Consider the following 121,896-nt stretch of genomic DNA (forward strand, 5'->3'; position numbering starts at 1 on the left):
AACTAGGCTTACATAGATCACCACATGATCCTCAAACCAAAGACTGGCCAAACTTGTGTTTCTGAAAGTGAATTGAAAGGCACTGTAGACTGACTTAGTAGCCTAATAAGGCATTTTTCTTTTCATTATTATTTAATTCATTATTATTTAATTCATTATTATTTAATTCATTATTATTTAATTCCAGGTTAAAAATAAAAAATAGAAAATATTGTATACAGCCTAAATGCTACATTCAGAGGCATGTTATTGAAATGCTGAGCACTCCTGCCAGCCTGTAGTGTCTCACAGATGCTTCACAATTGATTCACTATAGCTTTGAAATAATGATATAGCCTAAAGAATACATGTCCGTTCCTTGTTAGGCAACCCGTCTTGCTCCTGACTGATTTAGAGTATATTGTTTAATAGCCTGTTGAAATGTCCAATGTCAGTTGATAGTGACAGAATCATTGCTTCCCAAGTAAAAAGTAAAAATTTTGTCACTGAGTCCTCGGCTATAGAAGGTTGTAGCGCAGCCTCTGAATGTCAGAGACACACCAAATATATCCCATATGCATCAGAGCCAGGCATTTTATAGCGTGGTTCTTACATAAAGCATTGCAGACTACAGCGTCATTATAGATCGCTTTATAAACTCAGCAGAAAAAGAAACGTCCCTTTTTCAGGACACTGTCTTTCAAAGATAATTCGTAAAAATCCAAATAACTTCACAGATCTTCATTGTAAAGGGTTTAAACACTGTTCCCCATGCTTGTTCAATGAACCATAAACAATTCATCAACATGCACCTGTGGAACGGTCGTTAAGGCACTAACAGCTTACAGACAGTAGGCAATTAAGGTCACAGTTATGAAAACTTAGGACACTAAAGAGGCATTTCTACTGACTCTGAAAAACACCAAAAGAAAGATGTCCAGGGTCCCTGCTCATCTGCATGAATGAGCCTTAGGCATGCTGCAAGGAGGCATGAGGACTGCAGATGTGGCCAGGGCAATACATTTCAATGTCCGTACTGTGAGATGCCTAAGACAGCGCTACAGAGAGGGACAGCTGATCGTCCTCACAGTGGCAGACCACGTGTAACAACACCTGCACAGGATCGGTACATCCGAACATCACACCTGCGGGACAGGTACAGGATGGCAACAACAACTGCCCGAGTTACACCAGGAACGCACAATCCCTCCTTCAGTGCTCAGACTGTCCGCAATAGGCTGAGAGGCTGGACTGAGGGCTTGTAGGCCTGTTGTGAGGCAGGTTCTCACCAGACATCACTGGCAACAACGTCGCCTATGGGCACAAACCCACCATCACTGGACCAGAAAGGACTGGCAAAAAGTGCTCTTACTGACGAGTAACAGTTTTGTCTCACAAGGGGAGATGATTGCGTTTGCGTTTATCGTTGAAGGAATGAGAGTTACAATGAGGCCTGTACTCTGGAGCGGGATTGATTTGGAGGTGGAGGGTCCGTCATGGCTTTGGGGCGGTGTGTCACGGCATCATCGGACTGAGCTTGTTGCCATTGCAGGCAATCTCAACGCTGTACGTTACAGGGAAGACATCCTCCTCCCTCATGTGGTATCCTTCCTGCAGGCTCATCCTGACATGACCCTCCAGCATGACAATGCCACCAGCCATACTGCTCGTTCTGTGCGTGATTTCCTGCAAGACAGGAATGTCCGTGTTCTGCCATGGCCAGCGAAGAGCCCGGATCTCAATCCCATTGAGTACGTCTGGGACCAGTTGTATCAAAGGGTGAGGGCTAGGGCCATTCCCCCCAGAAATGTCTGGGAACTTGCAGGTACCTTGGTGGAAGAGTGGGGTAACATCTCACAGCAAGAAGTGGCAAATCTGATTCAGTCCATGAGGAGGAGATGCACTACAGTACTTAATGCAGCTGGTGGCCACACCAGGTACTGACTGTAACTTTTGATTTTGACTCCCCCTTTGATCAGGGACACATTATTCAATTTCTGTTAGTCACATGTCTGTGGAACTTGTTCAGTTTATGTCTCAGTTGTGGAATCTTGTTATGTTCATACAAATATTTACACATGTTAAGTTTGCTGAAAATAAACGCAGTTGACAGAGAGGGTGTTTCTTTTTTTTTTAGTTTAAAACCAGGTCAAGCATTGTGACTGAAGGAATTGGCTGACAATTTATGGATAGTATACTATAATTTCGTCTGTCAAACCGGTAGGCTAACCTCTTATTTCTGGAATAGTAAGAAATAGGCTACAACAATGCCCTCTTGTTAGTAGTCTAAAATCAAATTAAAATGAAGACTGTTTAAATTACTTAAGTCTTCTCGAATTTGCCTACTTTCAGAACCCATGCGCTGTCCATCTTGGAGGCTGCTGCTTTATAGTAATGTATGTATAGTAATCACTCGAATATGGCTTATTGTGAAGTCAATAACTCTGATAAATAACTTCATTATGGGCAACGAAACATATTGTTTTAATTAAAATGAATTATAGCAATAACAAGTTTACCTCTGGTCTCTCTTCTCATCTTCATGCTATCCCTTTCAAACTGAACAGGACATCCGTAGGCCTAGTCCGCGCGCACAGATATTGCATTGGACAAGTTGAATCGCCTCCAGAAGTGCCACCATGCACAGCAAAGTCATTGGTTAGGCAGCACAAAAGGGTATACATCAGTAAGGGCCAGATCGCAATTTACTGTGGGGAGGGGTGGTCCTCATCTGCTTGCATGCGCCTCCCCTATATCAAGGTGTCTAGACTATAGTAGCCTACAACACCACAATGCAATGAATAATTGCAGTATTGTTTTCAATACAACATTCTACTCTAGGCTGTGACAATGTCATAATAACAGCGCAAAAGCCCTGTGATAAAGACTCTAGACAGTTGATACGGTCTGGAAAGGCACAGTAGCAGGCCAGTCTGGCTGTATTTTTACTTCTGATACTGAATGTACTGTATGTTTCAGATCATTGTTATTCTAAGTCGTCCTATAATAATGTGGCCACATATGCTCCCTCCCTGCAGGCCCAGTTATTCAGGAAAGCTTAACACATGCTCTGCTTCCTCTCCAATCCGAGCACTATTCCTCCTACGCCTAAAACCTAATGCTGCTTTGCTTTATGACCTTTTATATGTGGCATTAACACAACCAGTCACAATATTTTCATCTGATTAGGCTACTTCAAAATTGTCCTGTGGGCATGCGCACGTTCATCCAAAATACAATTCCTGCATCCTCAAAATGGCTTGACATTAACCATGTTTCCATCCAACCTTTTTATTCAGTAAAGTATCCTACACGTAGGACAAAAAAATGCACATGATGAGAAAGCATGCAGTTTATTAGGCTACAGATAAATAAATGATGATGAACTTCACTGGGTGGTGAAAGTGCACAGTGAATAGTTTGATGTTCCTTTCAATATAGAGGGTCTTATTCTGGTGACATGATGATCAATGCTTGGCTGCCATTTGACAAATAAAAATAATCTGGCAATTGTGTCCATAATAATCTCATCATGTAGTAGGCTATACCTGCACTGTATCTGCAAACTGTTTGCTAGAGAGCATGCCAATACCAGAGTGGGCACATTTGCTATACCTATTTTTTGTGACAAAACCATCAGTAGGCCTAGAGTTGAAAGTGCCATGGAAACCCATTTAACTTGTATTTTTTATTCGGTACATGGGAATTGGACCTCAAAAGTCATTTTTATGTACACTACGTATTGATGCACAGACTTAGGCTTAGGCCAGTAGGCTAATTGCAGCTTTTGGCCAATAAAAAAATGAAAAGGCAATAAATCAAATTGTAGCAAGCCAAATTGTCCAGGAGAGACTGTCTATCATAGTCTACACCCCAAATTCACCCTTAAGCACCATTATTTCCTGCTTTGCGAGCACGTGAGCCTGTTGCTTAGGAGAGAGAGTGATTGTTTTTTGTTTTGTTTTTTGTTTCACCTTTGTTTAACCAGGTCGGCTAGTTGGCCAAGATAAAGCAAAGCAGTGCGACAAAAACAACAACACAGAATTGCACATAAACAAATACACAGTCAATAACACAATAGAAAAATCTATGTACACTGTGTGCAAATGTAGAACTTCCGGCGCCGACAGAGATGGCCGCCTCGCTTCGCGTTCCTAGGAAACTATGCAGTTTTTTGTTTTTTTACGTGTTATTTCTTACATTAGTACCCCAGGTCATCTTAGGTTTCATCACATACAGTCGAGAAGAACTACTGAATATAAGATCAGCGTCAACTCACCATCAGTACGACCAAGAATACGCTTTTCGCGACGCGGATCCTGTGCTCTGCCTTACAAACAGGACAACGGAGTGGATCCCATGCAGCGACCCAAAAAAACGACTCCGAAAAAGAGGGAAACGAGGCGGTCTTCTGGTCAGACTCCGGAGACGGGCACACCGTGCACCATTCCCTAGCATTCTTCTTGCCAATGTCCAGTCTCTTGACAACAAGGTTGATGAAATCCGAGCAAGGGTAGCATTCCAGAGGGACATCAGAGACTGTAACGTTCTTTGCTTCACGGAAACGTGGCTTACTGGAGAGACGCTATCCGAAGCGGTGCAGCCAACAGGTTTCTCCACGCATCGCGCAGACAGGAAAAAACATATTTCTGGTAAAAAGAGGGGCGGGGGCGTATGCCTTATGACTAACGTGACATGGTGTGATGAAAGAAACATACAAGAACTCAAATCCTTCTGTTCACCTGATTTAGAATTCCTCACAATCAAAGGTAGACCGCATTATCTACCAAGAGAATTCTCTTCGATTATAATCACAGCCGTATATATCCCCCCCCAAGCAGACACATCGTTGGCTCTGAATGAACTTTATTTGACTCTTTGCAAACTGGAAACCATTTATCCGGAGGCTGCATTCATTGTAGCTGGGGATTTTAACAAGGCTAATCTGAAAACAAGACTCCCCAAATTTTATCAGCATATCGATTGCGCAACCAGGGGTGGAAAGACCTTGGATCATTGTTACTCTAACTTCCGCGACGCATAAAAGGCCCTGCCCCGCCCCCCTTTCGGAAAAGCTGACCACGACTCCATTCTGTTGATCCCTGCCTACAGACAGAAACTAAAACAAGAGGCTCCCACGCTGAGGTCTGTCCAACGCTGGTCCGACCAAGCTGACTCCACACTCCAAGACTGCTTCCATCACGTGGACTGGGACATGTTTCGTATTGCGTCAGACAACAACATTGACGAATACGCTGATTCGGTGTGCGAGTTCATTAGAACATGCGTTGAAGATGTCGTTCCCATAGCAACGATTAAAACATTCCCTAACCAGAAACCGTGGATTGATGGCAGCATTCGTGTGAAACTGAAAGCGCGAACCACTGCTTTTAATCAGGGCAAGGTGTCTGGTAACATGACCGAATACAAACAGTGCAGCTATTCCCTTCGCAAGGCTATCAAACAAGCTAAGCGTCAGTACAGAGACAAAGTAGAATCTCAATTCAACGGCTCAGACACAAGAGGCATGTGGCAGGGTCTACAGTCAATCACGGACTACAGGAAGAAATCCAGCCCAGTCACGGACCAGGATGTCCTGCTCCCAGGCAGACTAAATAACTTTTTTGCCCGCTTTGAGGACAATACAGTGCCGCTGACACGGCCTGCAACGAAAACTTTCGGTCTCTCCTTCACTGCAGCCGAGGTGAGTAAGACATTTAAACGTGTTAACCCTCGCAAGGCTGCAGGCCCAGACGGCATCCCCAGCCGCGCCCTCAGAGCATGCGCAGACCAGCTGGCCGGTGTGTTTACGAACATATTCAATCAATCCCTATACCAGTCTGCTGTTCCCACATGCTTCAAGAGGGCCACCATTGTTCCTGTTCCCAAGAAAGCTAAGGTAACTGAGCTAAACGACTACCGCCCCGTAGCACTCACTTCCGTCATCATGAAGTGCTTTGAGAGACTGGTCAAGGACCATATCACCTCCACCCTACCTGACACCCTAGACCCACTCCAATTTGCTTACCGCCCAAATAGGTCCACAGACGATGCAATCTCAACCACACTGCACACTGCCCTAACCCATCTGGACAAGAGGAATACCTATGTGAGAATGCTGTTCATTGACTACAGCTCGGCATTCAACACCATGGTACCCTCCAAGCTCGTCATCAAGCTCGAGACCCTGGGTCTCGACCCCGCCCTGTGCAACTGGGTACTGGACTTCCTGACGGGCCGCCCCCAGGTGGTGAGGGTAGGCAACAACATCTCCTCCCCGCTGATCCTCAACACTGGGGCCCCACAAGGGTGCGTTCTGAGCCCTCTCCTGTACTCCCTGTTCACCCACGACTGCGTGGCCACGCACGCCTCCAACTCAATCATCAAGTTTGCGGACGACACAACAGTGGTAGGCTTGATTACCAACAACGACGAGACGGCCTACAGGGAGGAGGTGAGGGCCCTCGGAGTGTGGTGTCAGGAAAATAACCTCACACTCAACGTCAACAAAACTAAGGAGATGATTGTGGACTTCAGGAAACAGCAGAGGGAACACCCCCCTATCCACATCGATGGAACAGTAGTGGAGAGGGTAGCAAGTTTTAAGTTCCTCGGCATACACATCACAGACAAACTGAATTGGTCCACTCACACAGACAGCATTGTGAAGAAGGCGCAGCAGCGCCTCTTCAACCTCAGGAGGCTGAAGAAATTCGGCTTGTCACCAAAAGCACTCACAAACTTCTACAGATGCACAATCGAGAGCATCCTGGCGGGCTGTATCACCGCCTGGTACGGCAACTGCTCCGCCCTCAACCGTAAGGCTCTCCAGAGGGTAGTGAGGTCTGCACAACGCATCACCGGGGGCAAACTACCTGCCCTCCAGGACACCTACACCACCCGATGTCACAGGAAGGCCATAAAGATCATCAAGGACATCAACCACCCGAGCCACTGCCTGTTCACCCTGCTATCATCCAGAAGGCGAGGTCAGTACAGGTGCATCAAAGCTGGGACCGAGAGACTGAAAAACAGCTTCTATCTCAAGGCTATCAGACTGTTAAACAGCCACCACTAACATTGAGTGGCTGCTGCCAACACACTGACACTGACTCAACTCCAGCCACTTTAATAATGGGAATTGATGGGAAATTATGTAAATATATCACTAGCCACTTTAAACAATGCTACCTTATATAATGTTACTTACCCTACATTATTCATCTCATATGCATACGTATATACTGTACTCTATATCATCGACTGTATCCTTATGTAATACATGTATCACTAGCCACTTTAACTATGCCACTTTGTTTACATACTCATCTCATATGTATATACTGTACTCGATACCATCTACTGTATCTGCCTATGCTGCTCTGTACCATCACTCATTGATATATCCTTATGTACATATTCTTTATCCCCTCACACTGTGTACAAGACAGTAGTTTTGGAATTGTTAGTTAGATTACTTGTTGGTTATTACTGCATTGTCGGAACTAGAAGCACAAGCATTTCGCTACACTCGCATTAACATCTGCTAACCATGTGTATGTGACAAATAAAATTTGATTTGATTTGATTTGATTGATTTGAATATTAGGGAAGTAAGGCAATAAATAGGCCATAGTGGTGAAATATTTACAATTTAGCAATTAAATACTGGAGTGATAGATGTGCAGATGATGATGTGCAAGTAGAGATACTGGGGTGCAAAAGAGCAAAAATATAAATAACAACATGGGGATGAGGTAGTTGGGTGGGCTATTTACATATTGGCTGTGTACAGGTGCAGTGATCGGTAAGCTGCTCTGACAGCTGATGCTTAAAGTTAGAGAAGGAGATACAAGTCTCCAACTTCAGTGATTTTTGCAATTCGTTCCAGTCATTGGCAGCAGAGAACTATAAGGAAAGGTGGCCAAAGGAAGTGTTGGCTTTGGGGATGACCAGTGAAATATACCTGCTGGAGCGCGTGCTACGGGTGGGTGTTGTTATCTTGACCAGTGAGCTGAGATAAGGCGGAGCTTTACCTAGCAAAGACTTATAGATGACTTGGAGCCAGTGGGTCTGACAACGAATGTGTAGCGAAGGCCAGCCAATGAGAGCATACAGGTCACAGAAGTGGATAGTATAAGGGGCTTTGGTGACAAAACAGATGGCACTGTGATAGACTACATCCAGTTTGCTGAGTGGAGTGTTGGAGGCTATTTTGTAAATGACATCGCCAAAGTCAAGGATCGGTAGGATAGTCAGTTTTACGAGGGTATGTTTGGCAGCATGAGTGAAGAATACATTGTTGCGAAATAGGAAGCCGATTCTAGATTTAATTTTGGATTGGAGATGCTTGATGTGAGTCTGGAAGGAGAGTTTACAGTCTAACCAGACACCTAGGTATTTGTAGTTGTCCACATATTCTAAGTCAGAACCGTTCAGAGTAGTGATACTAGTCGGGCAGGCGGGTGCGGGCAGCAATCGGTTGAAGAGCATGCATTTAGTTTAACTAGCATTTAAAATAAGTTGGAGGCCAAGGAAGGAAGAAGATGGAATTGTGAAGATGGAAGCCTTTTTCATTGAAGTAAAACAAAAGTTAGAGGGGAAAAAGTATGCCTATAGTGAAAAGCCTACAAGGGGAATTTATGTTTTAATATTGTAGTGGGAGATGAGAAGAACGTTGCACGGCCAAATGCAGGCTACTGTGCAATTCCCTATTCAGGTAGGATGCAATTTTGGAACTGACATTTATGTATAATAATTTGTTTAATCATTATTATTATTGTATATCATTGTTATTATTGTAAACCTATTTATTAATTGAACCCCAATATGCAAAACCTGTTTTGTTTAATTATGTTGAGACATTTTCATTGGCTAAATTAAAATGATCTGCATTTTTAATTATGTGCCCCATATTTAGTTTAAGATGGTTTAAAAGTAGGTCTGTTGTAAAATAAATAACATTAGCTAGTTTCTGTAATTTGTTGGGTAGGGTGGGCACTTGCCTTTGTTGGTAATTGCTGCAATATAGCCTGTGCAGAACGTTTGTGAAGGTTTAAACCACATTCATTCAGTTGTGCCATTTTCTTTGGTCAAACTAAGTTCCAACTGTAATGGTGTGTTTGCCGCAATATAATAGCCTGCTCCTATATTTCTTATGAGCAATGGCTTGACTTACTTTTGATATTACCGTAATAAAGTTTAGAAACTCTTGTGAAGGTTTGGTGTGGTGTGGTTTTTATTAAGCTTTAGCTACTGCAAGCCTATGATATGAACCAGCACTCCAACTGACTCCAACAAGCTTGAGGTGAGGAAGAACGATAAACACCTGCCTCTGATTGAGAACCACTCCAGGCAACCATAGACTTTCCTAGAACACTCAACTGAACACAACCCCATAGACTACAAAACCCCTAGACAAAACAAGACACATAAATCACCCATGTCACACCCTGGCCTAACCAACATAATAAATAAAACACATATGTTGTTGCATTACAACCTGTAATTTAAATGAATTTTTATTTGGATTTCATTTAATAGACATACTCAAAATAGTCAAATTTGTGAAGTGGAACATTTTTAAACATTTAAAACGGAAAAGTGGTGTATGCATATCTATGAAGCCACTAAATAAGATCTGGTGCAACCAATTACCTTCAGAAGTCACATAATTAGTTAAATGAAGCCCACCTGTATGCAGTCTAAGTGTCACATGATCTGTCACATGATCTCAGTATATATACACCTGTTCTGAAAGGCCCCAGAGTCTGCAACGCCACTAAGCAAGGGGCACCACCAAGCAAGCAGCACCATTAAGACCAAAGAGCTCTCCAAACAGGTCAGGGACAAAGTTGTGGAGAAGTACAGATCAGGGTTATAAAAAGATATCCGAAACTTTGAACATCCCACAGAGCACCATTAAATCCATTATTAAAAAATGTTAAGAATATGCCACCACAACAAACCTGACAAGAGAGGGCAGACCACCAAAACTCACAGACCAGGCAAGGAGGGCATTAATCAGAGAGGCAACAAAGAGACCAAAGATAACCCTGAAGGAGCTGCAGAGCTCCACAGCGGAGATTGGAGTGTCTGTCCATAAGACCACTTTAAGCTGGGCTTTTAAGAGCTGGGCTTTACGGAGGAGTGGACAGAAAAAAGCACTTGCTTAAAGAAAAAAATAAGCAAACATTTTTGGTGTTCGCCAAAAGGCATGTGGGAGACTCCCCAAACATATGGAAGAAGGGGTACTCTGGTCAGATGAGACTAAAATGTAGCTTTTTGGCCATCAAGGAAAACACTATGTCTGGCGCAAACCCAACATCTCTCATCACCCCGAGAACAACATCCTCACAGTGAAGCATGGTGGTGGCAGCATCATGCTGTGGGGATGTTTTTTATCGGCAGGGACTGGGAAACTGGTCAGAATTGAAAGAATACAGGGCAATTCTTGAGGGAAACTTGTTTCAGTCTTCCAGAGATTTGAGACTGGAACGGAGGTTCACCTTCAAGCAGGACAATGACCCTAAGCATTCGGAAAGTAATCAGACCACTTTACTTTTTCCTTATTTTAAAATTGATTAATGTTTTTTCCCTCATAAATCAATACCCCATAATGACAAAGCAAAAAAATGTGTTGTTGAAATTTTAGCAAATTCATAAAAATATAAAAACTGAAATATCACATTTACATAAGTATTCAGACCCTTTACTCTGTACTTTGTTGTAGCACCTTTGGCCGCAATTACAGCCTGAAGTCTTCCTGGGTATGATATTACAAGCTTGGGCACACCTGTATTTTATCCCATTTCTCTCTACAGATCCTCTCAAACTTTCAGGTTGGATTGGGAGCGTTGCTGCACAGCTATTTCAGGTCTCTCCAGAGATGTTCGAACTGGTTCAAGTCTGGGCTCTGGCTGGGCCACACAAGGACATTCAGAGACTTGTCTTGAAGCCACTCCTGCGCTGTCTTGGCTGTGTGCTTAGGGTTGTTGTCCTGTTGGAAGATGAACCTAGACATAATCCTGTCTCAGAGCTCTACGGACAATTTCTTTGACCTCATGGCTTGGTTTTTGTTCTGACATCCACTGTCAATTGTGGGACCTTACATATCAAGTTATAGAAACATCTCAAGGATGATCAATGGAAACAGGATGCACCTTAATACAATTTCAAGTCTAATGGCAAAGGGTCTGAATACTTATGTAAATAAGATATTTCTGTTTTATATTTTTTAACAAATTAGTAAAAACTTCTAAAAGCCTGTTTACACTGTGTAATTATGGGATATTGTGTGTAGATTACTGATGATTTTTATATATTTAATCCATTTTAGAATAAGGCTATAACATAACAAAATGTGGAAAAAGTCAAGGGTCCGAATACTTTCCGAAGGCACTATATATAAAAAAGTATGTGGACACCCCTTCAAATTAGTGGATTCAAGCAGCTGCACACAAGCCTAAGATCACCACGCGCAATGCCAGGCGTGAAGGCAAATCATAACTTTACAGAATACAATGACATTCTGGATGACTCTGTGCTTTCAACTTGGGAAGGCTCATCAATTTGGGAAGGCCCTTTCCTGTTTCAGCATGACAATGCCCCCTTGCACAAAGCGAGGTCCATACAGAAATGGTTTGTTGAGATTGGTGTGGAAGAACTTGACTAGCGTGCACTGCACCCTGACCTCAACTCCATCGAACACCCTTGGGATGAATTGGAATGCCGACTGCGAGCACAACATCAGTGCCCGACTTCACTAATGCTCTTGTGGCTTAATCGAAGTCCCCGTAGCAATGTTCCAACATCTAGTGGAAAGCCTATATGCACTGCATTCAGAAAGTATTGACACCCCTTGACTTGGTCCACATTTTCTTGTGTTACAGCTTCAATTTATAATGGAGTAAATTGAGATTTTAGGTCACTGGCCTACACACAATACCTCATAATGTCAAAGTGGAATTATTTATTATTTTTACAAATGAATTAAAAATGAAAAGCTGAAATGTCATGAGTCAATAAGTATTCAGCCACTTTGTTATGACATGATTGAATAAATTCAGGAGTAAAATTGTGCTTAACAAGTCAAACAATAAGTTGTGTGGACTCACTCTGTGTGCAATAATTGTATTTTACATGCTTTTTGAATGACTACCTCTATTATCTGTAAGGTCCCTCATTCAAGCAGTGAATGTCCAACATAAATTCAACCACAAAGACCAGCAAGGTTTTTCAATGCCTCACAACCAAGGGCACCTATTGGTAGATGGGTAAAAAAAAACAGACATTGAATAAATATCCCTTTGAGCATGGTGAAGTTATGAATTACACTTTGAATGGTGTATCAATACAGGCATCCTTCCTAACTTCCTCTCCTAACCGGAGAGTAAGGAAATTGCCCAGGAATTTCACCATGAGGCCAATGGTGACTTTAAAACAGTTATAGGAGTTTAATGGCTGTGATAGGAGAAAACTGAGGATGGATCAACAACATTGTAGTTAGTCCACAATACTAACCTTTACAGAGTGAAAAGTGAAGCCTGTACAGAATACAAATATTCGAAAACATGCATCCTGTTTGCAATAAGGTACTAGAATAATACTTCAAAAAAGGTGTCAAAGCAATTCACTTTTTGTTCTGAACACAAAATGTTTTGTTAGTGGCAAATCCAATACAACACATTACTGAGTACCACTCTTCAAATGTTCAAGCATAGTGGTGGCTGCATCATGTTAAAGGTATGCTTGTAATTGTTAAAGAATGGAGAGTTTCTCAAGATAGAAAATAAACGGAATTTAAGCAGTATTTACAGTATTTAAGCACAGGCAAAATCCTAGAGGAAAACCTGATTCAGTCTGCTTTCTACCAGACACTGGGAGATTAATTCACCTTTCAGCATGACAGTGACACAATGTCAAATCTACACTGGAGTTGCTTATCAAGAAGACACAATGTTCCTGAGTGGCTGAGTTACAGTTTTGACTTAAATCTACTTGAAAAGCTATAGCAAGACCTGAAAATAGTTGTCTAGCAATGATCAACAACCAATTTGACAGAGATTGAATAATCTTTTCAAGAATAGTGGGCAAATGTTTCACAGTCAAGGTGTGGACTCACAGCTGTAATCTCTGCCAAAGGTGCTTCTACAAAGTACTGACACAGGGGTGTGAATACTTATGTAAATGAGGTATTTCTGTATTTAATTTTCAATACACAGGCAAACATTTCTAAAAACATGTTTTCACTTTCTCATTATAGGATATTGTGTGTAGATGGGTGATTAACATTTTTTTTAAATCAATTTTGAATTCAGGCTGTAACACAACAACATGTGGAATAAGTCTAGGGGTATGAATACTTTCTGAAGGCACTGTGCTGTATATGGACGAGATGGATCCTATTACTGTATGTCTGGTGAAAACCAAACACTGCATTCCACAGTAAGAACCTCATACCAAAAGTCAAGCATGGTGGTGGTAGTGTGATGGTTTGGGGATGCTTTGCTGCCCCAGGACCTGGACGACTTGCCTTAATAGAAGGAACCATGAATTATGCTCTGTATATGATAATTATACAGGAGAATGTCAAGCCATCCTTTTGTGAGCTGAAGCTGAAGCGCATCTGGGTCATACAGCAAGACAATGTTCCAAAACATGAAAATGGTTCAAAAGCAAGACATTTGAAGTTTTGGAATGGCCTAGTCAAAATCCAGACCTAATCCCAATTGAGAAATTGTGGCAGGACTTGAAACAAGCAGTTCCATGCTTGAAAAGCCACAAATGTCACTGAGTTAAAGTGGTTCTGCATGCAAGAGTGGGCCAACATTCCTCCATAGCAATGTGAGAGACTGATCAACAACTACAGGAAGCATTTGGTTGCAGTCATTGCTGCTCAAGGTGGCACAAACCATTTTTGAGTGTAATGGGGCAATTACTTTTTCAAATTGGGTATTGCGTAATTTTGTTAATTACATTTTTTTATTTGTAAACTCAGGTTCGCTTTATCTAATAGTTTTGGTTGAAGATCTCATAACATTCAGTATTAAAAATATGCAAACATTTAGAAAATCAGAAAGGGGGCAAATACATTTTCATGGCACTATATGTGTTTTTTTACTGACAGATCAAATCAATCAATCAATCCAAACTGTGCAGCGGCAATTTGATGAATGGAAAGAGACATCTGTTGCAAAACACTGAAAGGTTTAATGACATTCAGAGCTTGTCAAGCCTAGCCTTCAATACTGGGTAAGCCGGTCTTCCATCTAAAATGCGCGTAGTCGCGCAGCTCCCCTTGGACTGCCATGCAGATGAAATATCAGTATGCCCAGAGAAACACAAAATTGAACTTCACTCAACTTTCTAGAGTTTTCCTGTTTAGTTAACACTATGGAGGTTTCGGTCTGCTGTGTGGAAATGTGCTCGAATCAATGCAATATTAGACACTTTCAATGTAACATACCCAAACAAAATGAACTATGCAAGACTTTGTATGCAAAACTAACTGTGCAAGAGATTTTCTTGTAGTTGGAGTAGGATACTATTGCATTGACATGCATGACTCAGGCCCTTAATAAACACAGGCTGGTGCGCCATAACCAATCAGAGCAGCAGTAGGCCTATATGCAAATAGCCATGGCCATGTATGGATCTGTTCAATTGTATCCATATATGGATCTGTTCACTTTTAACTAGACAGCATGAGTGGTCATGAGTAGATGTGCTTGAGATCAAAGCGAGAGCTACATGTAGCCAACTGTGTACATTTGTTCATATTATTTTCTAGTTAGTGAGTCATTAGCCCAGTTATAGCTATTTTCTAGTTAGCAATGGGGGAGTGGTTGCTTCCTACAAGAGCACAAAACCTGTACATTTCTAGACATATTTGTTACGTCTTAAAGGAGCAGTGTTGTATTTTGAGAAAGGCTTGAATAAGCTAAGTGGCCAACAGGCAGAGGGTAGAATAATTTGTCTGATTCCCTGAAATAATGGTATGGGAATATTAATTACTTTTATTTTGTAAAGTGGTTTCTTGCATCAAACAACACAACAGTTTCAGTCACCTCCTTGTCTGAAGGACAAGTGGATAAATAGGTTAATGTCACGCCCTACATGTTTTTTTTTTTTAAGTCTCACGGAATTAGGTCGACATTGAACACCACACATTGGCTGCTACTGCGGCCTGAATGATAGAACAGCTATTGTCGTGTTAAAATGTTATGGGATGCATTTTCTCTGTTGTTTTTGATAGTAGGCCACTCTAGTAGGCCTACATTATGATCAAAGAGCCACAGTACCCTACTTGATCAGTGTCTGAAACTGTAACTTAAAGCGGGTACAGCCTCAGTGTTCACAGTAAATGTGCGCTGGAAGTTGCACAGAATTTTCACAATGTTCAAGTTTGCGCTCAGCAGACCTGAAATTTGCTCAGTAATGAAAATAATTTGAGGGAACATTGGTAGGGAGGGAAGTGTTTCTGTTTGTGGAGATTGACATATTCTATTTATTGCGGTGTTGAAAATGCAAACCATGATATTGAAGTGCCCAAAGTCAGTATGTTTTGTTTATTGTTTGTGTTGTGCATTGGTACTGAAACCTGTTGTTGGAAAAATTGTTGCATATATTTTATAGAATTATAAATATGGCATCAAAATGTTGAAAATCTGATTCCCCGTAGCTGATCATTGTCAGCAAATGGCTCTGATCGTGAAGTAATGAAACAGGCAGGGAGAGAGCTTGTCTGTGGGGGTCGGCAAACCCTCAACCTTTTGGCCCGTAGCCCTGCGTGGCATGGAAGGTGCCACAAAAGCATGCTGAAATGGCCAAGATGATTAAAAACAGGGTCTCAACAGATATTGTTATTTGTGGTCTTAAACATTATTCTGAGTTAATTCTATGAGGGGAGTGTGTTCAATTTATTTTACAGTACAAGGAGAAGGTCATGTAAAAATCATTTTTTAATTGGGTAAGGGGGTTCATTTAAATTTTTAATGAAACTTTAAATTACATTTTGATTTTGTTGCAGCAAGCAAGGAGAAGCTGATCTCACATATCTAGGTAGAATGAAAAGGGGATTAACGTCTTCACTGCCATCTCACAGTCACGAGTATTCTAAGCTGCTGAACAGCCAGCAAGTTGACATGAGCATCTCATTAAAACGAGTGCACAGGCCAAAGAACAGATCCAATAGTCATCAAGAACGGTGACAGCTGTGAGTCTTTTTAGTACTGGTGAACGGATAATGCACCTACTGCTTTCCCGGGCGTGGATCAGATTGTGAGGGGAAGTAATCCTCGAATTTGAGCAAAGTTTTGCTCAGATGTGACCCCATCAATGTATGCATGTCATCCATGTCTACATCACCCAGCCAGAGTTGAGAAAAGGGGGAACATATCGAAAATGTCACTCGCTCTCTCAAGACACCAATCTTTTCTTGAAATCTGCAATTTTATCTGTTTGTTTGGTAAATGTCACTTGAGTATCCCTGTATGGATAGGTTGAGCAGCAGTCTTGTTGGTAGGCCTACAGATCCCGATACAACGGTTCATCCTAATCCATGTCCCATTATGTGCTCGTTTAGAACACAGAATATTTCACCTGCAGTTGTATTCTGAGGCAACACTTTGCAACAAAGAAATTCTTCATATATGTATCGAATATATACAAGAAGAAGCGGGCATTTGAAATGTCAGTCGTCTCATCTAATTGGATTGCAAATCAATCTGATGTGCGGGCTCTGTCTAAAACATACATGTGATTCAATATCATCTGCCATATCCTGGATTCAACACGTGACCGTGTCATTGGGATTTCACTGATCTTTGTAGCAGCAGTTGGGCCTAAAACCTCTTAGCAAGCATCCACGACTGAGGGCATGACCAGCTTTTCAACTATACTGAAAGGAGCCTGGCACGTGGAAATATTATGAGAGAGTAAGTATGAAGCCTTCAGTCAATCAAATGAATTTATAATGCCCTTTTTACATCAGCAGAAGTCACAAAGTGCTTATACAGAACGACGAGAGAGGTAGAGGTAGGGTCGAATACAGCAGCTTCGGCACAAGGTAGCACATCCGGTCAACAGGTCAGGCAGGGTTCCATAGCTGAAGGTAGAACATTTGAAACTGGATCAGCAGCACGGCCAGGTGGACTGGGGACGGGGACGGCCAGGATTCATCAGGCCAGGTAGTTCTGACGCCTGGTCCTAGGGCTCAGGTCCTTCTCCGAGAAAGAATTGAATTAAATTGAATTGAGAGACACTGACCCTAGCCCCCCCCCCCCCCCCCGGCATACAGACTATAACAGCATAAATACTGAAGACCGAGTAAACACTCATTGTCTGTGAAATTATTGTTCAGCATTTTTGTTTGGCTGGTCATCTATTTTTTGTAAAAAAAAATAAAGATTTGTCAGGTTTATCCTTGTTTCTAAATGTCTGCACATTTTTATTGGCTTCATAACATTGTTGCTGAAGCAAGTCTGACATATCACAGACAGGTTTTGGTGGGCAGCTGTTATTTTAAATAAATCCAGGGAGTGAGAGAGAGAGTGTGCAGGCAGCGCAACAGGGCTAACTTGTGTGTGTGTACAGTTCAGCGCCTTGCATAGTTCAGAGCATTGAGCAAGTAGGCCTACGGCAAGTACACTTCATGACCAGAAGTATGTGGACACCTGCTCGTTGAACATCTCATCTCTTGTGGATGGTGACTTCAGGATTTTGGAAACACAAAAAAACATTAAAAAGTAATTTCCCACTGTTATAATGACAAAAAGAAAGTTGCATTGACAGAGGAGGGAAAGTACTGGTAAGGGATAGAATTTGCTCTCAATCTTCTAACAGTAACATGTATGATCTCACAATCTCATGACAGAATTAGACGTTCATCCATGTTTCTCAAACATCAAATTTAGAAGTTGTTCAAAACGTCAAACATCAAAGTGTTTAAGGTTAAGTTTAGTCATAAACTCCACATTTTTAAGTTTAGGGTTAAGTTCAGGCAATAACTCCAAAATCTTAAGGTTCGGCATTAATTCCAAATGATTAAGGTAAGGTTAAGGTTTGGGATAGGCTTAAAAAATATAAGGGCCTCCCGAGTGGCATAGTGGTCTAAGGCACTGCATCACAGTGCTAGCTGTGCCACTAGAGATCCTGGTTCGAGTCCAGGATCTGTCGCAGCCGGTTACGACCAGGAGACCCATGGAGCGGCGCACCATTGGCCCAGCATCATCCGGGTTAGGGGAGGGTGTGGCCGGCAGTGATGTTCATGTCCCATCGCGCACCAGCGACTCCTGTGGCGGGCCAGGCACAGTGCATGCTGACACGGTTGCCAGGTGTACGGTGTTTCCTCCAACACATTGGTGTGGCTGGCTTCCAGGTTAAGCGGCGTTGTGTCAAGAAGCAGTGCAGCTTGGCTGGGTTGTGTTTCAGGGAGGACGCATGGCTCTCGACCTTCGTCTCTCCCGAGTCCGTATAGGAATTGCAGTGATGGGACAAGACTGTAACTACCAATTGGAGAGAAAAAGAGGTATAAAATCGGTGGATTCAAACTTGCAATCTTTGGAATCAGTTGCTTATGCCCATTTGCTGTCCCTGTCCACAACGCCCTAGCAAAACTGAAACGTACTTGAAGGTAACGTCCTCAGACATGGATGATGTCGAATATTGACTTGTATCACGGGTGACCTGGCTGGTTCTGGTCTGTGCTTCCATAATAAATTAGCAGTGTGGCAGTTTTCCTTGGTTGGAGTCTAAGCAAATTATTTGTTGGAATTGCAAAACTTTATAAAATGGTGTTTCCGATAGTCACAGATTATGAGGAAAAACATACAGATCCACAATATCTATTCCATGGGACAAAACTAGATCCAGGGTATGATTGTGGCCTAGGTCCTGAGACGGTTGAATAAACAGACAGAGTTGATGATGGCTTTGAAAACCTTGTGGAGTGAGTCTGTGGACTTCTCCATGTGAATATTTAAATCACAAAAAATGGTATATTATCTGCCATGACTACGAGGTTCGAATGGAATTCAAGGAGGCCTGTAAACAGTCGCTATATTTTTGTAACCTTTATTTAACTAGGCAAGTCAGTTAAGAACAAATTCTTATTTACAATGACAGCCTACATTGGCCAAACCCAGACGATGCTGGGCCAATTGTGCGCCGCCCTATGGGACTCCCAATCACGGCCAGTTGTGATACAGCCTGGAATCGAACCAGGGTGTCTGTAGTGATGCCTCTAGCATTGAGATGCAGTGCCTTAGACCGCTGCGCCACTCGGGAGCCCCATAATGTGATTGCTGCATATATTTCATGACTAGAACCTCAAAAGACGAAAATGCAGTCTTTATTTTTTCTTTCGTTATTTCAAATTTTCTGTCATAAATGTTAGCAATACCTGTACCTTTGCGGGATGCGCGGGGGATATGGTCACTAGCATAGCAAGGAGGAGAGGCCTCATTTAACGCAGTAAATTCATCAGGCTTAAGCCATGTTTCAGTCAGTAAAATCACATCAAGTTTATGATCAGTGATTCGTTCATTAACAATGACTGCCTTGGAAGTGAGGGATCTAACATTAAGAAGTCCTATTTTGAGATGTGAGGTATAATCACAATCTCTTTCAATAATGGCAGGAATGGAGGACATGGTCTCAATGGGGAAAGCTGAGCTGACTACTGCAAGGGGCAGACTCCACTAAGTTGGCAGGCTGACCTTCACCCTATCTCATTGTGAAGCTAGAGGAGTTAGAGCCCTGTCTATGTCGATAGATAAAATGAGAGTACCAGCTAGGATGGAGTCCATTTCTTCAGCAGGCCAGGCTTGGGCCAATTATCTACAAATTATATCTTTTGGGAGGGGCAGAAAACCATTTTCAACCAGTGATTGAGTTGTGCAAGTCTGCTGCAGAGCTCATCACTCCCCCTAACTGGGAGAGGGCCAGAGGCAATTACTCGATGCCGACACATCTTTCTAGTTAAGTTACATGCTGAAGCTATGTTGCACTTGGTGACCTCCAACATTAAGGGTGAAACAGTCATTGATGCTGACGTGGATAACAATATCCCTATACTCGCCAATTTTAGCCTGAGCCAGCACCATCTTCAGATAAGTCTTTACTTCGGTAGCCCTGCCTACTAGTAAACAATATATATTTTTAAGTGTAATGTTGCGGTTAATGGAGTCTTCAATGACTAACGTTTTCAATCTGTCAGAGCTAATGGTGGGAGGCTTCAGACCATGTAACGGGTGAATGAGAACTCCGACTCACAATAAGATGTTAGTTCTCCTGAATATTATATTATGAGTACAGCAACTGCAATGAGAAGGCATAATGTTACTTAGCTTTTTTCGCCTGGTGGAGGTCCTTCAGATCCATGTCCAGAGAAAGCGTCCAGGGTGAATGACAAAAGTCGAGTGAGGACAAAACTAAGACGTTGGCAAACTTGTTAAATACAGAGTTTAATTGAAAACTACAAATCAGGTAGCGAAGTAGCAACAAACAGCACAGCAGTACAGAGACAAAGTAGACGAGAGACCATAAAGACCTGAGAGACCTGAGAGAGACAAGAGAGATCAGAGAGAGACCAGAACGTGACCAGAGAGCAACCATAGAGACCATAGAGACCAGAGAGAGACTAGAGAGATCAGACACCAGAGAGAGACCAGAGAAAGGGACCATAGAGACCAGAGAGAGACCAGAGGGACCAGAGATCTGAGAGAGACCAGAGAGAAATCAGAGGAACCGGAGGGACCAGAGATCTGAGAGACCAGAGAGAGGGACCAGAGAGGTCAGAGAGAGAGACCAGAGAGAGGGACCAGATAGAACAGATGGAGACCAGAGAGAGGGACCAGAGAGAGACCAGAGCCTCATTGAGTTTTTTAAAATTATTAAATTTTTTATTTCACCTTTATTTAACCAGGTAAGCTAGTTGAGAACAAGTTCTCATTTGCAACTGTGTCCTGGCCAAGATAAAGCATGGCAGTTCGACACATACAACAACACAGAGTTACACATGGAATTAACAAAACATACAGTCAATAATACAGTAGAAAAAAAGAAAACAAAGTCTATATACAGTTAGTGCAAATTAGGTCAAATAAGAGAGTTAAGGCAATAAATAGGCCATGGTGGCGAAGTAATTACAATATGGCAATTAAACACTGGAGTGGTAGATGTGCACAAGATGGATGTGCAAGTAGAGATACTGTGGTACAAAAGGATAAGAATAAATAAATACAGTATGGGGATGAGGTAGATAGATGGGCTGTATACAGATGGGCTATGAACAGGTGCAGTGATCTGTGAGCTGCTCTGACAGCTAGTTCTTAAAGCTAGTGAGGGAGATGGGAATCTCCAGCTTCAGTGATTTTTGCAGTTAGTTCCAGTCAGTGGCAGCAGAGAACTGGAAGGAAAGGTGACCAAAGGAGGAATTGGCTTTGGGGGTGACCAGTGAGATATACCTGCTGGAGAAAGTGCTACGAGTGGGTGCTGCTATGGTGACCAGCGAGTTGAGATAGGGCGGGGCTTTACCTAGCAGAGACTTGTAGATAACCTGTAGCCAGTGGGTTTGGCGACGAGTATGAAGCGAGGGCCAGCCAACGAGAGCGTACAGGTCGCAGTGGTGAGTAGTGTATGGGGTTTTGGTGGCAAAACGGATGGCACTGTGATAGACTATATCCAGTTTGCTGAGTAGAGTGTTGGAGGATATTTTATAGATGACATCGCCGAAGTCAAGGATCGGTAGGATGGTCAGTTTTACGAGGGTATGTTTGGCAGCATGAGTGAAGGAAGCTTTGTTGCGAAATAGGAAGCCGATTGTAGATTTAATTTTTGATTGGAGATGCTTAATGTGAGTCTGGAAGGAGAGTTTACAGTCTAGCCAGACACCTAGGTATTTGTAGTTATCCACGTATTCTAAGTCAGAGCCGTCCAGAGTAGTGATGCTGGATGGGCGGGCAGGTGCCAATAAGAATGTGGTGATTGACAGAGTCGAAAGCCTTGGCCAGGTCGATGAATACAGCTGCACAGTAATGTCTCTTATCGATGGCGGTTATGATATCGTTAAGGACCTTGAGCATGGCTGAGGTGCACCCATGATCAGCTCGGAAACCAGATTGCATAGTGGAGAAGGTACGATGTGATTCAAAATGGTCAGTAATCTGTTTGTTAACTTGGCTTTTGAAGACCTTAGAGATGCAGGGTAGGATAGATATAGGTCTGTAGCAGTTTGGGTCTAGAGTGTCTCCCCCTTTGAAGAGGGGGATGACTGCGGCAGCTTTCCAATCTTTGGGAATCTCAGACGATCCGAAAGAGAGGTTGAACAGGCTAGTAATAGGGGTTGCAACAATTTCGGCAGATAATTTTAGAAAGAGAGGGTCCAGATTGTCTAGCCCGGCTGATTTGTAGGTGTCCAGATTTTGCAGCTCTTTCAGAACATCAGCTATCTGGATATGGGTGAAGGAGAAATGGAGGGGCTTGGGCGGGTTGCTGTGGAGGGTGCCGGGCAGTTGACCGGGGTAGGGGTAGCTAGGTGGAAAGCATGGCCAGCCGTAGAAAAATGCTTATTGAAATTCTCAATTATAGTGGATTTGTCGGTTGTAACAGTGTTTCCTAGCCTCAGAGCAGTGGGTAGCTGGGAGGAGGTGCTCTTATTCTCCATGGACTTTACAGTGTCCTAGAACGTCTTTGAGTTTGTACTGCAGGATGCAAATTTCTGTTTAAAAAAGCTAGCCTTAGCTTTCCTAACTGCCTGTGTATATTCGTTCCTAACTTCCCTGAAAAGTTGCATATCACGGGGGCTATTCGATGCGAATGCAGAACGCCACAGGATGTTTTTGTGCTGGTCAAGGGCAGACAGGTCTGGAGTGAACCAAGGGCTATATCTATTCCTGGTTCTACATTTTTTGAATGGGGTATGCCTATTTAAGATGGTGAGGAAGGCACTTTTAAAGAATAACCAGGAATAGATACTCTACTGTCGGGATGAGGTCAATGTCATTCCAGGATACCCCGGCCAGGTCGATTAGAAAGGCCTGCTCGCAGAAGTGTTTTAGGGAGTGTTTGACAGTGATGAGGGGTGGTCGTTTGCTCGCAGACCCATTATGGATGCAGGCAATGAGGCAGTGATCGCTGAGATCTTGGTTGAAAACAGCAGAGGTGTATTTGGAGGGTGAGTTAGTTAGGATGATATCTATGAGGGTGCCCGTGTTTACAGAGATGGGGATATATCTGGTAGGTTCATTGATAAGTTGTGTGAGATTGAGGGCATCAAGCTTAGATTGTAGGATGGCCGGGGTGTTCAGCATGTCCCAGTTTAGGTCACCTAGCAGCACAAGCTCAGAAGATAGATGGGGGGGCAATCAAATCACATATGGTGTCGAGGGCACAGCTGGGGGCAGAGGGTGGTCTATAGCAAGCAGCAACGGTGAGAGACTTGTTTCTGGAAAGGTTAATTTTTAGAAGTAGAAGCTCAAATTGTTTGGGTACAGACCTGGATAGTGAGACAGAACTCTGCAGGTTATCTTTGCAGTAAATTGCAACAACGCCCCCTTTGGCAGTTCTATCTTGTCGGAAAATGTTATAGTTAGGAATGGAAATTTCAAGGTTTTTGGTGGTCTTCCTAAGCCAGGATTCAGACACGGCTAGGACATCCGGATTGGTGGAGTGTGCTAGGGCAGTGAATAAAACAAACTTAGGGAGGAGGCTTCTAATGTTAACATGCATGAAACCAAGGCTTTTACGGTTGCAGAAGTCAACAAATGAGAGAGCCTGGGGGATGGGAGTGGAGGTTGACACTGCAGGGCCTGGATTAACCTCTACATCACCAGAGGAACAGAGGAGGAGTAGGATAAGGGTACGGCTAAAGGCTAACAGAACTGGACGCCTAGTATGTTCAGAACAGAAAGTAAAAGGAGCAGATTTCTGGGCACGGTAGAATATATTCAAGGCATAATGTACAGACAAAGGTATAGTAGGATGTGAATACAGTGGGAGTACACCTGTGCATATAGTGATAATGAAAGAGATATTGTCTCTAGAAATAGCATTTAAACCAGGTGATGTCACTGCGTGTGTGGGAGTTGGAACTATATTGTTAGCCGAGGCGTGTTGAGCAGTGCTAGAGGCTCTACAATGAAATAAATCAATAGTTACAAACCAGAACAGCAATCGACACGGCATGGTGACGTTAGGGAAAGGCATGCGTAGCCGGGTGATCATACAAGTCCAGTGTGTGGCTTCAGGCAGCTAGCGGCACGGGGCTAGCAGGCTAACAGAAAGGCCTTAGAGGGATGACGCGACGGAGGAAAGTCTGTTGTGGCCCCCTCGTTCAGTTACATCAGCGGATGGATCAGCAGGGTAAACCAGGCCAATTGGCAAAATATGTATAGTTGCCGAATAAATATGTCCGAAGGGCCTCTTAAGCCAGCAGTCCAATGTGCTTTAGATACCTAGCAGGCCGCAGATTAGCGGCTGTGCTTTCAGGGGTCGTTAGCTGCTATAATTCCAGGTGGGGAGAAAAAATATCATAATAAAAATGTTTAAAACATTTTTTTTTAAATTGGTTCAGAGCTTGCGGTAGGAATCCGGAGATATGGAGAAGAAAAAGTCAGACTAGCTCTGGTTTGAGTCGCGCTGTACAGACTGGTGGGAGTTGTCCAGGATAAAGGTAGCTGATGACCGCTAGCAAAGGATAGCTGACTGCTAGCTGGTGGCTTCGGAATGGATTCGATGGGCCTCGTAAGCCAACAGTCTGTTGTGCTCTAGACAGCTAGCATTCAGGGGACGTTAGCTGCAAAGGTCGGAAGGTGAGAAGATTCAGAGCTTGCGATAGGAATCTGGGGATATGGAGAGAAAAATAGGTCCGGTATGCTCTGGTTGAATCGCATTGTACAAACTGGCGAGAGCTTTCCGAGCTAGGGGTTAGCTGATGACCGTTAGCTGGCTAGTTTATGTTGGAGAGATTCCAGTAATAGAGGCAGGGAAAAATACTTTTGAGAAAAAGCAGGTCCACACCACATTGGGTGAGGCGGGTTGCAGGAGAGTATTTTGAAGTAAGGGTTTAGAAAAATATAAAAAGATATGTATATTAAAATGTATATACATGGGACACGACAAGACGAAGGACAAATACGTCTGACTGCTACGCCATCTTGGATTCAGGTTTGGTGGGTTTCTTCTCTCTACAGAATTTCAAAATATCAATGTTCTTTCAAACATATGCTGGATATACAGAAATACATGTACGAGGTCTCTGAACATTGTGACCAGGATTAGTAGAAGTTAGAACCCCCACTGCTGTCTTCGGTCAATGAAACATGAGTTTAGCCCTACTTTTTACAGTCTATGGCTTAGACTAGTGACAAACTTGAGTTTGGGTTTGAGCTTATTTATTCTTGCTCACATATAAACTGAAATGCAGAATTTACATTACTAATAATTGCACATTTAAAATACATAACACATAATACATGACATACAGTGACTTGCGAAAGTATTCACCCCTCTTGGCATTTTTCCTATTTTGTTGTCTTACTACCTGGAATTAAAATGGATTTGTATCATTTGATTTACACAGCATGCCTACCACTTTGAAGATGCAAAATATTTTTCATTGTTAAACAAACAAAAAATAAGACAAAAAAATGTACAACTTGAGCGTGCATAACTATTCAAAGTCAATACTTTGTAGAGCCACCTTTTGCAGCAATTACAGCTGCAAGTCTCTTGGGGTGTCTCTATAAGCTTGGCACATCTAGCCACTGAGATTTTTGCCATTCTTCAAGGCAAAACTGCTCTAGCTCCTTCAAGTTGGATGGGTTCGCTGATGTACAGCAATCTTTAAGTCATACCACCAGAGTAACTTCCATATGTTTGGGGAGTCTCCCACATGCCTGTTGGCGAACACCAAACATGTTTGCTTATTTTTTTCTGGACACTCTTCCATAAAGCCCAGCTCTGTGGAGTGTATGGCTTAAAGTGGTCCTATGTACAGATACTTCAATCTCCTCCTGGAGCTTTGCAGCTCCTTCAGGGTTATCTTTGGTCTCTTTGTTGCCTATCTGATTAATGCCCTCCTTGCCTGGTCTGTGAAGTTTGGTGGGCGGCCCTCTCTTAGCAGGTTTGTTGTGGTGCCATATTCTTTCCTTTTTTTTTATAACAGTATTTTTATTGGAATTTCACAATTTTCACCCAAATTAAGAGATACAACAACAAAGACAAAGCAAAAAACAGCACGCACTTACATACACACACACAAATATACACATATACATATACTGTACATACATACACAATCTTCCTCTCCCTGCTAGGCGCTTCTCACCCCATCCCCATTATTGCGTCTCTCAATACATACTTTTTGAACAAACATACAAACAGAAATTAAACACAAAAGCTCAGTTTAAACCAAGAAGTTAGGTTCAACACATGGAACGTACAGTGTAATTCTGAAATACATAGATCACCACCATTCTAAGACAATCCTTGCAGCATAATAGCTGATATCTCAGGTTCTAGATCATTTAGATAAGGTTCCCATACTATGTAGAACTGATCTGTTTTAGAATGCAATGTACATGTCAGATATTCCAGAGGAACCCATTCAAATAGTATCTTATGCCAATCTTTAATGGAGAGAACCTTATCACTAATCCACTGTAAGAGGATGTTTTTCCTTGCTGCGAAGTTAAGGATGTTGTAAAGCCTTCTCTTACCCACAGAAGTAACATGCCTACTACGGAGACCTAACAGTAAAGAAACTGGGTCCAATTCTAGATCAACCCCTAGGATCTTTTCAATTTCTTGCAGAACACCAGACTCTTTGTATTTTGGTACATGACCATAAACAATCTTTCCATTTTAAATAATGGATTTAATGGTGCTCCGTGGGATGTTCAAAGTTTTGGATATTTTTTTTACAACCCAAACCTGATCTGTACTTCTCCTCAACTTTGTCCCTGACCTGTTTGTACTGCTCCTTGGTCTTCATGGTGTCGCTCGCTTGGTGGTGTTGCAGACTCTAGGGCCTTTCAGAACAGGTGTATATATACTGAGATCATGTGACAGATCATGTGACACTTAGATTGCACACAGGTGGACTTTATTTAATAACTAATTATGTGACTTCTGAAGGTAATTGGTTGCACCAGATCTTATTTAGGGCTTCATAGCAAAGGGGGTGAAAACATACGCACGCACCACTTTTCCGTTTACATTTTATTCATTTTTTGAAACAAGTAATTTTTAAAATTTCACTTCACCAATTTGGACTATTTTGTGTATGTCCAATACATGAACTCCAAATAAAAATACATTTAAATTACAAGTTGTAATGCAACAAAATAGGAAAAATACCAAGGGGGAGTCCAAGCCAACCTCTTGCAGGTAATAATTTAATGTAATAATTAGCCTTATATTTATTTACAGGTTGTAATGCAACAAAATAGGAAAAATACCAAGGGGGAGTCCAAGCCAACCTCTTGCAGGTAATAATTTAATGTAATAATTAGCCTTATATTTATTTACAGGTTGTAATGCAACAAAATAGGAAAAAGGGGGGTGAACACTTTTGCAAGGCACTTTAAATAGAATACAGAACACTTGAAACATTACAGGACATTTTTTCTGATGGAAATTGAAATATGATTGGGAAAGCCATTTAAGAGCTAGAGTTATTATACAGTCTGATAACAGAGGCTAGAGTGGCGTTTCACTGGCGATTTGTACAGGAAGTTTATACAGGACAGTTGGTGGCTGTTTCTCAGGAGCCTGGTGGTGCAGTTACCTCTTTTTGGAGGGAGCAGGTTGTTCAGTGGATGGTCAAGAGTGTGCATGTCCTTCACCAGGTGCACTGCAGCCTGCTCTCACTTGCTCTGCAGTGACAGGAGCTGTGGTTGGACTGCTCCACCTCTGGAGATGATCATCAAGGCCCTCCTCTGCACCTTGTCTAGTTGGGCCTGCTGCTTTTTACTGCATCCAACTAACAGCACTCCACCATATACCAGACAAGGGCTGTCCATTGTAGTGTAGACTGTGACCAGCATTTTGAGGCCTTCCTCACAGACTGCTCCACATGTGTGTCACCACTGAGGTTAGAGTCTAGATGCAAACCAAGATACTTGGTTGTTGTTACCAATGGTACTTCCTGTCCTCCTATGATGAGCGGTGCAGTTTGTGGATGGTCTCTAGCCAAACATGTCCGCATTTCCACAGACTTTTTCCCATTCAGGAGCATGTTGTTGGATGTGACCCACTGTTCCAGCTGCTTTGCCTCCAAGCCCATGGAAGTGTCCTCTTGGATGCTGGTTAATGGTATAGATCGGGACAGCCCTACATGGTCTGCATACCCAGTGTCCAGAGTGTCACTGAAAACAACTTTCGTGTTGACATGTGAAGGGGAAACAGATATGGTGAAACCACGTCCCCTTGTGGCACACCAGAGATTACCTCTGACCAAGGGCTATTTGTGATTGATTGGTCTATCCTGCCACCCAGTGGTCATGCCAGGGACTGGAGACTCCAAGGCCTGAAAATAATATGAAACACAATTTGGACAATATCACAATCTTAAAATAATAAATGTAATCAATGTACACTCAAATAGCCTAATTAAACTTATATTGAGTACATAGTGAGGGGTGTGCAGAGTGAACCTTTAGGTGGATCTCATAGGCCAGAATCGACATCCCACTTCTCCTCTTTTTGTATCTCATACAGGGCCGTCTCTTGTCTTTTGGTATCCATAAGCAAGATTTGGTTGAGACCAGAGATCAGAGAGGGACCAGAGAGAGACCAGATAGATCAGAGAGGGAGGGACCAGAGAGAGACTAAAGAGACCAAAGAGTTCGGTGAGAGACCAGAGAGACCAGAGAAAGACCAGAAAGAGAGGGACCAGAGGGAGACCAAAGAGATCAGCGAGAGACCAGAGACCAGATAGATCAGCAAGAGCGGGACCAGAGAGAGACCAAAGAGAACATAGAGAGACCAGATAGATCAGAGAGGGAGGGACCTGAGAGAAACCAGAGAGACCAAAGAGATCAGTGAGAGACCAGAGAGATCAGAGAGAGACCAGAGAGGGACCAGAGAGATCAGAGAGGGACCAGAGAGAGACCAGAGAGAGACCAGAGAGGGAGGGACCAGAGAGAGACCAAAGAGATCAGTGAGAGACCAGAGAGAGACCAGAGAGATCAGAGGGAGGGACCAGAGAGAGACCAAAGAGATCAGAGAGAGATCAAAGAGGGACAAGAGAGAAAGACCAGAGAGATCAAAGAGGGACCAGAGAGAGAGAGACCAGAGAGATCAGAGAGGGAGGGACCAGAGAGAGACCAAAGAGATGAGCGAGAGACCAGATAGAGACCAGATAAAGACCCTAGAGATCAGAGAGGGGGGGACCAGAGAGAGACCAGAGAGAGACCAAAGAGACCAGAGAGAGACCAACGAGATCAGAGAAGGACCAGAGAGAGACCAGAGAGAGACCAAAGAGATCAGAGAAGGACCAGAGAGAGACCAGAGAGACCAGAGAGAGAGACCAAAAAGATCAGAGAAGGACCAGAGAGAGACCAGAGAGACCAAAGAGATCAGAGAAGGACCAGAGAGAGACCAGAGAGACCAAAGAGATCAGAGAAGAACCAGAGAGAGACCAGAGAGACCAAAGAGAGACCAAAGAGATCAGAGAAGGACCAGAGAGAGACCAGAGAGACACCAAAGAGGGACTAGAGGGGCAGGATTAGTTTTCTCCAAGACATCTATGATTTATATGCTGGACGTACATAAATACTTGTACGAGGCCTCTGAACATCGGGGCAGGGATTAGCAGAAGTTAGAACCCCCACCTCTGTCTTCGGTCAATGAAACATGAGTTTAGCCCTATTTACAGTATATCTATGCCTTAGCCTAGTGACCATCTTGGTCTATACTGCAACTCAGTGGTCATGCCAGGGACTGGAGGCTCCAAGCCCACAACATGGACTGCATATATGCCTGAAACTCAATTTGGACAATACCCTAATTCAACCCATATTGAATACCTAGTGAGGGGTGTGCAGAGTAAACCTCTAGGTGGCGCTCATAGGCCAGAATCCACTTCTCCTCTTCTTGTATCTCTAAGTGGCCCTAAGTGTGAAACGTTTTTTAGTGCCACCCCCTTTGACGGTGGAAAGTCAACGTAACATTTTAAAGTTAATTTTCTGCAGTTTTACACATTTTACCATGTGGCAGAGACACATTTTAGCAATTTTATAACAAATGTAATGCAATTCTACTGATTTTGCCATGGGGAGAGATACTTTCTTTCAGTTTTATAGCTAATGTCCTTAAATTCTACATATTTTGCCATGACTTATGCCATGTTAATGATATCTGAGTGAGAATGACTAACAACATCAATGGGACCCCCCTGGAGGTCAGGGCCCCTGGGTACATCGGTATTCGGCCATGATTACTACAACTTTAGATAACTTACCAATAAAAAATGTGTTAGCTGACATGGCTAATTGAGTGACTGTCAGTGACTGACAAAACAAAATGTGATGGGTTGAGAGGGTGGGTGTTTGAAAGCTGGGCTGCTCAGACCCTTCCTGTCTGGAGAAGAACAACAGGCCTACTTTGACCTATCATATGACCAGACTAAAGGCTACAAGGTGGTTAAGGCAGCGATTCTTGCCCGGAATGGCTACATGTTAATGACCCGGTCTTGAAGTTCCAGGAATGGACCTTTGTTCTCGCCCAGTCAGTTAGGGCCCAGATGCACGACCTCATCCGGCTGACGAAGGCCTGGTTGCAGAGTGACCCTGCAGGGCCCAACGTGGTAGAGAGAGTGAACCACTTCCTACGGGCCCTTCCCTATGATGCCAAGAAGGTGGCCAGGCAGGGCAATCCACAGTCCGTGGACCAACTAGTCCTCCTAGTGGAGAGCCACTGAAGCCGGATGGGTCGGTACGGTTTTGCAACGACTTTTGAAAACTAAATGAGATATCGAAATTTGACGCTTATCCTATGCCCCGTGTAGATGAGCTGATCGACCGCCTGAGCAACGCCTGGTATATATTTTCACTGCAGACCCCACAGTGAGTACACGGCAGCATATTTGGATGGCGTGATTGTGTACAGCCCTAACTGGGAATCTCACCTGAAGCAGCTCAACACTGTCTTGGAGGCTCTTCGCAGAGCAGGTCTAACCGCCAATGCAAAAAGATGCAGACCGGGACTTGAGGAAGCAGAGTACCTGGGTTTCACCATCGAGAGGGGCAACGTCAAACTGCAAGAGAAGAAATTTCAAGCCATCTGACAGTGGCCACAGCCACAAACCAAGTCTCAGGTAAAAACCTTTGAGGGGCTAACCAGCTATTACTGTAGGTTAATTCTTAACTATGCAACTGTAGCTTGTCATCTCACAGACCTGACCAAAAAGACCCAGCCCAACGTGGTCAGGTTGACTGACAAAGCGAAAGAAGCCTTCCAGAACCTGAAGGAGGCCCTGTACTCCAGACCGGTCTTGGTGATTCCGGACTATGGGAGAGAGATGGTGATCCAAACAGATGCCCTCGACACAGGGGTGGGAGCGGTCTTGTCCCAAGAAGTACGAGGGGAAGAGCATCCTATCCTATCCTATCCTATCAGCCGGAAGCTGTTGCCCCGAGAAACCAAATACTCAACAGTGGAGAAAGAGTGCCTAAGTTAAAGTACTACCTCTTGGGACGACACCTCACTCTGGTCACGGACTATACTCCTCTAGTCTGGATGTCCAGGAACGAGGAAATCAACGATAGAGTGACCAGGTGGTTTCTCTCACTCCAACAGTATTGTTTCTTTGTTGTCCACAGGTCCTGGTCAAAACACGGGAATGGAGAGGCCTTGTCCCGTCTCAACACTCTGTGGACCATGGCCGCCCAGCCCGCCTGGTCAGAGCTGACGAGGGGGGTGTGTGACGGAGTGACAGGTTGGGTGTGTGAAGGCCGATATATTGCTGACAGTTGGCTACATCTGCTGGCCCGGAAGAGGAAGAGCCTAATTACACACATTTGAATATAATTAGCTTGAAGGTTGGGTTGTGTCTGTTTTTACCTGGCTTTGCCCAGATCTGTTTTTGGTCTGGAGCAGCAAGAGCTGACCTGCAGGGCCCTCCAACACTGGGAGGGATATCGAACCTAACTGGACGTTACTTGGCAGTAAGCCTGACCAAAGTAAGGACAAGCCTGTTGAATTTCTGTTTTCTTTTGTTGGAAAATACCTCGCCCTGCCTGTCAATTACAGTAGAGCCAACATTCATGTAGACCTATGTTATCACACCACAAGGGCAAGTCATTTTGACAACATACTGTAAGAAGTAACCTAGGGATGTTCTTTCACCCTACCCACATGTTTAGGCATTACATCTCATAGCGGGCTATTGGTACTATCACTTTCATAGCATCATCCTTCACCCTTCACTATAGTGACACCTCTAATCTCAAATCATGCTTGTGGATAATGAAAATTTATGGGAACATACTATGTGGCTCTCAAGATCAAAGTAACGGTTAACTGTGGGTGAATGTCTTTTCCCTGGCAACAATGACAGTGTCCAGTACACAGTAAAAGATAACAGGTTTGAGTTAATTCATTCCATTCCTGTGATTCCAGTCACTATGCAGATTCGCTGCTGTGATAGGTCATTTTGATAATGCTTGAGAAAAGGCTGTCATGTTGACCTAATAGGCTAGACGCACACAAAACACAGCTTATCCATCCAAAGCATGTGTGGAGAGACTGGGGACCTTGCGTCTACTCTCTGCCTATTTATCGGACAGGAGATTAAGCTAGGCCTAATGCAAAGACAAGTAAGTTCTTTAACTTGCTCACTTGGAGCAATTCCGAGCAAGGGTAGCATTCCAGAGGGACATCAGAGACTGTAACGTTCTTTGCTTCACGGAAACATGGCTCACTGGAGAGACGCTATCGGAGGCGGTGCAGCCAGCGGGTTTCTCCACGCATCGCGCTGACAGAAACAAACATCTTTCTGGTAAAAAGAGGGGCGGGGGCGTATGCCTTATGGCTAACGAGACGTGGTGTGATCACAGAAACATACAGGAACTCAAATCCTTCTGTTCACCTGATTTAGAATTCCTCACAATCAAATGTCGACCGCATTATCTACCAAGAGAATTCTCTTCGATTATAATCACAGCCGTATATATTCCCCCCCAAGCAGACACATCGATGGCTCTGAACTAACTTTATTTGACTCTTTGCAAACTGGAATCCATACATCCTGAGGCTGCATTCATTGTAGCTGGGGATTTTAACAAGGCTAGTCTGAAAACAAGACTCCCTAAATCAGCATATCGATTGCGCAACCAGGGCTGGAAAAACCTTGGATCATTGTTATTCTAATTTCCGCGACGCATATAAGGCCCTGCCCCGCCCTCCTTTCGGAAAAGCTGACCATGACTCCATTTTGCTGATCCTGCCTACAGACAGAAACTAAAACAAGAAGCTCCCACGCTGAGGTCTGTCCAATGCTGGTCTGAACAAGCTGATTCCACACTCCAAGACTGCTTCCATCATGTGGACTGGGATATGTTTCGTATTGCGTCAGATAACAACATTGACGAATACGCTGATTCGGTGTGCGAGTTCATTAGAACGTGCGTTGAAGATGTCGTTCCCATAGCAACGATTACAACATTCCCTAACCAGAAACCGTGGATTGATGGCAGCATTCGCGTGAAACTGAAAGCGCGAACCACTGCTTTTAATCAGGGCAAGGTGACTGGTAACATGACCGAATACAAACAGTGCAGCTATTCCCTCCGCAAGGCTATCAAACAAGCTAAGCGTCAGTATAGAGACAAAGTAGAATCTCAATTCAACGGCTCAGACACAAGAAGTATGTGGCAGGGTCTACAGTCAATCACGGACTACAAGAAGAAAACCAGCCCAGTCACGGACCAGGATGTCTTGCTCCCAGGCAGACTAAATAACTTTTTTGCCCGCTTTGAGGACAATACAGTGCCACTGACACGGCCTGCAACGAAAACATGCGGACTCTCCTTCACTGCAGCCGAGGTGAGTAAAACATTTAAACGTGTTAACCCTCGCAAGGCTGCAGGCCCAGACGGCATCCACAGCCGCGCCCTCAGAGCATGCGCAGACCAGCTGGCCGGTGTGTTTACGGACATATTCAATCAATCCCTATACCAGTCTGCTGTTCCCACATGCTTCAAGAGGGCCACCATTGTTCCTGTTCCCAAGAAAGCTAAGGTAACTGAGCTAAACGACTACCGCCCCGTAGCACTCACTTCCGTCATCATGAAGTGCTTTGAGAGACTAGTCAAGGACCATATCACCTCCACCCTACCTGACACCCTAGACCCACTCCAATTTGCTTACCGCCCAAATAGGTCCACAGACGATGCAATCTCAACCACACTGCACACTGCCCTAACCCATCTGGACAAGAGGAATACCTATGTGAGAATGCTGTTCATCGACTACAGCTCGGCATTCAACACCATAGTACCCTCCAAGCTCGTCATCAAGCTCGAGACCCTGGGTCTCGACCCCGCCCTGTGCAACTGGGTACTGGACTTCCTGACGGGCCACCCCCAGGTGGTGAGGGTAGGCAACAACATATCCACCCCGCTGATCCTCAACACTGGGGCCCCACAAGGGTGCGTTCTGAGCCCTCTCCTGCACTCCCTGTTCACCCACGACAGCGTGGCCATGCACGCCTCCAACTCAATCATCAAGTTTGCGGACGACACAACAGTGGTAGGCTTGATTACCAACAACGACGAGACGGCCTACAGAGAGGAGGTGAGGGCCCTCGAAGTGTGGTGTCAGGAAAATAACCTCACACTCAACGTCAACAAAACTAAGAAGATGATTGTGGACTTCAGGAAACAGCAGAGGGAACACCCCCCTATCCACATCGATGGAACAGTAGTGGAGAGGGTAGTAAGTTTTAAGTTCCTCGGCATACACATCAGACAAACTGAATTGGTCCACTCACACAGACAGCATCGTGAAGAAGGCGCAGCAGCGCCTCTTCAACCTCAGGAGGCTGAAGAATTTTGTCTTGTCACCAAAAGCACTCACAAACTTCTATAGATGCACAATCGAGAGCATCCTGGCGGGCTGTATCACCGCCTGGTACGGCAACTGCTCCGCCCACAACCGTAAGGCTCTCCAGAGGGTAGTGAGGTCTGCACAACGCATCACCGGGGGCAAACTACCTGCCCTCCAGGACACCTACACCACCCGATGTTACAGGAAGGCCATAAAGATCATCAAGGACAACAACAACCCGAGCCACTGCCTGTTCACCCCGCTATCATCCAGAAGGCGAGGTCAGTACAGGTGCATCAAAGCTGGGACCGAGAGACTGAAAAACAGCTTCTATCTCAAGGCCATCAGACTTTAACATTGAGTGGCTGCTGCCGACTCAACTCCAGCCACTTTAGTAATGGGAATTGATGGGAAATGTAAAATATATCACTAGCCACTTTAAACAATGCTACCTAATATAATGTTTACATACCCTACATTATTCATCTCATATGTATACGTATATACTGTACTCTATATCATCTACTGCATCCTTATGTAATACATGTATCACTAGTCACTTTAACTATGCCACTTTGTTTACATACTCATCTCATATGTATATACTGTATTCAATACCATCTACTGTATCTTGCCTATGCTGCTCTGTACCATCACTCATCCATATATCTTCATGTACATATTCTTTATCCCCTTACACTGTGTATAAGACAGTAGTTTTGGAATTGTTAGTTAGATTACTTGTTGGTTATTACTGCATTGTCGGAACTAGAAGCACAAGCATTTCGCTACACTCGCATTAACATCTGATAACCATGTGTATGTGACAAATAAAATTTGATTTGATTTGGTCTCATCAGTTCAATTATGTTTCCAATCCCAGTTAAACTGTTGACCCCACTGCTGGTCCATTTAGAGTGCTATGGCTCATTAAACTACCATAACTTTTATGGTAGCGGCGTATCAACCAATTACAGCATCTGACCACCAGCAGTAGACTTTATAAGTATTTTTGCAAAGAGATCAGAGCCCAGAGAAATATAAGAATGAATGTTTTCCAATAACCTTTTTGAGGTTAAGACATTTTGTGAATCCAGGCCTGACTGTTACATTAGATCAAATATAAACATTTAATACAGACTGAAACCAACACAGAATAATTTCGTATGTGACTTTATTGCTGTCAATATGCATGTCATTTGAAAAATATGCCAAATAACTCACTTTAAGTAACATACTCATTCAAAAAATAGTCTATACAAATTATTAATGAAATACCATAAATCTTACAGGTATTCATTTATCTTAAAGTATAGTTTTATTGCTTGAATATTTTGTTCTACGTTTTACAATAAACTGACACTTATATCTCAGTGCTTGTGCTTGTTAAATATGAACCATGTTTGTAGATAAAGATTCTCAAATGTGTCAACTTTATTAAAAAGAAAAGTTGATAAAATTAGCCCCCTATGAATCAACAAATTTTACAGCAAAAACATGGACTAATCCTAAACTTAGAAACCTAGAAAATGAATATGCTGTCAAGATATACAGACAACTAACATTTGCCCCAGGACAGATCAAGATGGGAGCTGGCATATTTGGGATAGAAAACATGACATCAATAGGGACCATGATTAAGAGTGTACCATCATTTTGACATTCATCACAGTTCTATCATACTTCAGATACACTTACAATACAATATTGTTTTTGACATTATACCACGCAAGATTACAAATATAATTGTATTATATTATCGCTGCAGTATATTAGCTTTCATACACTCCTGTAAGAGTAGCATGAAGATAACAGCATAGATAAGAATCACAGTGAAAGTTTTGATTCATCTCATTTAATTGGCTGAGATGAATGCTTGAAGATGTTACAATTTAAATAATTTACAAACCCAGTAATCAATAAGACCACATAACCAAAAGCTCTATCTTCAAGCCACTTAGAAACTGCAATTAGTCCAAATGCAGTCCAGGATTTTTTGCACAAGTAAATAATTTAAGCCTACATTTCTACAAGGGCTGCAATGCATCTGTGAGAGCTGGCAACCGAGAAAGCTGGCTGGTGGAGGAGATTAAATCTTGAATGGGTGTGAATGAATATTTGGTCACGGAACTTAGAAAAGCTGTACACTATATGCAACATTAGTTCTTGCAGAAATGCAAGACAAGTAACTTCAATATTGCATTGTCTCACTGATTCTTCAATGATATCGTAGATCATAATCATAATATTATTTAATATCCTTAAAAACACTTACTAAATGATCACTTCATTAAAAAAGGTAATAATAAAAATGTTGCCCCACAGACAACTGGAAAAATTGTCATATTGTAAATACATGTAATTATTATTTCACTTAATCTCTCAGCGATATAATATGCGTCACTGTTATTGCATTTATTTAAATGTGATACAAATAAAAATCTCAAATGAATTAGTTACAGAGCAAAAGAAACTCAGAAAATGATAAGGTAGAGATCCTGTGCTGTGCCCTTTCATGCAAATAATTCAGTATTAATGATGACAAATCATTGCATAATAATAACGGGTTCATCATACTGTACTTATAATGCCTGGCACCTACAGTACATTAATTAAGTCAAAGAGGTAGAGCTACAAATAAGTATATTTATATATTTATTCAATCCCTACTACAGATAATCGTAGTTGGTGTCCTCCTGTCTCTTATTAAGCCGATAGGAACAACAGACGAGGGTTAATTCCACAAATTCAATTATAATTCCAGGTCAGTCGTTGAATTAAGAGATAATTAATTTCCTCTGAATTCCAATGTTAGGTCAATTAAAATATTTTAATTCCCAATTGAAATGATCCCCAACAATTCCCTCAGGCTTTAAGGCTGACGTCAGTGTTCAGATAGCCAAGTTATACTAGAAATATAGAAATACAAGTTTAAATGATTTAAAACAAATCCTGCAGTCGATTTGACACTTTTTGCATTAATTATATTACCTGGGAAATGTACAAATATTGAATTGCAATTCAATTCAAAAAACATTTTCTTTTCAATTCCAATTCAAACAGTATAATTCCAATTCAATTCCAAAACTTTAAAATTATTTAAATTAGAATGTAATTCAACAGAAATTCTCCACTTCATGAGTGATTTCAAGAATTGAATTAGAAATTCTAATGACATTGCAATTGACCTCAACCCTGCAACAAACATAACTAATAGAACAGACCAATCAGAAAAGTTTATCAGTTTCATACACACTGGGAAGGAAAATAGCCAAACCAACATTTTGGTTCAAGAGCAAAAAATATTTAGCATATATAAATACGACAATACAGGTGTGAAGGACAGAAACACATGAAATCCAAAAAGGACACTATGATGATGGACAGTTGAACATGAAATGATAATGGGATTTTTAAGTTTGATCTGTTCTGGCAGGCATAGAATAGGACAGTCAAGTCCAACTTCACAACTCCATAAGAGTTGCATAATAAAGTGTGTTGTACTTAATTACCTAACAGGCATGAATTATGAATACATTAAGCATTGTATTCGTTTAAATGCTTTATAAATCATTAATACCATACCCATGAATAAGCAATGAATGGCTTCCAAAGAACTTCAACGTTTTCCTTGGTGTAGAGCATGACCTCTACAGCAAATTAAGGATTTTCAAATGCAACCCCTACCCCTCTCATACAAACACTTACATCTCCCCGTTTCACAAGGCTCTCCCCTATACTTCTCTTCTCAAAACAAAGAATTCTGTCAGTTATCTTAAATTAAAAATATGTACTTCAGCAGGAGATTTAAAAGATAATTATAAAACAGTGCTACAGTATAAATGAGGCTGCTGTAGGGGTCTTTGTTTACATCCAAAATGGCATCTCATTCCTTACATAGGGCTCTGGTCAAAAGTAGTGCACTAAGAGGACAAGAGTAGTGCACTATATAGGGAATAGGGTGCAATTTCAGATGCGCTTTGTGCTGTGTTGATTAGTGCTGGTTTTGTTGGGTTGTTTGTGTTAGACTAGAGGAACATTTCAGATCCCGGAGACTAGTTTTTCCAGAAGAAACCGTTGTCTTCTGGCTCCAGGTCGATTCTAATCTGAGGCACAGCTTTTTTTCAATAGATTCAGACTGAGAGATAGAAAGAGAGGAGAGGGATAAAGAGAGAGCGAGTGAGAGAGAGAGGAGACAGAGAGAAGGTAGAGAGATTGAACAACCATGACACGCTATACTCTGACTGATTGTCACACTATATAAATCTGTGGGTGTCTGGGGGTATAGAATAAGTCACACAGGCTCGCTCACACAGATACCTTGCTACAGTTGTGGGCTCAAAGTAGTCCTCAACATGGTGAGTGTTGGTCACGGAAAGACGACGGGGGTCCTAAAAGAGAAGACAAAACACACACAACATTAACAAGTTTCAGCCACTTAAATATTCACTCTCAAAATATCATCATAATTCAGACCAGGTCCAGCAAAAGAGGAACATTTGAGCAAGCGTTGCAAAGCCATGATGTTTCACAGTAGAAGCAGCTGTTAATTAAGCATTTGTAAGCAGCTGTTAATTAAGCATTTATAAGCAGCTGTTAATTAAGCATTTGTAAGCAGCTGTTAATAGAACAATAAGAAAGGATTAGAAAAGTAAGCTCATCTGCGTTAGTGTGCAGAATACAGCTGGATGTCTGCAGAGTCAGAGAAAAGCGAGAGATCTGATCAAGACTCAAAGATGAGGTTAGTGCTTCACAAAGGGGAAGAGGGAGAAGGAGAGACAGAGAGAGATATATACAGTGCCCATGGAAAGTATTCAGACCCCTTGACTTTTCCCACATTTTGCTACATTAGACTTCTTATAAAATGGTTTAAAAAAAAGATATCCACACACAATACCCCATAATGACAAAGTGTAAACAGGTTTAAGGCATTTTTGCTAATTTAAGTCGGTTAGGACATCTACTTTGTGCATGACACAAGTCATTTTTCCAACAATTGTTTACAGACAGATTATTACAATTCCAGTGGGTCAGAAGTTTACATACACTAAGTTGACTGAGCCTTTAAACAGCTTGGAAAATTCCAGAAAAGGATGTCATGGCTTTAGAAGCTTCTGATAGGCTAATTGACATAATTTGAGTCAATTGGAGGTGTACCTGTGGATGTATTTCAAGGCCTACCTTCAAACTCAGTGCCTCTTTGCTTGACATCATGGGAAAATCAAAAGAAAGCAGCCAAGAAAAATTGTAGACCTCCACAAGTCTGGTTCATCCTTGGGAGCAATTTCCAAACACCTGAAGGCACCATGTTCATCTGTACAAACAATAGTGTGCAAGTATAAATACCATGGGACCACGCAACCGTCATACCGCTCAGGAAGGAGAAACGTTCTGTCTCCTAGAGATTAACGTACTTTGGTGCGAAAAGTGCAAATCCATCCCAGAACAACAGCAAAGGACCTTGTAAAGATGCTGGAGGAAACGGGTACAAAAGTATCTATATCCACAGTAAAACGAGTCCTATATCGACATAACCTGAAAGGCCACTCAGCAAGGAAGAAGCCACTGCTCAAAAACCGCCATAAAAAAAAACAGACTAAGGTTTGCAACTGCACATGGGGATAAAGCACGGGGGTGGCAGCATCATGTTGTGGGGGTGCTTTGCTGCAGGAGGGACTGGTACACTTCACAAAATAGATGGCATCATGAGGAATGGAAAATGATGTGGATATATTGAAGCAAAATCTCAAGACATCAGTCAGGAAGTTAAAGCTTGGTCGCAAATGGGTCTTCCAAATGGACAATGACCCCAAGCATACATCCAAAGTTGTGGCAAAATGGCTTAAGGACAACAAAATATAATTACAAGCATTTCATAAGTGTCAAAGGCTTTTATTGACAAATTACATGAAGTTGATGTAAAGAGTCAATATTTGACCTGACCTAAGACAGGGAATTTTTACTAGGATTAAATGTCAGGAATGGTCAAAAACTGAGTTTAAATGTATTTAGTATTTATAAGGTGTATGTAAACTTCTGACTTCAACTGTAGTATTCAGACCCTTTGCTATGAGACTCGAAATTGAGCTCATGTGCATCCTGTTTCCATTGATCATCCTTGAGATGTTTCTACAACTTGAATGGAGTCCGCCCGTGGTCAATTCAATTGATCGGACATGCAAAAACCAAGCCATGAAGTCAAAGGAATGGTCCGTAGAGCTCAGAGACAGGACTGTGTTGAAGCACAGATCTGGGGAAGGGTACCAAAACATTTCTGCAGCATTGAAGGTCCCCAAGAACACAGTGGCCTCCATTCTTAAATGGAAGAAGTTTGGAACCACCAAGACACTTCCTAGAGCTGGCAGCCCAACCAAACTGAGCAATCGGGGGAGAAGGGTTTTGGTCAGGGAGGTGGCCAAGAACCCGATGGTGTAGTGTGAATTTCCTGTATTACCAAATCATGAGAGAGCAAACCACACACCAGACAGTTATCATGAAGTCCATCTCTAATTTTATATGAGCTCAATCACAACCCTGTGACTCTCAGATCAATTCAGTGTCTATAAATGAATTCTCTGAGAGTGCTTACACATTGCAATTGAGATCCTTTATAGCAAAGACACACATAGCCAGACAGCATTGGCTATAAATTATAGTTCAGCTTTGGTCTCCTAAACTATGTTCTTATCTCGCTCTTGGTACCACTCAGGACCAACACCATTACCTCACCCAATGGCATATATCAAATACACCCCCTCCTGGACAAGATCACAGAGAGACAGTGACTGGCACACAGACATTGTGGAGCCAAGAGATAATTGGTTCCCCCTCAATCATTCCTTCACATGGTTTAAAAGATACGTTTACATATGAAGACAAGCTTGACTCCCCTTTCTGTGGCCCAAGTAACTGAACCCTGACAGAGAACAGATAACTGCAAACGGCCAACACTATAGTACAACAAAATACATTATAAATGACAAGTATCTCACAAGCATATTATGAAAATAAAACATCTTATCTATGTTACCCAACTAATTCTGATTCTGCCACGACAGGGCTCTAGAATTCCTCTGTGGATATGGGAGAACCTTCCAGAAGGACAACCATCTCTGTAGCACTCCACCAATCAGGCATTTATGGTAGAGTGGCCAGATGGAAGCCACTCCTCAGTAAAAAGGCACATGACAACCTGCCTGGAGTTCGCCAAAAGACACCTAAATTGACTCTCAGACTATGAGAAATTAGATTCCCTGGTCTAATGAAACCAAGATTGAACTCTTTGGCCTGAATGCCAAGTGTCACGTCTAGAGGAAATCTGGCACCTTCCCTACGGTAAAGCATGGGGTGGCAGCATCATGCTGTGGGGATGTTTTTCAGGGACTGGGAAACTAGTCAGGATTGAGGCAAAGATGAACGGAGCAAAGTACTGAGAGATCCTTGATGAAAACCTGCTCCAGTGCGCTCAGGACCTCAGACTGGGGGGTGAGGGTTCACCTTCCAACAGGACAACAACCCTAAGCATACAGCCAAGATAATGTAGGAGTGGCTTTGAGACAAGTCTCTGAATGCCCTTGAGTGGCCCAGCCAGAGGCCGGACTTGAACTCAATCAAACATCTCTGGAGAGACCTGAAAATAGCTATGCAGCAACGCTCCCCATCAAACCGGACAGAGCTTAAAAGGATCTGCACAGAAGAATGGGAGAAACTCCCCAAATACAGCTGTGCCAAGCTTGTAGAGTCCTACGCAAGAAGATTTGAGGCTGTAATCGCTGCCAAAGGTGCTTCAACAAAATACTGAGTAAAAGGTCTGAATACTTATGTAAATGTTATATTTCCGTTTTCTTTTTTTTTGTCATTATGGGGTATTGTGTGTAGATTGATGAGAAAAAAATGTTTTTTAATCCATTTTAGAATAAGGCTGTAACCTAACAAAATGTGGAAAAAGTCAAGGGGTCTGAATACAGACAGAGAAAGAGCGAGCGAGACAAATAGAGACAGAGGGGGAAGGAGGCAAGAAGGTAAGAGAAACATTTCCAAGAAGGCCTTAGCAGCACTCATTAAGACTGCTTTTACACATAATACGTAAATATGTGTAGTAAATATCTCTTTCTCTTCACCACAGATGTGCAACTTTCCTGCTTACACTATCCTTACTTTACCCATGTGTGCAGTTATTAGCATACCGTAAATACACAGTACATAGACAAACAAAACAAGGATAGCTATTCAAACTATACAGGAGTTTGTGATCTAAACCATATTGCACATACTGTTACACACTTGATTAATAAAAAGATTCACAAAAGTGTGGACCTTTTAAAAGTCTTGGCTGACAACAAACGCCGTCTACTCTACTGGTATAATGGTAATTAGCATCAGAGAGTCATTGGGAGAATCTCAATTGCATATTCCCTGCGTCCTCTCTCCGCGCCTCCTTCTCAAAACCCCTTGGAAGAGAAGGTCAGAGGGGACGGACCTCTGGCTTCCTCATCTAATGGATTTTGAGAAGGAGGCGAGGAGTATGCAATTGAGATTCTCCCATTCTCTTTACACTATACCCCTCAGAGGGGGGTATGTGGTGCAGAAGTGTCCAACACTACCTAAAGAGGTGGCTTGGAAAAGAGATTTGAATCTAGATCCGTCTCTTTACACTACAAAATATGTGTTGTGGAACTGGTATGTGTCGTTAAAGAAGTATAGTGTAAAAGGGCTCTAAGCCCCGTACAGTTGTGGGTACGAGACCCCATGCAGTCTTGTTGTACTCACTGTCCGAGGCCTTATCCTTATTCCCCAACATGGGCTCCGTCTCCATTATATCCATGGAGATTTTAATACTGGGGATTTTGTCATTGTAGGGGTACTCAGGGGGCTGGAGGGAGAGAATAACAATGGCTATACTTTCTGCTACTTACTTCAACTCATTTAACACATTGGCAACTAACTACCTGGGTCATACTCATTAGGGCACACTATAGCAAATAATTTTGCAATGGAAAACCAAAATGGGGGTTTCTCATAAGTTTAGGTATTGTAGTCCCTCCCTGTTTCATTGTGTTTTCTTCTGTTTGGTACCTAATGAATACGACCCATGTATCTACTGTAATGGCGTCCAGTGGTGCGCCGTTTAAACAAACAAACAAGTAATTCATAATGTCATCCATGCTGTGTAATTATCATTTTACAATGTAGTTTCTACACAAATACCTGGTGATATCTGTACCATATGTATGTCCGTAGGAAAATACAGTGCTCAGACAGACAGTGTTCATTTCAGTACCGTAACATAAAGTGTTAGCCAGTTCTCATTTGGAGAACAGTGTTCACAGAAGGGATAGTTTCGGATAGGAGGAGTGGTGTGACTGTTAGGAGGGAGGACAGGTCATGAGTTAAGCGTGCTAGTGTTCTACAAAAAGTAACATGCTACTGTTACTACTACTGTTACTACTACTGTTACTACTACTGTTACTACTACTACTACTGTTACTACTACTGTTACTACTATTACTACTACTACTGTTACTACTACTGTTACTACTACTATTACTACTACTACTACTACTACTACTACTGTTACTACTACTACTGTTACTACTACTACTACTACTACTGTTACTACTACTACTACTACTACTGCTACTACTGTTACTACTACTACTACTGTTACTACTACTACTGTTACTACTACTACTACTACTGTTACTACTACTACTACTACTACTACTGTTACTACTACCACTACTGTTACTACTGCTACTGCTACTACTGTTACTACTATTGTTACTACTGCTACTAGTGTTACTACTACTACTGTTACTACTACTACTACTGTTACTACTACTACTACTACTACTGTTACTACTACTACTACTACTACTGTTACTACTAGGAGGAGTGGTGTGACTGTTAGGAGGGAGGACAGGTCATGAGTTAAGCGTGCTAGTGTTCTACAAAAAGTAACATGCTACTGTTACTACTACTGTTACTACTACTGTTACTACTACTGTTACTACTACTACTACTATTACTACGACTATTACTACTATTACTACTACTACTGTTACTACTACTGTTACTACTACTACTACTACTACTACTACTACTACTACTACTACTGTTACTACTACTACTACTACTGTTACTACTATTACTACTACTACTGTTACTACTACTGTTACTACTACTACTACTACTACTGCTACTACTGTTACTACTACTACTACTGTTACTACTACTACTGTTACTACTACTACTACTACTGTTACTACTACTACTACTACTACTACTGTTACTACTACCACTACTGTTACTACTGCTACTGCTACTACTGTTACTACTATTGTTACTACTGCTACTAGTGTTACTACTACTACTGTTACTACTACTACTACTGTTACTACTACTACTACTACTACTGTTACTACTACTACTACTACTACTGTTACTACTACTACTACTACTACTACTACTGTTACCACTACTGTTACTACTATTACTACTGTTACTACTACTACTACTACTACTACTACTACTGTTACTACTACTGTTACTACTACTACTACTGTTACTACTACTACTACTACTGTTACCACTACTGTTACTACTATTACTACTGTTACTACTACTGTTACTACTACTACTACTGTTACTACTACTGTTTCTACTACTACTACTGTTACTACTACTACTACAAGGTAGATCCCTTGGGGGAAACACATGAAATCAAGCAGACTGATCCACTTTCAATAAAGCCTCAAAATGACTTACAAAATCGATTTCACTGTCGATGCTTCCTTTCTTCTGTTTCTTCTTCCTCTTCTCATCCTCCTTCTTCTTCTTGTCTTTCTCTGGGATGACATCATCCAGGTAGCTGAGATCTTGCTGGGAGAAGATGTAGTCCATGGCCTTTCTGACTGCCACCAGGGCCAAGATCTGGAGAGACGGACACAGACACGTCAGTTGGGATAGATAATGGCTACTATATACTGTGTTGGTGGGTACATGGCTGGATGCATTGTATAGTATTGTGTGTTTGTGTCTGTTAGTAATGGTTTCCACACTGCTTAAGTGAATGTGTCACTACTGTATTGTACACGTGTATGAATGGTTTATTATTGGCTCCTTGGTACATTTCATCGTGTAGGTGTACTTGTTTGTGTATGTCGGACTCTCACACACGTACCTGTGAGTGTGTGTCTGTGCATGCCTAGGTGTACTAAAACTCTAAACCACTTTTATTCTCCCCACAGAAACACATAAGGCCCTCCCTCACCCTCCCTTCGGCAAATCTGACCATGACTCTCTTCTCCTGCTTCCTGTTTAGCATTGAAGCCGTTGAAATAGGATTCCACCTTCCTTCTATATTTTTCTTTTGCATGTTTGATGTCTGATCAGAGGTCGTAGCATGCTTTCTATGTATGCGTCCATGTCCGTGTCCCCTTTCTTTTAAGCAATAGCTCTAGCCTTTAGCCCAGCGAGGATATTGCCTGTAATCCATGTTTTTTGGTTTGGACACATTTGAATAGTCACTATGGGGATGACATCATCTATGCACTTATTGATGAAGCCCTTGAGTGATGTGGTAAACTCCTCAATGCTATCGGAAGAATCCTGGAACATATCAGTCTGTACTCCCAGTCTTGTAGCCTCGCGTCTGCTTCATCGGATCACTGCTTCAACGCGTCACTGGTACTTCCTGTTTGAGCTTTTGTTTGTATATATATATATATATAAATAAAAGGCTCAAATATTAATGTTTCAGGCGAGATCTATGCACAGTAAGTTAGTTGTAAATTAGACTATTCTTAGAATGTTTTTAACGTTGTCACAATTACATGGCTACTGTTTAATAGAGGGGAATCCCAGCTTTCCAATGGTGCAGATTTATTTAGGCTCTACAGTGCCGGTGGAAAGGCCACAGCTAAATGAATGCTTAGTTAGCTATAGTTTAAGAGAGATAAGTGCTACTAGTTATGTTTTGAATTGGTGATCTAGTTGGTCTGTCTGTCATTATTGTATACCTGCTCTTTCTCCGCGGGCAACGACCCACTCACACTGGTACACTCGCAGCACCACAGACAGGAAATGAAGGGTCAAAACGATAATGGCTGATATGTAGTTTTATTATTGATTGATCTTATTTAAAAGTGTCCTTTCATGAATTACATTAACAACAATTATGAAACTAATTTCCATGACCTTACAAACCCTAATTTGACGACTTGGCACAGTGCCATTCAGGCTGGTGAAATCTCAAACAGCCTACTGTCACACACAGATTCACAGACTAGCAGTAAATAAACTGAAACAAAGCAGAATCAGTAAATGAATGCCCATTCTCCATTACTATTCAATGAAGATCCCGCCTTCATTCTGCTTTGATCAACCTTTTTTGCCTTGTGTGTGAATCTGGGCCAGAGATAGGCTATTTTGTTTTTATAGAGGAGCCGGTACGCAATTCCCCAAAAATGTGCCGGTACTACGTTCCGATCAGCTCCGGCCCAAGTCAAGCACTGGTCATAAGTTAATTAATGGTTACCTGGACTGTCTGCACGGACTCTATGCACATTCACAAAACTATACATTTATATACACACTATATGCACACACACTACACTGACACCCTCACACAAAACCCTCACACATTCACTACATACGCACACACACACAAACATACTGACAACACAAACACACACACTTTTACCTTCATTTGCTGCTGCTACTCTGTTCTTTATTTTACTCTTATTATTATCTATTATGATGCCTAGTCACTTAACCATGTGTTAAGGGGATTTTTATCAATGATGACTAATTATGTATACATTTCAAACAGGACTGACTAATCAGAATACTATTATGTTACTGTATATGTACTAATCCAAATACTATTATGTTACTGTATATGTACTAATCAGAATACTATTCTGTATGTGTATGAGTTTTCTTTCTTGATCCCAGTACTGAATATAATGTGTGTGAATGTGGTCAAGAGTTTAGAACAATGACTGTCTGTTCCTTGGTAGAAATGAATTAACTATATCTCCAGACTGACTAGAGTGCTTATCTACACTGGCTGACCTTGGCTCTAGGCGAGGAGGGAAGGCTTGAGAACTATAGAGCCTTTCTACCAGTGTCAAGAAGAGACGGAACATTTAGAAAACGCTGACGTCATTTTCAGTTTATAACCTGTGGTAAAATGTGTAAGGAGCAGTACTCTCGTGAATAAAGGCTGCTATTTGACTTTAAGACCGGGCTCTGTCCATTTCTATAAAATAAGGGTCTTACAAATTCTTATGAATTGACAGAGTGTTTAATTTTAATTGGGTATTAGAACAGAGGAATTAAATTCCTGTAACACCATGCCTTCATGTACAGTATACCTCAAATACCTCGCACATTTGCACAACGATCTAGTACTGGTACTTCCTGTATATAGCTATTACCCCTGCACATTTATCTGGTACTGGTACTTCCTGTATATAGCTATTACCCCTGCACATTTATCTGGTACTGATACTTCCTGTATATAGCTATTACCCCTACGCATTTATCTGGTACTGGTACTTCCTGTATATAGCTCATTTTTTGTGGATTTTATTCCTGGTGGTACTGTTTTAACTCTGCATCGTTGGGAAGGGCTCATAAGCATATCCTGGTTAAGTCTACTTTACACCCGTTGTATTCGGCGCATGTGACAAATAAACTTTGGTATGTGTGTGTGCACGTGTGCTGCATGCTTAATCTTACCATGACAGGGAAGATGATTGCAGCGACAGTGGACTTGAGGACCCAGAGAAGGGCAAGGCAGAGGGCCTGTATGAAGGTGAACAGGTGGATACGACGCTGGGGAACGTGGCGCAAGTATATCAGGTCAGGCTGGTGCTTGGCTGGCATCAGGAGCAGCTGCAGCCGGTCCAAGAACTGATGGACAGACACAGTCGTACAGAAGTAAGGCCAGGATACATGGGGTGGGGAGCGACTGGCATCGCAGACAATATTATTGATGGGCTAATAACTAACAGGCATAGAGTTACAGACTCCATTTTGGCTCTATCTGAGTGTTCTTTGACTTACAGTTGTACAGAGGTAAGGCCCAGGTACATGGGAGTGGATGCGGCTGGTGTACCATGTTGGTTAGCAGTGGACTAATATCACTAACGCCTAGAATTTCAGACTGCAATTTGGGTCAGAGTCACTCACCTGGACACCGTTGAGAGATGCCACGCCCATGTAGAGGAACACGCCATAGAGCACGGGCATAGGGATGAACTGGGAAGACAGAACAGGAATGGGTGAACAAGAGAAAGGTAATAGAGGCTGTATTTCCACAGAAATAATAACCAAAAAACAGCATTCCTCCCTTTTACTATTTTTTAGGGCTGATATGAAGTTAGGGTTAACCCTGTTTTCAATAACAACAGTGAGAGACAAATAACGATGCAACATGTCGTCAAAAGTTAACTCTCCAATTAATCACTGGGATATACAGTATATACACATAGATAGGGTGTGCTACCTTCTAATGTTTTGCAAGTTTATAGTCGGTTAGTCTGCACCTCGTTAACCTTTTTGGTGTATGTCGTTAGCTTCTACTAAATAACATGTTGTATAAAAAAACAACACACACATTTATTCTACGTAGAAGGTGATCAATGCATTTACAGTCAGAACCAGCCTAAAATAGCAGTCTGTCGACATGGCCAAAGCACCTTATCTGGCATTACTAGAATGTGCTGTTACTAGAGTCGACCTGTCATGTGGCTGACCTCTGAACAGATCTGATAGAATGTGCTGTTACGAGAGTCTACTACAGTAGAAGCTTAAGATCTCATCTTCATTAGAGATAGAGATATCCCCCAGGTAGTAGCTTGTCGTCTCTAGCTCTCTATTCTGGTCTTGTTGACCCATTACTTTCATGTGTTCTTTATTCTGATGAAATGTTCACATGACGTTTCGCTGTCTGCTAATGTATATTATATATATAATGTATAGATCATGCATTCTATTGTACTTTTCTTTTTTTCTTTTACATTTTATTTAAATGTAACCTTTATTTAAACAGGCGCGTCGTCCGGCCAAATCCGCCGCCCTATGGGACTCCCAAGCACAGCTGGTTGTGATACAGCCTGGAATTGAATCAGGGTGTCTGTAGTGACGCCTCTAACACTGAGATGCAGTGCCTCAGACCGCTGCGCCACTCGGGAGCCTAAGTTGTACTAGGTACTGATTTATAGGTTTCCTGATTTTCTTTCTTGATCATGTGACATATGTAATTATTATTTAAACAGAAGCCAGGTGTGGGTGCCTACCTGTTACACTGATGGTGGTGTGATTTCTGCCAAAACATTTATATTTTGTTTTTCACCTTTTTGGCATCATGACGACCAAATAAAATAATTTAGATTTTTGTATTTAAGCATCAGTTTTGGATCTTTATTTTCACCAGCGTGTGGGTTTCCATCTAAGTATTCCTAGTTTTGATACCTACGCACCTGGAACTAACACTATTTGATAAAAATGACCTTTAAAGAGCACAGACGGCCTCATAATTTATACTACCCTAAAGTGTCCACAAGGGGGAGTACCATTCCCACTCACTAAGGACAATGACAGCTTTTATATTTATAATGGTCAGGTTAACAAGAGAACAAGAAACCTGACTAACCTGCTCACTGAGCTGCTCACTGAGCTGCAAACTGAGCCTAAGCCCCGATTCACATCACCTCAATTAGGCCACTCACTAATTGGATGACTACAATATTTCACCATTTGAATGAGTGATGGGATTTTCCACTAAAAGGGGAGGACAGTGATCCAGGAAGATTTAAAGGGAATGACCATGTCGATTTGTGGGTTAGATTCCCGCTGGGACCACACATATGATAATGTAAGCAAGTACTACTGTAAATCACCTTGGATAAAAGTGTCTGCTAAATGGCATATATTATTATAGATTTAAGGGAAATGAATAGGCAGATTAAAAGGGAAGAGGTGTTTGAAGTGTTACCTTGAGGATGGGAGCCATGAAGACAGACAGTCCAGTCAGAACAAAGACAAAGACACCGGTCACTCTCTGCTCTCTGACGTAAGAAAAATCATAGTTCATCACATCACACTGCACAGACACCACAGTCAGTTTTCTAACTTTTCTGTCCAAACTATTGACCACTGTTCTGATATGACAATCAAATAACTTCAACATGTTCATGTAGTGCTATGGGAAGGGCTCTAAATGATCATTTGTTAGCACTGGTGCTGGTAACTCTTACAAGTTGGGAGTACCACATGAAATTTAGCAGCACTAGAAAATACAATTAAATGTTTTTGTTGTTGGTTGAGATAAATCTTATATTAGACCTATATGAATTCTAACTACTTTTAAAGCACATGTTGTGCCCTAGAAATGAATATTTAACACTGTAAAGACATTTGTTTATTATAAAAGCTCAAATGTTTATACTTACACCTGTCACTGAAATTACAAAGTCAGTTGTCGTATACTAGGTTTTTACATTGTCTAAAAGCATTGTGTAAAATTGCACACTATCTCTTTAAAAACGTCAGGTTTGTGATGACTACATGCAAGAGATCTCATTCATTCAATTGCTATGATCATTGGTCTCCTGAAGAAGCTATCCCTTTTCCTTTCTGTGCCCCTAAATGTTTGGATATAGGTCTACTGGTAGTCACCAGGTTGTTAGCGGGTGTTACAATGATGTTACATGACTTAAGTGTAAACAAATGGTTCATGACACACAAGTAGTTTTAGAATGGCCCATGACATGGTTTATGAATTTTGAATATAAAATGCGGTCGCGGTGATCCGCTTATAGGAAGAAGGTAAAAATGTTGCGCCATATGGGTCAGATATTTTAAACATTTTAGTATTTTCGGACAACTTAGGACGTTGCACACCCTTGGCTGAATGCTGTGTGCAATATCCTAAGTTGTCAGAAAATACGAAAATGGTGGTAGAAAATGTTGTTTTATTAAGATAGTACATATTTTCCCCAGTGTTTCATGGCAGCTCACCATTAAAGCTAGTTAACGAGGAAAATGATGCCTTTGCAGCCTGAATGGAGGATGCTTCATGTATGAGCCGGAAATGCACATCAATCCTAGATGATAGTTCAGATCTCCCGGCCACTATCGGCTTTGTGTTTTTACTCGAGGGCACTCGGAAACAACGGTATAGTGAAACCGTATTATTACAACATTATCTGGGAGATATTTTTTCTAGACGCAGTGCTCCCAAAATAAAACTACTTTTGCGATCAAATTGGTGGCACTTTAGAGCCCTGTCTATGGGATTGTAAAATGTCATGTATCAATTTAAAACAAAACAAAAAACATATCTTAGGTGGGAATGGCAACAAAGTGAAACTAAGGCCTTTGTAGGCTGCATGTGAAAGAGCCAGGAATCGTTCTGCTCTGATAACTCTCTTCGCTCCACTGACCCTCCCTCCTCGCTTACCTCCCAACTCTCAAACTCCCTCCCTCCCACCCGCCCTGCTCACCTCTCTCCCCTCCTCCCCACCTCCCTCCCCGCTCACCCACCTGACACCCAGGAACTTAGGTTGCTCCCCAGGGGCAGAGCACTGGGTCTCCATCTTCAGAGAGTCAATGTGGGCGATGGAGATGACAGTAGCAGCCACGTACCAGGGCAGGCCCATGAAGGAACAAACGATGAGTAGTATTGCTACCCAGAACAGGTCCAAATGGTAGCCTGCCCCTTTCTGTGAGGACCAGGAGAGGAGAAGGTGTGTCAGTAACCACTAACCACAAGCAAACAGAGTCTAGTTCCTTAAACAAGTTACTATTGATGTAACATCCAATACAAAGTGTTGAAAAACACCCCCAGAGCTCCCATTTCAGTCTCTACCCCTCTTCACCTACCCCCTAAAGCCATTTCTTCCCTCTTCTGCTGTGCCTCATTCTCTTATCTTAAGACATTATCTTATCTCCTTACCCCTCTGACCCAGTGGCCCTTTATCCCTCAATGTTCCCCTTCTATTCCCTCCCATCCTCCCTTCCTCTACATCCACCCCTCCCTTTCCCCTCCATCCCCTCCACCTTAAGTTTGTGCTCCTTCCTGTTCACGATGACGGCGGTGATCTGCTGGTCCATGAACACCAGGATGGTGACCAGGAGAGCAGGGAGGGCTGCTGCCAGATAAACCCACCACGGGTTCCCTCCAAATGGGGGCACGAACCAGCCACGGTTGGGGCTGGTGGGCTAGGGACCAGGAGCAGAGAGACACAGCCAGTCAGATATATAGTAGGTTAGGGTGGATAAACACACAAGACAACAGACACACATCATCCTTGCAAGTAAACATTCATGGTTGCAGGATGTTGTTAGAAATGTCATTTTGTTGTTATAACATTACACTAACTCATGGAATATATTTTATATTACGATTGCCCAGACAATAACCTAAAAATGTACTACTTACTCTGTTCTCACAATTGACAGTAAGAAATGTGAAAAATGTGTGCGTAAAGTAGAGGTAAAGAGGTCAACTGTGGGACCTTATATAGACAGGTGTTTTACACTTGTAGAGGTAAAGTAGTAGTAGAGGTAAAGAAACACTTGCGCAGAATGTGATATATATTTTTTATTCTGGGGAAGAGGCTTCCAGTTGGGGGGGATTGGAGTTGGGGTGGTTAACTTCAGAACCGATACTTCACCCCTCCTCACCCACACTCCCTCCACCACCCGAGACAGCCTAGAACCTGCCCCACATCGAGACACCCTAGGCCCTCCACAACTCAAGACAGCCTAGGCCCTCCACCACTCGAGACAGCCTAGGCCCTACACCACTCGAGACAGCCTAGGCCCTACACCACTCGAGACAGCCTAGGCCCTACACCACTCGAGACACCATAGGCCCTCCATCACCCGAGACACCATAGGCCCTCCACCACTCGAGACAGCCTAGGCCCTCCACCACTCGAGACAGCCTAGGCCCTCCACCACTCGAGACAGCCTAGGCCCTCCACCACTCGAGACAGCCTAGGCCCTCCACCACTCGAGACAGCCTAGGCCCTCCACCACTCGAGACACCATAGGCCCTCCATCACCCGAGACAGCCTAGGCCCTCCACCACTCGAGACAGCCTAGGCCCTCCACCACTCGAGACAGCCTAGGCCCTCCACCACTCGAGACAGCCTAGGCCCTCCACCACTCGAGACAGCCTAGGCCCTCCACCACTCGAGACAGCCTAGGCCCTCCACCACTCGAGACAGCCTAGGCCCTCCACCACTCGAGACAGCATAGGCCCTCCACCAGTCGAGACAGCATAGGCCCTCCACCAGTCGAGACAGCATAGGCCCTCCACCACTCAAGACACCATAGGCCCTCCATCACCCGAGACAGCATAGGCCCTCCATCACCCGAGACAGCATAGGCCCTCCACCAGTTGATACACCCTAGGCTCTCCACCACTCGAGACAGCATAGGCCCTCCACCACTCGAGACAGCCTAGGCCCTCCACCACTCGAGACAGCCTAGGCCCTCCACCACTCGAGACAGCCTAGGCCCTCCACCACTCGAGACAGCCTAGGCCCTCCACCACTCGAGACAGCCTAGGCCCTCCACCACTCGAGACAGCCTAGGCCCTCCACCACTCGAGACAGCCTAGGCCCTTCACCACTCGAGACCCCATAGGCCCTCCACCACTCGAGACAGCCTAGGCCCTTCACCACTCGAGACCCCATAGGCCCTCCACCACTCGAGACAGCCTAGGCCCTCCACCACTCGAGACAGCCTAGGCCCTCCACCACTCGAGACAGCCTAGGCCCTCCACCACTCGAGACAGCCTAGGCCCTCCACCACTCGAGACAGCCTAGGCCCTCCACCACTCGAGACAGCCTAGGCCCTCCACCACTCGAGACGAGCCTAGGCCCTCCACCACTCGAGACGAGCCTAGGCCCTCCACCACTCGAGACGAGCCTAGGCCCTCCACCACTCGAGACGAGCCTAGGCCCTCCACCACTCGAGACAGCCTAGGCCCTCCACCACTCGAGACAGCCTAGGCCCTCCACCACTCGAGACAGCATAGGCCCTCTACCACTCGAGACAGCATAGGCCCTCCACCACTCGAGACAGCATAGGCCCTCCACCACTCGAGACTGCCTAGGCCCTCCACCACTCGAGACAGCCTAGGCCCTCCACCACTCGAGACAGCCTAGGCCCTCCACCACTCGAGACACCATAGGCCCTCCATCACCCGAGACACCCTAGGCCCTCCACCACTCGAGACCGCCTAGGCCCTCCACCACTCGAGACACCCTAGGCCCTCCACCACTCGAGACAGCCTAGGCCCTCCACCACTCGAGACAGCCTAGGCCCTCCACCACTCGAGACAGCCTAGGCCCTCCACCACTCGAGACAGCCTAGGCCCTCCACCACTCGAGACAGCCTAGGCCCTACACCACTCGAGACACCATAGGCCCTCCATCACCCGAGACACCATAGGCCCTCCACCACTCGAGACAGCCTAGGCCCTCCACCACTCGAGACAGCCTAGGCCCTCCACCACTCGAGACAGCCTAGGCCCTCCACCACTCGAGACAGCCTAGGCCCTCCACCACTCGAGACAGCCTAGGCCCTCCACCACTCGAGACACCATAGGCCCTCCATCACCCGAGACAGCCTAGGCCCTCCACCACTCGAGACAGCCTAGGCCCTCCACCACTCGAGACAGCCTAGGCCCTCCACCACTCGAGACAGCCTAGGCCCTCCACCACTCGAGACAGCCTAGGCCCTCCACCACTCGAGACAGCCTAGGCCCTCCACCACTCGAGACAGCATAGGCCCTCCACCAGTCGAGACAGCATAGGCCCTCCACCAGTCGAGACAGCATAGGCCCTCCACCACTCGAGACACCATAGGCCCTCCATCACCCGAGACAGCATAGGCCCTCCATCACCCGAGACAGCATAGGCCCTCCACCAGTTGATACACCCTAGGCTCTCCACCACTCGAGACAGCATAGGCCCTCCACCACTCGAGACAGCCTAGGCCCTCCACCACTCGAGACAGCCTAGGCCATCCACCACTCGAGACAGCCTAGGCCCTCCACCACTCGAGACAGCCTAGGCCCTCCACCACTCGAGACAGCCTAGGCCCTCCACCACTCGAGACAGCCTAGGCCCTCCACCACTCGAGACAGCCTAGGCCCTCCACCACTCGAGACAGCCTAGGCCCTCCACCACTCGAGACCGCCTAGGCCCTCCACCACTCGAGACAGCCTAGGCCCTCCACCACTCGAGACAGCCTAGGCCCTCCACCACTCGAGACAGCCTAGGCCCTCCACCACTCGAGACAGCCTAGGCCCTCCACCACTCGAGACAGCCTAGGCCCTCCACCACTCGAGACAGCCTAGGCCCTCCACCACTCGAGACAGCCTAGGCCCTCCACCACTCGAGACAGCCTAGGCCCTCCACCACTCGAGACAGCCTAGGCCCTCCACCACTCGAGACAGCCTAGGCCCTCCACCACTCGAGACAGCCTAGACCCTCCACCACTCGAGACCGCCTAGGCCCTCCACCACTCGAGACACCCTAGGCCCTCCACCACTCGAGACAGCCTAGGCCCTCCACCACTCGAGACAGCCTAGGCCCTCCACCAGCCTAGGCCCTCCACCACTCGAGACAGCCTAGGCCCTCCACCACTCGAGACAGCCTAGGCCCTCCACCACTCGAGACACCATAGGCACTCCACCACCCGAGACAGCATAGGCCCTCCACCAGTCGAGACAGCATAGGCCCTCCACCAGTCGAGACAGCATAGGCACTCCACCACCCGAGACAGCATAGGCACTCCACCACCCGAGACAGCATAGGCCCTCCACCAGTCGAGACAGCATAGGCCCTCCACCACCAGAGACAGCATAGGCCCTCCACCACCGAGACAGCATAGGCCCTCCACCACCCGAGACAGCATAGGCCCTCCACCACTCGAGACAGCCTAGGCCCTCCACCACTCGAGACAGCCTAGGCCCTCCACCACTCGAGACAGCCTAGGCCCTCCACCACTCGAGACAGCCTAGGCCCTCCACCACTCGAGACAGCCTAGGCCCTCCACCACTCGAGACAGCCTAGGCCCTCCACCACTCGAGACAGCCTAGGCCCTCCACCACTCGAGACAGCCTAGGCCCTCCACCACTCGAGACAGCCTAGGCCATCCACCACTCGAGACAGCCTAGGCCCTCCACCACTCGAGACAGCCTAGGCCCTCCACCACTCGAGACAGCCTAGGCCCTCCACCACTCGAGACAGCCTAGGCCCTCCACCACTCGAGACAGCCTAGGCCCTCCACCACTCGAGACAGCCTAGGCCCTCCACCACTCGAGACAGCCTAGGCCCTCCACCACTCGAGACCGCCTAGGCCCTCCACCACTCGAGACAGCCTAGGCCCTCCACCACTCGAGACAGCCTAGGCCCTCCACCACTCGAGACAGCCTAGGCCCTCCACCACTCGAGACACCATAGGCACTCCACCACCCGAGACAGCATAGGCCCTCCACCAGTCGAGACAGCATAGGCCCTCCACCAGTCGAGACAGCATAGGCCCTCCACCACCCGAGACAGCATAGGCCCTCCACCACCCGAGACAGCATAGGCACTCCACCACCCGAGACAGCATAGGCCCTCCACCAGTCGAGACAGCATAGGCCCTCCACCACCAGAGACAGCCTAGGCCCTCCACCACTCGAGACAGCCTAGGCCCTCCACCACTCGAGACAGCCTAGGCCCTCCACCACTCGAGACAGCCTAGGCCCTCCACCACTCGAGACAGCCTAGGCCCTCCACCACTCGAGACAGCCTAGGCCCTCCACCACTCGAGACAGCCTAGGCCCTCCACCACTCGAGACAGCCTAGGCCCTCCACCACTCGAGACAGCCTAGGCCCTCCACCACTCGAGACAGCCTAGTCCCTCCACCACTCGAGACAGCCTAGACCCTCCACCACTCGAGACAGCATATGCCCTTCATCCCTCGAGACAGCATTGGCCCCAGTGAAGTATGGTAAACTAAGATAAGGTAATAAACTCAGTGACTGGTTCTGTGTCTGAGTTTCAGGATCTCGGCAGTAGTACCCTGGATTATATAAGACTTTATAACAATGATTACAAAGACTTTATGTCTGCCTAAGACAAGGCAGCATTGTTTAGGCAGAGATCAGATTGATACATCAGTCCCTCTTGTGTAATTCTAGAAAACGATAGCACCTCAATCTATCAATCAAAACCAGGACCAGAGTATACTACATACACCTTTGCCTGTATTTGAATTTAAAGCCTTATCACTAACGTGAATGCATGTGTGAAACTGTGCACTATAGAACAAAATAAAAATAGAGGATTGTGGACATTATACAAGGTCAAAGTTGTAGAACAAGGCCTGTCTCAATGCTACTGTAATCCACCCAGGTTCTCACCTTGAATTCAGTTGGCACGATGAGCTTGGGTGTGTCCACTCCGACAAAGGCATCCACTCCACAGAAGATAACAATAGTCAGGATGATGGCAAAATCACTGATCAGCTTCCTCACCTACGGTACAATAGGGGGAGGAACATCATGTTGATTTTGACAGTTGGGCAAGGCTTTTGACTGAGGCGATACAGTAAGGACTTCCCTTTTTCAATGTTACGTCCAGGGAAAGCCTGAATGTACGTCACACAAAAAAAATTCTAAGGTGGAGCAGAATGTTTTTTAGCTAACCCATTATGGCCTGTGTAGTTCCTTTACTCATTGAGCTAATCAGGGTGTTCTAGCCATAATAATCACATTTTCTCACGTTTCACATACAGTGCCTTGCGAAAGTATTCGGCCCCCTTGAACTTTGCGACCTTTTGCCACATTTCAGGCTTAAAACATAAAGATATAAAACTGTATTTTTTTGTGAAGAATCAACAACAAGTGGGACACAATCATGAAGTGGAACAACATTTATTGGATATTTCAAACTTTTTTAACAAATCAAAAACTGAAAAATTGGGCGTGCAAAATTATTCAGCCCCTTTACTTTCAGTGCAGCAAACTCTCTCCAGAAGTTCAGTGAAGATCTCTGAATGATCCAAAGTTGACCTAAATGACTAATGATGATAAATGTGTAATCAAGTCTCCGTATAAATGCACCTGCACTGTGATAGTCTCAGAGGTCCGTTAAAAGCGCAGAGAGCATCATGAAGAACAAGGAACACACCAGGCAGGTCCGAGATACTGTTGTGAAGAAGTTTAAAGCCGGATTTGGATACAAAAAGATTTCCCAAGCTTTAAACATCCCAAGGAGCACTGTGCAAGCGATAATATTGAAATGGAAGGAGTATCAGACCACTGCAAATCTACCAAGACCTGGCCGTCCCTCTAAACTTTCAGCTCATACAAGGAGAAGACTGATCAGAGATGCAGCCAAGAGGCCCATGATCACTCTGGATGAACTGCAGAGATCTACAGCTGAGGTGGGAGACTCTGTCCATAGGACAACAATCAGTCGTATATTGCACAAATCTGGCCTTTATGGAAGAGTGGCAAGAAGAAAGCCATTTCTTAAAGATATCCATAAAAAGTGTTGTTTAAAGTTTGCCACAAGCCACCTGGGAGACACACCAAACATGTGGAAGAAGGTGCTCTGGTCAGATGAAACCAAAATTGAACTTTTTGGCAACAATGCAAAACGTTATGTTTGGCGTAAAAGCAACACAGCTGAACACACCATCCCCACTGTCAAACATGGTGGTGGCAGCATCATGGTTTGGGCCTGCTTTTCTTCAGCAGGGACAGGGAAGATGGTTAAAATTGATGGGAAGATGGATGGAGCCAAATAAGGACCATTCTGGAAGAAAACCTGATGGAGTCTGCAAAAGACCTGAGACTGGGACGGAGATTTGTCTTCCAACAAGACAATGATCCAAAACATAAAGCAAAATCTACAATGGAATGGTTCAAAAATAAACATATCCAGGTGTTAGAATGGCCAAGTCAAAGTCCAGACCTGAATCCAATCGAGAATCTGTGGAAAGAACTGAAAACTGCTGTTCACAAATGCTCTCCATCCAACCTCACTGAGCTCGAGCTGTTTTGCAAGGAGGAATGGGAAAAAAAATCAGTCTCTCGATGTGCAAAACTGATAGAGACATACCCCAAGCGACTTACAGCTGTAATCGCAGCAAAAGGTGGCGCTACAAAGTATTAACTTAAGGGGGCTGAATAATTTTGCACGCCCAATTTTTCAGTTTTTGATTTGTTAAAAAAGTTTGAAATATCCAATAAATGTAGTTCCACTTCATGATTGTGTCCCACTTGTTGTTGATTCTTCACAAAAAATACAGTTTTATATCTTTATGTTTGAAGCCTGAAATGTGGCAAAAGGTCGCAAAGTTCAAGGGGGCCGAATACTTTCGCAAGGCACTGTACATATACACTACCTGTCAAAAGTTTTAGAACACCTACTCATTCAAGGGTTTTTCTTTATTTTTACTATTTTCTACATTGTAGAATAAGAGTGTGCAAAGTTGTCATCAAGGCAATGGGTGGCTATTTGAAGAATCTCAAATATAAAATATATTTTTATTTGTTAAACAATTTTTTGGTTACTACATGATTCCATGTGTTATTTTATAGTTTTGATGTCTTCATTATTATTCTACAATGTTGAAAATAGTACAAATAAAGAAAAACCCTTGAATTAGTAGGTGTTCTAAAACTTTTGACCGGTAGTGCATTCAGATTTTTTTTTCTCATTTTGTCTGTCATAGTTGAAGTGTACCTATGATGAAAATTACAGGCCTCTCTCATCTTTTTAAGTGGGAGAACTTGCACAATTGGTGGCTGACTAAATACTTTTTTGCCCCACTGTAAGTATCTAATTTGCATAAGTATTCACACCCCTGAGTCAATACATATTAGAATCATCTTTGGCAGTGATTACAGCTGTGAGTCTTTCTGGTTAAGTCTCTAAGAGCTTTGCACACCTGGGTTGTACAATATTTGCAAGTCTTGCCATAGATTTTCAAGCAGATTTAAGTCAAAACTGTAACTCGGCCACTCAGGAACATTCACGGTCTTCTTGGTAAGCAACTCCAGTGCAGATTTGGCCTTGTGTTTTAGGTTACCGTCCTGCTGAAAGGTGAATTAATCTGCCAGGGTCTGGTGGAAAGCAGACAGAACAAAGTTGTCCTTTAGGATTTTGCCTGTGCTTAGCTCCATTCCATTTATTTTTTATCCCAATCCTTAACAATTACAAGTATACCCATAACATGGTGCAGCCACCACCATGCTTGAAAATATGGAGAGTGGTACTCAGTAATGTGTTGTATTGAATTTGCCCCAAACATAACGTTTTGTATTCAGGACAAAAAGTTAATTACTTTGCCACTTTCTTTGCAGTATTACTTTAGTGCCTTGTAGCAAACATGATGCATGTTTTGGAATATTTTTATTCTGTACAGGCTTCCATTTTTCACTATGTAAATTAGGTTAGTATTGTGGAGCAATTAGAATGTTGTTGATCCATCCTCAGTTTTCTCCTATTACAGCCATTAAACTCTGTAACAGTTTTAAAGACACCATTGGCCTCATGGTGAAATCCCTGAGTGGTTTCCTTCCTCGCTGGCAACTGAGTTAGGAAGGATGCCTATATCTTTGTAGTGACCGTAGTTAATAACTTCACCATGCACAAAGGGATATTCAATGACTGTTTGTTTTTTCTGTCTGTTTTATCTTCTTCTCAAAACCTCCCTGATCTTTATGGTTGAATCTGTGTTTGAAATTCACTGCTCAACTGAGGGACCAAACAGAAAATTGTATGTGTGGGCTACAGAGATGAGGTAGTCATTCAAAATCATGTGAAATACTATTATTGCACACTATCCATGCAACTTATTATGTGTCTTGTTAAGCAATTTTTTACTCCTGAACTTTTAGGCTTGCCATAATAAAGAGGTTGAATACTTATTGACTCAAGACATTTCAGCTTTTCATTTGTAATTAATTTGTTTTAAAAAATCTAAACATAATTCCACTTGGACATTATGGGGTATTGTGTGTAGGCCAGTGACAAAGAATCTAAATGTAATCCATTTGAAATGTAGGTTGTAACAAAACAAAATGTGGGGAAAGTCAAGGGGTGTGAATGACCCCTCCTGTCTCAGACTCCAGTATTTATGCTGCAGTAGTTTATGTGTCGGGGGGCTAGGGTCAGTTTTTTATATCTGGAGTACTTCTCCTGTCCTATTCGGTGTCCTGTGTGAATCTAAGTGTGCGTTCTCTAATTCTCTCTCTCTCTTTCTCTCTCTCGGAGGACCTGAGCCCTAGGACCATGCCCCAGGACTACCTGACATGATGACTCCTTGCTGTCACCAGTCCACCTGGCCGTGCTGCTGCTCCAGTTTCTTTCAACTGTTCTGCCTTATTATTATTCGACCATGCTGGTCATTTATGAACATTTGAACATCTTGGCCATGTTCTGTTATAATCTCCACCCGGCACAGCCAGAAGAGGACTGGCCATCCCACATATGCTCTCTCTAATTCTCTCTTTCTTTCTCTCTCTCGGAGGACCTGAGCCCTAGGACCATGCCCCAGGAATACCTGACATGATGACTCCTTGCTGTCCCCAGTCCACCTGACTGTGCTGCTGCTCCAGTTTCAACTGTTCTGCCTTATTATTATTCGACCATGCTGGTCATTTATGAACATTTGAACATCTTGACCATGTTCTGTTATAATCTCCACCCGGCACAGCCAGAAGAGGACTGGCCACCCCACATAGCCTGGTTCCTCTCTAGGTTTCTTCCTAGGTTTTGGCCTTTCTAGGGAGTTTTTCCTAGCCACCGTGCTTCTACACCTGCATTGCTTGCTGTTTGGGGTTTTAGGCTGGGTTTCTGTACAGCACTTTGAGATATCAGCTGATGTACGAAGGGCTATATAAATAAATTTGATTTGATTTGAATACTTTCTGAAGGCACTGTGTGTGTGTATATATATATATATATATAGTTGAAGTTGGAAGTTTACATACACATAGGATGGAGTCATTAAAACTCCTTTTTCAACCACTCCACAAATTTCTTTTGAACAAACTATAGTTTTGGCAAGTCGGTTAGGACATCTACTTTGTGCATGACAAGTAATTTTTCCAACAATTGTTTACAGACAGATTACTTCACTTATAATTCACTGTATCACAATTCCAGTGGGTCAGAAGTTAACATACACTAAGTTGACTGTGCCTTTAAACAGCTTGGCACAATGACACCAAGCATACATCCAAAGTTGTGGCAAAATAGCTTAAGGACAACAAAGTCAAGGTATTGGACTGGCCATCACGAATTCCTGACCTCAATCCTATAGAACATTTGTGGGCAGAACTGAAAAAGTGTGTGCGAGCAAGGAGGCCAACAAACCTGACTCAGTTACACCAGCTGTCAGGAGGAATGAGACTAAATTCCCCCAACTTATTGTGGGAAGCTTGTGGAAGGCTACCCGATATGATATACAATTTAAAGGCAATGACACCAAAAACGAATTGATTGTACGTAAACTTCTGACCCACTGGGAATGTGATGAAATAAATAAAATAATTGTGAAAAACTAAGTTTAAATGTATTTGTCGTGGCCAAACGTTTTGAGAATGAAACAAATATTAATTTTCACAAAGTCTGCTGCCTCAGTATCTTTAGATATTTTTGTCAGATGTTACTATGGAATACTGAAGTATAATTACAAGCATTTCATAAGTGTCAAAGGCTTTTATTGACAATTACATGAAGTTGATGCAAAGAGTCAATATTTGCAGAAACTGTGCTCTCGGAGGATGTGTTCGTACCATTCTTTATTCATGGCTGTGTTCTTAGGCAAAGTTGTGAGTGAGCACACTCCCTTGGCTGAGAAGCAACCCCACACATGAATGGTCTCAGGATGCTTTACTGTTGGCATGACACAGGACTGATGGTAGCACTCACCTTGTCTTTTCCGGACAGGCTTTTTTCCCAGTCCTTTACCCCAGTCCTCAGCAGTCCAATCCCTGTACCTTTTGCAGAATCAGCCTGTCCCTGATGTTTTTCCTGGAGAGAAGTGGCTTCTTTGCTGCCCTTCTTGACACCAGGCCATCCTCCAAAAGTCTTTGCCTCACTGTGCGTGCAGATGCACTCACACCTGCCTGCTGCCATTCCTGCTCTGTACTGGTGGTGCCCCGATCCCGCAGCTGAATCAACTTTAGGAGACGGTCCTGGTGCTTGCTGGACTTTCTTGGGCGCCCTGAAGCCTTCTTCACAACAATTGAACCACTCTCCTTGAAGTTCTTGATGATCCGATAAATGGTTGATTTAGGTGCAATCTTACTGGCAGCAATATCCTTGCCTGTGAAGCCCTTTTTGTGCTAAGCGATGATGACGGCCCTGTGTTTCCTTGCAGGTAATCATGTTTGACAGAGGAAGAACAATGATTCCAAGCACCACCATCCTTTTGAAGCTTCCAGTCTGTTATTCAAACTCAATCAGCATGACAGAGTGATATCCAGCCTTGTCCTCGTCAACACTCACACCTGTGTTAACGAGAGAATCACTGACATGATGTCAGCTGGTCCTTTTGTGGCAGGGCAGTGGAAATGTTTTTGGGGGATTCAGTTCATTTGCATGGCAAAGAGGGACTTTGCAATTAATTGCAATTCATCTGATCACTCTTCATAACATTCTGTAGTATATGCAAATTGCCATCATACAAACTGAGGCAGCAGACTTTGTGACAATTAATATTTGTGTCATTCTCAAAATGTTTGGCCACGACTGTATATGTGTGTGTTCTATATGTAAATAAGTGTTAACTTATTTCACTATACAGTATAATTTAGCTCATAACTCCATAAATATAGCCCTATTGTAAAGAAGTAGCAGGCATCTTCAAACACTGACTGAACCCACAGAAACCCCCTAAACCAGATACTGGACTCATGTTGTGCAATAACCAACAGTTCAAAGCCTTTACGATGTTCAACAGGGCCCTCCCTGGCCTGGCCTGGGTGATGGAGGAAAGCTACAGTGCATGGCCTCCTGGGAAAGTTCAGCCCTCCCTCTCTGTCCCTGCCATGGGGAAATGAATGAGTGATATTTTAACATCTACGGTCCTGCCGGGCTGTACAGTAACAGCCAGCCATGCCGTGAGATGCAGAACAGATAAGGCAGTTGGCAGAGAGAGGAGCAACGAGCAGGGTGAAGTGAGCCTTGCTCTGGGCCTGTATTCAAAAGGCGTCTCACAGTCAGAGTGCTTATCTAGGATTAGGTCCCACCTGTCCATAGGATCTTAAGTTATTATCTAAAAGGCAAGGTAACTAATGTCTTTGCGTGAATGAGAACAAGAGGAGGTGGGTAGATCTTCAATAGGCAAGACAGAGATGAGTACTACTTCTCATGTATCAGACTCTTCATGTATTTTAGGATTCATGAGGTGGAAGTGTAGTTGTTTAGTGTTGGTGTGAAGTGTGGGGTTAATACACAGCATCTTAAGCAGTTTGTCCACTAGGTTTGTGTGTTTTAGGACACTGAAGTGCAAGTGTAGGTGTGAGTTTGTTTGATACATAGCACCTTAAACAGTGTCAGAGAGTGACATCTGACTTTCCTGCTAAGACTCTCTTTGACATCAGAGCCTATCAAATAACCTTAGAATGTCACAGCAAGGAGGAGGGAGCAGAGCGATGTGCTGTACATCATGAGAAATCACAATGTAATAAAACCTGGAATACCAGCAGCTCAGTAGATACTAACCGGATCAAAGGGTCTGGGCTGTCGGGGGGGGGTGGGGGGGGGGGGTTTCCTCTGAAGTAAGTTTCACTCCACTGAACCCAAACATGGCTCATGGAAATTCGCCAAGAATTTAAAGATATTCGCCAAGAAAAAAAAGATATGGTAGGAACGTCATGCAGTAGGCATATGACTTCTGTCCATCAATACCATCTGTATGCACAATAACCTGATTGTATTGTCTACACAATGTTGACGTTTTAATTTCTTTCGCCCTTTTCCCTTTTGAAAAATCAACCAAACTTGTATCCTGAAACATGATTGGCCAGCTGGGCAGTAAAACTAAGAACCTGCGACATGATCGGCCTACGGGGCTGTCACAATTTTGATCCTGAAACATGACTGGCGGTCGGGGCTGTCAGTCACTCACAGTGGTGGGGAAGAAGCGGCTGAACTTAAACTTCTTGAGGGACATGGAGCAGGTGTAGGTCCCCAGGAAAAGGATGAATGACATCAGAGTGACGTCAGGGACGAAGCCACAGGCTGGACCAATCAGCTCGCCGCCGTACACCACACACTGCTTCTTGTCGAGAGACGCCCATGTGGCATTTACCGACTAGGGGAGAGACAGGCACACACAGACAAAACCATTAACTCATTTGTCATGACTTTGGGTTCAAATGAATCAGTACATACAGAAGCTGCTAAAACCAGCCCAAAAAATTATTTCACAACATTAGTGAATTAAACACCTTTACTATTTATTGAAATATTGATCTAATTTAAAATCAGGTAATGATAGTGTTCTCTATCAACATTGCGTCTGTATGGTTGATGGATAACACTGTCATAACCTAATTAACCCACACCAGCTCAGACACATTCCTGTCTGAGACACACTCAGAAATATAGATTTCCTTCAGACCTTCTTGTGACTGAAGAATATATGGCTGTCAGAGAAGAAATACTCCAGTGACTGCTGCTTACCAGATCAGCATTGTTTATCCAGGCAGAGGCATCGATATAGAGACCCGTCATATTGCCTGGATGGAAACAAACAAACAGTGAGGTCTCCTCAAAACCACTTTACGGGGCACTTGTCAAAACTATAATGTGCATTTTCCTCAAGCATATGCAGTGTTACCACAGATAGAACAAAGAGACAGATATTTCACTGGACGTATAAATGTGAAGCATCCGCTTAGCGTTTCCACTCACTACCAAATATGGTAGTGAGAGGAAGCCCACTGGCCGGCAGTGGGAGAAGATGGAACGACATGGATTTTGGCCGACATTCTGCACATTTTCTCATCGATTAAACATTTGATCTCGATGCAGTTTTCTGTTCCCAAAACTATAATCTGTTATGAACAGAGTGGACTAATGATATCTCTTAAGTGAACACAAACTTGGACCATGTGATTATCTCCAGTTTAAATATTGTGAAAAATTGTGTAATGTTTGCTTTCTGGACTGTTCCGACAGCAATAGGAAGTGAGCAATTTGAGAGCCCAAGAAACACAGGCCAAACCACAGAACCAGAAAGAGATTACATTTATATTAGCTAAACCCTCTTCGGTAGCTACACCCCTGTTGTCACCTGGACAGGCCCACCTTAATCATTAGCACTTCCTGATCTGATTGGTTTAAACTACAAAACAGCCAATGGGCTGCGAGCACAGTGCTGATAAGCGTACCGTCATCCGGTGGGGGCATGCAGCGGCAGTCGTACATTGTGACGTAGTTAGGGTCATAGTCAGCGTTGATGGGGTTGTAGTGGGCCAGCTTCAGCATCTTCTTGAAGGCGTCGTAGATGAAGATGAAGGAGATGAGGGAAGAAAAGCCCTCCTCTGTGAAGCGTGTGAAGTACTTGACCAGGGAGCTGGCATCTGTGGCAACCAGCACCAGGCAGAAGAAGGCTGACCAAAGGCCGATCCACAGCCTGAACTCCAGGTAGTCAAAGTCATGGTCTCTGGAGGGGAAAGAGAGAGAGTGAAGGTATGACCATGGTTAGTCTAAGAGCAGGCCGACCCACAGCCTGAACTCCAGGTAGTCAAAGTAATGGTCTCTGGAGGGGAAAGAGAGAGAGTGAAGGTATGACCATGGTTAGTTAGTCTAAGAGCAGGCCGATCCACAGCCTGAACTCCAGGTAGTTAAAGTCATGGTCTCTGGAGGGGAAAGAGAGAGAGTGAAGGTATGACCATGGTTAGTCTAAGAGCAGGCCGACCCACAGCCTGAACTCCAGGTAGTTAAAGTCATGGTCTCTGTAGAGGGAGAGGTCGGAGAGATGGTAGAACCATAGTTTAATATTAATGGATTAACCTTTATTGAAACCGGAAGTCCCTTCTAAGGCACTTGGAAGTTTCTATCCATAAATCAATGTTTTCACAGCATGTATGCGTGTATCAGAGTACCAAAAGAAAGACTGATGGAGGCTGTAAATCCAGCTCACAAAGTAATAGTGCATGGCGGCATAGGGTCAGACCCCACCCGAGGAAACATGGCCCCGTCGGCTCATCGTTGATAGTTTCCATTCACGGTGTGACATTCAATGAATGTAAATGATTGATAATGGAACATAGCTAAGCCAGTGTTGTCTGTAATGTAATGCTAGAAGAGGGTCTACTCTCTGGGATGGCAAGAGAAGGTAAGGAGGAAGAGAAAGAAGACGGAACTGAGGGCAGTTTGTTTGTTACTGTGAATACAATTTTTGTTCAAGATACAAATACTTGACAGTGGCTAACGTCTGACTGCAGAAGAAATTCATATTGTTTATGTCTATCATGAGTATTATTATACTGAACAAAAATATAAACACAACATGTAAAGTGTTGGTCCCATGTTTCATGAGCTGAAATAACTGACCACAGAAATTGTCAATACGCACAAAAAGCTTATTTCTCTCAAATTGTGCACAAGTTTACATCCCTGTTAGGGAGCATTTATCCTTTGCCAAGATATCCCATCCACCTGACAGGTGTGTCATATCAAGAAGCTGATTAAACAGCATTATCATATGATCATTACACAGGAACACCTTGTGCTGGGGACAATAAAAGGCCACTCTTAAATGTGCAGTTTTGTCACACAACACAATGCCACAGATGTCTCTAGTTTTGAGGGAGTGTGCAATTGGCATGCTGACTGCAGGAACTTCCACCAGAGCTGTTGCCCAATAATGTAATGTTCATTTCTCGACCATAAGCCGCCTCCAACATCGTTTTAGAGAAGTTGGCAGTATGTCCAACCAGCCTCACAACCACAGAGCCCGTGTAACCACGACAGCCCGAGACCTCCTTCTTCCCCTGTGGGATCGTCTGAGACCAGCCACACGGGGAGCTGATGAAACTAAGGAATATTTCTGTCTGTAATAAACCCTTTTGTGGGGGGAAAAACTACAGTAATTCTGATTGGCTGGGCCTGGCTTCCCAGTGGGTGGGCCTGGCTCCCAAGTGACTGCGCCCCTGCCCAGTCATGTGAAATCCATAAATGAGGTCTTAATGAATTCATTTCAATTGACTGATATCCTTATATGAACTGTATCTCAGTAAAATCGTTGAAATTGTTGCATGTTGCTTTTATATTTTTGTTTAACTAGGTTTTTTATTAAAGGAAACATGAAGCCGGAGGTTGTCAATAGAAAATCAAGATTCTACGCTGCCCAAAAGGAACACTAAACACTTGTGGTTGGAGTTAGGATATGTGGTGGGCACCATGGTACCCTTGAGCCAGTTCCACATACTGTACCACTGGTAATCCTCACAACAACAGTCCAACTCTGAAAACAAACAAAACATCTCTAGGACCATTATAGCTGCTAATTTGTTTTACTTCTATTGCATTCTCTCACAGACACATACAGTGGGGCAAAAAAGTATTTAGTCAGCCCCCAATTGTGCAAGTTCCCCCACTTAAAAAGATGAGAGAGGCCTGTAATTTTCATCATAGGTACACTTCAACTATGACAGACAAAATGAGAAAAAAAAATCCAGAAAATCACATTGTAGGATCTTTAATGAATTTATTTGCAAATTATGGTGGAAAATAAGTATTTGGTCACCTACAAACACGCAAGATTTCTGGCTCTCACAGACCTGTAACTTCTTCTTTAAGAGGCTCCTCTGTCCTCCACAGTTATTTGCAAATTATGGTGGAAAATAAGTATTTGGTCAATAACAAAAGTTTATCTCAATACTTTGTTATATACCCTTTGTTGGCAATGACAGAGGTCAAACGTTTTCTGTAAGTCTTCACAAGGTTTTCACACACTGTTGCTGGTATTTTGGCCCATTTCTCCATGCAGATCTCCTCTAGAGCAGTGATGTTTTGGGGCTGTTGCTGGGCAACACGGACTTTCAACTCCCTCCAAAGATTTTCTATGGGGTTGAGATCTGGAGACTGGCTAGGCCACTCCAGGACCTTGAAATGCTTCTTACGAAGCCAATCCTTTGTTGCCCGGGCGGTGTGTTTGGGATCATTGTCATGCTGAAAGACCCAGCCACGTTTCATCTTCAATGCCCTTGCTGATGGAAGGAGGTTTTCACTCAAAATATCACGATACATGGCCCCATTCATTCTTTCCTTTACACGGATCAGTCGTCCTGGTCCCTTTGCAGAAAAACAGCCCCAAAGCATGATGTTTCCACCCCCATGCTTCACAGTAGGTATGGTGTTCTTTGGATGCAACTCAGCATTCTTTGTCCTCCAAACAGGACGAGTTGAGTTTTTACCAAACTGACCATATGACATTCTCCCAATCTTCTTATGGATCATCCAAATGCTATGGCTTCCATTTCCTAATAATTGCTCCCACAGTTGATTTCTTCAAACCAAGCTGCTTACCTATTGCAGATTCAGTCTTCCCAGCCTGGTGCAGGTCTACAATTTTGTTTCTGGTGTCCTTTGACAGCTCTTTGGTCTTGGGCATAGTGGAGTTTGGAGTGTGACTGTTTGAGGTTGTGGACAGATGTATTTTATACTGATAACAAGTTCAAACAGGTGCCATTAATACAGGTAACGAGTGGAAGACAGAGGAGCCTCTTAAAGAAGAAGTTACAGGTCTGTGAGAGCCAGAAATCTTGCGTGTTTGTAGGTGACCAAATACTTATTTTCCACCATAATTTGCAAATAAATTCATTAAAAATCCTACAATGTGATTTTCTGGATTTTTTCCCCTCATTTTGTATGTCATAGTTGAAGTGTACCTATGATGAAAATTACAGGCCTCTCTCATCTTTTTAAGTGGGAGAACTTGCACAATTGGGGGCTGACTAAATACTTTTTTGCCCCACTGTACACTGAGTATACAAAACATTAAGGACATCTCCTCTTTCCATGACAGACTGACCAGGTGAATCCAGGCGAAAGCTATGATCCCTTATTGATGTCACTTGTTAAATCCACTTCAATCAGTGTAGATGAAGGGGAGGAGACAGGCTAAAGAAGGATTTTTAAGCCTTGAGGCGATTGAGACATGGGTTGTGCATGTGTGCTATTCAGAGGGTGAATGGGCAAGACAAAAAATGTAAATGCCTTTGAACAGGGTACAGTAGGTGCCTGGCGCACAGGTTTGGGTCAAGAACTGCAACTCAGCCGAGGTTTCACACCGAACTGTTTCCGACAGACAGAGGCAGACAGACAGAGGCGGACAGACAGACAGAGAGGCGGCGAGACGGAGAGGCAGAGAGACGGAGAGGCGGAGAGGCAGAGAGACAGAGAGACAGAGAGGCGGCGAGACGGAGAAGCAGAGAGATGGAGCGACAGAGAGGCAGAGAGACGGAGAAGCAGAGAGACGGAGAGACGGAGAGGCAGAAAGACGGAGAAGCAGAGAGACGGAGAGGCAGAAAGACGGAGAGGCAGAAAGACGGAGAGGCAGAGAGGCGGAGAGGCAGAGAGGCGGAGAGGCAGAGAGACGGAGAGGCAGAGAGACGGAGAGGCAGAGAGACAGAGAGACGGAGAGGCAGAGAGACGGAGAGGCGGAGAGGCAGAGAGGCAGAGAGGCGGAGAGGCGGAGAGACGGAGAGACGGAGAGGCGGAGAGGCGGAGAGACGGAGAGGCGGAGAGGCGGAGAGGCGGAGAGGCAGAGAGGCAGAGAGGCAGAGAGGCAGAGAGGCAGAGAGGCAGAGAGGCAGAGAGGCAGAGAGGCAGAGAGGCAGAGAGGCAGAGAGGCAGAGAGGCAGAGAGGCAGAGAGGCAGAGAGGCAGAGAGGCAGAGAGGCAGAGAGGCAGAGAGGCAGAGAGGCAGAGAGGCAGAGAGGCAGAGAGGCAGAGAGGCAGAGAGGCAGAGAGGCAGAGAGGCAGAGAGGCAGAGAGACAGAGAGACAGAGAGACAGAGAGACAGAGAGACAGAGAGACAGAGAGACAGAGAGACAGAGAGACAGAGAGACAGAGAGACAGAGTGGCGGAGAGACGGAGAGGCGGACAGAAGAAGAGATGGAGAGGCGGACAGAAGGAGAGACGGACAGAAGGAGAGACGGAAAGAAGGAGAGACGGACAGAAGGAGAGACGGAAAGAAGGAGAGACGGAAAGAAGGAGAGATGGAAAGAAGGAGAGACGGACAGAAGGAGAGACGGAAAGAAGGAGAGACAGACAGAAGGAGAGACAGACAGAAGGAGAGACAGACAGAGAAACAGAGACAGAGAAACAGAGAGACAGAAGGAGAGAGACAGACAGACAGAAGGAGACAGACAGACAGATAGAAGGACAGACGGAGAGAGACAGACACACGGAGAGAGACAGACAGACGGAGAGAGAGGCAGACGGAGAGAGAGGCAGACGGAGAGAGGGGCAGACGGACGGACGGAGAGAGACAGACAGACAAAAAGACGGAGAGAGACAGACAGACGGACGGAGAGAGACAGATAGACGGACGGAGAGAGACAGACAGACGGAGAGACAGAGAGAGACAGTCAGACGGACAGAGAGAGACAGACAGACGGGCGGACAGACAGACAGAGAGAGACAGACAGACGGAGAGAGACAGACAGACGGTGAGAGACAGACGGAGAGACAGACGGAGAGAGACAGAGAGACGGAGAGAGACAGACAGACGGTGAGAGACAGACGGAGAGACAGACGGAGAGAGACAGAGAGACGGAGAGAGACAGACAGACGGAGAGAGACAGACAGACAGAGAGATACAACCCATATTTCTGTTTATTTATTTGCCCTTTTGTACATCGTTATAACATAGCCATAATATGACATTTGAAATGTTTCTACTTTTTTGAAACTTTTGAGAGTGAAATATTTACTGTTCATTTTTTATTGTTTATTTCACTTTTGTTAATTATCCATTTCACTTGCTTTGGAAATCTAAACATGTGTTTCTCATGCCAATAAAGCCCTTTGAATTTAATTGAGTGAGCGAGTGAGAGAACTAGAGAGAGAGAGAGAGAGAGATGAAGTATCAATATCTGTGGTACTCAAAATGCGGGTGTAAGAGAGCTCACTTGCTGAAGTTGAAGAGGAGCCTTTCAAACACCAGTACAGGACCTGTGCTGCTGAGAATGGTGAGAGGCTGGCCACCCAGCAGACAGAATATGGCCCCCGTCAGTGCCGTGCCCAGGAAACTCTCCAACACACCCTGAAAGAGGAGAGGGACACGGATAGGCTGGTGAGTCAAAGAAACAGCATACAGATAGAGACACGCAGATGGATAAGTTTGTCCCAAATCCATTGAAAGTGTTAGTGGGTGTCCTGGTGGGGTTAAAGGTCAAGGACACAGTAAACAGTGATGGTCACATTCCAACCACTGTTGTATATGTTTTAACCAAATGGGACTGGACAGAGAGCGTTTGGTGGAGGACTGGCGGCAAGGTCTGGTTGCAAACTACTGTTCTGGTACCCTACCCTCACAAATAAAACGAAGCACATGGTAACATTTTTATCATCTAAAGAAATACATTTAGTTTCTGTGTATGTATGGGAACTGGGAATTGTCAAGTGTGCAATTGAAGCTAACTACATCATGATATCAATCTGCTGATTCAGCAAGATCTCTATTTCCCCCATCACACAGCTCCAGACACACAGAGAGCTGTTATACTGCCCCATCAGGACAGACAGCCTTGTTCAAGTTCACATTGTGACATCATGTGTTAGGTGTCATTTACACAGCATATCCAGGCCTGGGTGGGAGACAGTGGACAGCTGGGATGCAGGATCAGAGCTGCGCTACCTGGAACACTGTGCTCCTGTGGCTTGGACAGTTAAGGCTTCTGGGAAAGGTCAGAGGTCAGTTGAGGAATTCCCTTCCCCTTCTCTCATGCAATCGGGAAGACGGGGGAGGGTGAGACGGGGCAGTGACAAGGCTATCTGAGTAATCTGGATCTGTGGTTATTTCCAGAGCAGCCAAATCCCCTGAGGACAGCCCTCCCTGCACATGCCTTCCTTGACCAACACATCCGGGGGAGGCTGTGCTTGTTTTTAGGTTCAGGAGTTCTCTGTAATCATGTCACCTGGTCAGATCACATAGCGATAAAACGATATCTTCGCTGTTTGACAAAAACCTCTTATGTCCCAAACAAACTTTTTAGGAAATTAAAAAAATGGCCATATTTTACAATTAACAACCAACCAAACTTCAGAAGCTAATTTGAATGCATTTTCTTGGTCCTAGAGTCTTGAAATGAGTACATTTAGGGGAGTTATGTAATTTTAAATCCATGTCAGAAAGTATTAAAGTGCACATTATGTTATAAGGGTGGAGAATCGGGACACAGTCAGGTCTTTGCCCTTACTTACATTCACTTATGCTGTTTTGCTCCTTTCAAATGATTATGTTTCGAGAAGAGAGAACAGAAAGAGACTCACCTGCATGTTTTCTGTAGCATCTCCTAGCAACCCTCCGAAGGTGATGGCGTTGGTCACGGTGCCCAGGTAGATAAACAGGATGGCGGAGAGCGACTGGATGTGTATGGCATCGTAGAAATCACTGGCGAAGAACGGCAGCTTTCGCTTAATGTCCAGGATGAGGCCACCACAAAACCTTAACAATGAAAATGTGACAGTTACATTTATGCCACAAAGTCTTTATTTATGGTAAAATGATCTTAAGATGTAGCCTTGTAAAGCGGACGGATCCCTACGATCCCCATGCTGTTTTGGTGAGCGTAGCTATTTGTCTGATTTACGAGACTACTAAAGATGCTGTTTCATCACAAATCAGTGTCTGCACAAAGCATAACTAAAAGGCAACAGTAAACAGTGGCTTGCTTTGGCCACACACCTGAGGTGTTATTTTCTGAAATTCTTCCACCCTGAAGAAGGCACAGTGATGCCGAAACGTTGGTGGTTTACCCAATAACTTGCTGGGCACTTGTATATAGCGTGCGAATGTCTTTATTTTCATAGCCTACAGTTTACTCGTTGTTAGTCAGCACCTCTAATAACTATTTTGGGTGTGAACCAGCTCATGCTTTTCACTGGAATTCTTTAGTAACATGCATAGTGTTACAGTGTTATAGCAAATCATTTTAACACTGTACTCCAATATCAGTGAGAGTTGAGGCCCTGCTGAGTAACATTTTGTCACTGTACTACATGTTGGTATCACAGGAGGTTGGTGGCACCTTAATTGTGGAGATTGGGCTTGTGGTAATGGCTGGAGTGAAATGAGTGGAATGGTATCAAATACATGGTTTCCATGTGTTAGATGTCATTCAATTTACTCAGTGGGGACCCATCAAGTTTTGAGCCCCACATTTTAGCAACAAAAAAATAAATACAAAAAATATATGTATTTGTTTATTTTGGGGGGGGGGGGTTTGCCTGTGTGTTATTTTGGCATTAATACGTGTCACATATCACTTTGCTTTCTGTGGTGGTGGAGCAGGCCAACAGAAAATAGGAGCATTGCACCGTGATTGGGTCAGTGTTCTGTCACTCATGGGGACACTACATCACCCGCCTTTAGTAAGGGTAGACATCAAGAATGTGAGCCGTTTGGGTCCTGCCATAGACTTAGATTAGAAGTGCCCTTCCAAGAAAGCTCAAGATCATTGGCCACAGATAAAATCTACAGTAGCTTTGATTGGACTGATCATGTCAACATCTTACTTTCAAAATCTAAGCTAGCAGTCATCATCATGAATCAAGTCAACAATCTACAGGTAAATCCTTTTAAATCCTTGTCATATGAAGAGAAATAATGAAGATAAATTATAGATAAAACGTATCGGTGCTCATCGGCCATAAACATCACACAACAAGTTGGAAATTGCATATTCAACAATGAGTTGTTTGGAAGGAATTGGTGACAGTAGCTAACCTGGGAAGTCGGGAATAAAAGCAATCAGACTGAGAAAATACGTTTTGAACGGTCATCCAACTCGAAACCTTTCTCTTTCTCTGATGACAACATTTTCCAACGGAGGACCGCCGCGCACAACAAGGGGAGTCCAAAAATGTCTTATATGCCGCTGCATAAATGATGTAATATGCCAGGGAGATATGAATACTGTAGCAAAAAAAGTAATACAAAGTGTATGTTGTGTAGGAAGTTGTTAGTAGCCCATGTGCCTCACCCTAATAATCTATTTTCTCCTCTTATTTTCGCCTAACGTTACTGTTCTGACTTGGTGGTGCTGCACATATAACCTGTTTTTCAGAAATATCATCATCTAATATTGTAAGAGGTTTCATTGTCTGCTTATTTTCACCCTTTATTTATCCTACAGCTCTGACTTGGTGTACAGGGAAAATACTGTAAGAGTGTTCTGCATTCTGTCGCTGTACATTTAAAAAATGCTGAACTCATAGTTATTTTGACTACATCCGTCGTCGCTCGCTCATTAATGTCTTAATCAAAATTACAGAACGCCTCTTATCCACTCATTGTTCCCTTATGCCATAGTTTGTACATCTCAATTGTCAGTAGAAACCGCATTTGTTTAAGCAAATCAGCCGTGTTTTTTAAAAAGGCAGTAAATGAGGCTGAATGAACTGTTTCACTGACAAGGCTCCACTGATAGCCAGGTGTAGTGATGGTAAAGATTCACTCCATGGTGCTGGAAAGAAAGCTCTGCTGTTGGGACAGCTTTATGTAGGCCCTAACAGTTTGTGGGCACAGTTTGTCACTGTTAAAGTGCAATTAATGTATGGTTTAATGCTGTGTAGTGACTTTGCTGGCAATTTTTTTTGCCCCACCAAGATTTACATGCTAAAAACCCCACTGCATTTACTCCATAATTATGAGCCATCCTCCCCTCAGCAGCCTCCACTGGTTGGTATTGGCAACAGTTGAAGACTGCTCTGTTATTCAATACTACGCCATACGCTATGGGCTAGGCTAGTGGTAATGAGCAATCTTACTTTCCAGTGTTCATGAGCTCTTCTCCAACATGTCCATGTCCCCCTCCTCCTCCTTGACCCCCGTCATGTCCTGGCGTGTCCCCGTTCATCTGGGGGCCATCCCCTCCGCCTCCAGCATTATACTGGTTCTTCCTATACAGTCACAAACAGCAGGTTAGCCTACAGACGTCACTCTCCAACACAGTGTTGAAGGTTCATCACGAGCACCCAATATTGACATAACTTTCAAAACTGTCCAAGGAAATATGCACAATTGAATTAATTTTCTGGAACTAGGACAATTTACAGAATTATACAACTGTACTAGGACTAGAGGTGTCAGTGGCAGAGCTGTACCTCTTATCTGAGGAGGGCAGGGATTTGGGGGGTTCTATCCTGATGTCAGGGTCCCACTCCCCAGGAGGTAGGACGATAACCTCATCAAGGAACTCCTCAATGCCTGCCAGCAGGTCCTGTCTGTCCTTGGCCTTGTAGGCAATGTCATGGAACACCTGACCCCACACAACCAATCAGAAACCAAGGTAACATCAACACCAGCACACAACCAATCATAAACAATGTTAACATTAACAACAGCTATGTTACTTCCCCACATAACTAATCAAACCCACCACAGGTCCTGTCTGTCCTTGTCATGGAACACCATACCACAACACAACCAATCGGAAACCATGTTAACATCAACACCAGCCAACAACCAATCATTTTTCACACTTGTTTCTTCATGATATTGTGAATAATTGGATCCCAATCATTATAATTATCCCCAATCATAATCACTTCCAGATGGTGTGTTTGTAATCACCATCTATATTAGCCATATCCCATTATATCTTATTGCCCTAGAGTATCTCCCTGTCAATCTCAGACACAGAGCGTTGGGCCACCCAGGCCAGGGAAGATCACTCAGAGCCAGTCAGTCAGATAAAGATCTCTATGGGACTGATTGTTCACAGGGATCCTGAGGGTTTTGTTTAACTATAACTTAAGGTAATCCCGGGGGGGGGAGTCCCTGTGGGAACGTGAGTCAGGTGCAGTATGCTTAACTGGAGGGGTCTTGTCTCAGTCTGCTTGAAAATCAGAGACAAGGTTTGAATATTGCTGTCCATCAATGATTCCCGACCAAATGTACTTATCTTGAGCAATTTTTACAAAAACAATGGATATATGTTGCCCTAAGAATTGTGCAGAGTTGTCAGAATCTTATTCAAAATGATTTACAGCTGTAATTACTGTGAAAGGTGCTTCCACCAAGTATCAACTCAGGGGTGTGAACACATAATCAATTTTATTATAGAAACTGTTCTATACTTTTTATTTCGCTTTGAAAAGGTCGAGCAGGTTCAAAATCAAATGACATTTTAGTTGTCACATGTGCCGAATACAACAGGTGGACTTTACAGTGAAATGCTTACTTACAAGCCCTTTCCCAACAATGCAGTTGAAATGTTTTAAAAAATTAACAAAATAACAATTTGAAATAGTAACACAAAATAACAATAACGAGGCTATATACATGGAGTACCGGCACCGAGTCAATGTGCCGGGGTACGTGGTAGTTGATTGAGGTAATTGAGATAATATGTACATTGAGGTAGGGGTAAAAGTGACCAGGCAATCGTGATAGATAATAAACAGAGTAGCATCAGCGTATGTGAACAGTGTAAAAGTGTGTCTATTTGTGAGCGTGTGTGTGGCATCAATATGCATGTGTGTGTGTGTGTGTGCGTGTTTTGTGTGTGTGAATGTATGTAGTGTGTGTGTGTAAATCTAATTGAATCTCCTTTTAGATAACATTTTAAGGCAGCAAAATGTGACAACTGTCCAAGGGGTGTGTAGACTTCCACTAGCTACTGTATATGCGCGTTGGACACGATGGTAACGTACCTCATCAGACATGAGGGTGGCGATAGCTCGTCCGATCTCATGGTAGGACTTGGCTTTGCTTTTGGGCCCCAGCAGCACGAATAGGAACCTAAAAGGAGATGAAGAGAAAAGCAGAAGCATGTTCAATAAAAAGCCCAAATTGAATATAACTGGTGGTCACTAGTGGTTAAACTATATAAATATAGCATCAGCCTCTATGACATAGGAGATATCTATGAGAGAGATATGTGGTATATTTGGTGGATTTGCTAAGTTGGTTGTGGTGGTATCAGTAGGGTACCTGGTAGGAACGGGGACCTCTGTCAAACCTCCCAACATGGCAGCCTGCTGCAGGCGGACAAACGCCACGAAGGGTGTGTCCAGGAAGTCCACCCCTCCGACCAGGACGTTAGATGCCTCGGCATCACGTGGAAGCTTCTTCATCAACTTATTCTTCAGCTAGAGAGAGGGGGGGACAAAGATGGACAGAGAGAAAGAGAAAGAGAGGAACACGCACAAATATAGAGTGAGACAGAAAAAAGAGAAGGAAAGCAATGAGCCTTGACACACATTGGAGAGAAGCGGTGCTTGAAACGACTGTCCTTATCAAAGTAGTATGAGAAGAGCAGTAAAGGTACTGTAACAATGGACATTTCACATGCCCCAAAGTTGTACACATGGATGAAATGGGGCAGCCGAGTACAAACCGTCCCTGGCACATAGGCATTACATGCTGTATTGTGTGGCAACACCACTGCAGTTCGTAGCTTTTTAGAAACAGATTAAAGCGTCTTTACCACTCTGTGAGTCACTATGACACAAGCAGTATGATTAACAAGACACAATAAAGCACTTTCTGTTCATTGCTGTTATACACTTGAACCAGTCTACATAATGATATGTAATGAGAATGAGGTAGCAACAAAAAAGATTAACCTCTGTGCAACTGTATACAAAAGAACAGGCCAGGTGAATGCATACGAGCCCTTCACTTTAGGTCAAGGGGATCCTAGTGGTTAGAGGCGCGAGCCAGCAACTGTTCGAATCCAGGGTCTGGCGGGAAACAAAATCAGACAGGAAGTGAGCTGGAAACTGGAGGGTTGCTGGTATCAAATCCTAGATGTAATTGCCTGCCGTTGTGCCCTTGAGCTAGGCACTTAATCCCCACAACAACTGCTCCCCGGCGCCCAGTGTGGCATACCCCTGCTCCAACCCGTATATGTATGTGTGTCTTGGGAGGGGTTGGGATACAGCAGAAGTCAAATTTTTGTTGGAACTTGTACAATTGACAAATAAAGTGATATTAATCTTAATCTCTTAATTTTAATAGACTGCTAAATTAAACCTAACGTCCAGGTGGTACACTGAGTACTTAGTCACAGTGAAATGCATAAAACTTAAGCAACCAGAGACCTCGGGTATAAGGAGATGATTAACAAAGCAAGGCCTTGGTGTTTTATCAAAGACCAGATCAATTTGACGAATTAGCTACTGTTGTCGGTGTAATTCCAGGAGTTAGTTATTGTGTCTGTGTAGTTTCCGCAGGCTTCAGGAGGAGAGAGAGAGGGTCAGGGCTCTTATCGTCGTGTGTGAGGCTCAGACTTTATCAGTAGAGTGAGGCCGTGCTCTGGTTCCCACACACACGGTGTCGACTCCTTGACCCTGCATATTGTTACAGCAGGAGCTAAGATTTAGAGTGCCCAGGGAACAGCAATCGCTTCTTAAAGTTCCCGCTTAGATCTCTCTCACTCTCACTCACACTCACACACACACACACACAGTTATATCCTCACCTGGTCTCTATCTGGTTGGTCAGAAAAGTCGTTGAGGCTGTTGGAGGTCAGGTTCCGATGGGCCGTGGCTGGGCTACCTGTGGGATCAGAGGTCAAGAGCTCAAAGACAAGGCCTGAGAGGGTTCATTAAGGCAAAAAACAGAAAAAAATGCTTAAAGCCTTCTGAAACAGAAATGAGTGTTTCTTATTGGACCAGACAGTCTTTCCCCATTTCAGTCTGTTTTCTTCTTTTCGGTGCCTAATGAACACAACCCAGGGGTCAAACAAAGTCACTGGGATGAAAGGTAGATCACAACTCCCAGAACAGACAGAGGCCCAGTTAGATTAGACTGATCTCAGAGAAGGAGATGAAGAGAAACAGAAGATGAAGAGAAACAGAAACTTCACAAGGCCTAATATAAATGTGGAAGGCAGCAAGGACTAAGTTAAGCTTTCGGGCCGATGCCAGCTGCAGTGGATCAGATGTACTGCCTGAAATCTCCCACTGCCGTGCCCTGTCTTTCACTGATCTGATGCCAACTGGTCATTCACTTGCACGGCAGAGCAGAGGGGGCACGGACAGTGTCTTATTAGTAGTCCACGATGGGGTTGGTGGGAGAGATAGACAATTTTCTTTAGCCTCTTTTAGCCAGCAGTATCAGACTCAGTGAGAAGGCTGGCTTTACGTTGGAGTTGTGATTACCTAAAAAGGTTGGTCAATAGCCGAGTAGCATCTACATTAGCTAATTGTTTGTTTGCTGTTTCTCTGGGCATGAAGGACTGTGACTTAGAAACTGTTTGATGATGCCCTTTTTTTGAAACATTAAAAAATGGTGGATTGTCATATCCCATGAGAGTATACCCATGACAGTATTGTTTTTGGTCATCAATGCTCATATCAACAATATGAATGTGGATCGCAAATTGTCTTGGCACAGACTATTGTGAAGGTATGTGTTATACCCTGTTATAAACTCTGTATATGAGTGTTATAACCCACCTTACAAAAGTATCCCACACTAGGGTGCTATAATGCATTATAACCTGACTTAAATGGATCACATGTGCTATAAGTGTTATAACCTGACTTACTGAGGTATCCCATGTGTTATAAATGTGTTCTGAACTAACTTACTAATGTATCACATGTGTTATAAATGTGTTCTGACTTGACTTACTGAGGTATCCCATGTGTTATAAATGCAATGTAACCTGACTTACCTTTTATCCCATGTGTTATAAATAAATGCATTATAACCTAACTTACCAAGTTATTCCATGTGCTGTAAATGTGTTGACCTGACATATCCTGTTATAAATATATTATAACCTAACTTACCAAGCTATCCCATGTGTTATAAGTGTTCTGACCTGACTTACTGACCTATCCCATATGTTATAAATGCATTATAACCTCACCTAGTTATCCTCTGAACCGGTACTCCTGTATATAGCCCCGCTATTGTTATTTACTGCTGCTCTTTAATTATTTGTTTTTCTTAACTCTTACTTTTTTGGGGGGGTATTATCTTAAAACTGCATTGTTGGTTAAGGGCTTGTAAGTAAGCATTTCACTGCTGTAGTCGCGCATGTGACAAATAAAATTTGATTTGATCCCATGTGTCTGACCTGAATTACTGACTGATGTATCCAATGTGTTTTAAATGTGTTCTGACCTGACTTACTGACTGACGTATCCAATGTGTTTTAAATGTGTTCTGACCTGACTTACTGACTGACGTATCCAATGTGTTTTAAATGTGTTCTGACCTGACTTACTGACTGACGTATCCAATGTGTTTTAAATGTGTTCTGACCTGACTTACTGACTGACGTATCCAATGTGTTTTAAATGTGTTCTGACCTGACTTACTGACTGACGTATCCAATGTGTTTTAAATGTGTTCTGACCTGACTTACTGACTGACGTATCCAATGTGTTTTAAATGTGTTCTGACCTGACTTACTGACCTATCCCATATGTTATAAATGCATTATAACCTAACTTACCTAGTTATCCAATGTGTTTTAAATGTGTTCTGACCTGAATTACTGACCTATCCCATATGTTATAAATGCATTATAACCTAACTTACCTAGTTATCCAATGTGTTATAAATGTGTTCTGGCCTGACTTACTGACCTATCCCATATGTTATAAATGCATTAATACTTAACTTACCTAGTTATCCAATGTGTTATAAATGTGTTGTGACCTGACTTACTGATGTATTGCATGTGTTATAAATGTGTTGTGACCTGACTTACTGATGTATTGCATGTGTTATAAATGTGTTGTGACCTGACTTACTGATGTATCGCATGTGTTATAAATGTGTTGTGACCTGACTTACTGATGTATTGCATGTGTTATAAATGTGTTGTGACCTGACTTACTGATGTATCGCATGTGTTATAAATGTGTTGTGACCTGACTTACTGATGTATTGCATGTGTTATAAATGTGTTCTGACCTGACTTACTGATGTATCGCATGTGTTATAAATGTGTTGTGACCTGACTTACTGATGTATTGCATGTGTTATAACTGTGTTGTGACCTGACTTACTGATGTATTGCATGCTGGAGCTTCTTTGGATCTCCTTTATCGGTTCCTCATGGCCAAGCGTGGTTGCATAAGGCACAGACTGGGGTTGGGACTGGGTGTGCAAGTGGGGAAAGGGCTGGGGGTGCTCATTGAGACCGCGTGCTTTAGTGCAGACAGAGAGAGACAGAGAGAAAGAGAGATGGAGTGATGGAAGAAAGGAAGGAACGAAGAAAGCAGGAAGGCAGACAGGCAAAAAGTGAAGAGAACACAGGGGAATGTTAATCTGTGCAGGAGAGTGAGAGTACAGATAGAAGAGAAAACTAGAACAATCTCACACTTCAAACTGCAGTACCATATTATTATTATTTAATGGCATCCAAGAAGTTATTGTCTTCTAAATAATTAAATCACATGCTTTATATTATAAAATTATATGCAAGTCGGAATACATTTTGGAGATAGTAGTATTTAGAAGAATAACAAAAACAAGCATCAACACTCAGGCATAAAATAATGTTGCCAGTCACATTCACATTACTAGTTAAAACTATAGCCACCTAGATATATGTACCTGTAACATCTTTACTGCACTCAAATGATGGCATATAAAAGTTGAACATACACTACACCTTATCCTATAGTATTGATGACCACCAGAGGAAAAAGGATGTGATTGGTAGAATTGATTGGGATAAGATAGGAATTAGGAGGCAAACAATAATAATAAAAAAAGGCTGCACCAAACTGGCATCTACATTACCGTTCTGGTCTTGGTTGGAAAACAGCCTACTTGCACTGGACACCGTCTTGCCGATGTCAGCAAGCGAGCGCAGGTTGGACTTCTTGGTCTGGTGACGATGTTTCCGTAGCAACGTGTACATGACCTGATCCTTTAGCTCAGGCTTCAGCTGACCGATCTCGATCTGGCTGTCAGTGATCAGCTCTGATAGAGGATGGGGAAACAAGCAGGGGGAGGATAACAGAGAGACAAAATTGGATGGAGAGAATTTCAATACTCAGGACGCTTGGTTTCAAAGTGCACAGTTTTGGAACGTTCCAATTCTAACTTATGGGAAGTGTACTTGTCTTACCGACCACCTGTGGTAGAGTGGAGGCTTCCAGGTCCAGCAGGATGGTGCCTTTCTCGATGCAGGTCTTCAGCTCAAACAGACTGTGAAGGGACAATGTGGCCACGTGGGGCTTACTCCAACGCTCTCCTCCCTTCTCCACCTTCTCCTCAAACTTTATCCACCTAGAGAGAGAGGAATAGATTGAGACAGAGCGAAAGCATGAGAGGTGTGTGTGTGTGAGAGTGTGAGAGAGAGAGAGAGAGAGAGAGACCCAGAACAAGAGAGATACAGAAGTAGAGGGAATAACCTTAAGTTTGATTTAAAAATAATACTAATAATTACAAAGATGCACGTGCACAGCAGGTCCTGCAAGGTACAGTAGGTCACATCACAATAAAGGTCTGTAGACAAAGCCTTTCATATCATTCACTGCCAAATACGGGCCGCTGACAAAAGGAGACAAGGAGAATTTTCTTTTCTTTACAAAACAGCCCCTCTATGTTATTGGTTCATCACAGGTCATGAAAAATAGCAGCGGATGCGGGATGACACAAATAAAAATACTGGTAAGACTACTTTAAGGGTCCAGAGTAAATCATTTATAAGGCATTTACAAACTGTTTGCTCACCATTCAGTAATCATTACTCCCACATTTGTAATCATTCGTAAGTTAGTTATTCACACATGTATACTGTATATATTTCCTTAAACATCCTGTTTTGTGTTCTTACTCTTTTATCAGGTACTGCAGGAACGTCTACCAATGGAATGCCCATATTTTTGGAGAAATTACAGTGGTCACTCAAACATTAATATAAAGTGTTTATAAAGCATAAATAGCACTAACTTTACATTAGGGACTGCAAAAAATATTTTACTAATGATTAGTAAATGGTTTATTCATGCGGGAGTAATGATTAATAAATGGTGAACACACAATTTAAACACCTTATAGATGGTTTATTACAGACCCTTAAAATAAAGTGTTACCAAAATACTTTATATACTACATGTACAGAACGAGGGGGGGGGGGGATTGGACAGAAAGGCCTCAGAGACAGTCAGAAAACAACCTGTCCAGGAAGATATCACAAGATATCTGGGTTTTGAGGTTGGTTTCTGAGGTTGTGTTCTGGGTTTTGAGGTTGTGTTCTGGGTTTTGAGGTTGTGTTCTGGGTCCTGAGGTTAAGAACAAATTCTTATTTTCAATGACAGCCTAGGAACAGTGGATTAACTGCCTTGTTCAGGGGCAGAATGACAGATTTTTACCGTGTCGGTTAAGGGATTCAATCTTGAAACCTTTCGGTTACTAGTCCAACGCTCTAACCACTAGGCTACCTGCCCTGATATGTCCTGGGTTCTGAGGTTAAGGTTGTGTCCTGGGTTCTGGGGTTAAGGTTGTGTCCTGGGTTCTGGGGTTAAGGTTATGTCCTGGGTTATGAGGTTAAGGTTATGTCCTGGGTTCTGGGGTTAAGGTTATGTCCTGGGTTATGAGGTTAAGGTTATGTCCTGGGTTCTGGGGTTAAGGTTATGTCCTGGGTTCTGGGGTTAAGGTTATGTCCTGGGTTCTGGGGTTAAGGTTGTGTCCTGGGTTCTGGGGTTAAGGTTGTGTCCTGGGTTCTGGGGTTAAGGTTGTGTCCTGGGTTCTGGGGTTAAGGTTGTGTTCTGGGTTCACTGAGGGAACAGAGCAGTGTTTCATCCAGATAAGAGTGAGCTAGTAGTTCACCAGAGGACACACTACTCCCCTATGCATGCATACATGGACACCAGGGGTTCCCAAACTGACAGTACTTTTGACAGTAATTCAGTCTGAAGAAAGTATGGTTTGAAATGACTGAAATGCATGCATCAGAAAGATATAAGTTCAGAATATCATCAGGCAATATGTAACAATCCTCTTCCAGTGAATGACTGGACCAAAGCGCAGCGTGAGACGTCTTCATGATATTTTATTAAAATTAGAACACTAGAACGAAAAATAACAAAGAGGAAAATTAACAGTTCTGTAAGGAAACTAACAATACAGAAAACACAAAACAGAAAATAACTACCCACAAAACCCCTGTGGGAAAAAGCTACCTAAGTATGGTTCCCAATCAGAGACAACGATAGACAGCTGTCCCTGATTGAGAACCATACCCGGCCAAAACAAAGAAATACAAAAACATAGAAAAGGGAACATAGAATGCCTACCCAAATCACACCCTGACCAAACCAAAATAGAGACATAAAAAGCTCTAAGGTCAGGGTGTGACACAATCATTTAGTATGAACCTCTTTCTAATACAGCATGATACCAGTGCTGATGGAGGCCTAAAATCAGCATGTTGTTTGTGCAACAGTATATTTTAAATCAAAGAGGAATAGGAGAAGCATGGATATGTTGGCTATATGAATAAAGATTTAATGTAGCTAAAGATTATAGGGCCCCCTAGGAAACATGGAACTTTGGTTCCTACCCTGTGACAATGACTCGTCCATGGCATTTTCATTCTTTGTCATGTCAAACACTGTATTCAAAGCGCCCACTGTTGTTTATATTCTAACTATAGAATTATAAACATTCTATCTCCATGATTCCAAAAGTTCACCCAAGTGTTTTGATCTAAATCACAATTGCAACATTTGGTTAAATTTGGTTATTTTTGCCCATGTCGTGGCAGTTGTGGAAATGATCTCAAATGAGTGCAGGAAATGATTTTAGGTTGAAGTTGAATTGAACAGTATAAAACAATCCGAAATGGAGAATGACCCATTAAAATAATTTTTAATATATGTGTTGCCACCCTAGGGTCACTCACTACTCATAAAGCGAATGTAGAACTTTTATTAACCAAAAACATAAAATACCGTCATACTGTCAAAAATACCATATGATATTTTGGCCATATCGCCCAGCCCTAGCTAGTAGCTGTTGAGAACCTAAGTGGGCATTCTGTGGGCACACTATACCTCTGTGAAGTAGAAAATGCAGCCTAATGTAAGCTAATCATAGACTGCACTGATATTAATTTCATCTGTAGAAGTGGTGATTTAGCTACATTGATTATCAAGATGTGTATTGATTGTGAAACTCTTTGTACATAATAGATGATGTAGGCCTACTGAATATTACAGTTTGGTTTACATGTATTTTTCACTGTACAAATGAGTGAGCAGGATAGAACGAGGCACCATCACTATAAGAACATGGACAACTGTTCTACCATTTACATTCCAGCAGTACCAACAGACGGCTCCAAATTCAGACTGCACCTTACAACACACAACTGCTACCATTTAACCACTGCACTAGTCTATTTATATATTACCAAGTATGTGTTTACATAACAGTTAACCACTTTCCACGAGTATACTGTATGTATTCTTTATCTGGATCCCAATTAGGAAAAATATTGTATCTTTGTAAATAGTTTTTTTGTTATTTGGTCTGGGTGCAGTTCTCAACTTGAATGTTTTCCTTAGAGAAGGTTACAGAGACTAGATTGTATTCTTGTTTATCTCCCAATAAACCTTTATCTGACTTGATCTTTGTAATCGAAACTACTGTATTTATACCAGGGTAGTCCATACGTCTTCCTGGATATCTGCCCTCAAGTAGGTAGGCTAATTTGGAGTGAAGACCTTTACATTCTCCCTTTTGTACATCGTTACAACACTGAATATATACCTAATATGACATTTGTAATGTGTTTATTCGTTTGGAACTTCTGTGAGTGTTATGTTTACTGTTTTATTTTTATTTATTTCACTTTTGTATATGATCTACTTCACTTGCTTTGGCAATGTTAACATGTTTCCCATGCCAATGAAGCCCCTTGAATTGAATATTCAGGAAAGTTTACAGTTTAGTCAAATAAATCTAAAACCATTCCAAAAGTACAATATGCTAGGTAAAGAATGAACAATTATGGTTTCCCACACAGGTTTATTGTTGTCCACACAAACGTCCCATATTTACATATGATTCATGTGTTTGGTTTGTGTGTGTGTGTGTGTGACAGTCTTGTGTGTGGCACAGCGGGAGAGAAAGTAACCCAACCGACTCAGGCTAGTTACGATAACCTATGGCAGCAACAAGTTTTGCTATCATACTCTACCATCTGGTAGTGCCTGTCTTGACTTCATCAAATCGTTGTAAAGAAGCTAGATACAATAGCAAGCTAAGTTTGCTAGCTAAAGTAGCAAGGCTAACCTAGGTTATTTTGAGGCATCCTTGTCTACAACAACTCCATTCATATGAAACAAGACTACCTGTTGGTTGATCATTGTAGCCTACTCCTCGTTGAGCCAATTTAATTTTAATTCAATTTTGCATTGATTAGAAACCTCCCACTTCACTTGCTACATATGGAGCATCCGACTAGCGCCGCTTTGATTGACCAACAATAATATGCTATATGTGCGTCTTTTTTATGATAAAAACGGTAATAAAAAGTATTATTAGAATGTAAAATGTAATGGTCTACCCTTGTAGGTTATGTAGCAATGCCACATAGATATTACAATTTTAGCCAAAGCCTTTAAAAAAAAAAATAGGCCTGTTTTGAAATATTTGTATGAGTACTCTGGCAAGTATATCGACTCTGCCGCCCGAGAATGCTTTTGTGGCACAGTCGATAGCGCGCTGGACTTCGGGCTAGAAGGTCGAGGGTTCGAGACCTGCTCCCTGCCGTTTCATTACACTGGGGTCAGAAGTGATCGGACCTTGCATCCACGACAGTGCGTGTGCTTGGCCGGTGAGCGCGGTCCTATAAGACGTTGAGTCGCAAGCTAGCGCGAGGACGCGCTCTTTGAAAGGAGGGAGTAGTGTAACGACCCTGGGTTTATAAGCGCGGATATCGACTGCCGCTTAGGCATGCTTTTGCGCACAGTCGATAGCGCGATGGCCTTCGGGCTAGAAGGTCGAGGATTCGAGACCTGCTCCCTGCCTGTTGCATTACAATACTAACGTCCGTTCGGATATTCGAATATCCGTGCCCATCCCTAAAACCTACTGTTGATAAACACAGCTCTCAAACAGAGAGAACATCAAGCACAGATGTGTTGTTATGAGTCCCTCACCTATATGATGTAGATAATATGACTTTGATATACCACAGCTGGGTAGGTGTTGGTAACAAGGGGTTAAGATTAGAACGCCTTGAAGGCACAAGGTTAAAGAGGGTTAACTGTGTAAGACCACAATGGTTGAACTGACGCACAAGAGTGACTATGATTTACTGACCAACTGACTGACTCTTGGACTAAAGTAAAGGGTCTGTGTGTGTTATATACTATACTTGTCCTCTGGGGTTAAATTTGACTGAACAGAGAGTGCTTCTGCTTCCACATAAGTACATACAATCAATTGACACAACATACATAGTGTGTGAGTGAGAGAGTTCTTTCTTTACAAAACAACCCCTCTATGTTATGGGTTCATCACAGTTCACAGAAAATAGCAGGGGATGTGGGACGAAGCAATAAAGATACTTGTACATTTTACCTTTATTTTAATAAGGGAGTCATACGGAGATCAAGGTCTACTTTACAAATGAGCCCTGAATTACAGAAATTATAAACATCAATACAAAATGCAAGCTGAAAGAAAAACACGGTCATATTGTTTTAATTTTTAAACACGGTCATCTGCAATAATAAAGTCCTTAGTCAGCTTTTTGAATTGCCCTAGAGCAGTGGTCACCAAACTTTTCTGAGTCAAGATCACTTTCTGAGCCAGAATGCATGCCGAGATCTACCATTTTATTTTACATGACTTAAAAAGCACAAGACTATTCAACATGAACTAATTAAAAACAGTTCTGCAGCAATGAGGTTAGCGCAGTAGGCTATTTTTTCTACTGGAGTGATGGCCGGCATCTGATAGTCAGTGTGAGGGAGGGAGCAGCGGTGAGGCTGCCTCTCACCCGACTCACCGTCCCTTCTTTCTCCCACTCTCTGCTGAGAAAAGGGGACACAGTCTTCCAGCTGATGGCGAAACTTAAGTTCCACTGCATTACTTATGCCTCACGCACCAATTAATGTTGTTACTCCTATGACCAGGGAAAGTGAAATATTCCTTGATATTAAAAAAAGACAAGTTGCAAATAACGCAAGTTTATCGAAATTAGGATTTTATGGTTTATCAAACTGTTGAACAAAGTGTTGACAGTGCTGAATATCAACTTAAACTTACTCAAAAACAGCAGCCCTGTATCTGTTGAGTCTCGCTGTAGTTATGGTTTTAAAAGTTTTGAAACCTCACATTATCAACTTCGCTGTGCGTTCGAGGCTTAGTTTTACAGTCTATGGCGCTACGAAACTGTGCAGACACTGATCTGAGCTATCTGATAGGCCAGCGGTAGGGTTATAGCTGCACTTGATGTGCTCTCTTGCCCTACCGGGTAGGCAGTGTTCTGCACTAACCGCCAACAGCGAAAAACGAAAAATCGTAGTTTTTTTTTTTTACATAAATGTTTGGTGATCGACAAGGAATGGCTTGGAGATTGACCGGTTTGTACAAAAACATCACATTTAAGAACATTTTGAAGATTGTTCCACAAATAAGGTACATGCAAACTAAAAGCTGATTTACCTAACTCAGTAAAGACCAATGGAATTTCCAGAGTTAATCATCCCTGAGACCAGGTGTGGCATGTCTAAAGTTTAGTAAAGATGTCAAGTAACTTTTAAACCAGTTACATGCAGCCTGGTCTAGGACAATTGAGGAAAGCCTCTGAATTCACAGTGAGTGAGCAACAGGTCAATGAAGAGGGCAGGACAATGTATTTTATCCATACAGTTAACCACATCATTTATAAACTAGGAAGGCAGCAGAGACAATGTTATGACCTGATCTAAAACCAGACTGATGTACATTTAGAATACATTTAAAAAATAAGATTTAAGCTGAGAATTAATCAAGGATTCTAATATTTTAGCTCGGCAAGAAAGTTGAGAAACAGGGCGATTAATTATTTAGGTCACAAGGGTCACCACCTTTGTGAAGAGGGAGTACATGGGCTAATTGGGGAACAGAGAGCTGCAGCAAAAATGGATCAAGCATATCCGCCCCAGTGTATTAAAAAACATGTTTTTACATCCATCTTAAGCAAGGCATCTAGCACGTCACAGATAGTAAATTGTTCAAATGAAAACTAAGATTCTGTCGAGTCAGCTAGAGTCTGGCAGAGGGAAGAGCAGTCGATTGACTGACCAAGGTCAGTTAAACCACTGTTTCTCTCCAATATAAAGCCTTCAAGATAAAATTATGATTAAAAGCATCAGTTATCCCATTTCTCAGTTATGATGCAATCAGAGAGAACGTGCTTAGGCAGGGAAGAAGAGGAATTTGTACGCTTCAGTGCATTTACTGTTTTCCAAAATTGAGAAGGATAACCAGCAGAGTCAGAGATATAGCACCAATAGCATCCACCATGGCAGCAGGGGGGCTGTAAATCTTAGCAACAAATACATGTGTATTCTGGTTTATGGACACATCTACATATAGAGGGTTCACCCATAAAATTATTAATTCATTCAAGGTTTATACAAATATGTCCATTCCATAGAGAATTCTGTCAGAAAAACAACAGTCCAAACCGCATGCCTCTACCATATGGCTCAAAAGTTACATACAATTTACACTGAGAATTTAGCATGTTCAGAGTGAATTGAATGTCATCACAGGCAAGCAGTAGTGAAAAGAACTTAAGTAAAAATACTTTCAAAAGTACTACTGGAGTATCTGTACTTTACTATTATTTTACAACTTTTACTTCACTAGATTCCTAAAGAAAATGATGTACTTTCTAATCCATACATTTTCCCCAGACACCCAAAAGTACTTGTTGCATTTCAAATGCTTAGCAGGACAGGAAAATGGTCTAATTGATACACATTTACTGTATTAAGAGAAAATTCTGGTCATAATTTACAAACAAAGCATGTGTTTAGTACTGCCTCTGATCTGGCGGACTCACTAAACACATGCTTCGTTTGTAAATTATGTCTGAGTGTCTGAGTATATTTAAAACGAAATACTTTTAGACTAACTCAAGTAGTATTATACTGGGCGGCTTCCCCTTCAGTCATTTTCTATTAAGTAATCTTTACTTTTACTCAAGTATGACAATTGGATACTTTTTCCCACCTTTGCAGGCATGATCAAACAGTGGTCACTGCTCAATAAAAAACTCTTTGGCTCTTGTTATTTCATCAAAACTGTCAAGTACAAATATATTAAGAAAACAATCTAATGATTCATTCTATGTAATTTACAATGAAAAAGGGCAAAGAAAACAAAGTGTTTACAAATTTCCTAACACCATTTTGAATTACCCCATTTTTCTTTACGTTGTTCAGCAGTGAATGAACACACTACATACTACATATACAGAACCGATCGTGGTCTTCTTTACATTGTTCAGCAGTGAATGAACACACTACATACTACATATACAGAACCGATCGTGGTCTTCTTTACATTGTTCAGCAGTGAATGAACACACTACATACTACATATACAGAACCGATCGTGGTCTTCTTTACATTGTTCAGCAGTGAATGAACACACTACATACTACATATACAGAACCGATCGTGGTCTTCTTTACATTGCCAAGTACGTGTAAAATAACAAGCATCTGCCTCCCGGGTGGCGCAGTGGTTAAGGGCGCTGTACTGCAGCGCCAGCTGTGCCATCAGAGTCCTGGGTTCGCGCCCAGGCTCTGTCGTAACCAGACCCAGCATCGCCCGGGTTAGGGAGGGATTGGTCGGTAGGGGTGTCCTTGTCTCATCGCGCACCAGCGACTCCTGTGGCGGGCTGGGCGCAGTGTACGCTAGCCAAGGTGGCCAGGTGCAGTGTTTCCTCCGGCGCATTGGTGCGGCTGGCTTCCGGGTTGGATGTGCGCTGTGTTAAAGAAGCAGCGGCTTGGTTGGTTGTGTATCGGAGGACGCATGACTTTCAACCTTCGTCTCTCCCGAGCCTGTACGGGAGTTGTAGCGATGAGACAAGATAGTAGCTACTACAACAATTGGATACTACGAAATTGGGGAGAAAAAGGGGTCAAATTCAAAAAAATAAATAAATAAATAAAAAAATAACAAGCATCTTAAAACAACAACGTGTCACTGAACTGAGACCAGGACCACACACAACCGATGTGGCGGTCAGAGCACTGAGACAAAGAGGTTTGACCCTTTAGAATTCTCCACCTGCCTCACCTAACCTCGCCTCCCACATCTAACTGCCCTACCTCGCCTCCCACATCTAACTGCCCTACCTCGCCTCCCACATCTAACTGCCCTACCTCGCCTCGCACATCTAACTGCCCTACCTCGCCTCCCACATCTAACTGCCCTACCTTGCCTCCATTTAGGCCCTTTGAGAGGAGACAGGCCTCAGGGACAATCACATCTATAGAGGAGGGAGAAGACAGACCTCAGGGACAATCACCTCTATAGGGGAGGGAGGAGACAGGCCTCAGGGACAATCACCTCTATAGGGGAAGGAGGAGACAGACCTCAGGGACAATCACTTCTATAAGGGAGGGAGGAGACAGGCCTCAGGGACAATCACCTCTATAGGGGAAGGAGGAGACAGACCTCAGGGACAATCACTTCTACAAGGGAGGGAGGAGACAGACCTCAGGGACAATCACCACTACAGGGGAGGGAGTAAAGCACTCCATTGAATTGTCCTCCAATAGGTGCCTAGTCCTTCAACCAACCATCAGTGCAGATAAAGTCACCGTGTAAGACAATGATGTAACAATGTGCATTAACTAAGATTTAGTCATGTTTAATGTAAAACTGGAAACAGCTGGGGCCGTATGTATCAAGGGTCTCAGAGAAGGACTGCTGATCTAGTGTAGGATCAGGTCTCCCCTTGTCCATCTTAAATCACTGTGATGTAAAATGCTAAATGGTTCCTAAATCAGCACTCCTACTCTGAGACGCTTGATACATAGTCCGAACCGCAGTCAGAAAGCAACCTGTTCAGGAAGAGGGACAGATCACATGGGAGGTCACAGAGGTTGTGTTCTGGGTTCACTGAGGGAACAGAGCAGTGTTTCATCCAGATAAGAGTTATCTAGTAGTTCACCAGAGGACAAACTACTACCCTACGCATGCATTCATGGACACACAAACAATCACATGCTACACACACACACACACACACACACACACACACACACTTCCTCCTACTCACGCATACATGTAAATACACACGCTACTGCCCTACTCAAGCAACTCCATATTGGAGCCAATCCCTGGACTTTAGCAGAGCACTGAAACAGGAAACACTTAACCCTAATGAAGATAAACACAGCTCTCGAACAGAGAGAACATCAAGCTGAGATGTTGTTAAATGTGTCCCTCACCGATATGATGTAGATAGTATGACTTTGATATACCACAGCTGGGTAGGTGTTGGTGACAAGGGGGTTAACGTTACAAAGCCTTGGAGGCCCAAGGTCAAAGAGGGTTTACGGTGTAAGACCACGATAGTTGAACTGACCACTCCTTCTCTGAGATGCTTGTACTAAAGGAAAGTGTGTGTGTGTGTGTGTGTGTGTGTGTTATGATACAATATAGTTTATTGTCCCCGAGGGGGACATTAGACTTTGGACAATAGAGAATGCTGCTGCTCCCACATAAATACATATAATCAATTGACACAACAAACAAAGAGTGTGTAATTCAATGCATGAGTGTGTGCACACACATAAAAGTATTTAGACACCACTTCAAATGAGTGGATTTGGCTATATCAGCCACCCCCATTGAGGACAGGTGTATAAAATTGAGCACACAGCCATGCACTCTCCATAGACAAACACTGGCAGTAGAATGGCCTTACTGAAGAGCTCAGTGACTTAACTTGGCATCGTCATAGGATGCCACTTTTCCAACAAGTCAGTTCATCAAATTTCTACCCTGCTAGAGCTGCCCCGGTCAACTGTAAGTGCTGTTATTGTGAAGTAGAAATGTCTAAGAGCAACAACAGCTCAGACGCAAAGTGGTAGGCCACACAAGCTCACAAAACTGGATTGCTGAGTGCGGAAGTGTGTAAGAATTATCTGTCCTCGGTTGTGACACTCACTACCGAGTTCCAAACTGCCTCTGGAAGCAACATCGGCACAATAACTGTTAGTTGGGAGCTTCATAAAATGGGTTTCCATGGCCGAGCAGCCACACACAAGCCTAAGATCACCATGCGCAAGGCCAAGCGTTGGCTAAAGTGGTGTAAAGCTTGCTGCCATTGGACTCTGGAGCAGTGGAAACACGTTCTCTGGAGAGATGAATCATGCTTCACCATCTAGTAGTCCGATGGATGAATCTGGGTCTGGCGGATGGCAAAAGAACGCTACTTGCCCCAATGCATAGTGCCAACTGTAAAGTTTGGTGGAGGAGGAATAATGTCTGGGGCTGTTTTTCATGGTTCGGGCTAGGCCCCTTAGTTCCAGTAAAGGGAATTCTTAACGCTACAGCATACAATTACATTCTAGATGATTATGTGCTTCCAACTCTGTGGCAACAGTTTGGGGAAGGCCCTTTCCATTTTCAGCAGGTCCATATAGAAATTGCTTGTCGAGATCGGTGTGGAAGAATTTGACTGGTCTGCACAGAGCCCTGACCTCAACCCCATCAAACACCTTTCGGATTAATTGGAATGCCGACTGCGAGCCAGGCCTAATCGCCCAACAAGTCCCTGCAGCAATGTTCCAACATCTAGTGGAAAGCCTTCCCAGAAGAGTGGAGGCTGTCATGGCAGCAAAGGGGGGGACCAATTCCATAATCATTAATGCCCATGATTTTAGAATGAGATGTTCGACAAGCAGGTGTCCACATACCATATAGTGTGTGTGTGTATATACAGTACCAGTCAAAAGTTGACACACCTACTCATTTTCTACATTGTAGAATAATAGTGAAGATGTCAGAACTATGAAATAACACACATGGAATCATGTAGTAAAGCTGCCTTGATGACACCTTTGCATACTCTTGGCATTCTCTCAACCAGATTCATGAGGTAGTCACCTGGAATGCATTTAAATTACCGGGTGTGCCTTGTTAATTTGTGGAATTTCTTTACTTCTTAATGCTTTTGAGCCAATCAGTTCTGTTGTGACAAGGTAGAGGTTGGTAAAAGATCAAGTCCATATTATGGCAAGAACAGCTCAAATAAGCAAAGAGAAACGACAGTCCATCATTACTTTAAGACATGAAAATGTCAAGTGCCGTCACAAAAACCATCAAGCGCCATGATGAAACTGGCTCTCATGAGGACCGCCACAGGAAAGGATGACCCAGAGTTACCTCTGCTGCTGAGGATAAGTTCATTAGAGTTAACTATACCTCAGATTGCAGCCCAAATAAATGCTTCACAGAATTCAAGTAACAGACACATCTCAACATCAACTGTTCAGAGGAGACTGCGTGAATCAGGCCTTCATGGTCAAATTGCTGCAAAGAAACCACTACTAAAGGACACCAATAAGAAGAGACTTGTTTGGGCCAAGAAACACCAGTAATGGATATTAGACTGGTGGAAATCTGTCCTTTGGTCTGATAAGTCCAAATTTGAGATTTTTGGTTCTAACCGCTGTGTCTTTGTGAGACGCAGAGTAGGTGAACAGATGATCTCAGCATGTGTGGTTCCCACCATGAATTAAGGAGGAGGTGGTGTGATGATGTGGGGGCATCCACAATCACCCGACCTCAACCCAATTGAGATGGTTTGGGATGAGTTGGACCGCAGAGTGAATTAAAAGCAGGCAACAAGTGCACAGCATATTCCTTCAAGACTGTTGGAAAAGCATTCCAGGTGAAGATGGTTGAGAGAATGCCAAGAGTGTGCAAAGCTTTCAAGGCAAAGGGTGGCTACTTTGAAGAATCTAAAATATATTTTGATTTGTTTAACACTTTTTTGGTTACTACATGATTCCATATGTGTTAATTCATAGTTTTGATGACTTCACTATTATTCTACAATGTAGAAAATTGTCAAAATAAATAAAAAACATTGAATGAGTAGGTGTGTCCACACTTTTAACTGGTACTGTACATATATATAAATAATAAATGAGAGAGAGAAAATCTCTCTCCTCACCTGGCTGTCTCCTTCCACTCCATCTCCTGTCCATCGACGGCCAGCAGTTCGTCCAGTTCAGTGAAGAGCTGAGGGGGCGGGGGGCCGTCATCCTCCTCACCCAGGATAAACCTTATCCTCTCTGCTGCTGCAGAGACTATGGGGAAAGAGAGCAGGCAAGATGGATGGATGATAGAGAGAGAGACTTTTGACTGGTACTGTATATATATGTGAGCAATGCAGTAAAATATTAAGTGTTGACATCTGCGATCACTTTTAAGAAAAGGAGAAAAAAAGTTTTGCAACACCTGTAGAAGTGATGGCTCTAAGAAGTTGTTAAGCTGTTATTCACCAGACTCTCTGAAGGAAGAGAGTTTCCTGTGGCCATTATTAAGCTCCACAGACTGACTGACTTAATTCAGGATTCTTTTCAGATGCAGTTGCAATGTTAGCATCTGCAATTCTACACATTTTTTCATGTAGCTGAGAACAACAACAAAAAAACTGTTTTTAAGACAATGTCCTGCAATTCTATACATTTTGCCATGAATACTTTCAAATTTTGGCATCTCAGACTGTCTAGTTTTTATTTTGGTCATTGTTAGTTGTCGTGTTTTTGGCTATGCCGGATTAAGTGATATTTTTTATTTTTTTATTTTTATCCGTTGTTTTACCAGGTAAATTGACTGAGAACACATTCTCATTTACAGCAACAACCTGGGGAATAGTTACAGGGGAGAGGAGGGGGATGAATGAGCCAATTGTAAACTGGGGATTATTAGGTGGCCGTGATGGTTTGAGGGCCAGATTGGGAATTTAGCCAGGACACAGTGGTTAACACCCCTACTCTTACGATAAGTGCCATGGGATCTTTAATGACTTCAGAGAGTCAGGACACCCGTTTAACGTCCCATCCGAAAGACGGCATCCTACACAGGGCAGTGTCCCCAATCACTGCCCTGGGGCATTGGGATATGTTTTTAAGACCAGAGGAAAGAGTGCCTCCTACTGACCCTCCAACACCACTTCCAGCAGCATCTGGTCTCCCATCCAGGAACTGACCAGGACCAATTTAGCTTCAGAAGCAAGCCAGCAGTGGTATGCAGTGACATGACATGCTATTCTATAAAATAGTTTCTCTGTAATTAATATTACCTGATTAAGCTAATCAGATGAATGTAATTAACTAGAAAGTCGGGGCACCACAATGTTTATAGAGCTGTTATCTTCCGAATAAACTCTTAAAGACCTAGTAATCTTTTACATCAATAGCAGTCAATATTTAATCCTCACCTTATTTAGTCTCATCTGAAAGTTGTACATTCTTGGTGGGGGTCATATTTATGGGGCTCATAAACCTCCCCCATCAGGCCAATGTCATGACATAGTACACAAACATTATTTAAAAATATATAGCTCCATTATCTCTACATACTTTGGATATTCTTTTAGTCATTTAAGTTTACACTTAAAACATTTGACTATCCCGAATGTTTGGTTTTTTTTAAACAGGAAAAAAAAGAAAAGTGGCCCGCCTTTGCTAAATGAGTTTAGGGGAAACACTGCTTACTGACAACTAAGAAACACTCACACACCACACCAGAAAGGACTTAAGAGTTGTTTTATATAGTTCAGCAAATAATTATGAAATAGTTAGCTGTGGATTCAAAAGTAATCTTTTAATCCATTACTAATCACTTTGTGCTACATTGGTAGTAGTTGCGCTCTATAAATACAGTTTTCCGTTCTAGTTAATTATACTGATTTATTTTCTAGGACAACTTTATCCTGTTCCATTAGGAGATACCCATATACAAAGAAATAATGCAAAAGTGCCCAAAATAAACAAAGAGGGGACAAATCCCAGAGTGAATATTTCAGACGAGACAAGGGGCCGACAGAGATCTATTTTCCACCTGCTCGTTGAACATCTCATTCCAAAATCATGGGCATTAATATGGAATTGGTCCCACCTTTGCTGCTACAACATCCTACACTCTACTGGGAAGGCTTTCCACTAGATGTTGGAACATTGCTGAGGGGACTTGCTTCCATTCAGCCACAAGAGCATTCGTGAGGTCGGGCACTGATGTTGGGCGATTAGGCCTGGCTTCGCAGTCAGCGTTCTAATTCATCCCAAAAGTGTTCGATGGGGTTGAGGTCTGGGATTTGTACAGGCCAGTTAAGTTCTTCCACACCAATCTCGAAAAAAATATTTCTGTATGGACCGCTCTTCCCTAAACTGTTGCCACAAAGTTGTAAGCACAGAATCATCTAGAATGTCATTGTATGCTGTAGCGTTAAGATTTCCCTTCACTGGAACTAAGGAGCTTAGCCTGAACTATGAAAAACAGCCCCAGAACATTATTCCTCCTCCACCAAACGTTCTCCTGGCATCAGCCAAATTGAGATTTATCTGTCGGACTGGCAGATGGTGAACGTGTTTCCACTGCTCCAGAATACAATGGTGGCAAGCTTAGCATTGTGCCCGGTGATCTTAGGCTTGTGTGCGGCTGCTCAGCCATGGAAACCCATTTCATGAAGCTCCCGACAAACAGTTATTGCGCTGGCGTTGCTTACAAGAGGCAGTTTGGAACTCGGTAGTGACTGTTGCAACCCAGGACAGATGATTTTTACACACTTCAGCACTCAGCGGTCCCGTTCTGTGAGCAGTTGTTGCTCCTAAATGTTTACACTTCACAATAACAGCCCTTACAGTTGGTCGGGACAGCTCTAGCAGGCCAAAAAAGTTGACGAATTGACTTGTTGAAAAGGTGGCATCTTATGACCGTGCCACTTATAAAAGTCACCGAGCTCTTCAGTTTGGGCCATTCTACTGCCAATGTTTGTCTATGGATATTTTATGGCTCTGTGCTCGATTTTATACACCTGTCAGCAACAGGTGTGGCTGAAATAGCCGTTGTTTTAAGTGTACAGTACTAGTCCAAAGTTGACACACCTACTCATTCAAGGGTTTTTCTTTATTTTGACTATTTTCTACATGTTGCTATTGAATACAACTCTCAAGTGAATGGCTTCACACAGTTTGCCAACATTAACAGGATTATGTATGTAGTGTAGACTAGCAGGGTAGGTGTCTGTGTGTGTTTTGAGGTGGCAAGGTGATGCGGATAAGAGAGGAGATTATGATAAAGTAGCAGGTACTGGCTGGCAGGGAGCCTTGTCACGGCCAAAGGAGTCCCCTGTCCGAGTCTGTCTAGTTCTGTTCCACTGCATCCAAACAGAGATGAAAACATTCAATTAAAAAAGCCAATAATGCATTGTTTTTATTTCTGTGTGTCGCTGTTTGGATCGAAAACGTATAGAAATGTTACCGGGCAAATCAAGGGCAGACACTGACAGAGATGAGATAATATGGATAACAAATGTCCATCAAGAGTATCTCTATGGATACAACTCAATGCTATGAGGCTTCTGGCATTCTGGCTGTCATTATACAACACAGGAGATTGGTTAGGTAACCCAAAATAACTTGAGTTAATCACACACAGAAGTTCATTTTCAGCCATGTGTGATCAGTGATGGTTATTCTGTGAGTCAACGTGAGTTATACAATTCCATAACTTTGAGATCTCGGTCTACCTCAACTTGCCTTCCTTTTAAAAAGTGTAGGCTTACTGATGGTCACTTCCATCCATGGGGTCAGTAGGATTTTTCAACAAGATCTAACCTCCAGTGACCAAAACAGAGAAGAATTAAATCTCCTTATGTCCCCTCGTTCTCAATCACCGGACCACCACGTGATTGTCTCTTTACTGCTGTTAGGTCATCAACTTTGAGCCCCAAAGTAATAAAACAAACATTGAGGTCTATCAGTATGAACACGCTGGATTAGAGAAGCTGATGACTGTAAGCAGGGGAAACTGCAGAGTCAAGAAGAACTGAATGTGTGACACGTTGCTTATGGTCTTTTGAATTATTGTGGTTTTGACACATCTCTATTTACATGGCACTAAAAAAAGTGTCACTGAAACAAGCTATTGAACAAGTCTACTGTGAGTTTCTGGGTTAGAGTTAGGACAATCATCTCTACCCATTTATTCTCTGGTGCAGTACAGAAATAGCATCCTTGGATTGAGACTCGCAGCAACACTGTTGAGTGGTCTAGTGTGAACTAACAGCTAAAAGTATCACAGCCATGAACACTGACATAGTGAGGTTTGGTTAACAACAATGTGTTTCTAGGCAGTACTAAGCCAGGGGAATTAGTTGCTCAGTCAGTAATGCTGTCTATGAATATGTTTCTAATGTCAACATACAGTATTTCAGTGCAGACAAACTGAGAAAAGTCAGAAAGTTCAGGGTGACTTAGAAATGTCCTTGTTTTTGAAAGAAAAGCTAATTTTTTTTTTTTTTTTATGTTGTAAATGACTATTGTAGCTGGAAATGGCTGATTTTTAATGGCATATCTACATAGGCGTAAAGATGCCCAAAAATCAGGAACAATCATTCCTGTGTTCCAATGGCACGTTGTGTTAGCTAATCCAAGTTAATAATTTTAAAAGGCTAATTGATCATAGAAAACCCTTTGTTATTACAGCTAAAAACTGTGCACCGGGGCCTCCCACTCCTTTCTATTCTGGTTAGAGACAGTTTGCGCTGTTCTGTGAAGGGAGTAGTACACAGCGTTGTACGAGATCTTCAGTTTCTTGGCAATTTCTCGCATGGAATAGCCTTCATTTCTCAGAACAAGAATAGACTGACGAGTTTCAGAAAAAAATATTTGTTTCTGGACATTTTGAGCCTGTAATCGAACACACAAATGCTGATGCTCCAGATACTCAACTAAAGGCGTCCAGTTTTATTGCTTCTTTAATCAGAACAGTTTTCAGCTGTGCTAAAATAATTGCAAAAGGGTTTTCCAATGATAAATTAGCCTTTAAAAATTATAAACTTGGATTAGCTAACACAAGGTGCCATTGGAACACAGGAGTGATGGTTCTTGATAATGGGCCTAATTAAACAAATCTGCTGTTAACAATGTCTACACTGTATTTCTGATCAATTGAATGTTATTTTAAATGGACAAAAAAATTGCTTTTCTTTCGAAAACAAGGACATTTCTAAGTGACCCGAAACTTTTGAACGGTAGGTAGTGTATCAAGATATTCAGGAGTGAAAAGTGATCAATCGACTGATTTGTTGGTAATTCCCTTTAGTACTTCACTACTTAATTCTATTCACTTGTTTCCACTGATATCATTGGTTGATAGATCCCTGGAACTATCTTGATGCATTTGCACTGGCAGAGTTGCATGCTGGGTAGTGTAATTTGTGCTGTCATTACTCACTGAGGGGTTTGAGGATGTTGGGCGCTGCCTCGTCAGCATTCTCTCCATCTGATTTGTCCCCCTCCACGTTGTCCGCCGGCCTCCCCTTCCTCTCCTTGTGGCTGGACTTGCGTCGGTGGCGCCGTCTCCGCTGGTAGCTCTTGGGCACATGCACACCAATATACACGGTGTGGTGACCTGAGGGAGGAAGAGGGGACACCATTCAAGGGACACAGGTCAGATTAGGACTACCATGCTGATAATTTGCATCAAATGGAAGAAATGCACAAAGTCAATGAATATCAGTTGGGTAAGTGAAACTGTAGAATAAATAAGGAGGATGGATTAGATATGATAAAGGGGAGGATTGGATGTCAAAGAATCCATAGTGATGTAAGCTTACTGACCAATATGGTGTATGTTCAGGTATTAATTAAGCGGTGGTGCATTTCTGTTAGGGAACAAAATTCCCACGATAAACCCCACACACACGAATGCATGCAAGAGTCACAAGAACACGTGCACACACAGGCACACACACACACAGGCACGCACACACACAGGCATGCACACACACAGGCACACACAGACACGCACACAGGCACACACAGGCACGCACACAGGCACGCACACAGGCACGCACACAGGCACGCACACACACTCCTACTGACTGATGATGGGCTATTTAGTCAGCTTGTTTGGTAAAATGTTTGGTCAGTTCTTTGTGCGTCAGGCCGTTTCCCTTGGGCCAATCAGGACGGAATCTGTCCTCATCCTGACACACGCTGAGGATGTAAATAAATGCCAACCACTTCCTGTCCATCAGCTTAGACAGGAAAAGGCTAAACTTATCCAGGAAGCCATTTCAGAGAGAGAGAGAGAAACAGAGTACCACATGCTCCAGCTAACAGCTGTCTAACACACAGGCCAAATGTTCTGGGCTATATACCCAATCCTCATGTACTGGTAAACACTAATGTAGGTATTGGTTGGCATGGGTAATCTACAGAACTCACACCCCACTCCCTAGTGTGATCTCTCACACATGCTACATGCCTGTATGTAGCCTTCACAGTGGATTTGGGAGAGTCATGTAAAAGGGAATTTTACAGGCCGCTTTTCAATAATGTTCCTTATATATTTTTTATTTGAAACAAATATTATAAATATTATAAACTTGACTTTGCAAAGGTAACTTAAAATCAGAGTGCCAACTACACTGCAGAACAGACTGTGTAAACAAAGAACAAACAGGAGTTTAACCAGGGGTCATTCACCAAAAGGCAACACCCATTCAAACATGAGGTTGGTCCTGACTGAGTGATTTCACATTCAATGTGACTGGGACTGGTATTTTTGGTTGTTGATTCTTCTCACTGTGTTGCTCCACGTGATGTGAAACCTGGGTTTGGGGTTTGTTTGAATTTTAACACAGAATCTCACAGAGGTGAGCTAGCTGGCAGATATGGCTGTGCACACACTGTCAATTATAACTCAAACATGACATGATTATGTGTGTGTGTGTGTGTGTGTGTGTGTGTGTGTGTGTGTGTGTGTGTGTATATATATATATATATAGGTCAAAATGTGTGAAAATGTAGGAATGTGTGAGTGCACAAGTTTGTGTGTTTGTGCAAAAGTAAGTGTGTGTGTCACTGCAGGGGGATTAAAGTAGTAAACATCTTCATGTGGGGGGCAGGCATTACGTGGCTTGATAAACCTGTAGTTATTTGCTCCACATCTTTATCTTCAATATTAATCCCTCCTATACTTCATCCTGAAATTAGAGCGAGACCTAGAGAGAGAGAGTATTATAGCCTTCGGCAAATCAGATCACACCTCCATCCTGCTCCTCCCCCCTATAGGCAGAAACTTAAGAAGGAAGCACCTGTGGTAAGGACTGTTCAACGTTGGTCTGTTCCGGGTCGCTTCTGGGAATAGTATCGACGTATACGCAGACTCTGTGACGAAGTACATAGAGGCTGTTGTTCCTACTGTGACGATTACAACTTATCCAAACCAAAAACAGTGGATAGACGGCAGCATTCGCGCAAACCACCACATTTAACCATAGCAAGGTGACTGGGAACAAGGACTTGTTCAAACAGACCAGTTATGACCTCCATAAGGCAATTAAAAAGCGGCAAAACGACAGTACAGAGACAAAGTGGAGTCGCAATTTAACGGCTCAGACACCAGACGCATGTGGCAGGGACTCCAGACAATCACGGATTATAAAGGCACAGCCAGCTACGTCTCGGACACTGAAGCCTTGCTCCTGGAAAAGCTAAACACCTTTTTCGCCCACTTCGAAGAAAACATAGAGCCGCCGACATGGGCCCCCGCCGCTCACATGGGCCCCCGCTGACTGTGTGCTCCTGATCTCGGTGGCCAACATTTAAGCATGTTAACAATCGCAAGCCTGCCGGCCCAGACAGCATCCCAAGCCACGTCCTCAGAGCACGTGCAAACCAGCTGGAAAACTTTTAGTGGCCATGACTGCAGAGAGAAACATTTTAGTTTGAAAGTTAATTTCCTGCATTTCTATACATTCTGCCATGGGGAGTACAGAAAATGTTGCATTTTTTAAAACAAGCTTTCTACAATGCTACACATTTTGCCAAGGGGCAGAGAAATTTCGTAATTTTCTAACATATTTCATGAAAGTCTGCTCATTTTGCCATGGGGCAGAGATGATTTTTTTGTAGAATTACAGCAAATTTCCTGTAATTATTTTTTGAATTTAATTCTTTTTAAAAAATTCACCCCAATTTCATGGTATCCAATTGGTAGTTACAGTCTTGTCTCATCGCTCCAACTCCCGTACTGACATAGGAGAGGCGAAGGTCGAGAGCCGTGCATCCTCCAAAACACGACCCAACTAAGCCGCACTGCTTCTTGACACAATGCCCGCTTAACCCGGGAGACAGCCCGTGTTGGATGAAACACTGTACACCTGACCGTGTCAGCGTGCATGCACCTGGCCCGCCACAGGAGTCGCTAGAGTGCTATGGGACAAGGACATCCCTACCGGCCAAACCCTCCCCTAACCCGGACGACACTGGGGCAATTGTGCACTGCCCCATGGGTCTCCCGGTCACGCCCGCTTGCGACAGAGCCTGGACTCGAACCAGGATCTCCAGTGGCACAGCGATGCAGTGCCTTAGACCACTGTGCCACTCGGGAGGCTACATTTCCGGTAATTCTACCCATTTTGCCATGGGGTGGAACAAAATATTTGTAGTTTTAAAGCAAATTTCCTGCAATTCTACATATTTTGCCAAGACTTATGTCATGTTATGATATCGGAGTGAGAGTAACCCAAAAAATCTAATGGGGCCCACTTGAGGTCAGGGCCCCTGGTCTCATGGTCTCCGGTCAGTATTCAGCCATGATTACTGAAAGTTTAGATAGCTGGCTAGACTAATTTACCAGTCTAAAAATTGTTAGCTGACAAAGCTAATTGAGTGAATGTCAGTGGTTGACATAAGAGAAACTGCTGATGCACAACCAAATGTCGAACTTGCATATTCCACTATTCTAACTCTCAAACAGTAAGTTGAGACCCTGACTGGGGGGGGGGGGATCTAGTGGCCAGGGGCCCTAAGCGATTGCTTATGTCGCTTATGCCCGGAGCCGGCCCTGGAGTGAGGTGGCGAAACATCAAGGGATGGAAGACAGAGAGGAGAAAGGAAATAGGTTGACTCCATGGAGTTGGTGCTTGAGAGAAATGAGGAGACATTATTGAATAACATTGTTAGCCAATCATTAATACAGCAGCCATCATGGATGTCACAGAGGCTCAGTGCTCTTACCTTCCACCTCCTCCTCATCACAGACATGCTTGACAAAGCATGCCCCTCTGTCCAGCACTGCCTCATCCTCCACCCTGCAGGAACAACAGGAACACTGTGAGAACGGGGGAATATACCTAGAACACTAGTAGAACAGGGGAATATACCTAAAACACTAGTGGAACAGGGGAATATACCTAGAACACTAGTGGAACAGGGGAATATACCTAGGACACTAGTGGAACAGGGGAATATACCTAGAACACTAGTGGAACAGGGGAATATACCTTGAACACTAGTAGAACGGAGGAATATACCTAGGATACTAGTAGAACAGGGGAATATCCCTAGGACACTAGTAGAACAGGGGAATATCCCTAGGACACTAGTAGAACGGGGGAATATACCTAGAACACAGGTAGAACAAGATACCATACCTAGAACATAAGTAAAACAGGGGAATATACCACTGTCAACATTAATTAATTCCGAAACATGTCCTCAGGACCACCAGCAGCCAGTCCACATATTTGTTTAATTCTAACACGAGCACACCTGATTCAACTAATCAAGGGCTTGCTGATTAGTGCTGATTAGTTACTACATTTGAATCAGGTGTGCTTGTACTGGAATAGGTCAGATATGTGGAATGGCTGGGTCAGGGTGTCTCGAGGACCAGGTTGGGAAACACTGAGCTACATGATTGGATTAATACAGAGGCTGAAGCATTCTGAACAGGATGTGTGTGTCATCACACCAGGGACGTCGTTCAGCCCAAATCCCCTATTGTTATGAGGGTGACACACACACACACACACACAAAGCCTTAGTCCTCCATCTGGCTCACACTTGCTGCGTCTATCTCTCACTCTATCACCTTAGTCCTTATTTGTGAGTCACGTGGGCTTCTTACAATGATCTGCCCTGGCTGTCAGGATTAGCCTAGCTTTACTTAGGAGTGAAACCTTCTCTGAGCACACAAATACAAACACACACACACACACACACACACACACACACACACGGGAAGCCTCTCTACTACAGTTACCTGCAATAAGAGCCTAGTTACTAGATCAAGGGCACCATGTTTATTTTGATCTGTTATGAGCCCTGTTGAAAAAAGTATATTATGCACACCACCTACCGTCTATATCCAGATACATGCAGAGAAAAGAAGAACATGAACAGATTGATTATCAAGCGAAGGTTATAAACACTCATTAGATTCCATGTAGAAGATTTCAAAAGAGTTATTTTATGCTCATGTACTCATTCTAAGGCAACAATGGAAAAGTCCTCCTCCTACAGGTAACCTCCTCCACTTCTACTAACCTGCTTAAGTTTGCAGACAACACAACAGTGGTAGGCCTGATCACCGACAATGATGAGACAGCCTATAGGGAGGTCAGACCTGGCCGGGTGGTGCCAGAATAACAACCTATCCCTCAACGTAACCAAGACTAAGGCGATGATTGTGGACTACAGGAAAAGGAGCGCCGAGCAAGCCCCCATTCTCATCGACGGGGCTGTAGTGGAGCAGGTTGAGAGCTTCAAGTTCCTTGGTGTCCACATCAACAACAAACTAGAATGGTCCAAACACACCAAGACAGTCTTGAAGAGGGCACGACAAAGCCTATTCCCCCTCAGGAAACTAAAAAGATTTGGCATGGGTCCTGAGATCCTCAAAAGGTTCTACAGCTGCAACATCGAGAGCTTCCTGACCAGTTGCACCACTGCCTTGTACGGCAATTGCTCGGCCTCCGACCGCAAGGCACTTCAGAGGGTAGTGCATACGGTCCAGTACATGACTGGGGCAAAGCTGCCTGCCATCCAGGACCTCTACACCAGGCAGTGCCAGAGGAAGGCCCTAAAAATTGTCAAAGACCCCAGCCACCCCTGTCATAGACTGTTCTCTCTACTACTGCATGGCAAGCGGTACCAGAGTGCCAAGTCTAGGACAAGAAGGCTTCTCAACAGTTTTTACCCCCAAGCCATAAGATTCCTGAAGAGTGGTTACCCTGACTATTTGCATTGTGCCCCCCCAACCCCTCTTTTACGCTGCTGCTACTCTCTGTTTATCTTCTATGCATAGTCATTAACTATACGTTCATGTACATACTACCTCAATTGGCCCGACCAACCAGTGCTCCCGCACATTGGCTAACCGGGCTATCTGCATTGTGTCCCACCACCCACCACCCACCAACCCCTCTTTTACGCTACTGCTACTCTCTGTCCATCATATATGCATAGTCACTTTAACCATACCTACATGTACATACTACCTCAATAAGCCTGACTAACCGGTGTCTGTATATAGCCTCACTACTTTTATTTTCAAATGTCTTTTTACTGTCATTTTATTTCTTTACTTACACACACACACACACACACACACACACACACACACACACACACACACACACACACACACACACACACACACACACACACACACACACACACACACACACACACACACACACACACACACACACACACACACACACACACACACACCTTTTTTTCTCACTATTGGTTAAAGCCTGTAAGTAAGAATTTCACTGTAAGGTCTACATCTGTTGTTTTCGGTGCACGTGACAAATAAACTTGGATTTGAAGGTCAGGTCTGTGTTCCCATGAAACAAGTCTACATATTTACACCCATCCTATTTAGCAATCCAGCGTGCACATACACACAACCCCACACAGTTGTGTATCGTCCTGACAGACAAACACTAATTCTTTCCTTTATTTCAGACCTGTCAAACGGTTATTGTGCAATCACAATAGGAGAGAGCAGAGTATCCTACTACAATGGAGAAGGACAACATAAAATCAGTTCAGTTTCTGTTATTCACTCCATTCAGTTTTTATTGCCCATCCTTTTCATCGGAAGGCACAGAACCTGACTTAATAGAACATAATAGAACTAAGTTATTGGATAGCAACTCTGCAGGTCTCAAGAAACACAATGCAACTCCATTGCATTGGTCAGATACTCTTTCACATTCCCATGACTGACCAAACACAGCATGATGTCTATGAGAGCGTGTGTGGCTGTGCTTATACCTGCCCGATGTCCCGGGCTGGAAATTAATTATTTGCGGGATTTCTTCAGAGCAGGATTTCTACACAATGTTACACCATTAAAGCATGTGCATGCATGCATGTCCTGCAGGTATTTATCGGTGTCCATGGTAATATGGTTCCTATTTGTGCATACTGATATATAGGCCTACTTGTGTATTTTGCCTAAAGCTATACGCCTGACAATGATAATACACCTGCCAGTCAGAGCGGAGAGAACAAAACAGTTTGTGCCAAAAGCCTTCTGCAGGACAGGTAAGTTCCTGGTGTATAAGGAAGCTCAGAGCTCATGTTTAGTTCCCTGTCCAAGCGTTGGATCACTTTGTGGGGCTACATGGCCTACAGCTCTACCCTGATCCCTCAGCCAGCTGGTTCTTCCTGGAGCAGGGAGGCCTATAGGAACGTGGCCCATAGCTGACTTTAGTTTCAAGACCAGATGTTTAGACCCATGGAGAGCCAGTCTCAGTCAGAACCAACAGCACCGGGAGAGGAGCAAGAAGGAGAAAGAGTAAAATATTAACCCGTAGGCTTAGGTTAACCAGAACACAAAGACAGTTTGCTCATTTTTCCTCTTCCTACCCCCTTCTTATTTTCTCTCTCTCTCCATCTGCTGTTCTGCCCTTGAGCAAGGCAGTTAACCCCCAACAACAAGCACCTCTCTGATTCAGAGGGGATTGGGTTAAATGCAGAAGACACAGTTCGGTTGAATGCAGCCAGTCTGACTAGGTATCCCCCTTTCCCTTCCCTCCAGCTTTCAACACAGATCATTAACAGGATGAGGTCATAACTGTGACCATCATCCCTCCTTCTCATTTTCCTCAGATTTTTTTCAATAGAAAATGTACTTTAACTTATCAATAATAATCCAATATAGTCCTGTAGACATGTTCAAATTAGGTTTTTTTTGCAGATAAAGATGTGGTATTTAAAATTAAACTTCCAATATCCACCAAGAATATCCAGTTTGTTCCTTAATTCAAGTACCTTGGACGGCAAGGTAGGCTAGGGAATATTTACTTTCTGCTTTTACACTGCCCCACCCCGGGCCAGAATAATGCTGCTATACAGTTTGTGGGGGGTTGCCTCTTGTTACACAAACTACTAAATAAGCAACAACAGGAAGGATACAACTTGTTCCTGAGACAGATAGCACCAACTAGCATCTCATCTTCATTTCCCCAGCGGAGGGACAGCCTTATCACATTATCTGGCCTTGAGATATGATTGGGGCCAGAGCATAACCATAACATTAAAGCAAAGCCCCAACATCAAACACACAGGGGAGAGGAGTAGCCTGGGGGCCTGGCGTTGTGCCATCCTGCCAAGCGCGGCCAAATATTGGACTCTGACTCTCCTTTGGTTTTTCAGTCTTGAAGGAAAGAATGGAAGAAAGAATAGAGGAATGGTTTAGTTTCAAGAGTTGAGTGTTGAGCAGCATCAAAGCAGTCTTGAGTTTCAATGTGAAGTATAGTAGGGAGTGAAATGGAGGGGTTGTACTGTACTCCATCTTCATCTCCCACCATTCTCCTTGTCCTGTTTCTTCTTCAGTCTCTCCAGGACAGTATGTGCCTTCCTGGTAAGAACAGTTACAGAGCGTCATCTCTGTCACACAGAGAGCATGCCATGGGTTCAGCCAGTCCCTCCAGGTTACTACATGCCTTCCAGGCAAACAGCTATAGAGAGTCATCTTATAGTTGTCAGAGAGCCGGCTATAGCTTCAGTCAGTCATCCAGCCAGTCAGTCAGTCAGTCAGTCAGTCATTCAACCAGTCAATCTCTCAAGAGTCCCTGAGGTGTCATTGGCGATGTGACGAAGTCAGCTCTTCCTCTGAGGCTCTGGGGCTCTGTTTAAGGACTTAGGGAAATGTCTGTTCGGACAGCTGCAGGCGCAGAAGGAGAGTGAGAGAGCCTTGGAATGTACAGGGTCAGGGGTCATTCCTATTCACATTAACTAAAAAGATGAGGAAGATCTGGTTGGTGGTTTCTGAGAACCCTCTCTCAGTCTCAGAAAGCCACATTTAAACATTTGTAAGTTGTATGTTAAATCAAGCAATAATGGTCCAAGAGTGAATGAAGTTATAGTGGCTTACTTCCATCCTCTTATAAAAGCTTAAAAAGGAAGTTGCTGCCACTATTTCAACTTCATTTCCTGTCCTTGAGAGGAAATGCACGTTTAGGTTCCACCGACAAAGAATGACAAAGGCTACTTTGGAATTTCCATGTGACATTCTTAAACATCAACAACCTGCTGTCAGTATAGCTAGCTAGCATGCTAACCTCATCAAGCTAAATGTTATCAGTTGTTGCATTTTACTACACCGTAATCAAAAAATTTGCCAGCTGGCTCTATGGCTGGTTCTGGAGCTGGATTTGTCATAAGTATTGATTTAGTGAAAACTTTGCCACAGATGGAAACCACTGGTCTCTTTGACTTCACCATTATTGTTATCTACAAAGTTTTGTCATCTTTCATAAATTGCAGCTGCGAATCCACCATAGAAATAGTTAGGAATTATAGGATGAAGCACTGGTAATATGGATAACTATTGAAAGATACAGACTAGCTAAAAAATACATTAAAATAGAAAAATTATGAAATGTTCCTGGTTTAAAAAAAGTGGGAGGTGCAAAAACCCCTGCACCCCCTGAAAATCATTTGTATGTCATATCATAGGAAAAGACACCACATTGACACTGATTTGCACGAAGGGGACACTTCGGATGTCACTTCAAGCCCAAATATATAATTATTTGACTAAACTATGACTTATTGATTTAAAATCGTTGTGCAACACCCATTTTATTTTTTAAACCATTTTCAAATAAGGCTGTAACGTAACAAAATGTGGGAAAGGGGTCTGAATACATGCACTGTACATCAACTTTAAAAAAAGGCACATGTAGCCTACATATCAATACATACACAAACTATCTAGGTCAAATAGGGGAGAAGCATTGTGCCGTGAGGTGTTGCTTTATCTGTTTTTTGGAACCAGGTTTGCTGTTCATTTGAGCAACATGAGATGGAAGGAAGTTCCATGCAATAATGGCTTTATATTATACTGTACGCTTTCTTGAATGTGTTCTGGATTTGGGGACTGTGAAAAGACCCCTGGTGGCATGTTTGATGGGGTTTGGTGTGTCAGAGCTGTGTGTAAGTTGACTATGCAAACAATTTGGAATTTAACACAATGTTTCGTATGAAAGAAGAAGTGATGAAGTCAGCCTCTCCTCAACTCTTAGCCAAGAGAGACTGGCATGAATAGTATTTATATCAGCCCTCTGATTACAATGAAACGCTAGATGTCCCGCTCTGTTTTGGGCCAGCTGCAGCTTAACTAGGTCTTTCCTTGCAGCACTCAACCGGACAATAATTAAGACAAAACTAGAGCCTGCAGGACTTGCTTTTTGGAATGTGGTGTCAAAAAAGCAGAGCATCTCTTTATTACGGTCAGACCTCTCCCCATCTTTACAACCATTGAATCTATATGTTTTGACCATGACAGTTTACAATCTAAGGTAAGGCCAAGTAATTTAGTCTCCTCAACTTGTTCAAAAGCCACACCATTCAGTACCAGATTCAGCTGAGGTCTAGAACTTTGGGACTGATTTGTACCAGATATGATCCTCTAGACAGGTACAAAATCTTTAACGGATCCAATCATGTAGCATTTACTGTACATAGCCTTCAAGTAGTATTTAGTTTAGCATTCGCCATGATAGTCTTCTTCTTCTGCACACAGAGGGTGTGAAGGGGTGAGGCAGGGAGGGGAGGGGATGCAGCCGGTTCAAGTAACAGAGTGATGTGGCAAGGCTAGAATGAAGGCCCTAAGAGGGGGAGGGGGAGAAGCGAGAGAGAGAGAAGAGTCATGTTGCAGCAGGCTCGATGCTGGGGATGGACGGGGTCATGGGACTAGAGCTCCTACCACACCAGGGGCCCCATATACCCCCAGGACAGGAGCCACATAATCAGCCTGTGATGAGGTTTCTAACAAGGTGGGCCTTATGGGGAACACTGCACAGGGATGGACGTACAGTATACCCACACCAGTGGTGGGCGAGAGATGTGGAATGTTCAGCATTCCCACCTCGGTTAAAAACAAGATCCTTTACCCCTTTTTCAACATGAATGAAAAACACCCTCACCCCTCACAATAACATATTTTTTTGTAAAGCCGCCACATGGGTTGACTCTCACCTTGTCTGACACACACATTCTATACTATATACATTCACCTCTAAAATGACTGGCAACCACGATGAAGATACTGTATAAAATACTGTACAAAATAAATCATATAAATACTGAGCTATATCGAATGCGCAATTTTTGGGGGAAATGATTTTAAACTAAAACAAAATCTCTTTCTCTGAGCAATTGTATAACAAGTAATAAAAACATTTTCAGAAAGATAGGGATAGCAATAATTTTGACTCCCTTTGTGAGGTTAACAGCACGGAGTCTTTTCTAAAATGTTTTATGAGATTGGAGAACACATTGGGAGGGTCTTAGACCATTCCTCCATACAGAATCTTTCCAGATCCTTGATAACCTTTGTCCGCACTTATGGACTGCCCTCTTCAATTCAAACCACAGGTTTTAAATGGGGTTCAAGTCCGGAGACTGAGATGGCCATTGTAAACATTTTCTTTTGTGGTCAATTAATCATTTCTTTCTGGATTTTGAAGTGTGCTTGGGGTTAGTATCTTGCTGGAAGGTCCACTTGAGGCCAAGTTTCAGTCTCCTGGCAGAGGCAACCAGGTTTTTGGCTAAAATGTCCTAGTAGCACCACTGTTGTGCGTGGCTATTTCCATGTCATCTGACCATAGCATCGGTTCCAATCCAAGGGATTAGCAAACCCCAAGCGTTTGCATTTGTTGATTCCTCTAAATAAAGGCTTTTTCTGGAAAACCTTCCAAAGAGCCTATTGACATGGAGGTGATGTCTGATTGTACACGTGGGAAGTAAATGACCCGCAGATGCCACCAAGTTCCGGAATTCTCCAACTTTGGCCCTTGGATTTTTATTTTCCTCCTGAACCATCGTCCTCACTGTGTATCCTTTTAAACTTGGATTAGCTAACACAACGTGCCATTGGAACACAGGAGTGATGGTTGCTGATAATGGGCCTCTGTACGCCTATGTAGATATTGCATTAAAAATCTGCCGTTTCCAGCTACAATAGTCATTTACAACATTAACAATGTCTACACTGTATTTCTGATCAAATTGATGTTATTTTAATGGACAAAAATGTTTGCTTTTCTTTCAAAAACAAGGACATTTCTAAGTGACCCCAAACTTTTGAACTGTAGTTTATTTGCAAAACTTGCGCACGCACCGTGGGCAGTCTGGTCAGCATGTTAGTCAAGGCCCACATCAGTGGCTCAGGGGGAAGAGCAGGTTGAGGACCTTGATTGCCTGCACCCTGGCTTCCCTAGCTCTCTCACATGGTTGCTTTTGCAGTGTGCTTGGAAAAATATATTTGGGAAATTTACTAACAGCTCTAAAGGATTGTACAAAGACTATCTTTCCTAGTCGCTGTGCACTTTTAAGGGTGCACTATGCAGAAATCGCTCTGCCATTTGCTAAAATTCAAATAGGTCGCCCTAAAAATGGACAAAGACCCCAGCCACCCCAGTCATAGACTGTTCGCTCTACTACCGCATGGCAAGCAGTACCGGAGTGCCAAGTCTAGGACAAAGAGGCTTCTCAACAGTTTTTACCCCCAAGCCATAAAACTCCTGAACAGGTAACCAAATGGCTACCCGGACTATTTGCATTGTGTGCCCCCCCCAACCCACCTTTTATGCTGCTGCTACTCTCTGTTTATTGTATATGCATAGTCACTTTAACCATATCTACATGTACATACTACCTCAATCAGCCTGACTAACTGGTGTCTGTATATAGCCTCGCTACTGTATATAGCCCGTATTCTTACTGTTGTTTTATTTCTTTACTTACTTATTGTTCACCTAATACCTTTTTTGCACTATTGGGTAGGGCCGGTAAGTAAGCATACTACACCTGTTGTAAGTCTACTACACCTGTTGTATTCGGCGCACGTGACAAATAAACTTTGATTTGAATTTCAGTTTGTGACAAAACAAGGAAGTATATTGGAGAGAATCGTTGTGCCATCTAAACCGCTATGATATATATTTTCCATCACCAAAAATACCGAAACCGAAGACCAAAAACGAAATGTAAAAAGTGTAGAAATAGTGCACATTGAAGCAGTAGATCTGGGGCCGAGCTCCCTGCCATCCAGGAACGCTATACCAGGCGGTGTCAGAGGAAGGCACAAAAAATTGTCAAAGACTCCAGCCACCCAAGCCATAGACTGTTCTCTCTGCTTCCGCACGACAATTGGTACCGGAACGCCAAGTCGTACCGGAAGGCCAAGTCTGGAACTAACAGGACCCTGTATATCTTCTACCCCCAAGACAAAAGACTGCTAAACAATAGTGCTAAATAACTAGTCAAATGGAAACCCGGACTTACCTGCATTGCCCTTTTCTTGCACTAACTCTGTCGCAGCAACTACACACACACACAGAACACACACACACACACTGAACTCTACCCAAACACTCACACCAACACCCACCCACACATAACATAAGCACACATGCATAATGATGCCACACAAACACTTTCACTCTCACCACATACACTGCTGCTACTGTCTTATCTATCCTGTTGCCTAGTCACCCCTACCTACAGTGCCTTCAGAAAGTACTCACACCCCTTGAATTGTTGTGTTACAGCCTGAATTTAAAATTGATTAAAATTGAGATTTTGTGACACTGGCCTACACACAATACCATAATGTCAAAGTGGAATAAAGTATTTCGTTTTTTTTTATAAATGAAAAGCTGAAATGTCTTGAGTCAATAAACACTCAACCCCTTTGTTATAGCAAGCCTAAATAAGTTCAGGTGTAAAAATGTGCTAAACAAGTCACATAAGTTGCATGGACTTATTCTGTGTGCAATAATAGTGTTTAGTTAATTATTCAAATATCATGTTAATCGCTGTACCCCACATATACAGATAATTGTAAGGTCCCTCAATCAAGCAGTGAATTTCAAACACAGATTCAACCCAAAAGACCAGGGAGGTTTTCCAATGCCTCACAAAGAAAAGCATCTATTGGTAGATGGGTCAAAATAAAAAGCAGATGCTGAATATCCCTTGAGAGTGGTGAAGTTATCAATACATCCAGTCAAACGGAATAGAGGTGAGCACAGGCAAAATCCTAGAGGAAAAGCTGGTTCTGTCTGCTTTGAAATAGTCACTGGGAGACAAATTCACCTTTCAGCAATAACCTAAAACACAAGGCCAAATATACACTGGAGTTGCTTACCAAGCCGACGTTGAATGATACAGATTGGCCTAGTTACAGTTTTGTTGTCTTGTTTTCACTTTGTTATTATGGGGTGTAGATGGATCAGAGAAAAAAAAATATTTAATCCATTTTGAATTCAGGTTGTAACACAACAGAATTTGGAATAAGTTAACGGGTATGAATACTTTCTGAATGCACTGTTCATGTACATAGCTTCCTCATCTTCCTCTATTACCTGGTTCCCCTGCACATCGGCCCAGTACTGGTACTCCCTCTATATAGCCATGTTTTATTTTACTCGTTATTGTTATTCACTGTGTATTTATTCCCGTGTCTATTTCCATTATTTTTTATCTTTAAACTCTGCATTGTTGGAAAACGACCCTGTAAGTAAGCATTTCACTGTTAGTCTACATCTGTTGTTTATGAAGCACGTGACAAATAAAATTTGATTTAAGTTACAATATCTAACCCGCATAGCACCTAATCAGCCTGAAGTGTCTGTCACTGGTTTCCTGTATCCGCTCTCTAAAGTAAAGACAACAGGAAACAACGCACTGAAAAATCCAGACAGTAAGTACTTGGGGGGCTCCCAAGTGGCGCAGCAGTCTAAGGCACTGCATCTCAGTGCTAGAGGCGCCACTACAGACCTCGGTTCGAATCCAGGCTGTATCACAACCGGCCGTGATTGGTAGTCCAATAGGCGGTGCCCACTGTCGTCCGGGGTAGGCCGTCATTGTACATTTTTATTTATTTTTATTTAACCTTTATTTAACCAGGTAGGCAAGTTGAGAACAAGTTCTCCTTTACAATTGCGACCTGGCCAACATAAATAAGAATTTGTTGTTCTTAACTGACTTGCCTAGTAAAATAAAGTTAAAATTTAAAAAATAAAGATGACATCATGACAGATAAGAATGATTTCCCTGTCAAACATAATCCGATTAGTGGGTTAGTCACTGAGGAAACAAAATATAAATAACAGATTTTTTAGTAAAGGTATTTTACAATGTGGTTCCTTGTCAAACTATGAAGCAATAAATGTACATTGAATGAGTATGGAAATGATTCACAAGGAGATCACAAATGGAAATATATCTCAAAGGTTCTCTCTGCTCTATTTTTCATTGCATGTGACCAAATGATCTTTTTTCCACCACCCAGTTTCTGCTTCAGACATATTTACCAAAATAAATCTACAGCATGAATGGATTACATATAATGTACAAAAAAACAAAGAGTATAATGTAATCTGGAGGTTTAGATCTAAGGAGAAAGAGCGTGTAGTTTAGAAACCTATACAACCCATACAAAACTTTCCACCAGGGTGCATGTTCCTGAGAGGCAAGCGATGTTGGTTGGCTATACCATAGATTATCTATTACATTAACAAGAAAGTTGAGTGTCTGCTCTAACAACGGAAAGACATGTCCTTGAAGATGGAAGTAAGGCAGGAAGAGGCGAGATCAGGTGGGACCATTCTAGCCAATGAGAGGGCAGATATTCATGTGAACAACGGATAACGTCTATATAAAGTCGTTTTTTTTTTTCGTTAGCAATTACATTTTTTGTTTTACAAATTCACTCATTGACCTTCATACAAAAAAATCTCACTTTGTAGTCTTATTTTCGTGGACAGATGTTGTCAACCGAACGTAGCAAACGTAAAAGAAATGCCTGAAACCCGTGACACAGACCTTAAGGACAAGAAAAAAAAACTTTGTTTTAAGGTTATCTTCTGTACTGTTCAACCAATCCAGTAAATGTGGAGGAGGAGTTAATATAGAGCGCCACCCTCTCGCCAAGTTAATGTCCAAAAGCGGAAGTCGTGTCACATACCTTTCTATTTCCCCTGAAAACCGGAACATCCGGTTGTTGGGGACTCAGCAGAGGCTAGGGCAGAGTAAACGCTCTCGCTTTGCCTCTTCCGCTATACTTTCAAGAGAGGCCACACAGACCGAAGGAGAGTTATACGTTTTGTGGTGTTGTCAATATTCAGACATGTATGTATTCACCCTGACGAGCGATAACACTTGGCTCTAGTGTCTTATTTAGACACGTACAATCTAATTGATTGTGACAGGCTCTCGGAAAAGAAGATTATCGTGCACTCTTATGCCTCAGCCTTGGAGAAGCGGCGGTAACAGGCAGCTTATCCAGACCTCATTTGTGTATAAAATCTGTTAGCTACTGAGAATTAATCACTGTAAGGTGCTAAATAGTTAACGTGGCTAATTCGCTTTACCACAAGGCACCTTCCTTGAAAGGTTGTAATTTATTACTTCATAGTTTCCCCCTGCTTTTAAGGTTTCTCAAAAGGTAAACAATGCCATGCCATAAAGATTTTCCATGATGGAACACTTTTGGCGACAAAATGGCTTTGCGTAATTACGCGTAGATTCCAGTATAATGGCCGTGGTTAGCGTGTGTTGAAATATGAACTCTATCCAAGTAGCTAGTATTAGGAACATCTGCTAACGTTACTCAGCAGTAACGTGATATGCTATTAAATTACCTCACTTCTGACCGGGACAATATTTGAAGCGCAACATGCCCAGTCCAACAGACACCACCAAAACCACTACATAGGCTAGTGGTAAATAAAGATTAACTTTAGGAAATGGTCACAAAAAAAACTGGTTCATACTCACTTGTTTTTATCGGTGCTCATTCTGCCGGAGTTTTGTCCAGCTTTTCCTCGGGGATGACTCCAGAAGACTGAAGCCGATGTCCCAATCGCCTTGCTCAATGAAAGCAAGAAATTTGTTGAGATTTGTTTCAAAACAATGCGTACAAACTGTATTACACGAAACAATTTAGCAACGTTGGTCTCACTCCATTAAGCAACTCTCTCCTGCCTTTGAAAAGAAAGAATAAACTCTTAAAGAAAAGTTATTAAAATGCGTATACAACTATCTGGCAGTAATCAATGACATTTAATCGGTTCGACAACACATATAGAAACGGACTTTTAGATTATGTATACCGCGATAGCTTTTATCACACCATTCTAAGTAAATATTCGAAGTTTCGCGATCGTTTTCGTATTTCTCTGCGCGTGTCTGAAGAAGCTCTGAGTGCGGCGTGTCTTTTTCCATTTTTTTAAGTTCCATCCCTCTTTCAACGTCACGCCACAAGTGGGAGGTAGAGGTCAAAAAGTTAGAGATATTGGGCTCTGCTGGATTTCTAGTTATCACACATCTTTCCAATAATGAATTTCTCAGCAGCACGGTGTACAAAGAAAAAGAAGTAAAGGTGAAACTGATGCGTAGGCCTATGTTTACCATCTAAACAAATGAATTATGGGTCAACATTCCAAGGCCTATTGATAAGGGATAATTATCAAATGTGAAATCACCAAATTACAATTTTTTTACCCATCTTTTTTGTTGTGGTTCATAAATATAGGCTAATGATTAATATATATGATTAATACATTTATCCACTACTATGAATTAGAAATTGCTATTTATTTTTTTACTTTTTGGATGATGTGTATTGTTATTGTATCAGTGGAGGCTGGTGGGAGGAGCTGGTTTCCATATGTGTGATACCGTTCCAGCCATTACAATGAGACTGTCCTCCTATAGCTCCACTGCTAGATAAAAATAAAAAAAACGTATCATTTTCAATGACTGTCTAGGAACAGTGGGTTAACTGCCTTGTTCAGGGGCAGAACGATAGATTTTTTTTACCTTGTCAGATCGGGGATTATATTTTGCAACCTTTCGGTTACTAGTCCAACACTCTAACCATTAGGCTACCTGCCGCCCCATATTACTACACTGTTGGAGCTAGAAACATAAGCATTTTGCAGCACATGAGATGACATCTGCAAATCTTTGTATGCAAATAAATAAACTATAACTGCACTAAACCACCTACACTCAAAGTTCATCTATATTTCATGGCCATGATAGGTCTATCATACAGGTACACATTTACACCTGACAGCCTCTTTTATTGTGTAGATTCACAGCCTGTCTGATTATCAACTAATTTCGAAGTAAATTGGTAATAACAGATTGGTTTGCAATTTAACACTGCCCGCGGCACCTTGCTCATCCTATAAAGCTCAAAGACCCTCCAGACCAGGAAGTTAGTATAGCTCCATCTTCTAGGCATATGCTATGCACTTCAGGTAGGCTTTGCAGGGACCAACTGGGAATGTTTCCTCAAGGATCCCACAAAACGTCCCTATTGTCCTTCATAATGGTAGCCTATTTTTTTTGCCGTTCATAAAACATCCCAAATGACTACCAATGAAGAAATGGATGTTTTTTCCCCCCTTTCTCATTCATATTGAAAAACACAAGGCATGAAAGTGAAACCAAGCTATACAAACTCATTATAGTACCCATGCAGGTCAATACATTTAAAAGGCTTTAAAAAATAATATATACAAATGATCAGGGGCGCAACTTTGGTTTTAGAAGTGGGGGGGGGACATAATTATTATAATTTATTTTTTATCCAGTCCGATAAACACTTCCAACAGCCTACCGGACTGCTCGGAGGCATCCGCATGGTCCTAAAGCACACCCTTGCCTCGTATCACATTCCAATGATAAGACTGGTGGGGAACAAAAATGCAATTTCAGACTGTGGGGGGGACATTCCCCTGTTCCCGTCCACAGTGAAATTGCGCCCCTGAAAATCATTGACATCATTAATTACAAAACAGCATCAAATACAGTGTCACTTTGTTTGACAGGTTCCACATCTCACTGGCTCCCCTCCAGGGCAAACTGTGACGGTGATCTGCTAATGTTTACAAGGTACTGAGAAACTCTTTGACCTTGATGAAAATCACATAACAAGCTGTTAGCACATCATGAATAATGATATTAATGTGAGTGTAATTAGTGCTTCAGGTCAGTGCAAGTGTTTGATGTGGATACAATGTGGAGCAATGCTTGGATGTGCGAAAGGATGACAGTAC

General features: G+C 43.1%; 1 protein-coding gene across 2 annotated transcripts; it reads right to left on the bottom strand.

Annotated features, from left to right (window-relative positions):
• Positions 1-36,188: 36,188 nt before the first annotated feature.
• Positions 36,189-120,070, bottom strand: LOC139408464 (electrogenic sodium bicarbonate cotransporter 1-like). Of its 2 annotated transcripts, XM_071152388.1 has the most exons (27): positions 119,606-120,033; positions 106,532-106,605; positions 102,738-102,914; positions 97,447-97,582; positions 84,365-84,525; positions 84,034-84,216; positions 83,295-83,435; positions 80,747-80,823; positions 79,255-79,412; positions 78,975-79,062; positions 77,424-77,578; positions 77,088-77,219; positions 74,589-74,763; positions 73,226-73,359; positions 67,473-67,747; positions 66,763-66,818; positions 66,206-66,391; positions 58,476-58,589; positions 53,104-53,265; positions 52,588-52,766; positions 51,038-51,110; positions 49,231-49,299; positions 48,778-48,951; positions 45,799-45,963; positions 43,801-43,903; positions 39,352-39,422; positions 36,189-39,169 (listed from the first exon to the last, which is right to left on the bottom strand). In XM_071152388.1, the coding sequence occupies exons 1-26, from the start codon at positions 119,623-119,625 to the stop codon at positions 39,382-39,384; spliced, it is 3,408 nt and encodes a 1,135-aa protein (XP_071008489.1). In that variant the 5' UTR covers positions 119,626-120,033; the 3' UTR covers positions 36,189-39,169; positions 39,352-39,381. The 2 variants fall into 2 exon arrangements, with proteins under 2 accessions (XP_071008489.1, XP_071008490.1); XM_071152389.1 differs by lacking the exon at positions 83,295-83,435 and having other exon boundaries at positions 119,606-120,070.
• Between the last annotated feature and the right edge of the window lie 1,826 nt (positions 120,071-121,896).

Source organism: Oncorhynchus clarkii, chromosome 5, assembly GCF_045791955.1.
Source record: "Oncorhynchus clarkii lewisi isolate Uvic-CL-2024 chromosome 5, UVic_Ocla_1.0, whole genome shotgun sequence".
In the NCBI taxonomy this organism is placed as follows: Eukaryota; Metazoa; Chordata; class Actinopteri; order Salmoniformes; family Salmonidae; genus Oncorhynchus; species Oncorhynchus clarkii.

What these genes read in the sequence shown, in the direction of transcription:
- LOC139408464 (XM_071152388.1), bottom strand. Translation starts at nt 119,625, where the DNA reads ATGAGCACCGATAAAAACAA. An exon ending in CATCTCTCAACGGTGTCCAG is followed by an intron (nt 48,952 to 49,230) that starts GTGAGTGACTCT and finishes TCTGTCCATCAG; the next exon opens with TTCTTGGACCGGCTGCAGCT. An exon ending in TAAGGATAAGGCCTCGGACA is followed by an intron (nt 39,423 to 43,800) that starts GTGAGTACAACA and finishes CTTCTCTTTTAG; the next exon opens with GACCCCCGTCGTCTTTCCGT.